Source organism: Girardinichthys multiradiatus, chromosome 18, assembly GCF_021462225.1.
Source record: "Girardinichthys multiradiatus isolate DD_20200921_A chromosome 18, DD_fGirMul_XY1, whole genome shotgun sequence".
NCBI lineage: Eukaryota > Metazoa > Chordata > Actinopteri > Cyprinodontiformes > Goodeidae > Girardinichthys > Girardinichthys multiradiatus.
The window spans coordinates 7,093,582-7,219,808 of NC_061810.1; the positions used below are offsets into that span (position 1 = coordinate 7,093,582).

The following is a 126,227-nucleotide window of genomic DNA, read 5'->3' on the forward strand; positions in this document are numbered from 1 at the left end:
TTCAGAAACAACCATAATTTTTAATACAACCTTTAATTTTAAAAAAGGTTAATTTTTTTTCTCTCCAAAAATCGGTTTATTGCTTTTTTGTTTCAAACACGGTACAAGACATGTATCACACATGCGCACACAACAATAAGTAATAACAACAACAAAAGACGACCAAAAAAAAAGGCATTAATAGCCGAAAACCTCAAGGTGACAAACATATGTAAAGTGCATTGAGACAGTATATTTTAAGTTTAATGTATCAGGACGGCGCACTGGAATTTTATCCAAACGTTCTGAGCATCGTACATTAGAGGCATCAAACAACTTGTTCACATTAAAAGTTCTCTCCCCTTGTGTCACATCAGCCATTATCAGTGATTCAATTTCTAACACTTTTCATACAGCTAAATACACTTGAATTGTTTTTATTTAGCATAAGTATAACGCAAACTTTGCCCATATAACAAAAAGAACAAAATTAGCCCGATTACGTTCGCTCACTCATTCATCATTACAAACTCTTCCACATTCCAAAAATAGCTAGACATTTTTCCACATCTTTTTAAACATAGAGTATTTACCCTTAATCATAAAGGTAAATTTCTCTAGGGCAAGAGAACTAGATAGCGTAGATCGTTTTTTAACTAAGGCCTAACAATAGACTTCCAGGACCTGGCTATACTATATCTTGCCTGTAGCCAACAGTAGATTATGTTTTCTTTTCAACATTGTTTAGTTGATTTTCAGTGGAAAAAATTCCTAAGATATATAGTTTAGGACAACAATCCAGTTTAACACCTGTGATATGTGAAACTTTGTCCAAAACCTCCTTCCAAAATTTTTGGATCTCAGGGCATTCCCATAAGCAATGGATCAGAGTGCCTTTGGCCCCACATTTAGCGCATATATCTGGAATAGTAGAGTCAAATTTGTTTAATAATGTTGGGGTAACATATGTTCTCATTAGCCATTTATATTGGATCAATTTAAGTTTAGTGTTAATAGATTGTGTCTGTGCTTTCAGACAGACCATCTGCCACTCACCCACTGATATATTACTTTTTAAATTCTCACACCATGCCAGTCTTTTGTTATCTGAGGAGGTTTGGGAACTGTCTTTGATGGTATTGTAGAAACAGGATATTAGACCCTTCTTCATATGGAGGTTTATTACTAGGTCCTCTAATGAAGTGAGAGTGGGTAAGGTGAGAGATTTTTGTGTGGCTAACATAAAGCTTCTAATTTGAAGAAACTTAAAAAAAGCTTAGTTGGAATATCAAATTTGCGTTTTAAGTCATCAAAACTCATCATAGTGCCTTTATCAAATAAATCTGCAATTTTACATTGACCTTTATCATGCCATGTTTTGAAACCCATATCTTTTCTATCTGGTTCAAATGTCATATTGGCCCAAATGGGAGAAAATTGGGATAGTGTTGGTACTTCATCCTTGAACCTGTGTGCATCAAACCAAACTTGAATGGTATTTTTTACCAGTGGGTTTAATGTTTTTTTTAACAAATCTTTATATTTTCTGTAATATAAGTAAGAATTTAGGGGTAGGGTGGTGGTATTAGTATTTTCTAAGTTTACCCAAGATAAACCTATTGCTGAGAACCAACAAGAGGCACTAGAGAGCTGAGCACCCCAATAATACCATTTAAGATTTGGTACCACTAGCCCTCCTCTATCAAATGGAAGATATAGTAATAATAGGTGCAATCTGGGCCGTCTGTTATTCCAAATGAAATTATTGAAGATTGTTTGCACCTTTGCAAAAAAACCATTTGGTGGATTGAGGGGGATGGCCTGGAAGAGATACAGGAATCTTGGAAGTACGTTCATTTTGAGTATACAGGTCCTTCTCAAAATATTAGCATATTGTGATAAAGTTCAATATTTCCATAATGTCATGATGAAAATTTAACATTCATATATTTTAGATTTATTGCACACTAACTGAAATATTTCAGGTCTTTTATTGTCTTAATATGGATGATTTTGGCATACAGCTCATGAAAACCCAAAATTCCTATCTCACAAAATTAGCATATCATTAAAAGGGTCTCTAAACGAGCTATGAACCTAATCATCTGAATCAACGAGTTAACTTTAAACACCTGCAAAAGATTCCTGAGGCCTTTAAAACTCCCAGCCTGGTTCATTACTCAAAACCCCAATCATGGGTAAGTCTGCCGACCTGACTGCTGTCCAGAAGGCCACTATTGACACCCTCAAGCAAGAGGGTAAGACACAGAAAGACATTTCTGAACGAATAGGCTGTTCCCAGAGTGCTGTATCAAGGCACCTCAGTGGGAAGTCTGTGGGAAGGAAAAAGTGTGGCAGAAAACGCTGCACAACGAGAAGAGGTGACCGGACCCTGAGGAAGATTGTGGAGAAGGGCCGATTCCAGACCTTGGGGGACCTGCGGAAGCAGTGGACTGAGTCTGGAGTAGAAACATCCAGAGCCACCGTGCACAGGCGTGTGCAGGAAATGGGCTACAGGTGCCGCATTCCCCAGGTCAAGCCACTTTTGAACCAGAAACAGCGGCAGAAGCACCTGACCCGGGCTACAGAGAAGCAGCACTGGTCTGTTGCTCAGTGGTCCAAAGTACTTTTTTCAGATGAAAGCAAATTCTGCATGTCATTCGGAAATCAAGGTGCCAGAGTGTGGAGGAAGACTGGGTAGAAGGAAATGCCAAAATGCCAGAAGTCCAGTGTCAAGTACCCACAGTCAGTGATGGTCTGGGGTGCCGTGTCAGCTGCTGGTGTTGGTCCACTGTGTTTTATCAAGGGCAGGGTCAATGCAGCTAGCTATCAGGAGATTTTGGAGCACTTCATGCTTCCATCTGCTGAAAAGCTTTATGGAGATGAAGATTTCATTTTTCAGCACGACCTGGCACCTGCTCACAGTGCCAAAACCACTGGTAAATGATTTACTGACCATGGTATCACTGTGCTCAATTGGCCTTGCCAACTCTCCTGACCTGAACCCCATAGAGAATCTGTGGGATATTGTGAAGAGAACGTTGAGAGACTCAAGACCCAACACTCTGGATGAGCTAAAGGCCGCTATCGAAGCATCCTGGGCCTCCATAAGACCTCAGCAGTGCCACAGGCTGATTGCCTCCATGCCACGCCGCATTGAAGCAGTCATTTCTGCAAAAGGATTCCTGACCAAGTATTGAGTGCATAACTGTACATGATTATTTGAAGGTTGACGTTTTTTGTATTAAAAACACTTTTCTTTTATTGGTCGGATGAAATATGCTAATTTTGTGAGATAGGAATTTTGGGTTTTCATGAGCTGTATGCCAAAATCATCCGTATTAAGGCAATAAAAGACCTGAAATATTTCAGTTAGTGTGCAATGAATCTAAAATATATGAATGTTAAATTTTCATCATGACATTATGGAAAATAATGAACTTCATCACAATATGCTAATATTTTGAGAAGGACCTGTATTTATACGGCCAATCAAGGAGATGGGCAACGTGGACCATCTGTTAATTGATTCCACTACTTAGTTTACCGTTGGTTTGCCAAAACCAGTTCATCTATGTTTGGAGTAATATTTATACCCAAGTAAGTAAGGCTGTCTTTTGCTACTTGGAGTGTGAATTGGTGGATTGCTTCTTTCAGATTGTTTTAGAAATAGAATTGCGGATTTAGATTCATTAAGTTTATAACCGGAAATATTGACAAATTCCTCAATAGTTCTAAGTAGCTGGGCAATTGAATTTTTTAATTTGGACATCATTAAAATTATGTCATCGGCAAACAGTCCAATTTTAGATTCAATATTATTTATTATAATGCCCACAATATTTTGATTATTCCTTATGGCAACAGCCAATGGCTCAATTCCCAGCACAAAAAGGAGAGGTGAGAGGGGGCAGCCTTGACATGTGCCTCTAGCTAGACTGAAGGGTTTGGATACAATATTATTTGTTATAACTGATGTTGTAGATTTATTGTAACTTATTTTAACCCAGGTTGTAAAATACTTGCCAAAATCAAATAGAGAAAGCACTTTATAAAGGTAAGCATGCTCCACCCTATCAAATGCTTTTTCTGCGTCCAGGGATAGCAGAGCTGTATCTGGATGTTCATATTTTGCATAAATTATGTTCAGTACTCGACGGATTTCGTGTTGAGCATGCCGTCCTTTTACAAATCCATTCTGGTCAGGGTCAGAGAGGGAGGGCAGACATTTTTCAAGCCTGATTGCTAGTACTTTTTCTATTATCTTGGCATCGGAGTTTATAAGTGAAATTGGTCTGTAGGATTCACACTTTGTAGCTGACTTCCCAGGTTTTGGTAGTACCGTTATAATAGCATTTTGCATTGAGGGAGGTAATTCCTTTGTTGAGTAACTTTCCACTAACATATCGTAGAGGGGTTGTACAAATTTAAAAAAAAAAAAATTTTATATAGGTCTAAACGTATCCCGTCTGGTCCGGGTGATTTTCCTGATTTTAGTTTATCTATGGCATTTGAAAGTTCATTTATAGATATTGGTGCATCCAGCTCTGCCTTGGCTTCTTCCCCAAGTATTGGGGTAGTTATAGAATCCAAAAATGAGTCTAACAAAACCTGTGTTATCTGTCCCTTAGAGGTACACTGCTCAAAAAAATAAAGGGAACACTTGAACAACACAATATAACTCCAAGTAAATCAAACTTCTGTGAAATCAAACTGTCCACTTAGGAAGCAACACTGATTGACAATCAATTTCACATGTTGTTGTGCAAATGGAATAGACAACAGGGGGAAATCTTTGGTGATTAGCAAGACACACTCAATAAAGGAGTGGTTCTGCAGGTGGGGACCACAAACAACTTCTCAGTACCTATGCTTTCTGGCTGATGTTTTGGTCACTTTTGAATGTTGGTGGTGCTTTCACACTCGTGGTAGCATGAGACGGACTCTACAACCCACACAAGTGGCTCAGGTAGTGCAGCTCATCCAGGATGGCACATCAATGCGAGATGTGGCAAGAAGGTTTGCTGTGTCTGTCAGCATAGTGTCCAGAGCCTGGAGGCGCTACCAGGAGACAGGCCAGTACACCAGGAGACGAGGAGGAGGCCGTAGGAGGGCAACAACCCAGCAGCAGGACCGCTACCTCCACCTTTGTGCAAGGAGGAACAGGAGGAGCACTGCCAGAGTCCTGCAAAATGACCTCCAGCAGACCACAAATGTGCATGTGTCTGCACAAACGGTTAGAAACCGACTCCATGAGGATGGTATGAGGGCCCAACGTCCACAAATGGGGGTTGTGTTCACAGCCCAACACCGTGCAGGACGCTTGGCATTTGCCAGAGAACCCCAGGATTGGCATATTCACCACCAGCACCCTATGGTCTTCACAGATGAAAGCAGGTTCACACTGAGCACATGTGACAGACGTGACAGAGTCTGGAGACACCGTAGAGAGCGATCTGCTGCCTGCAACATCCTTCAGCATGACCGGTTTGGCAGTGGGTCAGTAATGGTGTGGGGTGGCATTTCTTTGGAGGCCCTCCATGTGTTTGCCAGAGATAGCCTGACTGCCATTAGGTACCGAGATGAGATCCTCAGACCCCTTGTGAGACCATATGCTGGTGCGGTTGGCCCTGGGTTCCTCCTAATGCAGGACAATGCTAGACCTCATGTGGCTGGAGTGTGTCAGCAGTTCCTGCAAGATGAAGACATTGAAGCTATGGACTGGCCCGCCCGTTCCCCAGACCTGAATCCGATTGAGCACATCTGGGACATCATGTCTCGCTCCATCCACCAACGTCACGTTGCACCACAGACTGTCCAGGAGTTGGCGGATGCTTTAGTCCAGATCTGGGAGGAGATCCCTCAGGAGACCATCTGCCGTCTCATCAGGAGCATGCCCAGGCGTTGTAGGGAGGTCATAGAGGCACGTGGAGGCCACACACAATAAAGAGCCTCATTTTGACTTGTTTTAAGGACATTACATCCAAGTTGGATCAGCCTATAGTGTGTTTTTCCACTTTAAATTTGTGTGTGACTCCAAATCCAGGCCTCCATTGGTTAATAAATTTGATTTCCATTGATTGACTTTTGTGTGATTTTGTTGTCAGCACATTCAGCTTTGTACAGAACAAAGTATTCAATGAGAATATTTCATTCATTCAGATCTAGGATGTGTTATTTGAGTGTTCCCTTTATTTTTTTTGAGCAGTGTATATAACTTTGAGTAATAATCTTTAAAAAAAATCCTTTATTCTTTGTGGATCTGTAATGTTTTCATCTGCAGTTGTAATTTCATTTATTACCCTCTCATTCTGCATAGCTTTTATGCACCATGCTAAGAGTTTTCCCGCCCTCTCTCCCTGGTCATAGTAAGTCTGTTTCAGTCTAAATAGTTCTGCTGAGGCTTTATCAGTGGTGAGTTTATCATATTTTGCTCTCAGCAATAGCAGTTCTTGATGTTTTTCTTTAGAATTATTTCAATTTATCTCAAGTTCAGCCTCTTTTATTTGTCCTTTGAGGCCAAGCATCTCCTTACTCATTTTATTTGACTTGCTTTTTGTGTAACTTATCATCTGCCCCTATATAAATGCCTTGAGGGCTTCCCATCTAATAAATGCTGTAGTCTCTGATTTATTGAAGTTGAAGTAATCATCAATATTTCTTTCTACATATTTCAGGAAAGTAGGAGTTTGCAACCAGTGAGATTTTAAGCACCAGACAGGACTATGTCTAAAAGCATTCAAGGATGAGAATTTAAGCATGCATAATGAGTGATCCGAGATCAATATACTATTACACATACAACTGTTAATTCTGGGTGCCAAAGAATTTGAAATCAGGAAATAATCTATTCGGCTGTAGCTCTTGGGGGTAGTTGAATGACAGGAATATTCTCTCTTTGTTGGATTCATTACTCTTGTCAAAATAAGGTGAGATCTTTCCATGTAATCCATGCAACATTTTGTAATGCTCACAGTTAACTCCATAAAAGTTACAATAAATATCCTTATGTGTAATCCATGCAATAATTATTAAAACACACAGTTGAAGCAGTGGGGACTGAAACAAGCATGTTCTCACATTCTGGAGCTGAGAGACTGGAGAGGCCTGTGTGGAGCCACATATTATCTGCCACCTGTTATCTCTCTTATCTTTTGCAAAAATATAAACAAGTATATCCAAAGAAATGATGTATGATGATTTTACATTCTTTCACATGTATTAAATAAAATTAGTAATCTTTGATTAACAAGTTAAAAGATGTATGATTGAAATGTGGGTAAGGACTGAGAATTAGAGAAAGAAACATTAAGGTTTGACATTCTCAATCAGCTGTATATGAAAGAAATATAACATTAATCATTGGTAAAGCATGAATAAAAAGAATGAAGTGATGGTTTTGCAACTGTGTTTTAAAGTAAATGCTCAAAGTTGAAGAATGGAATGTGTAATACTGTGCAAAGTTTAAAACTGAGCAGATTGGGGAAAGAACTGTAGGATGAGAGTTACGAGAGCCAGCTGCATGCTGACAGTGAACCTTTTCAAGGCAAACTGGAGGAAGGGAGGATGCGACTACAGACCAGCGTGGCTATTATCGGCATCTCCAAGGCTGAAAAACAGAATCAGTAGGTCACAGTGACCATGACTAAAGTATTGAGCAATAATCAAGAAGCTGAGCTGAATAGGTTGTGCAATAACTGAGAAGCCTAATAAGGGGCTGACTGGTGAAAGCATCAAACACCATAAAAGCAATGCTGAAGGAGGGAACGGGGTTGTTTCCTTGCAGAAGACCAGCGAACAAGATTGGACGGAGAAAATAATCTTGGATGGAAAAGGAACAGAGACACAGCCCCACTGATCGACTGCATTGAAAAGAGGATCAACCCGAGTGCCCAGAAAGGACTGTGCCTCAAAATTAAGAATCTGATTTCATCTAAAGCCTTTTTATCCAGACAACAGAAGTGAACGTGATAGGTGAACAGCTGATTGCTCTCAGTTTCAGGCTTCTGGAAGTCCTGAATCAACTTCATTTATGTGTCCGGGTTTCCTTCAACTCTTCAGCTTCTGGAAACTACTGTCTTCGGAGACAAATAACAACAAAGATCATGTTTATCCATCAAAGCCTGGAGCATCAGTGCCTGCCACTTAAAGGAAGAAAACTGAAGATTAAGTCATATTACCTTCAAGAAACCACTCGTTACCAAAAGAAACATCTCCATCTATTATGAATCAGAAACAGGCGGACCCAAGATTCAGCCAGACACAGTACTGAAAGTTTAAAAGGTTTATTCAGCCACAGGAAAACGTCACACAGGTAACACTCCTCACAGCTTCCAGGAATCACTGAGGCAGAAAGAGGGATTATTGACTTGTAGTCTCTCCAGATTTTGCAGGGATCAGAAAAGTCACTAACCTGCTTTTGTCTTGAGTGGAACTTGAAACCCAGAGGGGAAACTTCAGTGGGCGGCAGGCGGTGATCTCCACAGCACAGGTAAGAAGTGACTCCAGGCTGAATAATCCGAGGGCTAGGCTGGCTCAATAATCCAAGGACGGAATCAGGGTCAATGATCGGAACAAGAGGCGTCAGGCAAGGGGCAGGCAGAGGCATAAACCAGATGCAGGAAACAAGGTCGACAACCAAAATCAAATAGTCCGACAGGGAGCAGGCAGAGGCATAAATCCAAAACGCAAGGCAAGGTCAAGAACAATGATCAGACAGGAAGGAACGCTGGATATCTACTCACACGATGGCTTTCAAAAATCTGCTTGTCAGAGTCAGTAATAATCAGGGCAGACACAGGTGCTTGGCATTCCACAGATTGCACTGCACTGCAGCAGCCACCAGGTACATCTAATCTGCTGATTGCAGCCAGGGAGACAGGGTAGAGCAGACGTGCCAGAATCATAACACCATCAGGTGCATGGATGAGTCTCCGTCTTCAAAGCCTCTCCAAACTCACTAGTTTCAGCATTAGGGAAAGATAGGTTGAGTTGATTAATTCATTTCTGTTATTGAAATTATTTTGTGTTGCCGAATTTAAGCTGTTACTGACCCCTGCAAAAGCGTTACTAATTAAAGAAATTATATAAAATTCTAGTTAAATCGTGGACATTCAATTATTTGAGTCACCGTATTTTTTGGTTTTTCATTGGTGGTAAAAAGTCTTGTTGCCTGGTTCCAAGATATTTTAGGAGGTTTTTATAGGTTGCCTTAGCCAAGTTTGTTAAAACAGCGCCCTTGGGGCTCGTGCCGAGCCACTAAAATCAACCTAGCCCATATACCCAGAGCCAGTTGTAAAATTAGGGGATGAGCAGACGTGAACAAAAGTGACTGTTGAAGTGTGAATGACTGCAATAGGCTACTCAGTCGTCCAGACCACCCGTTGAAGAAGGGCGAGACTTTTGTATGAAGGCTGTCAGAGGCTAGGCGAGTCATTTCCCGACACCAGCTTAAACAGAACTTTCATTAAACCTGCTTAGTAAGATCTTTCAAGTTTAGGGAAGTCTGGACCCGTTGGATGGAGAGCTGGTTTGAGCAATCCCTTTAGACATAGGGAAGTAGGAGGGAGGGGTTAACTCATCGGACAACGAAACTCTCCATATATCTTTTAGATTTAGTTCAGACATGAAATGTTGTATACCTTGTCTACTCTTAGGGTGAGACGAATCCGAGCCAGTTGATCGGTCAAGCTTAGGATCTAGAGTACAGTTAAAGTCCTCGCCAATAATCACATCACCATGGAGAGCAGCAATAGAGAGGAACAAATTATTGTGAAAGTCCGGGTCATCTATATTAGGGCCATACAGGTTAACCAATATTAAGTTTTTGTTCATCAATGAACCTTGAATTATAATTAATATTCCGGCAGGATCTACGATAGTTTTTTTTAATACATATATGTAGGGATTTGTGAATAAGTATTTCCACTCCCCTAGCAAGTGAGGAAAAGGAGCTTGAAAATACCTGGCCTGGCCATCTTCTCCTTACTCTAGCAACTTGATTCATAAGTAAGTGTGTTTCTTGAATATAGACCACTTTTGGATGATATTGTTTGAGCCTATTCATTACTTTTTTAAGTTTGATCAGTTTCCCAAGGCCTCTTTCATTCCAGGAGATTAATTCAATAGTTGATTCATTACTCATTCAGTTAGTGCCCAAGTATCAACACTGACTGCATTTTGTCTCAACTGTAGGAACTTGCACTTTACAACTCGAAGAACACTGCACCTTGAAAACATTGAACATTAATAAACATAAAAAATAATCTTGAGATCTCCCTCCGGTGGAAGTCCCATACTCCCCTCTCCTCTCCATCATGCGACTTGGTTATGCTACTGATCCTGGTTTAACAGGAGCAGAAAGAACGTCTACCTAAGAACTTATACTGTGGCTTCAAACCAAACCTCGACCAAGTTAACTAAGAATTATGCCCCACTGTTAGAAGGGGAGGACTGGTTCGAAACAAAAATTGTCCGAGGCCAACTGTAATAGTCCATCAACTACGTTCTCATATCTAGTTTTATTGAAATTATCTAAGGTGGAAGTGCAATTACCCATCAGCTTGCTGTCCTTTATGAAGTCCTCTACTTCTTTAGGCCTAATACCTCATCTTTGCTGGGAATATCAGTCCAAAGCTAATATTTAGATCCCAAAAGTCTCTCCCGGAAAACTCCAATTGTGTCTTTAATTTCTTGATTTGATGTTATAACTTCCCGTAATTGAGCTGAGAAGTGTGTCTTCAGGGCTTGAATTGCATCCAGAACATTGGCCTCGGTCGGCTCGGTATTCGCAATAGCTTCCTCCATCTGTTCAGTTTCCACCTCGCTGCTAGCCTCGCCTTCGGATCCCTCTTTACCAGTTGCTTTTGCTTTTATTCTATGTTTGTTTGGCATTTTAGTATATCGAGTTGAGTAACCAACTCGTCTTATAAGGTTTGAACAAGCGAGGATGGTTTTAGCAGTGGTGTGGGTAAATAAAATGTATGTGACGGTCGGAGCTCAGATTTTAGCAGCCATAACCGGAAGCCTAAAAGCAATGTTAATATCTGATATCAATACTGGCCCAAATTTTAATATCAATATATCCCTTATTATTACTTACTCAAATTTAAAGAGTGTAACCTTGTGATTATTTTGTAAACTATTGTTTTACGAGCCTAGCTACCCTACATTGTTTTAAAAGATTTTTTTTTTCTGGGGCGTTGTGTGTTATAATGGCAGTGCGGGCGTCCCACATACAGAGGCTATAGTCCTCGACGCAGATGTCTTGGGTTCAATTCCCTATCTTCAGACCTTTGCTGCATGTCTTCCCCTCCTTTTCTCTCTGCCATTTCCTGTCTGGTTACTATCCATTGTTGTAACTATGAATATGGATATATCATTTAATATTTAAAATTAATACTTTAATATTTTATTAAATCATATTTTGGTCTGTTAAGGATTGTCCTGTGAACACCAGCCCAATAAGGTGGTGGCATTAGGACAAAGTTGAAAGGTATGAGCCAAGCTCTGACATTAATGAACAGCAAAACTCTGCACACACATGGAATGAATTCACACAATTTATTAACAAAAATAAGTCAACTCAAAGTCAAACATATTTCAATCATCAAACCCTTTACTATGCTAAAACAATCCAACTAAACTACCAAGCAGAATGAAAGAATAACGAAGACTAATGGGCTATGTACAATATAAACAAGTTGATTAAAGATGGTAGAAAACCATGACCGAAAGAGTGATGCAACATTACCATGCAATGTTTATGTTCTAGAACCAATGATTATCTTGAAGAATCTGGAACTGAAGTTAAGTTAGACTTGGAACCAACTTAGGCAACAATCAGCATACCTTTAGACAACCATTCACAATGCAGGATTAGATAAAATATTATTTAAATAAAATAATATTTAAAAAAATGATTTGCTGAATAAAATCAACCGTCTGGATGACCAGTTCTCAACGGTGTTTAATTAGCTGCCTTTATTTATTAAAATAATATTTAAAGAAATATTATTTTGAATAAGAACCAAATCTTCGAGAAATGGGCTTCATTGTGTTACTTAGTTATGAAGTTTGGTATTATAATATTTAGGGAAATATTATTTACTAGATTGAAAACTAACAACCTTTTTTGGGTAAATGATCTTTAGTAGGCAAGCATGTGTTCTTAGCTGTTAGCGGTTGAAGCTAACAAAAGAAGCTTATAGCTTATCATCAGAATCAAACACGTACCTCTAAAATACCATTAATAAAAGGGTTAAAATGCATAAGCGTGGATGGCGTGTTATGGCCAATCTTCTGTGTTTAAAATCACCCTTTAAATAAAGTTTGTCTTAACTTTAAAAAAACAAAACAAATCCAGAACACACAAACTGAGCACATGTGCTGAACAGATAATCTGCTTGCACTAAGATGGCTGAGTTTCAACACAAACAAAACCAAACTTCATAAAATGAAAAAGATTTAGATAATTTCACTCTAAACTACTCTCTGCCCAAACACAACCTCTTACATTTACCGTGCTGAGGAAAAGTTGTCTGAGGCAACGAAGTTGAGAAAAGCTTCCACAGTGAACAAAGGGTTAACTGCAGCTAACCTTCGTAGCTGTGGGGTGGGGCGGCTCAGTCTGTCGGCCGGCCAAACTGCACGTTACAGCTGTAACCACGGTGATGCGGTCCCATTGTCCTTCCATTCAGACCGGAAAAACTGCTCCACTCGGCGTTGTAGAGACAGGGTCTCTGCTGGAAACTCTCTGGAACAGTTTGCTTCTGTAGACCTCAGAGAGAAAAGTCAAGCAACGCTTGTGTCTTAATTACCCCCATTCATGAATGAATACCGGATATAAAAACAGCAATTCATTCCTACTTAACTTAGTGCATATGATCGCGTGATCCTATGACACTCTTGGATCCAGTTTGAAGAGTTATGTCTGTTTGCCAGCAAAGAGACATTAGCGCGCTGTGTCCCTCAGTCCAGTTCCTCTGGGGACCTGCATGGAAGAGGTCAGTTTGTTGCAAAAGCAGGGTTTTTATTCAGACAGTAACGTCACCAAGTCTGCTGTTATTCCCTGTTTCTGGCTGTGCTGGAAGTAGGTTAATGCGATTTATTTGGAAATTTCCAGAAAAGTTCGTACTGGCCTTTCATTTTGTAACCATGGCTGGGGTCCCAACAACATAAAGGCCATTAGTGCCTACATTGGAAATGTTGTAATTACAAAGCAATGCTAGCAGCATACTCACATTAGGATTAATTGGATGAAAGTTCAGAGGAGGAAGATCCTGAGCATGGCTGAAGCAGTTATTGGCTAAATATTCTGTCAAAAACAATAGTTCCTTTGTTCTCTGATACTGTTTACCTTTTTCTTTCAGTTATTACCTTCTTCATCTTACATTTGTGGTTTAATAAAAAAAAAAAGTAATTACACAGTGAAGACAGATGTGGAAACAAAAGAAGAGTTTATCTGCACCAATCAATCATATGCAAATAAAGTTTTCAGTCACAAAAAATCCAATTTAAAAAACGTTTTTCCATATTGGAGATTTTGAAAACTCATTTATTGGTGTGTTCTTGTGGACTGGACATTCAGCTCTTATTTAAAATGATGATGTAGGCACTATTGTCTTCTGTGCTAGAAATAATGAAACATTAGCACTTTATTTTTCATGTGCTTGTCATTTCAGTACTTGACCGCTTTTAGTCATGGTTGTTCTTACCCAGGTAAAATGATGAGAAGATTGGACAGTCCGTACCTGCTTTGATAACCAACAATTTAAAGTTTTTTCCTGTTCCCTACATTGTCAAAATATACCGTAAGGAAATTAGGTTTTGTGAAACCAATAAATAATATCTGCAAGCAGGAGTAATTCTGATATGATCACGAGTCCTAATCTGTCATATTTTTAAAGATCTGTCAGGCACAAACTGGGGCCAGATCTGTCTCACATTTGTACCGACTATGTTTGCAATAATTTTCACCTGGAAGCTCAAGAACTTATATCAAGGGTCAATATTGTCAGAGAAAACAGGAGCTACAAATGTTTTAGAAGAATCTTCAGCATCTTAAGCCTAGCACTGCTTAAAGGGCGATGATTTATTTTCTTCTCTGGGGCTGCAAGAACAAAATGACAAATTATTCTGTTCTTGCCCTGGTCTGAGAGTTTTTTAATGTTCCTGACACATCTAGTGGGTATATTTTTATCTTGTGTGTTTATTTACAACACCGAGTATACAAATAATGCAGAGGGAGGGACGTATAGTTCTGCACTTGACTTCTGCATTTCATGAAGTATGAAAGGCCCTGACTAGAAATAAGTTTGTTCTTGCCAATCTGAGTAAAAGCATACGTAGAGGTATGTATTTGCCTTTATCATGCTCAGGATCTTCCTGGTCATGATGTCCAGGATCTTCTTCTTTGGAAAGCTGATGGTATTAATATTAACTGTCACCTGCTGTCACAGAATAGCTATAATGTTTTTGTTTTTTTGAATGGAGTCCCACGAAGGGTGAAAATGTGTGGGTTTTCCTCAAAAACAGGGCAAGAACATCTCTTTCAACATATGCATGTATATTCGGAACAGTGCAGCCTAAAAATCTGCTTTCTGCACCAGAACCCTGAAAGAAAAGCAGAACATCTCTGTTTTGGAAAAAAAACATGTTACTGTGGGCAGGGTCTACTTCTCAGGAGACATGTTCAGAGCAGGACATGTGGACGGGTATGACTTTGTGGAATGCGCTTACCATGTCAGGACTTTTTATTGACTAAGCCATCACTAGAATCATAGCATTTGTAATATTAATTGGCAAACTGAATTATTGATACCTTGATGCTTGGTCATGCATGATTTTCCTGCATAATTTGGCCATTTGGCGCACGTTGTAATGAGTACCACTCATTGAATTTCCATCATGTTCACACACACTGATGTCCTCACGTTCTGACACTCACACACTCCCTAGTGTAAGCTCAGTATTCTTGCATAGCCTCCACACAGCGCTGCCTCTCACAGCTCCGTGTGAATGAGAGTGTGTGTGAGTAAGCAGTAATTATCAGCCTGTCACTTTCAGCAGGTTTTGGTATGCAAAAAGGATGACAAAACTATAAATGAGGGAAGAGAACAATTTGCTCTGAGAGAGGAGTAGAAAATATTTTATGTTGTTGGTGGCGGGGGAGCAGAGACAGATAAAGAGGATAGAGAGGGGAAGCGGAGGGGGGGATAAACATGGTGATGGAGAGTGAGTGAGAGGGAGCAAGAGGGGGGAGGAGCAGCGAGATGATTCCTCTCTAATCCTCTAGACACACGCGCGGTCTGGCTGCCTCCTGGCTCAGAGAGGAAGAGGGAGACGGAGGCAGGTGAAGGCAAACGGAGAGAAACCAAGAGGGAAAAGGGGGGAGAAAAAACAAGATGAAGGGAAGAGAAGAAATGAGAGCTACCTCCCTGCATACAGCACGCTGAGACAGGGAAGAGCCACTGTGAAAGCTCGAGAGACATGCAAGTCTCTGAGTGTGAGGAAGGAGCCTGAGGAACAACACGATGCGTTGATCCTGCTGTTCCTGAATCAAACCAGGAGAGTACGAAGGCGCAACAGGAGGTGGGGTGGGGGGGCAGAAGGAATCCCTTGAAAAAAAGAGCAGATTAAGAGAAGCCTAGAGTGGAAAAGGAGAAGCGATGAAGAGAATGGAGGAGAGAAGTACGAGCAAAGAAGGAGACCCTTTCAAAGTCCAGCTCACATGAGCTCATGGACCTGAGCCTGAACAAACTTACTATGAGATGCTGTCAAAGAACAAGCGTGAAAGGGCGGAGTGTTGCTGATGGATGTCTGCCTGCACACACTGCTGCTCCTTAAAACCCAGCAGGAGTAGATGAGAGCTGGGTTTTCCTCTAATCAAGGTGTGTGTGAGAGAACATATGGCAAAGCAGATGTTTGGGAAGTAAACGGAGACCAGGAGTCACCAGAGGAGAAACAACGAAAAAAGGGGGAAGACACACTCACGTGTAAGTGAGTTGGCAGAGGATTACACAGATATTAGGACTGTGTGTGCGTGCAGCTTGCACAGTCCAACCATCCAAGAGCTGGGTGAGCTCTGTGAGAGTGTGTTTGAAGAAAAAAACGCAGGACACAGTGATATGTCGCTGAGATTTTTCAGACTCCATTACACCTGGAGAGCCACCTGAAGCCCCTATCTACCTCATCTCTGCACAACAAGTGGACTTTGAGCACTTTATCACCAGCGCTGGTTATTCTCCTGTTGGCTGGAAAGCCCACTGGGGTGCCACTCCTGATTTCCTTGGCCCAGTGGATGCCTGCTAGCAATAACCATGGGAGAATGGACCATCCTAGAGCGCCTCCTGGAGGCTGCTGTGCAGCAGCACTCTACCATGATTGGAAGGTGAGTGGATAGCAGAGCATCATTGTGGTCTCCAGAATGGTCTTTGTTTCAATCTTCATGAGAAGACCATTCTGCTCTCTACTGTTATAATAATGTAAATTACATGTAATTCCGTGTTTAGAGTCACTGATTGTGGGGGGTTTAGCATCTGTAATTCCTATGAGTGACTTGATAGGTAGGTTATGCATCCGTAAGAAACAGCATCAGTACACTCACAGGCTCTGAATATCAGGGGACACAGCGGTGTGAAGACATCTCCCCTGAGAAGCCCACCATGCCTATGTTCATGCATTTCTATTCTTATTATGATGGCTCTGTATTTTTCTATCTGGTTCCATGGCAGCTTTAAAAGCCTCCAGGTTAAATATGCATCTTGTCACAGTTTACTAGAACATCCATCCCAACCCCCCTCCTCCCCAGTTTTTCACATGAAGTCATCTTCTGAACCTAAAAAGTGAGTCAGTGCACGGTCACTGCAGTTATGATTTATACATTTTGCTACATGCAGAGATGTTTTGTATTTTAGTTTGTATAAGGCATTCTTGTCTTGACATTTTGGCGTCAGAGGAAAATCTCTCAAAGAAGTATGATGAAAATTTTACATCGAGCAAAGACGTATTACGGAAGGTATTTTAAGGACATCTATGATACCACTGGTTCAGCTTAAGTTCACAAGAAGCTGAATTTGTAGTTCCCTCAAGTGACTGATTTACTCTGGTTAGAGGGAGCTTTCAAATATGTAGGACATCTTCAAAGCACATTTCATTCATGTTTGGAAATGCTTCTTATTATCATCCCAGCATAAAAATCCTGTATATACATTTTGAGTCATGTTTTGAACCTAAGGTGATTTTAAGAGGTCATGAAAGGTCATGACCGGCACAGGTCGGTTACCGGTATGTAACAATAGGAAGGGTTTAAACAATCACACTCAACATTTTCCAACACACCGTTCCTATGGTTTAAAGTCTACTTGAAAGGATGCCAGAGGGACCAGGGTTTTCTCTAGCTGCATGGAGCATAGACTAACGCATCACAGCCCCTTCCCCACCTGTTGCTTCACACTGCCAAGCAGCTTGCTAAAGGAAGGGTTATTACATGTTGCCCAATCTTACAAGAAGGGCAAATTTAACTGTTTTAAAGTATTAGAAAGTGTCGGAGTAACCGGAGTTTTCTTCGGGTATAAGGTGCGTAGAGTAACAAGGTGCTGCCCCTCCCCACCTGTTGCTGCAGACTGCCACTATGTTGGCAGATAAAAGGTTGCCATACATTTTCTTTGCTTTCCATAGTCATACTGACAAGTTTTCTCTAACCGTGTGCTCCAAATGGCTAGAGAAAATTGGCTAATATGATACAAGCAGCTGTTGCTGTGCCCTGCCAGTCAGCTGGCTCTAAGAAGGTTATGGCATGTTTCCCTTACTTCCAAGAGACTTCTCTTGGAAGTAAAGGAGAGCCACCCATTAATAAAATTCTGTTTTATAGCTGCAGTAAAGGTACACTATTCTGCACAAAAACCAGTTAAACACCACTGTTAAATATAGCAGGCATTTATTTTGTATATTTAACAACATTGCTATAAAATTGTGGTTATTTTTGGAAACAATATAAATAATTGGCTTTTTTAAATAAATACAGTTAGATCTTATTCTACATTTTCTTTATAAAGGTGCTGATATTATAAAACTGAGATATTTTTTAACTGAAGTCATAAAAACCAATGCCAAGTTGGCAGCTTTTTAGAGACATTTCCAGTGTTTTTGTGCTAAATGATTGGTCAGCATTTAAATGGCTGTTAAATGATTAAAATGCACTGTTGCTCATCAACCTGGGTAGTCATACTGGCTGCAGGGTCTGAGTGAGAGTGAGAAAGAGAAGAGACAGAAAGAGGAGGTTGCCAAGGACAAAAACCTTCTAGAAATGAGGATATCTGCGAAGGCTTTAGCAGAGAAATTTAGCTAAAAAGAAGGAGGGGATGAGCCGAAGCAAGAATCAGGAGAATGAGGAGCAGATGTCAGACAGCAGCAAAGAGCGGTCATTCACAGAGTGAAGTGAAGTGAGCAGACACACGTGTTAGTCTGCGGGGCGTTGGTGAGAAGCCAATAGGACCGTCTCGTCGCGAGATGGTGCTGGATGTCATGACCCAAGCGGGGCATCTGCTGCCAAAAAAATCTTCTTCACACAGATTCAGTCTGTTGTACAGAGAGTGGAAATGCTGGGATAAAAACCGAAGAAGCTACAATAATATTGTCACCCAGGCTTCCCTGCGGCATCTGTTTGGTATTGCCTGATGTGTTTCTTTTATTCAGATTAAAGAGGACGTTATAGATCAGCTTACAACCATGTAATACAAAATAAAATATTGACACAATCTACATGCAGACACATAAATAGGATCAAAATATTTTTGTTTTCAGTCTAAATATATGTGTGAGAGGGATTTTGGTATGTACGGATATTCTCCTCATGTGGCTGTATATTACATCGATTGCTTGTCTACCTTGTCGCATGGCAACTTTTGATATCTTCACACAATCAAGTTTTTAACAAAGGAGCCCTTAGATGCCATAACATTTTGGCCAGTGATCTCCAGAAGAACGAAATGTGCCCCTGAACCTCGAGGTATTCGTGTTTTACAAAAGATGGATTGTAATAAACATCTACATCACCATCTCATTTGTCATCAGCTCTGGTTTCAGTAACACATACAAAGATAATAATGGCTTTAAGTTGCAGTGGTGCTTTTTCATATGGTTGACATGGCTTACCGCCCAGGGTGGCATGGTATTTTGGGGCGTCAAGATCTCTTGACAAATTCAAAGAATAGAAGTGATGTTTTCTGTCTAGCTGGGTCCTAAATAGCTGTTGCCTGCCAGTTTGTGCACAGTGTAAGCACTAACAATTTACAAGAGCAAGAGTCTCTGACTCAGTGCTACATTAAAACGCTGGCCTACAGTCACTTGTCTTAATTAATGGTTCTTTTAGGTTACATATGAAAACGTCAATGGGCTTTGTTGAGAGAAATGTGTGCATGTAGAAGCAGTTGCTGGCACAAGGACCTCATTGGTCAGGGAATAAAATAATTTTGCAGCAGTAACAACACTTCCAACAAGTCAGGATTTAACCTCTTAGTTATAATTGTGAGTAGGTAAGAATGGAAATTATAGCACCTTGAAGCCTTATAGTGCCACCTACTTTAATGTTTTATACTTGATCTAACAAAAGTCAGTGGAAATTTGAAGCAGGTTTCTCATTTTCCTTGGCTGTCATTTTTGAGTAATTGTTGTTGCGTTCCTGCATGCCTTCCTGGCATCTGGCTTCTAATCTGGGCCATCGCCAATGACAAGAGATTCCATAAATGCACATATAAAAGACGGAAACCCATTGGTTCTCGACCCGCTGCCACTTTGAGGCATCTGATTGGTCAGCAAAGGTGTCGTCCCGTTTTGTAAGGCAATGAACAGGTTGCTGTCCCCAAGGCGATGCCAGTGTGTGTTCTCATGAGCAAAACACAGCAACAGCCTGTGGCTGAGTCATTCATCACATACGAGTCACACACACACACACACACATTAGGGTAAAGGTAACACTTCTTTTTATACGATGGCAGATGGCTCCAGAGATTCCCTTGTTCGGTCATATCCCATGCAAATGTGGATATGTTGCAGTCCCGGCTGCCTGTGTTTGGGTATTAAGCTGGCAGCAGAGATGTATCCCTGCTATTATGAGCAGTGGGTGAGCTGATGGACTCTGATGGGTAGTGACACAGCTGAGGCTGTTGGTCCAGACAGCCTGTGAGGATCAACAATGATAAAGAACTCTGCACTTACCTACTACCAACACATTACTGCTGCTTCTGTAACTTAACTCCCCCAGGCCTTATTCCTGTTTATGAGCTGCCATGGGTTAAGCTGGGACCAATAAAACTGGCAAATCTATCTTCCACTCCCTCATATTGATCTCCAATAGTGGAGCAGAAAGAAGGCCTTGATAGAAGATGGCCACAAGACTTAGTGACAGGCTTTAAACGGATCCAAAATGTAAAACAAATGAGCTCATGGGGCACACTGAAGTGATTAAAACTCAGAGTAGCTCATTCACTTTTCTGTCTTTTAACACAAAGCCTGTTTGTAATGGTAGCTCAAATAATTGCTCACAGTGTAGCTTTCTCAGTGAGATCAGTGCTTCAACACTTGACACAACAAAATCTGGTTTATAGAAATTCTTGAATATTTCTAGAAAAGATAGTCATTAACTAGATCAAAATTTGGCATTGTCGTCTAATACTTTACTAAAATAGGTGCCCTTTATACATTTAAAATGTTTCTCTGTGCAGCTTTCTCCCTCTGTCTGAAGATTTAAGACTACAGTGCAAAACAGGCAACATGACACAGATAGACAAGAAGCTGCAGTAGCCAATGCAATATATCTTTTATTGTAAAAATCATTGTAAGGGTAAAAATAATTGGAATTTAAGGGGGAGTCTAGATTCATTACAACACAATTCTATGCACAGGCTAACATGCTATATTGCAAGGTAAGGACAACAAAACTGGCCATGATTTATAAAACAAAATGGCTGTGCAAAATGCTGCTACCAGGCTTGCTGGAGGTCTGGTAATCTCAGACATTAGATCAACAATAGGGATTGGCAGTTGTGCTTTGTCAGGGAAATGGCACAACGTCTTCAAAAGGACCCCTATCTGATTGTTTTCCACTATTGTTCTTTTAAAGATTCAAGTGGATGAAACGTATTTATTAGTAGGGATGTTCTGATCAGGGTCTTCTGCCCCTAATACTGACCCTATTCATTTAAGTCTCTCACCAGTGACATGCCAGATGCTGAAGACTCTCCCATTCTTCTTCCAATTCTTCCTTTACTTGACAACACAGATATTTTATTCCCAACCTGACAACCTACTGATACCCGGACAGATATCAGAAGTTGAGTTTCCAAGACCTGGGATTGGAAGAGGACATTTCTATTTTTAACTAACATTATCATTTTTATGTCTTACATTTATCTGCAAATAAGAAATTGACCCCTTCATTTACAGGAGAACATCTCATATTTGTTTTTATGTGTCTAGTAATCACAAGCTCTCTCTCTCTGCCTTCCTTTGAGGTTGACCCTGAGTGTTTTTGTGCCTTTTGTCCCTCTGCTTATTTGTGGCTGCCTGATACATCGTTTGTTGTCTCTTGGATTTCTGTGGAACAGACACAGAGAAATTGCAGGAACATGGTGCGTCCTCCATGGCAGAAAAACAAAATTACTTTGGCTCAGCAACAATATTGCTACAGATACAATGACAGTTTAAGTTGCTTCAACATAATGACATGACAGGGACATCTTTTCATTAAAAAAATAGACCAAAATGACTCTTACTTAATCAAAATATATTATTATTAACCAGGTAGCAGGTTTTTGAAGGCATTCTGTTCACTTTCAGTATTATTGAGACGTTTTCTGAGTCTCTTTTTCCATGTTTTTAGTTTTGAGGTTTCAAACCACTGAGTGCATCTTATATTTATAAGAATTGGAAAATTTACTGATGCAAGTCTGTTCAAAGTACACTGATGAACAAGGTTTTCAGACACTCTTACATGACCTGACAGACTTTGTTTGATGTGAACTGAAGCCCTAAAACGGCTCACCAGTGCTTGATGTGCATTTAAAATAGTTTGTGCAGCTTCACTTCATTTAGAGTTACTAAAATAGAACAAATAGTGTAAGGTTTCAGCATCGGTCTGCTGACTTTTCATCATTTGCCAATTAAAATGCTAATGAGGGTGTGTTTCCATAGAAGCTCAATGTCACACTTCAGTTGTCTGATGATGTATCTGTACATCGCCTCACAATAATATCCAATGGGATTTAACTTTATCCAATTTGGTCAACTTTTACCTACACAACTACAAATTAATGTATTTTATTGTAGTGATAGACCAACACAAAATAGTGTGTAACCATGAAGTGGAGGGCAAATGTTTTTCACAAATAGGACTTTGTGTGGTGTACATTTGGCTGCTGTGAGACAATACTTTGTAAAGCCACCTTTTACTGCAGTTATACCAGCTTTGCACAGCTACAAACCAAATTATTTGCCTATTTTACCCAGCAAAATAGCTTAAGCTCCCTCAAATTGGATATGGAGTGCATGTGAAGACCAACTTTTAGCATCTTTTTAATTGGATTTTTGATTCTGACACATAAACATGCTCTGATCTAAACCATTCCTCTGTAGCACTGGCTGTATGTTTTGGGTGGTTGTCCTGCTGGAAGCTGAACCTCCATCCCAGTCTCCCAGTCCCAGATTTGCAGCCTCTGACAGGCTTTCTTCCACAATTGCCTTTTTAGTTAGCTTCATTTATCTTCTCATCTACTCTTATCCAGCTTCCCTGGTCCTGCTGAAGAAATAAATACCCACAGCATGATGCTGCCACCACTGTGTGTCAGTGTGGGTGGTCTTCAGAGTTATGAGCAGTGTTAGTTTTCTGTCACATAAAATGTTTTGCATGTTGGCCAAAATGTTCAATTTTGATCTCAATCTTATCAGAGCAGCTTCTTCCATATGTTTGTTAAGCCCCTTACTTCTTATGGCAATTCTCTTGCCGATCTTCTAAAAGGAGTGATTTCTTTAATTCACAAGTAATAGCTGTCCTGTCAACAGATGATCCCATTTGTTATGAACTGTAGCTTTAAAAACAAACTGAACCGAACTAAATTGGGATGAGCTGGACTGCTACAGCTCCTCCAGAGTAACCAGAGACGTCTTGGCTGCTTCCCTGATGGTCATGGCTTGCTAAGGTTGCTGTTGTGCCATATTCTTTTTCCACTTTTGGATGACAGGCTGATCAGAGCTCTGTGAAAAATTCTGTGTATTCAATTCAATTCAAAATTCAAATTCAAATTCAAATTCAAAAAATACTTCATTAATCCTAAAGGGACATTGAATAATAAATATATTGTATTATAACCTAAACCTGCTTCAAACCTTTCTGCAAATTTCTCCCTGACTGTGTCCCTTTGCCTTCATGGTGCTGTTCACTAACACATTTCATCAGTATTATGTAATGTTCTATCAAACCTCTGAGGTCTTCATAGAACAGCTATATTCATACTGAAATTAAATTACACAAGTCTATTAATTAGGTGACTCCTGAAGGCAGTTAGTTGGACTGAAATTAATTAGGGGTATCATAGTAAAGGGGACATAAATACATTTGCGCTCCACGCTTTTCAGATTCTTTTATATAAAAAAATGAACAGTCGAGCAGCGCTTTGTGTTGGTCTGTCACATGAAATGGTATTTCAGGATGTAACGGACAAAATGTTATAAAGTTAAAGAAATGTGAATACTTTCTTATTGTATTTCTCACAAGCACTATTTCCACAAGCTAAAGCCAATGCTTACCAGTCACTGTGGTGTTTGCATGCTGCACATTGAGCCTGTGTTTGGTGGCAGGTTACATCTCTGACATTATGTGACCTTTAGCTCATCAAGCTTTAGTTTAGCAGTCCCCTGTGGAGTCCTCATAACCCTACACAGCCTTGATGGGTGACTTTGTTCATTCTGAGCTTGGCCTTATCTTGTGAATGTTTGTTAGATTGTAGAAAAGAAGGAAGAGGCTGTCATATCTCCTCGCTTCGGGCAGACTCCCCCGGGGAGATTGTTAAGAAGACACTCTAAGTAAAACATCCAACATCGGCTCACTCCATTCCTCCCCGGCTCTGCTTTCACACTTCCTCCACTCATACTGTGGTGGCCCCTGAGACGCTGCTGGCTGTAATGTCACTGCCGTCTCAGCGCTGCCATTATTAAGATGACCTCACATGTTCCACAGGGAGATTATGAGTCACTGATGCGAGGTAGATGCATGTCGTTCCTGCAGCTTCTCAGATTTTAAAACTACCATGAGGACACCTGCTATTTAAACTTCAATTATACACAGGATCAGACAAATTATTTCCAAACCCAAAGATGAGTATATTATTAAAGATGTCTTCTAAATGTGCTTCAGTGTTTACGTCACTACTCAGAGTGGGATTGATCCACTTTGGCTCTGATCCTAGACATACAAAGATCCAGGAAATGAGTCCCGGGAGCAGGACAGAGCTGCTGTGCAGCTTTTCATGACTGAAGAATTGCAGTCACCATCCTTGGGAACTGTTAGAGAAGCAGAGTTGTAATCAAGTAAGAAAAAGAGAGTAAACTCAAATTATGATGCAGCCCACGCTCTTATTTATTTTGGCATACACATATTTACTTCCATTTGTGTCTGCATATTCCAAGGTAAGAGTTTTGTGATGTTTGTATGCAAATGTTTTTAGGCTAGTAATGTGAGCACGTGAGCTCATCAGGCACTATGATGGAAGGTAAATGGTTATCCTAAAGGTCCCCTTTCATCTGCAGTAAATGTTTGCATTTAAGCTATGTCTATAGTTAGATTTTGCATAGGTGGTGAAGAAGACAGGTGTTACAATCACAAACTTAGAAGACATGTTTTCATCTATATTTTTATTTTTTTTACAAATAAAAATCTGAAAAGTATGGATACATTCAAATCTCCCCTTTACTCTGATGCCCCTGAAAATCCAGTGCAACCCACTTGACTTTAGAAGGTGCCTGATTACAATATAAAGTCCAGCTTTGTGTAATTTAATCTCAATCTCAATGCAACTCTTCTGTGAAGACCTGAAAGGTTTGTTAGAGAACATCAGAGAACAAACAGCATCATGGAAACCAAGTAACACATACAAGTCAGGGAGAAAGTTAAGGGGAGATTTAAGGCAGGGTTAGATTATAAACTATATTTACCAAGCTTTGAGCATTTTACAGAGCAATGTTTGATCTGTCGTCTAAAAAGGGAAAGCGTATGACTCAAGTGAAAACCTACCAAGACATAGTGGTCTACCTAAAGTGACAGAATAGGCAGAGATATCATTAATCAGAGAAGCAGCTAAGAGGCCGATGGTAACTGAAGGAGCTACAGAGATCCACAGCTCAGGTGGGGCAATCAGCTGACAGGACAGCTATTAGATGTGCAATTCAAAACCCTGGCCTCTGTGGTGAGTTACAAAAAGAAAGCCATAAAAGGTTTCCCATGCAGTTTGCCACAAGTCATGTCCTGCAGGCCTCAGTAGAAGCTGCTTCTGGCAGAGAGACTCAGCAGGGTTTATGGGTTTACTGTTAGCCGTATGCTGTAGGACAGAGCATGTAAGTGTTAGAATGATACTGGGAGGTGTTATTACCTAAGAGAAAAATGCAGGGAAGAATCAATGCAAAAATAGCCATGCAGAAATCAAACTTCTTTAAATTAATTAACTCTTGTGTTATAGCATTAGAACATTAGGATAACTAATAACAACAGTAAAATATGCAAATAATAGGAAGGCTTAACATTTGCTCAGATTTTATAAGAGGTTCCCATTTATTTAACTTTTATGGACAAGTTTCCACTGGGAACTGGTGCTTTAAATTTACTTAGGTATCACAAATATCTGGCAAATAACCAGAAATTTCTTCCTACTGTAAATGTGTTTGCACCAGAACCAGGTTTGAAAAGGTGTCCCTATTGGTTAATTTTCTCTCTCAGAAACATCCTATGCCGTAGCACTGATTATCAGCAGCCAGGCTCTTGCATGTCCTCAGAAAATCGATTCCTCTGATCTCCACCATGAATGCTAGACACATAATGTCACATTTGTTGTAGACACCATATTGCTGTCATTTTACAGGTTGGTGTACAAGTTGATTTTCACATCAGTGGCATGAGATCCATGTAAAGTAGGAGAGCGGGTTACTTTTTATCAAGATACTGAATTATTTAAAAGTGCAGCTCATAAAGCAGCTATTTTCCTGTGGGTAAAACAAATGAAATCCAACTCTGGTCAGAAGATTTTCCTGAATTCTTGGCATTCTATAGCAGGGGTTCCCAAAGTGGCAGTTGGGACCCCGCAGAAGGGTCGCGAGATGATTTTTAGTCATTGTGATGTGACCCCTGAGGAGTATGGAGGTCAAAAAGGGACAAAATTAAATAAATAAATATATCGTGAAATAAATAAATGTACCATTAAATGCCGTATTAAATAATTAAATTGTAACATTTTTAAATACATTATTAAATAATTAAATATACCATTAAATTATGAAATATATTTATCTTTTATATAAATAAAAATAGAGTGAAATAATTGTATGTATTTTTATTGGGTTGCTAGTCTCTGGTACTGTTATTTAGGAGGTCACAGACTGAAATGTTTGGGAACCCCTGTCCTATCGGTGTCCTGCAACGTTTATATGTATCCCTGGTCCGACAACCTGGAATCAATTTGCTTACCTTTAACAAGCTGTCAAGATCTACACACTCCTGCTAATGACCTAATTTTTTGATTTAGGTTGAATCTAGCAAACACACCTTTCCACAGGTGTGGACTGGAGTTGGACGCCATTGCTATTAAACATGCAGATTCTAGTTTAATATTCTCATTTATCTCTTGGCCCAATCATTGCATACTTCCCAGTCTTATTTTTAGGCAATCCGGACCAAAATGTTGTACATACACCATGTAACTATTGTTTTTTTTCTTACTATTTTATATTGTCACTATATAAGCCTTAGAAAGAAAATGAATACTGTTTGGACATGTTAGAGAAGTTGTAAATCTTATGAAATAAATGAGTACAATCAGCATTTTCCTTCCTTAAAAATTTAATGCTGCTTTATACTATATAATAAATGTGAACCCATTATTTGAAAAGGTTTGTTGATCTGCATTTAATGGTTTATAAGTTTCTTTGACAGTCTACACTATTGTAGTTTCTCCTCAACGATCAAATAGTGAAGACCACATTTGTTTCCCTTCACACACAATTAAAAAGCCTTATATTCATCATTTTATGCAGTAGCACACTCTCAAAAAGAAAAACTGTACAAAATCCGACTTTTGAGTACATTTATTTCATGGAAAAAACATCCCATATTTTAAAAATAATTATTTTTAACAAGACCACTAGTTACTTAATTATCCATACAAAACCATCAAATTATATTAAAATGGAGCATTTTTATATTCATACATTACTTTCTTAACGTGATCAGAGGTTTTGGGAACAAATTAGTAATACAGGAATTCCTTAGGTTAAAATAAGTCATGACATAAAATAAGTCATGACACAGAAGCCCATTTCGTTTTGCTGCTGACCACTGGGTAAACTGGGGAACTATATTTATCTTTCCACCAGAAAAAACTGAGTGTTAGAGAGCTGCACCAAAGTGTGGGATCTTGGGGTTCGCAAGTCTCCATAACAACCATTAGACACTAATGATTATTATATGCTACATGACGTATGATAATGACCCAAACATGCAAATTTATGGGAGGGGGTTATGCAAACGTAATCCCTTAACACCTGCAATGCAATTTATCAAACCTGAAACAAATTACACTAACTGGGACACAAACATGTCTGCTGTCACTGTGGCGAGAAGGAGGCATAGACTGCAGAGCAGTCATAGCTGAATCAGTTAGATTACGCTGTTTAAATGTGAACGTATGCCAGACAAGGGTTTATACAGTAAAAAATGATTTTGTGTCACCAAACAACAATTTAAACAATCAAAAAAGTTGCATATCGTTAAAATATTGGCAAAACAAACAAAACAAATTCAGTAGAATTATTAGAAAATAATTATGATGATCAAAATGATGCAGTGCAAAACCCCTGCATGTTTCAAGCAACACAGCAGCAGATCTGTTTGCTTTTCCTTTTGTCTTGCAATTTCCTCATTGAAGTAGGGCCGTCTGCATCTCTTTTGCACCAGTTATCATTGCACGTGCATTGTTTGAAAATTGAATACAGCAGGCCCACTTATTGCACGAGCAATTTATTTTTGCCCTAGTAATTTAGTGCCCTCTATTTGGGATCTTTGAAGATCAGGGCCTAAGTGCTGTCTTATAGGCAAACAGGGGTTGTACAAGGTATTGAGTAAAAGAAGTAGAGGAAAACCATAGTAAGAGCCCCAATCTGAAGACGAAAGAGTTTGAAAATGTCTTGTGGGGCTTTGTAGGTGGAGCTGCACAACTACAACTGCAATTCCAATGAATTTGGGACGTAGTGTAAAACGTAAATAAAAACAATACAATGATTCGGAAATCCTTTTCAACATATATGCAACTGAATAAACTTCAAAGACAAAATATTTAATTTTCAAACTGATAAACTTTATAGACTTTTTGCAAATATTCATCATTTCCAATATGATGCGTGGAACACATTCCAAAAAAAGATGGGAGAAGGGCATTTTTATCAAGTTTCCTTTTAACAACGATCAATGCGTGTTTGGGAATTGAGGACTAATTATTAAAGCTTTGCAGGTGGAAATCTTTTCTATCCTTGATCGATCTATAGCTTCAGTTGTTCAACAGTCTGTGGTCTCTGTTGTCATATTTTGCGCTTCATGATGCATCACACATTTTCAGTGGGAGACAGGTCTGAACTGCAGGCAGGCCAGTCTAATATCTGTACACTTTTACTACCAAGCCAGTCTGTTGTAACACGTGCAGAGTAGGTCTTGGCATTGTCTTGCTGAAGTAAGCAGGGACGTCCCTGATAAAGATGTTGCTTGGATGGCAGCAGGTGTTGCTCTAAAACCTGTATGTTCCTTTCAGCATTAATGGTGCCTTCACAGATGTACAGGTTAGCCATGCCATGGGCACTAACACACCCCATAGGGTTTTAACTTTTTCTTGTAGAAGCAGCGACAAACTGTGTTAACAGACAATGGTTTTCTGAAGTGTTCCTGAGCCCACGTGGTAATATCTGTTACAGAATGATGTCGGTTTTTAATGCAGTGCCTCCTGAGGGCTCAAAGGTCATGGGCATTCAATGTTGATTTTTGGCCTTGCTGCTTACGTGCAGAGATTTCTCCAGATTCTCTGAATCTTTTAATGATATTATGGACCGATAGATGACGAAATCCCTACATTCCTTGAAATTGTATTTTAAGAAATGTTGTTGAACTTTTGGACTACAGGGGTTGGACAATGAAACTGAAACACCTGTCATTTTAGTGTGGGAGGTTTCATGACTAAATTGGACCAGCCTGGTAGCCAGTCTTCATTGATTCCACATTGCACCAGTAAGAGCAGAGTGTGAAGGTTCAATTAGCAGGGTAAGAGCACAGTTTTGCTCAAAATATTGAAATGCACACAACATTATGGGTGACATACCAGAGTTCAAAAGAGGACAAATTGTTGGTGCACGTCTTGCTGGCGCATCTGTGAAAAAGACAGCAAGTCTTTGTGATGTATCAAGAGCCACGGTATCCAGGGTAATGTCAGCATACCACCAAGAAGGACGAACCACATCCAACAGGATTAACTGTGGACGCAAGAGGAAGCTGTCTGAAAGGGATGTTCGGGTGCTAACCCGGATTGAATCCAAAAAACATAAAACCACGACTGCCCAAATCACGGCAGAATTAAACGTGTACCTCAACTCTCCTGTTTCCACCAGAACTGTCCGTCGGGAGCTCCACAGGGTCAATATATACGGCCGGGCTGCTATAGCCAAACCTTTGGTCACTCATGCCAATGCCAAACGTCGGTTTCAATGGTGCAAGGAGCGCAAATCTTGGGCTGTGGACAATGTGAAACATATATTGTTCTCTGATGAGTCCACCTTTACTGTTTTCTCCACATTCGGGAGCCCCCCACACCATACTTATAAATTATTGTGGTCTAAAACCAGGTGTTTCAGTTTCATTGTCCAACCCCTGTATTTGCTCACTCAAGTGTTCACACAGTGGTGAACCTCACCCCATCCTTGCTTGTGAACGACTGAGCCTTTCAGGGACACTCTTTTTATATTCAATTTATATTCAATGATGACAGTCATCATACACCTGTTTCTAAATAACCTGTCCACCTCTGGAATGTAAAAAACAAGTGTTTTTGCAGCATTCCTCAACTTTCCTAGTCTTTTGTTGCCCCTGTCCCAGCTTTGTTGGAATGTGTTGCAAGCATCAAATTCAAAATGAGTGAATATTTGCAAAAACGATATGAACAATAAATATATTGTCTTTGTAGTGTATTAAATAGCATATAGGTTAAACAGGATTTGCAAATCACTGTATTCTGTTTTATTTGAGTGTTACACAATGTCCCAACTTTATTGGAAATGGGGTTGAACATTTGAATATGAAAGTAGCACCGTTGCCAACTCTTCTGTAAGGAAAGAAGCTATTGGCTGTCCTATTATTTGCTAGAAGTCATTAGATTGTCTTCACCTGATTTGCATATTTGGACATGTAATTGTGATCCAGACTGTAGGAGAGAAGAATATCAACATTGGTAAGACAAAAAGTTTGAAAAAAACACTAAATATGTTTAGAACTACAAATTAACTTTATGAAATAATGTCCTTTGCCTGAACCCGGAATTGCATAAATCATGCATTTTAAAATCAGCCACGGCAGTGGAGTCTGAAAAAGCAGCTTTACATGTTTCCACAATGTGCCAGCATGGAACAATGTTCAGCCATAGCTAATGTCATGGTGTGGTCTTTACGGCAGTGTCGACTTTTTTAATCATTAATGGCAGTTTGCTTTGGGTGGAGCTGTTATAAGGCTTTGCCTTTTGATTTTGTTTTTGACTTCCAATGTGATTTTTATTGTCACAGTTTAGCATAAAAATCAGTCTTACAATACAGGCAGTGTGCCCTTGTATGATCCCCAATAAACGGCTTCAACCAGCCTTTGAACTCAGGGTTTGATTCCTACTCCTTTCTGTATCTTTGACTGTCCATCTTAGATTGAGGCATGATGAGCTAACAGCTAGCTAGATTTAACAGAGGCACACACAGTGTCTGAGGCTGTGTGAGTGAATTAATGGGATTTATTTTAGTGTGACAGTGTCAGTGAAAAAAAAAACCCATCACATAAAATTTATATTTACATTATATTTACATCCTGCTTTTAATCCAGGGTGGGACCAGCAGCAGCTTTGCACATGCGTGATTGATTTGCAACGTGGACACTGTGTGGAGTGGAATCTCCTCTCTGCTCTGATTGCAGGCGGGGTTTGCTGCACGAGAAGGCTATTCTGAGATTGATCACCTGTCGGTGCTTGGGAAGTGAGAGGGGCTCATGGCACTTGCTGCTCGCTGAGGACAGAAACTCTAGAACCTATAGTTGCCAAAGTCTCCAATAACAGAAAAACGTTTCTAGATTTGTCGCTAATCGCTTTTTTGAAAACAAGTTGCTAGAGGGGTCTGACTATTGCTAAATATAGCTGGCACTAAGCTGGCAACATTGGCGACAGAAACAGTAGCAACAGAAACCCAGATAAGATGTATAAGTGTGAATGCATATAAATGTACTGAGATAAATGTATGTATTTTAAAATTATTGATCAGTATGAGATAATGCTGACACAATTAAAAATTATTTCATTTTAAGACCTTTTACATGTCTTTAACATTCGGAAAAATGAGTGTGGCTGTAAGTCAATTAATCAAATACTCAGTTCTGACCAGTCTTTTATCACTGCTGCTGGGTATCTTTCCCAGAGCATGATGCCACCGCAACCATACTTCAGCATAGATATAATGTTAGCTGTACCAAGAGCAGCACTTATTCATTGTCTTCCACATACATCACTGAAAGCTCTAGCCACCTCTATCAAGTAGTGGTTCATCAGGATTGAGAAACATCTTCTTCAAATGTACTGTTCCTGCAGCAGGCAGGACGTCTGGCAACTTTTATACAGACTGAACTCTATCTAGCTGTGTTTTTCCAAATCAAGTACCATCTAAGGTTACAGTTTTCTTGTACATGTTTAAAGTGCTTCAGCATTGGATACCAGTGGAACAAAGACTCCCGCAGGGCTGTGCCAAAATCATTTTTAGCGTACAAATGCATGCAGTTCTAACAAAACACTGTGAGGCGATATTTTAATGATGAGAAAATACTTTAAAGTCAAGCTGAGCAGAAAATGTACAAAAAGAAGCAAATGAAGTTACATAAAATATGAAGTCTAAAATAAAAACAAATAGCCAGCTTTGATCTTGATCTGGAAAAAAAAAGCAAAGCTGTGGCTTTTGACGTTTTCTCGCTTGGGTCTGTTTGTCTGTGCTCATGGCAGTGAGCTTAATTTGGACAATCTGCTTTCATGACACATGACTTACAGCATTTCTGTGAAGGCATTATAAAGCTGATGTTCCTTTTTTATCTGATTGATTATCTCGTTTGTCTGCTGGTATTCAGATAAATCTTCTCCACTTTCGTGCCTCTTTTGTTTCTTATTATACTGCCTCGACACTTTCTCTCCCTATATTTTTCACTTTGAAGATTAGAAGGATGCTCGATTGCTGCTGATTTATTCTTTGTTTCCCTGCAACTCCCATATCTCCATCTCAGCACTTAGCTGAGGTCTCTAATGAACAGGGGCAGAGTGTGAGAGCAGCGCAGTCTGTGGTTCACAGCTCCTCAGTGGCAGTATCAGCTGCGATTGACTCAACATAAATACAAAGTCAGGATTGCACACCAGGCACACACCATCTCCAGTAGGACTGAAATACTGTACAAAGCCTTCTGACTCACCGACTTCTCACACATATGCACACACACACACACACACACACACACATGGGCGCACACTTCTCATGACCAGATGGTCATCCAAATATACAAACATACGTAAGCGAATGTGCAGCGTAGTTACTATATATACACGCATCTCAGGGGCAGGGACAAACACACAGACGCACTTTCTCACGCACGCGAACGTGTTGCCAAAATTGTCACAGTTTGTTCGTAGTGGATCACATGAGCAACCGGAGCAGGCTGTGACAATGCATGCACACCTCAGCGCACACACCCCACACAGTCTCTTTTGCAGATTCTTCAATTAAGCCAAGTGAAGCCAAGTTTCTGGGAATACACTTGCTCTCAGCAATATGCTGCATTCACACTACTCTCACAGCCAATTATGAAAAAATGACTACTTGGTAGACAGCGCTGTGATGTAAAAAGGATAAATTTAAACTTCACAATCTGTAGAAAGACAGCAGTAGGACTGTGCTGGCTGCCATTTACTACAAAAAGCTGTCTACCTGCAGACATTTCTGTCAGATATTCCTGGTGCATACAGTGCTGAGGATAAGTATTCTTTCCCCTTGAACTTCATGACGTTGTTTCATCTTAACCAAGAAAGGTTGTATTTTATTGTTCGAACAAGTGGAAGGAAAAAAAAAAGTACTTTGTTGAACCACCTGCTCTGCAATTACAACTGCAAATTCTTTAGGATATTTCTCTTCCAGCTTTACACCTTTAGAGACTTTGTGACTATTCTTCAGTCCAATCAGACTGGCTCGAGAGCACCTGTGAACATCGGTTTTCAAGGCCACGCACAGATGCTCAGTTAGATTTAGATCTGGACTTTGACTGGACCATTCAAACACATGAATATGCTTTGATCTAAACCATTCTATTTTAGCTCTGACTGCATACGTGGAGTTGCTGTCCTGCTGGAAGGTGATGCTCCCTCCCTTGTTTCAAGTCTTTTCCAGGCTCCTGCAAGGCAACAGTACTACGCCACCGTACAGCCCAGCCTTCCCCCAGGCCTGAATATTATTTAGCTTAATCCGACGATAAACTTCCCCAAAGCACAATGCTGCCACCAAAATGTTTGATATTGGAGATGGTGTGTTTAGGGTGTTGTGCAGTGTTAGTTTCCAGACACACATGTAAGCCAAAAGGTTTAATTTTAATCTGCTGTGTCCTCTAAATGGGTTGTGGCACACTGCAATGACAACATTTTTTGGTTTTCTTCTTGCCACTCCTCTTTAAAAATCAGATTTGTGAAATGCTCAACTAATTGTTGTTCTGTCAACAGATTCTCACACCTGAGCTGTTATTCTCTGCAGCTCCTCCGGACGTACCATTCTTTCATTAATGCTCTCCCTGAACAGCAACTCAGGTTAGGTAGATGGACATGTCTTATTAAGTTTACAGTTGTTTTACATTCTTTACCTTTTTCTGATAATGTTTTGAGCAATTCTTTGTGGAAACACTATTGGTTTGTAAATGTTAATTTTTGGGAGTAAACAGATTTTATTGCATACATAAAGTACACTGATTGGTTAGGACAAGCAATATGAAAAAAAAAACCACAAATTGGTTCCATGTAGCAAACTATATGTCTTGATATGTAAATGTTTGGTCTTCCTAAAACATTACCTCTAGTTGGTTGGCACAAACAGCACGACCATAACGTTGCCTTAAATGTGAAAAACTGACAGTATATAGGCAGTTAGCACCCTGTAACTTTTATATAAAATAATAATTTAGTTTGAGGTAGAATTCACAGTGGATGTTAGATAACTGTGGACATTTTTTCATGTCATTTTTAATTCTCAGTATTTTCCATTTTAAAACGAATAAAATAAGGATTCTTCCTTTGTACTGAGTGTGTCTGGGATGTACCCTGTGTGGCTTGTGTGTCATGGAAGCCTCCTGCATGTGCCAGAGCAGCTGATTGGGGATGGAGCTTGGCACAGGAAAGCCGTAGTGGGTGTGTGGGTGGGGGAGTTGGCAAGGACGTGATGACCAAAGCTCGGGATTGTCCAAAACCTGCTGAATTAATCCAGATTATGGACATCTCTTCTCTCTTTTTGTAGTTCCCTCCATTGACCACTCCTCCTTTCTGTCCCTCCCTTCCTGCCCATGCATGCAACCTATTTGTCTCTCATGCTGCTCTTTCTTCTTCTTGGTCCTCACCTCTCCACCACAACCTTACAATTCACCCAAAAAAATACAACAAACCAGTACTCCTAAAGGCAGGTCCTGTTAATATTACAATTTCCCATTCACCTATTAACACACACAGGACAATCCCTTGGAATAAATGGATTAAATCCAGTTTTAGATATTCTCTACTGTTACTTTAGTGTCAGATATGTTGCCAAGGTAGCTGCTGTTATTGTCATGGAGACCCTTGTGCAGAGTGCACTTGTTCTTTTGCACTGACTGGAAAGTAAAATGGGGCTAATGTGTTCTATGCCATCATAGGAGTTACACTCAAGGAGTTACATTCAAAACCCAGAGCTGTAGCTCCCTTCCACCCTCATCCCATCCTATGAACAGAATGAGCCAAAACAATGTGCAGTAATGATGTGCAATAATCATAGTCTCTACCTAAACACTGCCTACTTTTTTACTTACTGCTTTTGGGATATGTTTTGTGTCTACCTGCGTTGTTGCTGTTACTATAGTGATGAGCATTTGTCTAATGACAAATGAATGTACTTATGAAAGAAAAAGGTCTTCATCAGTTCCCAAATTACCTTGTTGGTATAACACAAAAAGAAGCCATTTACATTACATATATGCTAAAACATGAATGCTTACAGCACAAAAATTAGATAAAGCTTAAATAAAAAAAACATTGTCTTTGCATCTGTGCTAAAATGGTTGATGGATAAAACTCACACATTACAGTCAGACTCATTGAAGCCATGTTTACAAAACAGCAAAAGGTATTGTTTTTCTACACAGATTTATATTTAGCTCACCACCCACTTACTGCATATATTGCAGTAGTCTTTACACATATACTTATTGCTGGAAGACACATCTATAGTCATACACTTACAGAAACACCCACTATTACAGAGTTTTGTTGAGAATTTGTAGGTGATGAGAGTAGACTTGAAATTTAATTCATCTTTTATTTTCTGTCCAGTATATAACTCCACCCTGGGGTCTTACAGTCACGATTTGTTGTACTTTGAGTTTAGTGTGATTATTTTGGTTCCTCTGTAGCATCTTATGTTTTAGTGTATTCTTGTGTTTAGTAATCAAACTCCACTCTATAGTGGAGTTACTTCTTGGTCGTGTCCTCTATTGTCCACACCCTGTTGTCTGCGGTCCGTTCTGCTTATTAAATCGTCTTTCCTCACCCTGCTCTCGCCGCTTCGTCTCTGCATCTGGGAAGAACACCAAACGATGACACTCGTGACATAAATCTGTCCCAGGAAAAATGCTGGATAGATCACACATGGCGTCATTTTAATTTATGCGACAAAAATATAAAGGCTGATCTAGAAGAACCTTAAAATGTATGCCAGTCACACTATTGCGTATCTTCCACTCGTTTCACTGGAGTAGGAATATATGATACATAGGGAAATAGTCTTCAGGCATTGCCTTGTTGCACATTTAACACTGCAGTATAAACAATTTGATCACCAGACAAGCCAAGCCGCCGCAGATTCTAAGAAATTCTGCCAAATGAGTCCGGCATCTTCCCCATGTCTTGTACACCACACATGAACGGCACTGCAACAGAATCATTGCCACTGCAACAGCTATTACTTAATATGACCAGTACTTGGTCTCACACCACGCTATACTGCCCACACTGATGAGACTCACTCATAGAGAATTGACATTTCATACCCAGGTGATCAGTTGGTCCGTAAATATGGAACAAACAATAAAAAGCAAAGTAAAAGACAATGATGACATCACAGCAAAGCCCATCCTAGGGCAGTGAACAGGACTTGGTGTTCCTCAAAATTTCCTCACATGTAGACACGTAAATTGGCTTTATCAAACGCCAGGATGCACAGCACATTGAAACAGTATGACTGCAGCTTTACTGAGAACTGTTTTTAGCCACAGTAATGCATGTGGTTTACAAGAGCCAACCCAAGGCTCTATGGGGCCCAAAGCAGAATAAAACTAGGTGGCCCATCTGGAGGTAAGACCAATGTCTATTGACCCGAACTACTAATATCTCTTTAGAATTTGTCATACTAAACGCAACCAACAACAAAGATTTAGTTTTGAAATTCCATTTAAATTCGGAAGTTGGAGTTTCCAAGTTCACAGCTGAAGAAATTTGCTCCATGAAAATAAGAGCAAAAATTAATGGTTTATTAATAGTTAGCCTGGTTAAGACAAGTTTACAACTTGTAACTGGGATACTGTTGAGTTGGGAAAGATATCATTTCAAAAGCCATATTCCAACATCCGAGGCAAAATAAATGCAGCAATTTTTACTCTGAGAATGTGAACCCTCTTCAAGTCCCTGAGCTGTGGTTAGAATCCCGAAGGCACTTTCTGCCCACAAAAAGTAGTTAGTTGGCTCATGCCTCAGGCTGGCAATAGATATATAGCTGCTCATTATTTAAGGAATTGTGCCCCCATTTTGTCTTAAAAGAACAGCAAAAGTGGAAAATGCCATTTAAGCCTGAATATCCTCAAACAAATTGTCCTAAACTGTGCAATGCTAAAACAATATAACACTGGTTAGTGTTATAATTTTAGTACATTCTCCTGAAATAAAGGTTCCTGCAGTGCTGGTCACTTTAAGCAATGTGATGCAAAACTGCAATGTGTGTTTTTTTATTTGGGCATGACAGTGAAGGTGTGTATTTTGGGAGATGGATAAAGGTCTTTCAGCAGGGAAGAGTACAGCCTCCTCACTCCTTCTGTCACTGGCCTGAAGGATTGGAACACCCCTTCTGGTTGTGTGTGTGTGTGTGTGTGTGTGTGTGTGTGTGTGTGTGTGTGTGGGTGTGTGTGTGTCTGTAAAAGAGAGAGACCTCCTGCGGAAGGCTTGATTCAGTCTGATTACAAGTGACCTGCAAGAAACTACAAGCTATTGATGAATATTGGCAAAGAAACACACAGGCTGACAGATAAAAAGAGGGAATGACAAGTGTCAGTTCATATTTGATGTGACACGTTTAGATATTCCAGTATTGTTGGCGTGTTGCATTTGGGGCACATAAAGGACAAACAGTGAAAACAGTGAGAGGGAAAAACAGAAGGAAAGAGACTTAAGCCAGGATGAGGCTGTGAAGGTTGGAAAAAAACACATGCAGATGTTCCACTGATGGCATGAAAATGAAAGAAAATGTCTAATTGTTTAAATTATGTTCAAAGTCTGCTTTAGAAATAGTTCTGCTCCCTACAGTTACTATTAATGAACTCTGTGAGAACCCCGTGGCTGGTTCACTGTTAGCTGCTAACAACGCTAAAGATGGCATCTGCTCATATAGATTTTAGGACTCTGGACAGCATTTGTTTAGGTGTGATTTAAAATCTAAAATATTAGAAATTAATAATTCTGCACTGAACAGAGATTTAGTGAAACAGAGTTTGAGACCCCTATATATTCTGTATAAAATTAAATTAGGCCTTAGAACAACCTCAGAGAGAGAAAAGCATGAAAAATGCAATTTATGGACTAGTCAAATCTGTACTGAATTATTCTAAATGGCCCCAAATTATTCACATCACTGGCAGATTTAGATTGAAAGTAATATTTTAATCTTACCAGTATCAAAGGTGATCCAGCCAAAGTCCCGATTTGAATCTGAGAATCTGTGGAGGGAGCTAAAGATTAATAACTTGGAGCTCATCATTAAAGATAAATCATCTAAGTACCTGTGGAAGCATGCCAAAAGCTTGTCAACAATAAAAAGCAGCTGCTTTCCATGCATTACTGAGATTACTGAGAAATATATTGATTTAAAAAGGAGACCCCTTGTACATTGTCTTAATAACTTTTAGAAGATGCCATCATTTCCAACCAGAAACAAACAAAAAACTTTGCCAGGGGTATGATAATTCTGGCCTTTACTATCATCTTTTTTTTACAGTCATCTTTGAAACCGTTTATAATCAGTAAAACCTTATTTTGAGAACAAAATAAAAGAAAACCACAGAATTTGAATGTTTTTCAAAATATTGTTAAAAACTTGTCTCATGAGCTAAATGTAACAACGATGCCCAGTGATACTGGAGTCAGCATGATTTCAGCATTTAGGTTCCTCAATAAAGGCTTACTCTGGATTTAAAGTGAGGTTCCGTGAATTATCATCGATATCAATTCCCTTACCTGTTAGAAAGATGTCTTGTCACCGTGAACTTGTTGGGAAAATAAAATATTTTAAGAGTGGTTGATTCCAACAAGCCAATCAGGCTTATGCTGTATAGTATAATAAAGAACAATAATCATTCTTAGCCTGTTCCTGTTTTTTGTCATAACGGAGAGAGTTCAAAGGTCAAAAATACACAAAACATGGAAAGGAGGTCCATAGTGGTGAGATAAGGCTTTCAAGTGTTCAGCAATTATGCTCTATAATACACTATTCCTGATCCAAGAACAAAAGGCCAACTGTAAAGTGCATGTGAAAGAAAAATGAAATATATTTGGATGAAAATGTTTAAACATGACTGAGTTTCAGTGTTACTAAACATTTCAGTGTAATTTAACATTTTAATTACAGAGATATGATCACACACTCATCGTAGACAAAAAGTAGTGGATCAATAGAAATGTGTGATTACAACCCATCTGTGTATTAGTAATGCATAATAAATAGTTCGAATGAGGTGAATGGATAAATATACAGGTCCTTCTCAAAATATTAGCATATTGTGATAAAGTTAATTATTTTCCATAATGTCATGATGAAAATTTAACATTCATATATTTTAGATTCATTGCACACTAACTGAAATATTTCAGGTCTTTTATTGTCTTAATACGGATGATTTTGGCATACAGCTCATGAAAACCCAAAATTCCTATCTCACAAAAATTAGCATATTTCATCCGACCAATAAAAGAAAAGTGTTTTTAATACAAAAAACGTCAACCTTCAAATAATCATGTACAGTTATGCACTCAATACTTGGTCGGGAATCCTTTTGCAGAAATGACTGCTTCAATGCGGCGTGGCATGGAGGCAATCAGCCTGTGGCACTGCTGAGGTCTTATGGAGGCCCAGGATGCTTCGATAGCGGCCTTTAGCTCATCCAGAGTGTTGGGTCTTGAGTCTCTCAACGTTCTCTTCACAATATCCCACAGATTCTCTATGGGGTTCAGGTCAGGAGAGTTGGCAGGCCAATTGAGCACAGTGATACCATGGTCAGTAAACCATTTACCAGTGGTTTTGGCACTGTGAGCAGGTGCCAGGTCGTGCTGAAAAATGAAATCTTCATCTCCATAAAGCTTTTCAGCAGATGGAAGCATGAAGTGCTCCAAAATCTCCTGATAGCTAGCTGCATTGACCCTGCCCTTGATAAAACACAGTGGACCAACACCAGCAGCTGACACGGCATCCCAGACCATCACTGACTGTGGGTACTTGACACTGGACTTCTGGCATTTTGGCATTTCCTTCTACCCAGTCTTCCTCCAGACTCTGGCACCTTGATTTCCGAATGACATGCAGAATTTGCTTTCATCCGAAAAAAGTACTTTGGACCACTGAGCAACAGTCCAGTGCTGCTTCTCTGTAGCCCAGGTCAGGCGCTTCTGCCGCTGTTTCTGGTTCAAAAGTGGCTTGACCTGGGGAATGTGGCACTTGTAGCCCATTTCCTGCACACGCCTGTGCACGGTGGCTCTGGATGTTTCTACTCCAGACTCAGTCCACTGCTTCCGCAGGTCCCCCAAGGTCTGGAATCGGCCCTTCTCCACAATCTTCCTCAGGGTCCGGTCACCTCTTCTCGTTGTGCAGCGTTTTCTGCCACACTTTTTCCTTCCCACAGACTTCCCACTGAGGTGCCTTGATACAGCACTCTGGGAACAGCCTATTCGTTCAGAAATTTCTTTCTGTGTCTTACCCTCTTGCTTGAGGGTGTCAATAGTGGCCTTCTGGACAGCAGTCAGGTCGGCAGTCTTACCCATGATTGGGGTTTTGAGTGATGAACCAGGCTGGGAGTTTTAAAGGCCTCAGGAATCTTTTGCAGGTGTTTAAAGTTAACTCGTTGATTCAGATGATTAGGTTCATAGCTCGTTTAGAGACCCTTTTAATTATATGCTAATTTTGTGAGATAGGAATTTTGGGTTTTCATGAGCTGTATGCCAAAATCATCCGTATTAAGACAATAAAAGACCTGAAATATTTCAGTTAGTGTGCAATGAATCTAAAATATATGAATGTTAAATTTTCATCATGACATTATGGAAAATAATGAACTTTATCACAATATGCTAATATTTTGAGAAGGACCTGTAGAGCCTCAAATAGTCTATCTGCAGTGTGTAGATAGATTTGCATTGAATTAGATTCAACAAACCTCTGAGTCTGTTGGTATTTACATTCTTTATTAATAATTAATTTTTTTGGGATAGCTAAGTTGTAATATTTCACTATAATGACTTTCAGCAATGCTGTAAACAAAATAACAAGTTGCTGAAAAATATCTTTAATGTTCACTTGCAGCATAATAACAATGCTGAAAAAAACCCAGTTCTTGGACTTTTCAATATTTTGTTTAGTTACTTTGTTAAAAAAGTAGTTTGTGCCCCGCTCTGCCTTACCGATGATAACTTAACACAACCTCACTTTTAAAAATCCAAACTAACCATTTTATTTGGTCTTTTTTCTCTAAAATATATTTCATTCACATGATAAAGTGTCTGAAAATAGATCCTGTTGTTTTATATTTATAAGTAAGCCTAGTTGCGGAGTGAACTGTTAATTCAGTTTGACTATCAGGCTAAGTGAGGGAAATACATGCGTGGCTGTGGAGGAGAGGCAACACGAGAGGTCCACTTTGTAATTATCACAAAGACGTAAAGTAGATGGAATGAAAGAGGTTTAATTATTTAATGGTAGAGACCGGCAGCAATGAGGCTGTGATGAAATGGAAAGTGACAGCAACAAAAGCTGAGCTTCTAAAAAGGATCAGCAGGTTACTGATAACATGAAGCTTGTTTATACTCTGAACCCGGGGTGACTCTTCAGCCTGCACAAAGCTCAGCTGTCTTTTCAACTTACGTACAAGACAGGTTAGTCCACGGCAAAAATACAGTAACATCTTCTTTTTCCACAACCAGAAATTTGAAGTTGGTCTTTTTAAAAGAAATGGGTTCGAGATTGAGCTTAAAAGAAAAAAACAGGAATTGTTCTGCTTTTGAGCGACAGTCACGGTAGAATGTGCATCTCTAAAAGGAGGGTGGGGTTCTGGTTCCCCAAACAGAATAACATTTTTACAAAACAGCATTCCCTGATCGGTTAGTTTCTAGTTGGTTAGTTTAATTAATTCCATTGAGCTCTTCTGGCTTCAGAAATAAATTAGCTTGACTCTTTGAGCCACCTCTGCCACACTCTGACTGGTGCAACAAATCCACTGCTGCGCTGCTCTTTGGTTGACTTAGCTTCTCCTCGGCACACTTTGCTCTCCTCATTTTCGTTTTCTGCCCCTCGCCTGTTGCCGTGGCGACTAGCAGAAGGGAGCTCAGTGGTGGGGATTGAAGTGAAAGGGGGATGATGGCAGCTCTTCCACCACCCATCTTTTTTATCCGCTCTCTTATTTGTTATAATCTCCACAGCCACATCTTCCACTCTTCAACCTCATTCATCCTGTTGATCCCTCATGTTGTGAATCTGTGCCCTTTTGCCTCCTCTTTATTATTCACATTCTCTGCCTGATCTTGGCACAATTTCTTCATAGATTATTGTATTTAAGCTCATGATGACCATCTCAACCCTCGTCCATGTGCTATAAAGCCCCCTAAGCTCCTTCAGTATGGACGCAATGTGAGTCTTGAGGACACTACAATAGGTGTATACCTTTTCAATATGCTTTGCCTCATTTAAACCATTATATCTGGTTCCAACTCTACATGCTGAGCAACACTCTGCTCCCAACAGACATCATGTTTCACCTTTTTCTTGCTAACTGCTAAGCAAACAGTGTCGAAGGCTTCATTGTAAAATAAAAAATGCTAAACATGAAGAGGGAAAATATTACCCTTAATCCAGGTAGCAACTTTGCAAATTGCATTTTAATTCTTGCAGGAGCTAAGTAATGCAATCTGTTTGGCTTTTTTAGGCATAATTTGGATTCTTCTGTTCATGCACATATGAGGGAGACACAGAGGGATTTCTCCAGTCATTATCTTTTCACATTACTGTGAACGTTTAATTCTTTCACAATAACTCGAGCGTCTGTAATAGGACTCCCACCATCAGACAATGAAGAAAACAAAAGATGGTGGGTCAGGGACACACAATCGTTGTATTGGAAGAAGCGTTTTTCGGGTTGGCATAATGTTTCTGCATAATCACCGCTGCCTGTGTGCTAACAAAGGCAACACATTAGAGAGAGGGAACAACAAACACTGTCTGCTGTGAGCAGAGGGTGTAATGGTGTGGAGACGTGTGCTAAATATAAAGTACGTGTCACTCCTTTCAAGCATATTTATACAAATGGATCAGTTGCTACTTAAGGTTGGCCATAATCCATTGAAAAACGGCAGAGATACACAGTCTGCCTAAGCTTCACTACTGTATTAAAGAGTTCTAATAGATGTTTAACATTATAACAAACGGCTGGTGCTTTTTCACAGACTTTGGATCACAGAACAAAGGGATGTAAGCAATAGTTGAAAAAGTATTTCCCCACTTTCTTTTTGTCATAGTTAAATATGTCAGACGATCAGAAAATTTTTAATATCAGACAAAGATAAACTGAGTAGATACAAAATGCAGTTTTCAAATTATGGTTTAATGTATCAAGAAGGAGCTTACCTAACCAGCCTGGCTCTTTGTGAAAAAGTACTTGCCCTTTAAACCTAATTACTGGTTTGGCCACTCTTTGGTGTCAACAACTGCTATCAAACATTTGTGATAACTGGCAATGAGTCGTTTACATCACTTGTGGCCCTCTCTTCTCTGCAGAACAGTCTTAATTTAGCCACACTGAAGGGTTTTCAAACATTACCAGCCTATCTAGGTTCATGACTCAACATCTCAATCAGATATTAGTGCAGACTTTGGCTAGGCCACTCAAAAACCATTTTGTTTCTTTTGAGCCATTCAGAAGTGGATTTATGAGTGTGCTTTGGATTATTATCCTGCTGCATAACCTAAGTGAAGCTGAGCTAAAGGTCAGAAACTGGTGGCTGGACTTTCTCCTTCAGGATTTTTTGCTAGAGAGCAGAATTTATGGTTCGAACCAATGAAGCTAAGTAATTCAGGTCATAATTCAGCCCCAGACAGTCGCTAGATGTACTGGAATGCAAACCTTCCAAAATACGCCACCTCTGTTTCCTCAGTCAACAGAATAAATTATCATCAAGATATATTTTTTTTGTTCTTGTTCAACAGTGGTTTTGCCCATGAAATTGTCCAATGGATGCCATTTTCACCCAGCTTCTTTCTTATTGTTGAACCATAAACTCTGACCTTAACTGAAGCAAGGGAGCCCTGCAGAGCCTTAGATGTTGTTCAGAGTTCTTCAGCAACCTTCTGGATGAGTTATTGATGCTCTCTAGGTGTAATTTTGGAATGCCAGCCACTCCTGTGAAAAGTGCATGACTGGTCTATGTTTAATTGTGGATAATGGCTTAAACTAACATGGCGCAGACGATGGCCGCCTCGGAGCTTCGCTCTCTCTTTGTTTGTGTATTTTGCGTGTTTATAAGCCGTTCACGCCTCAAATCATCTCCTCCACATCCCATTCAGGAACAAATTCTTCCCACAAAGCTACCAACCCCCTACATTCACACATAGACACTGTTCAAAAGAAGGCCCAGCAGAGACTGTACTTCCTGAGGCAACTCAAGAAGTTCAACCTTCCACAGGAGCTGCTGGTCATCTTCTACACTGCCATCATTCAGTCTGTCCTGTCTTCATCCATCTCAGTGTGGTTTGGCTCATCCACAAAACAAGACAGGTCCAGACTGCAATGAATAATCAAGTCTGCAGAGAGAATAATCAGAGCTGACCTTCCCTCCATCCAGGACTTATACAGGTCTAGGGTCAGAAAAAGAGCTGCAAAAATCTCTGCAGACCCCACACACTCTGCACATAAACTGTTTAGAGTTTTACCTTCAGGCCGTTGCTACAGAGCACTGTTTACTAAAACCAGCCGCCACAGAGACAGTTTCTTCCCCCAGGCTGTGTAAGGTAAGCCACAAAAGATCATTGCTTAAGAAGCTGTTCTTAAGCAATGATCTTTTGTGGCTTACCTTACTTATGTGGGGTGTCTATCTGGTGGACAACAGTCAAGTCAGAAATGTTATCCATAATTGTGTAGGCTATAAAATGTCCATAACATAGAAATAATTTCTTTCTGTACTTTTTTGGTCCTATATATGTAACATTCTAATTTTCTCATAAACATAGTGTTGAGTTTTTATTAGCTGTAATTCATATTCATTAGAATAAACAGAACTAAATACTTGAAATACAATCAAGTAGGGTGCAATGATTCAATGTCATATATATCAACTTCACCTTTGGAGTGAATTACTGAAATAAATGACCTTTTTGATTATATACTTATTTAATGAGATGCAACAGTATATCTTGAAAAAAGTTGCAATGAGGAAAATGTGTTTTGTGAGAGAAAAGTCCATTAAAAATGGAAAAAAGGGTGAAAAAAGCCCCACAGTAAACAGAAAAAACAGGTGGGGGATGCTGGGATGGCACGATAATCTACAGCTATGGCTTTAAAAAAAACACCACCTAATGCAAGAATCTTCCCCCTAGCCCTGCCACAGATTACACAGAACTGGGTTTGCATGGGGAAGCAATTATATAATTCATTCCCTGTGATGAGATTTTCCTGCATTGCTGGTTTTCCTATCTAACCCCCTCGAACCCTCACATTCCGTCCCAGTACTGGCAGATTTCTCTTTTTAATTTAAGAACAGGATGTCTGAGCAACACTGTGGTTTTTGGTTAACTTTATAATCTTTTTATCCCTGTTTGGAACAAACTCATCTTTAACAGCAACTTGTGGTTTTCTTTCAGCTCTGAAGCTTTCTCTCATTCACTCTTAAGATGGGTGCTTTGTTGCTTGGATTTGTGTCTGTATTGTGCAATGTTTGACCGGTTCTGTGCACGTGTGCTCATTTATAGCAATACATTTTCATTTTGGTATTGTGAATTCTCTGCTCAATAAGCTCCTTAACGGTGTCACAACAAGGGCAAAGCATTTTCATTTTTTTGGCATTTTTTCTTTCCTCCCTCCCTCTTCCACCCGTTCCCATGCTGTGATTACAGGTGGGCAGATTGGGGGTGACAAGTTTTTATTTTTCATTTTGGCAGCTGTCCCTGGTGAGCTGCCGCTTTTGATGAGGGTTACATGTGAGCTGCACGCCGTCGGACGGTGGAAAGGATTAACTCTGCCCTTCGACTTTACATCTGTGCTGCACAAGTCTGGCAAAGCCACTGCGCTGTTGGTAGATTACCCTTCAAACAGCCAAATGCCATCTAATGATTATCTGGCAGTGTCTAAGGTGTGGCAGTTTAGGACTCCGTCTACACCCCAGTCTAGTTCTTATGATACCTACATAGAAATCTGAGTAGTCCTTATTATTCATTTCATCAATTATCTTTTTTTCCATTCACAGACTACCCCCTTTTACCCTCAGAACTGCCTTAATTCTTCATGGCATAAATTCAACAAGGTGTCAGAAACATTCCTCAGAGAATTTGCTACACATTGTCAGAATAGGATCAAGCAATTGCTGCTAATTTCTCTGCGGTAAATCCATGATGTGACGTTCCCGCTCCACCACATCCCAGAGAGGTACTCTTTTGGACTAAGATCGGGTGACTGTGGAGGCCTTTGGATTTATAGAAATCGTTTCTGTGCATAACAAACCAGTTTGGTGCATTACCCTGCTGGAGGTAGACATCATAAGATGGGTATACTGTGTTAAGAAAGGTATAGAGCTAGCCAGTAACAACTACATCTACTCAGGTAGACTGGGGTATTAAACAATGCTCAAATGGTACGAAGGGTCCCAAAGTGTGCCAAGGAAATATACACCTGATTATTACACCACCGCCACCTACTTGAATCGCTGTTTCAAGGCAATTTCTGAATTTCACTGGATATTTTAGCTTTTTCTGACCATTTTCCGTAAACCTGAGAGAAGGCTGTGGATGAAAATCCCACTATATCATCAGTTTCTGAAATATTATTCAGTTTCAGAAAAGCCCATCTGGCACCTACAACCATACCATGTTGAAAGTCATATAAATAATTTTTTAACACATTGTGGTGCTCAGTTCAAACTTCAGCACGTTGTCTTCACCACATCTAAAAGCTTTTTACTCATTCAATTGCTGTCATGAAATTGGCTACTTTGCTAATTTGTGTTAACAAATGATTGAACAGGTCATAAGGAAGTTGCTGGTGAGTGCAGGCTCACGGTGCATAGGGCTTAAAATTATTACAGCAGATAAACTTGAAATGACTTTTGACAAACTGACTGACTATCAAACTGTAATTTTATATTAATATTAGGAAATTAATTAGATTTCTTCTGACATAGAACCTATTAGAATTTCAAATTTCTTTAAGACTCAACTAAAAGCTACCAGACAACCGGTTATTTAAAAGTAAATGTGAATTGTGATACAGTCCGTGGTCTTGCACCATTATTGGTCACATTGTTAGACAGTCAGCAGGCTCATTGGACTGCAAAAAGCCCGGTATCTAAAGTGTTCTCTAAGCATAAGATTTGAAAAATGAATGAGAAATGAATAAAACTAAGAAAAGAACAAAGAGAAAGTTGTCTGCCCGAATGGTAACAGAATAAGGAAGGAAGATAAAACTGTAGTCCAACTACTAACATTATAGAAGTGTGCAAAATAAATGTGCAGATATGTCAAGTCAGAACATGTAAGGTTATGCTTGGATGGACACTTTAAATTGCACACACGCACACAGGCTGAACTGAAGTGAACCATTTTGGCAACAACAATCTTTCTGTCTTCCCATACCCCAACAGAAATAATAACTAATCCGCCATAAAGTCACCTTAGACTCACCTATTGCTATGGAGCTGGAGGCAGAGTCTCTTCACAACAAAAATAACAGCCGGGAAGTGATGCTGCATGCATACAGCAGGTTCAATCAAAGCTCTAACTTTAATGAATCTAAACTGTGGTTGCTATGCCAACTGGGCTGAATGATGCGCAAAACCCTAAAATTAGAAAAACAGATACGTCATCGTGTCTTGTTATCTGTAAACACTCTTCCTTTGTCTTGCAGTGAAGATAACACACTGAGAGTTAAAAGGACGAATGACACAAACTCAACTACTCAACTTTTCTTCATCTGGAGTGTTTAATCGCATTGATTCATGAGATTTGGAGCTCTCTGCTGATTCCTATTAGGAAAAGTACCTTTATGGAGACACAATGCCCTTTATTCCATTAGTACAGGTTTTATTTGTTTCATATGCTTCAGGGATTTCTCCTTTACTTCCAAAGACAGAGTGTGCAGCCCTTTACAAAGCCCTCTTACAGTTTGTAGCACGTGCTTTATGCTCCTTGTTGGATTTGCTAGATTTTCTTGCTTTGTGGATATTTTCCTTTTTACATGAGATTTCACAGTCAATCCACAGGTAGGCCTCTAAATGCTACCTTACAATAGTTATGAGTATTCTCACCACTTATTTGCCTCTTATTCTCGTATTTGTTATCAGATCTTATTATGAAGGATAATTAGATAAGGAATAAAATCCCAGAGTAAAGTAAAGTGCATAGCATACAGTTTACCTCTGCTGGATGATATTAAGCTTTTTGGGCTAATGTTAAGAACTGATTAAAGGAGGGCTAAGGATTTCTTACCTGAGGTTCTGTTAAAGGATTATAAGCACTTAACAGTACTGCAGTAGATAATTCTTCTTATCCTTTTGTATAAACCCACATTAGTTGGTCATTTACATGCAGTCTAACAGGAACCAAGACCAAAGTGGAGTTCTACTGGTGATGGGAACTCTGGCTAATTGGGGTGAAGCAGTTTTTTGGCTTGGCTCACTCAAAAGAGCCGGCTCTTTCAGCTACCAAACTGCTCTTAAGATTTTTGGTGCTTGAAGTTATCTATTGTACACAAAATAAAATTCCTGACTAATGATGCAGCAAAACTAAAATGCCAGGAGGCAGAAACACATTTCTGGAATGAATCCAGTGTTTCATAAACCGCACAACTACTATATCACAAATGTTTTAACACTGAACACCATCCTTAGCAGCAAAATTGAACAGACCCCATTAATTGTAACAGGAGCCTCGCCCGTAGTGTTGCAGCACTAGCCACTGCCAAATAGTGGCACTGCCAATAGCCAATGTGTATAACTGCAGAACCTCACCCCTCTGCATGCACAGAGGAAAGACAACGACACACATATTGACCAATCAAGTGCTGTTCGGAGAGAAAAAAAATGAGAGACAGAAACAAAAAAAAAGGCTCCAAATCGGAGCCGGCTCCTGTCGTTCGCTTCAAAGAGCCAGCTCGGTTTGCAGCCGAGACCTTTTTGAGTTTGGAGTTAAGACAACAGAAGACCATCTTGGTCTTGGCTTCTGTTGGACTGGAGGTTAGCTTCAAACTCAAGGACCAGCAAGCCTTGATTTATGCTAAATGAAGATGCCAACAGAATGATCTAATTTAAGACATGAACTGGTCATATGCTTTTAAAAGGAGCTCCCTTAAAAATGACTGAATTATGCCTTTAAGAAAGCCTAATCAAAATCAGATTATTCTTTGGTATATTGCAAAAACCTCTGCTTATAGTTGCTTGTCAAAATGCATCATTATTGTATGTTTTGGGGGCTTCTGGATTAGGAAGGATTCTACTATATTTTTGACTTTAATTAGATTAAAGCTAGAACAAACATCAATTGTTCTTTTGTTTTTATGACATCATGGGACAAAGTGATGCATTTATCTCATCATAGTTTCAGCTGGTCCAAAATGCTGCAGCATGTTTCTTATCATAAGGTATAATAATATCATTCCAGTTTTAGCGATTTGCACTGGCTACCTATCCATTGTTTAAGGATTTTAACATTCTTTATCTCACCTATAAAGTCTTTAATGGTTTAGTAACCATTTATTTAACTAAGCTCTAGCCATATATCCCGGAAAGAGCACCGAGATCATCTGGCCAGATGCTTTTAGTGTAGCCAGGGGCGGTTCTAGCCATTTGGATGCCCTACGTGCAAATGCTTTGTGGTAACATCCCCCGGAAAATGAACAATTCAAGAATCCTTCATGAGGACTAGTAAGTCGAGGCACGTGACGTTGCCCGGTATGGCGGACCCGGGGTCCCACCCTGGAGCCAGGCCTGGGGCGGGACTCGCCGGAGAGCGCCTAGTGGCCGGGTTGCTCCTTGCAAGACCTGGCCGGGCCAAGCCCGAACAAGAGACACGAGGCCATCCCCCAGTGGACCCGGCGCCTGCAGGGGGAACCGTGAGGGATCGGTGCAAAGAGGATTGGGCAGCGGACGAAGGTGGAGACCTCAGTGGCCAGATCCCCGGATGCTTAGGCTGGCTCTAGGGATGTGGAATGTCACCTCGCTGGTGGGGAAGGAGCCTGAGCGTGTGCGGGAGGTCGAGAGATATCGACTAGAAATAGTCAGGCTCACCTCCACGCACAGCGTGGGCTCTGGAACCCATCTCTTCGAGAGGGGCTGGACTCTCTTCTACTCTGGAGTGGCCCACGAGGAGAGGCGGCGGGCTGGGTGGGTTTGCTTGTTGCCAGCTGTCTCGTGTTGGGGTTTACCCCAGTGGATGAGAGGGTCGCATCCCTGTGCCTTCGGGTTGGGGACAGGTCTCTGACTGTCGTTTCGGCCTACGGGCTGAGCGGTAGTGCAGAGTACCCAGCTTTCTTGGCGTCCCTGTCGGGGGTGCTGGATAGTGCCCCAACTGGGGACTCCGTTATTCTGTTGCGGGAATTCAACGCCCACGTGGGAAACGACAATGACACCTGGAGAGGTGTGATCGGGAGGAATGGCCTCCCCGATCTGAATCCGAGTGGTGCTTTGTTATTGGACTTCTGTGCTAGTCGCGGATTGTCCATAATGAACACCATGTTCAAACATAAGGGTGTCCATCAGTGCACTTGGCACCAGGACACCCTAGGCAGGAGATCAATGATCCACTTTGTTGTCGTAACATCAGACCTTCAACCGAATGTTTTGGACACTCAGGTGAAGAGAGGGGCTGAGCTGTCCACTGATCACCACCTGGTGGTGAGTTGGATCCGCTGGAGGAGGTGAAAGCCGGACAGACTTGGCAGGCCCAAGCGCATAGTGAGGGTCTGCTGGGAATGTCTGGCGGAGCCCTTGGCCAGGGATGTATTCAACTTCCATCTCCAGGAGAGCTTTGACCAGATTCAGGGGGATGTTGGAAACATAGAGTCCGAGTGGACCATGTTCCCCGCATCTATTGTTGATGCTGCTGCCCGTAGCTGTGGCCTTAAGGTCTGCGGTGCTTGTCACGGCGGCAATCTCAGAACCCGGTGGTGGACGGTTACTGTGAGGCCAAGCGTGCCGCGGCCCGGGCTGTGGCAGAGGCAGAAACTCGGCCTGGGAGGAGTTCGGTGAGGACATGGAGAAGGACTACCAGTTGGCCTCGAAAAAATTCTGGGAAACCGTTCGGCGCCTCAGGAGGGGGAAGCAGTTCTTCGCCAACACTGTTTACAGTGGGGCTGGGAGGCTGAGGACATTGTCGGGCGGTGGAAGGAGTACTTTGAGGATCTCCTCAATCCTGCCATCATGCATTCCCTGGTGGAAACAAAGGTTGGGGACTCGGGGTTGGACTCTTTCATCACCCAGGCTGAAGTCACTGAGGTGGTTAAAAAGCTCCGCGGTGGCAGGGCTTCAGGGGTGGATGAGATCCACCCTGAGTACCTCAAATTTCTAGATGTTGTTGGGCTGTCATGGTTGACACGCCTCTTCAACATTGCGTGGCGGTCGGGGACGGTACCTCTGGACTGGCACAGTGGGGTGGTGGTCCCCCTTCATAAGAAGGGTGACTGGAGAGTGTGTTCCAACTACAGGGGGATCACAATCCTCAGCCTCCCCGGTAAGGCCTAGGACAGGGTAATGGAGAGGAGAGTCCGGCCGATAGTCAAACCTCGGCTTCAGGTGGAGCAATGTGGTTTTCGTCCCGGCCGTAGAACACTGGACCAGCTCTATACCCTCTACAGGGTACTTGAGGGTTCATGGGAGTTTTCCCAACCGGTCCACATGTGTTTTGCGGACCTGGAGAAAGCATTTGACTGTGTCCCTTGTGATGCCCTGTGGGGGGTGCTCCAGGAGTATGGAATCAGGAGCCCTTTATTAGGGGCCACCCGGTCCCTGTACTAGCGGAATTGCCGGCATTGCCGGCACTAAGTCGGACCTGTTCCCGGTGCATGTTGGACTCCAGCAGGGCTGCCCTTTGTCACCGGTCCTGTTCATAACTTTTATGGACAGGATTTCTAGACGCAGCCAAGGGCCAGAGGGGGTCTGGTTTGGGGACCAGAGGATTTCGTTTCTTCTTTTTGCAGATGACGTGGTCCTGCTGGCCCCCTCTAGCCAAGACCTACAGCATGCGCCAGGGACGATTCGCAGCCGAGTGTGAAGCAGCTGGGATGAAGATCAGCTCCTCCAAGTCAGAGGCCATGGTACTCGACTGGAAAAGGGTGGCTTGTCCTCTTCAGGTTGGAGAGAAGATCCTGCCTCAAGTGGAGGAGTTCAAGTATCTCGGGGTCTTGTTCACGAATGAGGGAAGAATGGAGCGGGAGATCAACAGACGGATCGGTGCGGCTGCCGCAGTAATGGGGTCACTGTGCCGGTCCGTTGTGGTGAAGAGAGTGCTGAGCCGAAAAGTGAAGCTCTCGATTTACCGGTTGGTCTACGTTCCAACGCTCACCTATGGCCATGAACTTTGGGTCATGACCGAAAGTACGGGATTCCGGATACAAGTGGCTGAAATGAGCTTCCTCCGCCGGGCACTCCCTTAGAGATAAGGTGAGGAGCTCGGCCATCCGGGAGGGGCTCGGAGCAGAGCCGCTGCTCCTCCACATCGAGAGAAGCCAGTTGAGGTGGCTCGGGCATCTATACCGGATGCCTCCTGGACGCCTTCCTCGGGAGGTGTTCCAGGCACATCCCACCGGGAGGAGGCCCAGGGGACAGCCCAGGACACGCTGGAAGGACTATGTCTCTCAGCTGGCCTGGGAACGCCTTGGGCTCCCCCCGGAGGAGCTGGAGGAGGTGTCTGGGGAGAAGGACGTCTGGGTGTCTCTGATGAATCTGCTGCTCCCGCGACACGGTCCCGGATAAGCGGAAGACGACGAGTATGAGTACGAGTACTCGCATAAATTTCCATAATCATTAATTAATTACAGATTTTTTTTTTTTATTCTTCACTTATCTTAACAGAATAATTTTTGTGATTATAATATTTCTTTCAGGATTGGGTGGACAAATATACATCTTTTCTGGAAATGTATGTTTATTATAATTGCAACAATGCCAAATGACAATTATCAAGAATATTCTACAGAAAATCTATAAAGTTTCTTTCACTTTACATTTTGCCAGAAGTACTTTTATGTATTTACTTCCACACAGGACTACTGTGTTTTATTTATTATGGAGGAAAATTATTTGCAGTCTTTTACATCCCTCTTACAGTGGGTTTCAACTAGAGTTTTTTAATGCTATTGTCAGCTTGTTAAGCTGTTTTTATTTTTCATCTCATTTTCTCTACTTTGAGAAAATTAAACATACTTTGTTCTTACCTCCTTATTTTTAATGCAATTTAATCTTAAAACACTTTGATCCACTTTGTTATTTTTAACTGTGCTATATAAATAAAATTGACATTGACATGGACAACAATCCCATCATCCACACAAGATCTTGAAAACCAATTGAAGCAAGTGGAAGCAAAATAAACTGTAGAAACCTATAGAAACGATACCACAACGAATGTGTGCCATAGTCAAAGCTAAAGAGGGTCCAATGGAACAAGTGTGTGACCTTTTTTGACTTTTTGCATAGAGAGATCTGGGTCCTAAAAGTATACAAAACTAAAAGTAGCTTCTAGTGACGTCATTCTGAGAAAAATCTGGAAGTTAGCTGTGATAATAAATTTTAATGACTGAGCTGCTAAACATAACAGAGAAACAAGGGAAAACTGTAAAAACAGAAATGAAAGTGATTGAGGAAAATGTGGGTTAATCTTAACCAGGATTGCCCCAATATTCATCAATAACATCGCAGTTGCATGTTTTGCCATTATTTATTAAAATCACTACATTGCCACAATGGAAGCTTCAAACAACTAAGTATATGTCGAAAATCCTTAATATGCACAAAATACTTTCTTTTCAATATACTTGTTATAATAACGATATTTAATAATGGATCATATCTTTAAAAATTAAGGTCAGCTTTTGAGCCTTTGCTGAAAAACCTTGTATTATATTTTCTCTCTAATGAAGTAAATGTATCGGTCTACAATAACATCATCTGTGTGTGTGTGTTTGTTGTAGGATCTTGCTGACCGTTGTGGTGATCTTCCGTATCCTGATCGTGGCCATTGTTGGAGAGACGGTGTACGAGGATGAGCAGACTATGTTTATATGTAACACCCTGCAGCCGGGCTGCAACCAAGCCTGCTATGACAAAGCCTTCCCAATCTCACATATCCGCTACTGGGTCTTCCAGATCATACTGGTATGCACTCCCAGTCTGTGCTTCATCACCTACTCTGTCCACCAGTCGGCCAAGCAGAGAGACCGACGTTACTCTTTCCTCTATCCCATAATGGAGAAGGACTATGGAGGACGCGACGGGGCGAGAAAGCTTCGTAACATAAATGGAATTCTAGTCCAGCATGGTGGAGATGGTGGGGGAGGGAAGGATGAACCTGACTGCTTGGAGGTGAAGGAGATTCCCAATGCCCCTCGGGGTCTCACCCATGGGAAGAGCTCCAAGGTTCGGCGACAGGAAGGAATCTCACGCTTTTACATTATTCAAGTGGTGTTTCGAAACGCATTGGAAATCGGCTTCCTGGCGGGCCAGTACTTCCTGTATGGTTTCAGCGTGCCTGGGATTTTTGAGTGTGACCGCTACCCCTGCCTCAAGGAGGTGGAGTGCTACGTGTCAAGGCCCACAGAAAAGACGGTATTCCTGGTGTTCATGTTTGCCGTGAGTGGCATCTGTGTGGTGCTCAATCTGGCCGAGCTCAACCACCTGGGCTGGCGCAAGATCAAAGCCGCCATAAGGGGAGTCCAGGCCCGCAGGAAGTCTATCTGCGAGATCCGGAAGAAGGACATGGCGCATCTGTCTCAGCCGCCCAACCTGGGACGCACTCAGTCCAGTGAATCCGCCTACGTCTGACAAAAACATTGAAAACAGAAAGAAAAGGAAGGAGGGAGTGGGATGAATGCATGATAGGGAAATGGATAAGGCATTTGAGGTCAAACAAGACAATCTCTCTTCTGGTACGATGGAAGAAAACAAAATGTAAAATGACCGACAATCTGGCTTGGCAGCTTTGAAGAACAATGGAAGGAGGCAGAGGATGGAGAATGTGATAAAATCTAAACTAGGAAAAAAAATAATTCTCTGCAGAATGGACTTATTCAACACAGTGGTCTCACAAGAAGACATTCCTGCCATTTTATGTCTGTCTTTTTAATTAATTACCTTCTATTCTCTGTAATGGGAAAAATCAAACGCACATGGAAGAACAAAATAAAGAGGCAAAAGAAGAAGGTGATGGTGTTCTCTTGGGAAATTGAAAGATGACCAAGGCGTGTAATGCATCTGATGGTGCTTTTCATCTGGACTTTATCAACTTCCCTTAAGAAAAGTGGGGGCGGGGGGGGGGGGGGGGGGGGGGGGGGGGGACAGGATAGGGGATGGGACAAGGAGGGGGAAAGAAAACATCATTAAAAGAGGAACGGAAGAACTGTCAGGGGCTTGACAGACCCTAAAGGATGAAGACATGTTTGGGAGCTACTTCAAAGGGGCGGAGGGCATCAAGCTCTGCAAGAACATATGATACAAACGTGAGGAATGAAGAGAGGAAGCGTTTTTCCTTTCCGATCCTCTCTCTGTCAGAGCCAGACTGAAGCCAGGAGAAAAGGAGATGCCTCCGTACAATATGTCTTGCCTCCGCTGGAACATCGACACAGGCCAAACTGAGAGAGAAAGACTGACGATGTTTATGCCTTGTCTCTTGGCAAACGATGATTTCAACAAAAACACAGCAACTGGCTACCATAAACACTCTTTTCTTCACCTCCCCTCCATCTCCCTCCCTTTCAGCACCACGACTGGCAGCTGTAGAGACAGGGGGCAGGGAGGGATGCAAGTGACAGAAATAACCCCTGCTACTCTCCTGCTGCATAAACTTTGAAGAGTGAACAAATGGACAGAAGAATGGTTAGTTTGAGACTCTTCTAAAGCACACATTATACAATCCTCCTTCCAACAGTTCTGTGTGCTAAGAGACAAAAAAAAGAAAAAGGAGAGCAGTAGGAGAACTAGCTGGGGAGGAGAAATTGATCACCTTATTATAACTTAAAATAATTTTTTTACAACACTTCACTAACATTTATTTTTGCTTTCAAAAACAATGGTGCCATGCAGATATTTCAATATTCTCTAACAATTACACAGAGTACTCCCTGGTTATATTATTTATTCATTTATAGTATATCCAAATATTTATTGACCTTTGGGGACAGGTTGGATAAATAGTCACATTTATTTCAAACATATAAACTATCTGTCTTTTCATTTTTGTTTTGTGTGAAGCGTTTGTCACTGGTGAGGTTGATTTATGAATCGTATAGTTGGGACTGGAGAAGTTGGGGAACTTTGTTTTTGAATACTGTGAGGATGTGCAGCTGATTTTTACATGTTTTTTTACTCTTCGGACTAAACCGAAGCGAGTCCAGATCAACAACAGCTGTACAGTATGTTTCCAACACAGAGCCTTGATTTTTTTTCTTAAAATCAGCTGCCCACCTTCAGGCACATAAGGCCTGTAAACCATTTGATAAAGGCATGTTTACATGATGCAGTGTAAAAGAAAATTAAGGGAATGATATGAAAGAAAAGGAAAAAGATGACACAGTGGTGCACCTTGATTAACGCAGATGAGAGGGAGAGTGGCAGACTGTGGGAACCTCCTGTCAGGAAGATGATTGTGTTTCTGGGCCCTCGCAGATATGCACCGATGCATAATTTAGAGCATGGCCCAAACACAGTGGGAGCTAAAGAAACCAGATATGGAGACAGTTCGGTAGACCTCATGTTGTATATTCTAAAGACTTTTTCAGCCCGGACAGTGTGCTTCTGTCATTCTTTAGGGAGGAGGCAGGTAAATACAATAAAACACACAAGTCATCCCTTACTCCTCTTTAAGCTTTGGCTTCATATTTTAACACAGTGGGTACCCTTTAGCTTCACATTTCAACATGTAATGTGATCTACATCTTCCAAACCGTGGTGCATTTAATGTTCAACAAATGCCTCAGAAATCTGAGAGATTAGGTGTAAAACAAATAATTAAATATAGGGCTTCGAACTAGTTGAGTTTTGCATTGGTACATTTGCCCTTTACTAGTTATTTGATACATTATAGTTCGGGTTAAAATATACAGTTTAAATCTGTTTAATACATGTTAGAGACTTTTTACAAACAGGAACAGGATATCTTTGTTTTTTTTAAACTATTGTTATTTGTCTGAAGTTTCTTTTTGGCTATAAAACTCTAGCAGAACAACACCAACTAGGAATCGGGTCAGGTGATTTATGTTAGATGTAAACAGCCAAACTATATAACAAAATTTGAAAACCAACACTTAAATAATAAATTAGTAGTCATGTAACTAATCCTTTTGGACCTGATACTGATGTCGTTCTTGGGTCAGATATCTGGCTGAAGCCACCAATCCATATTTAAAGAAAGTCCGTTCGTCCATCCCTCTGTCCCTCCCTCCCCTTAAGATATGCTCACAACATACAGCAGTGTAGGAAACAGTGCCTGCGGGATTTATGTACAAACAAGAGGAAAAGCACCAAAACAAAAACACGTTTATGTTAAATGTTTAGCAGATCTGGATCCAAAGAGCCTGGATTGGAGCCTCTCTAATTAACAGTGTTGACTGCACATTTTCGTTGATATTCACAGAGGGACCACAGCAACATACAAAGCACAATTAATGTAAAGCACACATTTGAATATGCTATCAACATTTAAAATAAACCTTTTATGCTCACACTAAAAACTATGCAGCTGCACACAGATCCTTCTCTGTATCCACTCTCTTACATTTCCCTTTGACCTAACATTGCACCACATGCATCCAAAACACAACAGTTGGTTTTTGCTAATGAAGCTGTAGAAATTCCCAACCGGACTCTATGCTCCATTCTTCACCACTGTCATACTCTCCCGGATTCTTACAGGTGATTATCTCCAGATTTAGTTTCCTCCGAGGATGTTTATGGGGCTCAGTGCCATCAGTACAGTCCTCCATGCATGCAATAGGAAAGGACAATTTCTCTGACATGTCATGCTGGAATGTCTAATAATAGTGGTTGGGTTACCCATTACTTGTAGTGCTTCTAGCGAAAGCTTAAGTAGTGACCTTGAGCTTAAAAGCCAAGCCAAAGTCCTGTTCTATATGCAGCTCCGGTTGGAGAGTCTCTTCATAGTATAACCCTGATCTAATCTCCACAGAGTACAAGTCAGTGCTAGTTTGAGTACTATTTTTACTTAATGGCACACATACACACACACTCAACGTGTACTCTTTCTGGAAAATAAAAAACGTCTAAATGTAGGAGCAGGTAGTTTGAGTTCAACTTGTGCTCTTAGGTTCTGTGGTTATGTCTGGTTTCATTCAGGTCCGAAACACAAACATATCCTTAGTGTGAAGAGACAGAGGGCCATAAATGTGTCCTGCTTTTCTTCGGTTTACGTTTATCCAGCGTTCATTAGTGACTCAAGCCTCCTGTGGTTACACAGTGACTGAGTTTGTCACTTTCACTGTAAAAGCAGGCCCCCGTTAACAGTCTACCACTCTCCAGCACTCTGCTTTTCTATTTGTCAATGTGAATTCAATTATGCAACCTTTTTAGTCTTTGCTTCTCTTTTCTACTTGTGGGTTCATTTTGTTGTTTCTTGCTCTTTTTGTGCAGTGGAATATCAAAAAAGAAAGATTTTTTATCTGTGTAAAGGAACTTTTTTTTTAAAATCAAGGGTAGAGTTAAAATATGATAGCAGAAAAAGATGTTTTACTTCCTTCCTTGCCAAAGTGGTATGCAAAGTTTAGTTAATTTACAAAGATCTGTTTTTAACTGCATGTGTAAAAGATATTATAAGCATGTTTCTATGTTTTGTTCAACAGAACCTTTAAGGAAAAACCTTTATAGTCCAAATTATGGCGTGAGGCTATTAATCTTGATGCTGTGTGTATTTTATGGCTACAGATCGTTTGGTCCCTTCGCTATTTTGTTCCTTTGTAGTTTTATTTGTTTTGTGGGGTTTTTAGGGTTCGAGATGTTACCGTCTACCATGGAACGATTTGCATGGAGCATGCGTTACTTGTAGCCAGGGTAATTTTCTATATTCAACTCATAGTCAAGTAAGTAAGTGGTTATATGAATCCAGTGGATATTTACCTGCAGGAGGTCACTCAAGAGTTATTTTGGTTTGATTTGGGGTCCATGATATTTCATAATTCACCTGACCAGGGTTTAGAATAAATGTACATAGGGTGTAATACAGAGTTTTCCAAAAACAATATGCATTTGAATTATACATGAGATTTTAGCATTTTATGACTATCTCTAAATTATGGAAATATTTAGCTACAAAGAAAAATAAACACATCTGTCATGGGTACGAAATGTCAACATGAAGGTACAAATTGGCGAAGGGACAAACTGACTAGAAGCTGCTAAACATCCGATTGTTCAGACTGCACAGTTCCAAGCAGATTATACCAAAACAGTGATGTTAAAGCTATCTTTCCTCAAAAACATAGAGAATCTATTCATACAGTTAATGTTCTACTTTGTTAAATTTGCACATAAATATATATATACCTTTAAAAGAGAAGTACAAGATATTCTATATTCTTAAAGCAGTTGTTGAAATGATTTACTATAATAACACAGGGTACATACCAATATATAGTCAGTATACAGGTAAACTACTGGCACTGATAGATGTCAAACACTAGAACATTCCAGAATTTTTTGCTAGAATTTGTAGCGTTTTAGTAGATGAATAAATCCTCAGTGAAGCACCCTATGGACAAATTATTAGAGTCCTGTTCACAGACAGCAGACTCAGGAAAGAAAACAGTGTTGATCTGTAAAAATGCTGTTTCCACTTACCATCAAATCTTGCACTAAGCCCACCCATGTAAACTGTCCTTAAGCCTGAGCATTTGCTCACTGGTGCTTTTTGAGCTTGGACTCACTGAGACACATTTCTTTCAGTCCAGCTAAATACTGCCCAAATATACAGGTCATGTAGCAATGCAAGCAATCAGGCTTTTTCTTCTTGACTGTTACTAACCAGGTTATAAAGCTATATTACTTTATAGCCTGCAGCAGGTAATGTAATTTTCATCCATCTCTTCGGTTACTTTTTACTGCAGCACAGTAACAAACAATTTGAATCCTCAGGAATGCGGCATAACAAGCTGTCTCATTCATTAACACAAATCGTACTACTCTTACTACGTTACTCTCTAATCTGCTGCCAGGAGGAACTTAGAATAATTTAGTAATCACATTATGTAGCTAATCCTAAGGGCTCCTAGCAAATAAAAAAAAAATAATCATTAAACATCTAAGGGCTTTTTATTCATTGCAAACTAAAAAGCCATATTAAAAAAATTAAATCAAACTTGACATGTTACATTATTTTGAAAGATCACGATGTGAGCCAAGATCACAATCATGCGTGGTCAGACATTGAAAATTTCTCAGTATTTAAATGGAAAATTAGACATAATGTTTCATATGAAAAGCTTTATTTGGTGGTATGATTAATGGAAAAAAGTCATTTAAAAATCTTCTTTATACAAACATTAAGATTCATATTTCACCATATTGTCAAACAAAAAGCTCCCACCTCCCCTCTACAACCCTGTCGTGCAGTGCCTTGCACAAGTATTCCCACCCTTAGAGCAATTCCACATTTTGGCACATTACAGCCACAAACGTCAGTGTATTTTATTAAGATTTTACCAACACAAAGTAGTGCTTAATTGTCAAGTGAAGGAATATGATATAAAGTTTTAACAACCTGTTACAAATGAAAAGCTCAAAAGTGTGGCAGCCATTTGTCTTAGTAACGAAAATGTTTATTTTTAGCCTATTCTGACTTGAGAACCTTCTTCCATGTTCGCTGTTTCCTCCGCATGGCTTGTGGCAGACTGATCACAGATCACAATTACGTCAAATCACACTGAATTTAAAATACGCTAAATTTTGTGGTTGTAATCTGACAAAATGTGAAAAATGTAGAAGGGGTATGAATACATTTGCAAGGCAGTGAATACTTATTCTCACAGGCTAAATCGTAACCCTTTCAGGGTTCAGGAACCCACCCTCTGGCCTCTCACTAATCTGCCATGATATCACTTGTGATTATTTTATCTTATTACACTTAGTGGCAGAGCTTGTGAGAGTGCAGTTTAAACCACAGCCCAGATCTGACCAAACAGATGCCGTGTGGCCCGCTGTAAATTCTGATTTGTAGTTGTATGAGACACTGATCCTGAAAATACAACGGGTCACGTCTCACCTTTTTTAACATGACATCAAAAGCCCAGAGGAAAGTACCGTCGTGTCATGGTGTGAACGTCAGAGGGATGAAGGCCTGAATGGTTACATGTGAGGGGAGCGGGGAGCAAAGTGAAATGTGGCCAATATTTGGCATCCTGAGAGATGAATATTTAGGATATGTGAAAGAAGAGATAGATTTTAGCCCTTGGAAATTACATTTATCTGCGACATCTCTTTGGATGTAAAACTTGGACTGAACACACAAGTGATGTACTGCACACTCAAACACACTCACGCTTCATGACCTTTATGACAAAGATTTAACGTTCATGACTGCAGATTAGATGATGTAAGCAACGGACCTTTGTTAAAGGTCCACTGTATATTTCTGACTGGTGTACTGTATGTAAAGACTGAATAAAACCTTGAATGTTATTTCAAGCCTGAGGTAAACTTGTGTCTACTGATTTATGACCTTTAAGTGCCAACCAGTTTTATTGTTCCTTCTTATAAAGATGTGCAAAAGTATTAAAACAAATTCATATTCTCTTGCAGTAGCGTAATCTCAGATCACAAATATGAGAAAGACCAAACATTTATTTGAGCACATTTATGAATTGGGGAAGAATGTAAGAAAACATACTTTTGAGCAGAATCACCAGTGCCACATTCAGCCGCTCAACAACTCCCTATTTATCTTGTCAACACATACAGTGAGCAGCATGGTAAAGAAAGTAAGATGACTTTCCAGAGTCACCAAGCCTTCATAACAGTCAGTAGATATTATCTACATGTCAACCATTTTTTTCATTAGGCATGTCAAAAAGTTCTCTTTCTGTCCTACCATCACTAACATGAAGATGTTGATTTTGCTGAGTTCTCCTAGGACTGGAACCATGGTCAGATGAGACTTAAGGACAACGCACCTTGGTGATGTAAGGGCCAAGTCAAAGAGTAGAGACAACTGATGGATGGATGGATGCATAGATGCGTCTAGTCAGCAGCACCCAGCAATCCATTTTAAATTTGCTCTGTTTAAATGCAGCAACGGTTTTGACAAAACTATAGCTCAAGTCTGGTAATTTCTTATTTCTCTCTGTTAATAAAACCACTGAACCACATTACTTGACAAGATGCACCACAGTGCAGCGTTCCTCTTAAGAATGAACTTGCCAGTAAAACACTCCAGTTTGGTGTGAGACAAAGGAAAGATATTTGGAGAAGCACCTCATGTAAATTAAGCTGGCACTGTATATGACTGTTTGGGATTGCGTTTTATTCCTGCATAATTCAACGACAAAATGTGGGAAAACATGAGAATGTGTGAGTGATGTATTTTCGGAGGTACAACTAAAAGTAAAAACAAGTCCTGATTCTGTGGTGTAAAAGGAGCCCAGGTGACATCGGCTCACGTTGATACGGGTCTAAATATAGCAGACAAAAGTAGTACTTGCAGAGATATGAGTGCAGCACAGCTGGTTGGTGTAATGACATTTCTGAAGTCAGTAGGTGACTCTGAAACGTTTCAGTGGGATTAAACCCTTTCCACGGTGTCACTGATGCAAGGACAGAAACCATATCTGCGTCTGCTGTCGAATGTTTTTCAGCACCTCCTGTTTTTAGAAGCACACAGTTACAACACACATGTTTACAGTATGAGTGCATTCACAAAACTCACTGCATGTAGGTGTTTCCTATTTCGAAAACTGTGAGTGTCTAAACCCCATCCACCCTTTTCATGCAAGGTCACATGGTGGCTCTGCTCGACTAGGATTGAAAGCCTGTTGCCATGGCGATAAGCCAGCCGGTAATATCGCTAAGCACATTCAGGATTAATCTGCCGACAGATGGCTGGGTGCGCGGCATCACTTCCTGAAACAGGCACATACATGGGATTCATATTCTGCTCCATCATTTGCACCACTGTTGTCCCCTTTGTCTTTACATTGCCTCCGCTGCTGTGGGCATGCACACATATCATCATCCACCTCCTTCCTAAACCAAGATGAAGCTTTATCTGGGCTCATTATCATCACAACCATCATGACCAACCATGGTCTGCTCACTCTGCTTGTCGTATCCACTACAGCATCTATTATCTGAGAGCCATTAGAGCCATTACCTGCCTGCATGCCAATGGGATCCATACATCAGGAAGAGGTTAAATCAGTGTGCGTGGCTCTCTATTCATCACTACAGCATCATGATAATAATAAGGGAGGGCATTATTTAATGGGTCAGGGTTTCTGCACCTCATTCACACCAGGAGTTCTGGTTTATTCACTGGAGAATTTACAGCTCTTTAGAGGTGAGCATGAAAGCCAGAAACATACCATGCTCACTTTTAAGATTTCATGTGCTGTGCCCGATCTGATGTGTTTTTCTTTCTAGTCTTTCCAGGAACTGCTAAAAAAAGGGGATTTTTGCACTTCAAAGTTTTCTGGGGATGATTTGGGAGATTTATTTTTAGAATCACTGACAAGAATAGTTAAGCACCCAGAAGAAAAGATATGGATTTGGAATTTATTTTATACACATGAAGACCAGCTATGGGTGTGTAAAAGATTTGATTTGCAAGGAGCAGGCACCCATTTCAAGAACAGACCCGGGGTCAGTCGAGCAGTGAGTTGGGGTCACTGGACGCTCAGGATTACTGGTAGATGCTTCAAACTGCATTAGCAGAATCTGACAGAGTATGATGGGGACTGTTTTGTGGGTTTTTGTTAGGCCGTGTTATCAAGTTGTGTAAAAACCCGATACGTAAGGTGCACAGTAGGTGATATCAGCGGCCTGATGTTAGGATCAATGAGTAATTGAGGACAGCTACTTGTCATGTTATATTCTACCATCAATGTTGTGCCAGTTATGTCTTAACAATTAAAAACTAGTTATAAATTTAGTTCAATGTAGTTAAAATGAATTCATTCAAGTTCATAGTTCACTATTTAACATTATGAACTAAGTTCACACGCCTAATATGAACTGGTTCTCGTTCTGAAATATTTTGTCTGAAATATATTTTAAAAATATACATAGGTTGTGAAATGATGTCATCGCCTTGCTGATGTGGTGTGGGCTTGGCCATCATTTTATCCTCTACTTTTCTACTGGCTAACATGAACTGTATTTTATGTCTGAATTCCCAAAGCAACAGATCTCTTTCACATATTTTAATTATTTTAACATCAAAAAACAAAAAGAGACAGTCATTTTAGACTAAATAAATAATTTCAGTCACTTCAAAAGGAATTTAAGGTTGGTGTTCGTCTTTAATAAAATCCTACTTACCTGTACAATGGATCTGAGAGAAAAGTTAGAAGTAACAAAACCATTGAGCTGCAGCTTCTCTGCTCCTCTCCATTGTATCTCCAGACCATAAACAATAAAACTGGAGTCCAAAAAAGTAACTATTTCTTTATTCATTAGTTTTGAGGGTGAGGGTATGAGCCTTCAGTTTATATTCTTACTTTTAAAGTGAAGCCAAGGACATTATAGTCAAGTTTAAACCAAAGGGAGAGGCATTTAGTATTATATACAGGGGTTGGACAATGAAACTGGAACACCTGTCATTTTAGTGTGGGAGGTTTCATGGCTAAATTGGACCAGCCTGGTAGCCAGTCTTCATTGATTGCACATTGCACCAGTAAGAGCAGAGTGTGAAGGTTCAATTAGCAGGGTAAGAGCACAGTTTTGCTAAAAATATTGAAATACACACAACATTATGGGTGACATACCAGAGTTCAAAAGAGGACAAATTGTTGGTGCATGTCTTGCTGGTGCATCTGTGACCAAGACAGCAAGTCTTTGTGATGTATCAAGAGCCACGGTATCCAGGGAAATGTCAGCATACCACCAAGAAGGACAAACCACATCCAACAGGATTAACTGTGGACGCAAGAGGAACCTGTCTGAAAGGGATGTTCGGGTGCTAACCCAGATTGTATCCAAAAAACATAAAACCACGGCTGCCCAAATTACGGCAGAATTAAATGTGCACCTCAACTCTCCTGTATCCACCAGAATTGTCCGTCGGGAGCTCCACAGGGTCAATATAATCGGCCAGGCTGCTATAGCCAAACCTTTGGTCACTCATGCCATTGCCAAACGTCGGTTACAATGGTGCAATGAGCACAAATCTTGGTCTGTGAACAATGTGAAACATGTACTGTTCTACGATGAGTCCACCTTTACTGTTTTCCCCACATCCGAGAGTTACGGTGTGGAGAAGCCCCAAAGAAGCGTACCACCCAGACTGTTGCATGCCCAGAGTGAAGCATGGGGGTGGATCAGTGATGGTTTGGGATGCCATATCATGGCATTCCCTTGGCCCAATACTTGTGCTAGATGGGCGTGTCACTGGCAAGGACTACCGAACTATTCTTGAGGACCATGTGCATCCAATGGTTCAAACATTGTATCCTGAAGGCGGTGCCGTGTATCAGGATGACAATGCACCAATACACACAGCAAGACTGGTGAAAGTTTGGTTTGATGAACATGAAAGTGAAGTTGAACATCTCCCATGGCCTGCACAGTCACCAGATCTAAATATTATTGAGCACTTTGGGGTGTTTTGGAGGAGCGAGTCAGGAAACGCTTTCCTCCACCAGTATCACGTAGTGACCTGGCCACTATCCTGCAAGAAGAATCACTTAAAATCCCTCTGACCACTGTGCAGGACTTGTATATGTCATTCCCAAGACGAATTGACGCTGCATTGGCTACAAAAGGAGGCCCTAGACCATACTAATAAATTATTGTGGTCTAAAACCAGGTGTTTCAGTTTCATTGTCCAACCCCTGTATATCATATGTATGATAAATGGCATACGAGTTCTCACAAAGGCTGCCTGTGTGTTTAAAGCTGGGGACACACTAGACAATTTTTACCCAATTTTATCTCTGATTCCCAGTCAGAAAAAGTCTGCATCAGCCTGCAGTAGTTGTGGTCAGCTGGTGGGGCAAGTTGGCCTGAAAATCTTTCTTTGAGAGGGCTGGTGAAGACTGGAGTCTGTACGTCTATGAGAGGAAGGCCAGCGCTCCCACTTCAGTCGCAGTCAAACAAACATATTTAAAATCATTTAGCCTAATCTGGACGAAGTTATCAACAGTTACCAACAACCACAGAAAAATAGAGGGCATTGGCTATGAGCAGATTTTTCAGTTTTCTTGACAACTTTATTTTTAAGTGTCCAACATTATAAGGAAAAATGCAAAATAGTGGGCATAATACAAACTATCAGTTAAATAATTATAATTAGTCAGTCAGTCATTTTCTATTCCGCTTCTTCCATAGTGGGTCGCAGGGAAGCTGGTGCAACAGTTTATGGGCAGGAGACGGAGTACACCCTGGACAGGTCGCCAGTCCATCGCAGGGCAACATCCTCAGCCAGGAGTCGCACCCAGGACCTTCATGCTACTAGGCAACAGTGCTATCAATCACTGTACAGCTCCCAATTTCGGTTTAAAAAATTTTTTATTAATTAAATTATTAGAATATTGATAAAAAGCCAAATGTTTGCAAGACTTTTCTCCGTTAGTTATGATGATTTTCTGTTTACAGCTTAAGAAAACACAACATTTAAGATTAGAATATTACATCAGGCCAATAAAAAAAACCATTTTTTAAAACAGAAAGGTGGGCTTAATGAAAAGTATGTTTTATACCTGCTTGAAGATTGTTGTCTCTTAAAGGTAGTTTTATTCTGAAAAAGGAGCCTCATTGGAATGCATGTCGTAATTTACTGAGAAGTGCCGGTAAAGTACATTAAATAATAAATGAAATATATCAGACAACTCAGATATTGAACATGTTCCTAAATGAGGGTCAGTTAGGTATAAAATAGTGTGGTTTAGTTGAGGCTATATAATTAACATCCCAAGCATTATATTATTGTTGATGATAGAAATAAAAGCAATTTTAGAATGAAGTCAAAATTTAAAGTCTTTTTAAAACCCACCAGCAACCTCACATAGAAAAAAATTAAATAAAAATGTTCCAAGCTCTCAACAGTATTACAAGCATTTTAAATTACATCACTTTCATTTTATAGGGAGTGGAAAGGAAAACCGTGTGTCCGAATCCTGAGAATGCCTTCTGTTACCTAGTGGTATGTTTGTTTACCCTTACCAACCCAAACTGTTGCGAGTTTGACGTGTTCAGTTACCTTAAGTTGGTTTTATGAATCTGAATGTTGTCTGTGATTCATGAGAAGCTGCAGTTTAGTGTGGGATCCCCGGTGTTTCAGAAATCTGCTGAATCCAGTCTTTTAGTATGAATTCCAAGTCTTTTCGAAATCTTTGGAAACTGGTAAAGTTGTGTAGTGTGTCTCTGGCTTTAGGTGACATTGCGGAGTCAGTCATCAACCTAGCCTTGAGGGAAAAGAGTTTGGATATTTTCTGTATAAAATTTTGAAATGTTGTCTGACAGCTGACACACACCCTGAACAAGCTGCAAAACAGAAGCAGAAGCAGAAATACTCCAGGAGACACACTCTTATCATGGCATTGGACTGAAAAAAAAAACACATTAACAGGTTAATAAGTTTTTCTGTTGCCTATTTAGTTTATTGCCACATAATCAGGATTAAATTATCATAGTTTGTTGAAAAAAAAATAAGACTGGGTTGGTCGAGTGAATAGCAAAAATATGGGAACAGTCAGACAACAGATGCATGTTCCATCTGCTTTTTACTACAAGCTAATTAGTTCACTCTTTAAAGTTTTATTAATTATGAGTAATCAAACACTATAGCAGTAGTCCTTGTTATGTAACATCTTTAAACCCTGAGTTGAGCCCTTCAAGTGGCCTTCAAGTGTTTTATTTATATTTTATTTGAGTCTTCCTAAAACATTAGAAATATTAATACAAGATTCCACAGGGTTGTGTAGTTAGACCTTGATTTTTTAATGCACATATGCTTCTGTTGAAGAGAAATTATAGGAAAAAGTATTAATATGCATTGATTGAAATATAACACTCAGCTATGCTAATATGTTAAACTAGATGACATAAAAATCATTACAAGGATGTTTTATAAACTAGCAGCATAAAATGTTCTCTTTTTAATTTTAGACAAAACTGAATTCTTTGCTTTTGGGCTGGATAAAATGGATGATTTCCCTTTGTTACAACAGTAGGAAAACAGTTTAGTTACTTTACTAGCATTTTGTCTGCAGTAAAAACTAATGTACCACAGTTATATCAGACTGCCTTATTTCACCCTTACATTGTCTGAATTTGGGAACAACTTGTAAACGTTAAAGTAGTAAAGGTAGATGTTATTTAATTGTAATTTAGGATTTCCCTAGTTCTCTGAAAATCCAGACTGGACATAAAGCTCTTAATAACCAAACTGCATTGTATCTTAAAGAACTTATATTGACATATAATCCTAACAGAGTGCTTTGCTCTGAGAGCGCAGGCTTACTTGTGGTTCCAAGAGTTTCTAAAAGTAGAACAGGAGGGAAAGATTCTAGCTGCAGCATCCTGCTTAACCAGCAAGTTCGTGTTTGAGGAGAAACAGTCTCTCCTTTAGGACATAAGGACAAATACAAATCTTTCGATGTACAGTGCCTTGCCAAAGTACTCATCCCTTAAATGTTCTTATATTTTGTCACATTGCAGCCAAAAACCTCAAAGTATTTTTGGTGGATTTTATGTGAAGCAACAACAGAAAGTTAAAATGTGAGGTGAAGGATAAAGTGTACAGAGTATTTCTGTGAAGGCCTCAGATGTTTGTTAGAGAACAAACAGCATCATGAGGACCAAAGAGCACAGCAGTGATGGTGGTCAGTGATGAAGTAGTAGAGAAGTTTGAAGCAGAATGAGGTTACAAAACAACAGCTTTGAACATCTCATTAAGCAATGATCAGTTTATCATCTGAATATGGAAAGAGTATAGTGCAGCTGTTATCCTAACAAGAAATGGCCATCAACCTAAACTGACTGACCAGGCAAGAAGAGCATTCAGTAGTAGTCGATGTTGAGTTAATGGGTGGGGCTAAATACAAGGCAGTCAAGGAAGAAAACCTGTTGGAAGATGAAAGACCTTGGGCAGTTCACCTTCCAGCAGAAAAATGACCATAAACATGCAACCGGAGCTAGTGGCCTAGTGAAAGTCTAGACCTAAATTCAGTAGAGAATCTGTTTTAAGACATTAAAATTCACATTCCCTGATACTATTCAGCAAATCTTACTGAGTGTGAGTTTCTATGACAGGAAGACTTGGCAGAAATGTGAGTCTGTAGATGTGCAAAGCTGGTAGACAGACACTCCAAAGTATTGACTCAGAGGGGTTGAATCCATACAAATTTCCTTAAAAATGATTTAAAAAGACGAAATGGGGCAAGAGCACCGTTGTATCAGTTTTATCTTTCAGAGGTTTAGGCAACAACTTGAGTCTAGTGATTGTAAAGAGACACAGATAGTTCTGACACAAATGTTGAAAAAAGTTTGGGATCTTGGTTAAATAATGTAACATCTTAAGTCTCTGAACTGATCATTTTATTCACCCTCATCATCTTAATCCTGTTCAGGGTCACGGGAGGGCACGTGCCAATCCCTGCAGCCAAGAGAGAAAATGCAGTGTACACCCTGAACAGATCAGGAGTTAATCACATGAGCAAAACAGAAACACTCGGTATCATGTGCAATGGTAGGGCTTTAAAGTCATCGATGCACAGAGAACACCCAAAATCCAAAGCGAAAGGGCTCAGCTGAGATTCAAACTGGTGACTTTCTAGATGTTAAAAAATAGCGCTAACTACAGCACTATTGCTCAGGCAGTACCCAATCCAGTTTTTTTGAATACAAAGAAGTGGCAGAAGAGCTTTCTCTTTAATCTGCATTTTGAGGTCAATTTGAATTTCGTTGCCCAGTAGCACAAATTTGCCCCAATGGTATTTAGAAGTCCTCCTTCAGATAGCAGTCCCCCTGCTTAGACTTGTGGTAATGGAAAAACAACCCCCTCAAGAATCTTTGAAAGTTCCAGCAAGCTAAAATGTTGCAGTGATTGTTGGGAATAAATGTAGGTGTTTTCATTTTGGATTTAACCCATCATACCTAATTCTCTTTTCTCACAGCTCTTTTGCAAAACAATGGCATTAGCTATCTCACCAAAGGGTCATGAGATACATAAAAACTAATACACCTGTTTTTGTTAGTGGTTATACCACATGAATGAAGGAAATGTGAAGCAGCTGGTTTTTCTTTATCAGATCAGTTTCTGATGGGCACACCTTGGAGCTCCAGGAACTGATTTTTATCTGTTTCTGTTATTCTGTTTTGTTGTTCTAGCATGGTAGAAATTCAATACCTTAAACATGAAGGCATATTTTAAACTAAGTAAAGACATTAGATAGATGACGAGGGAGGAGAACAGCGATAGGAGAGATAAAGTGCAAGTTTAGTGTTGGCACAAACAGACAGCGAAAATCAGGAATCAAGAAGAGAGCTAAGTGTTGCCTTAAAGGCATAGTCCAGAACTTTTCAAGTCAGGCTCTGTTACAAACCTATGAACACTTAATATCTTAGCTGTGGTAAACAGCTGTGCTGCTTTATACAATACAAATACAGATTAGTGTGTCCCTGACTCATGAAACTTTGGGCCAAGGCTCTGGATTGTAATTTCTTTTGTGCTCTAACTCTGGCATATTGGTAGACTTTAGTGGTAGTTACTATTTCTCTTTTTCTACCCTTGTTCCTGCTTTATTTTGGCAATCCTTTGTGCTCTATGCTCCATTTACATTCTGTTTTCCTGTTTCTTCTGTTAATTAGGTTCTTTGTCACGTTTTGGCTTGGTATTGAGTCGTTCTTATGTTGGGTTGTATTCTTTGTGTTTGTACACTTGTCTTTTTTTTTAACTCTGCTCAGCCTTCTCCTCTCAAGAGTTCCTTTGTAATATCAGTCTCCTGGTTTCTCTCTCAGCTGTTTCCATTCAGTTAATTACCCCCACCTGTACTCCCACCTAACACTCATTCCACTAATCACTCTAACCAGTATATATTATTTTCTGGTTCAGTCCCCAGTAGCCCCTTTCAGATCAGTTATACAATAAGCCCCATTACAGATCACTTTGTCCTTTCACATCATAAAAGTTGGTCTCTCGAGATCATGCCGTGTGTGATTACATAGGATGCAGACTACGGAACCCAAGTGCCATGGTTGACAACTCACAGGATTGACATGCAGCAATGGCTCAGTTTATCTTGTGATCCTTATGCAGGCTTTGTTTTTTTATTGTGACACCAGTGACCTTTAATTTGAAAGTGAGCTAACAGAAAATGGGGTGGGGAGAGGGGGATGACATGCGCCAAAGGTCAAGGGATGGGATTCCAACCCTTGACAGGCTGCGTTAAGGACCAAGGCATGCGTACATGGGTTGAGCGGTCAACCCCTGTGTAGCCGGCCTAAAGCTGGACTCAGCACATTCTAGCAAGTCAGAATCTTCGTTGTGTCCACCTATTGATGAACTGCACATAGTACTGCTGTCCAAGGAGGTTCATTGGACCTGTGTAAAAACACATACATTTCGATACAGCCACCGGTCTCTCCGTCTCACACACACTCCTCTTCTCTGCATTCCTCTAAGCCACTTATTACAGTGTCACAATCATAACAGTTACAATGTGATCGTATAGCTCTATACACGTTCCACAGTTAATATTTTACTCCTATCGACAGCATTTTTATATTTTTAGGAACAAAACTTATAACAAATCTGAACACTCAAAATACATAGAAAAACTTTCCCATTGACAAATAAATAATTTTTATGAACTCATTAATGTAGCCACATACCTGTGTAAAAACACATACATTTTCCTGCTCTCGGTGGAGGTGGACGCCTTTCCTCTGTCTCCCGCACCCCTCCCATATCTGCCCTGCTTCAGCTCTGTGTCTTGTCTTTTTTTTGGAGCCTGTTTTTGCACATCTTCCAAATTCTTCCAAAATATGGATTTGGTCAGCTGGTCTCTCAATGCAATTGATCAAATTTTCTCGACGAGAAGACAGGGGTCGGGAGAGCCCACTTGCCCGGACGGGACATTTTTCTCCGGATACACGATGGACTCCTGGCAGAAGTGGAGGATTGTGTGTCTGTCGATAATGTCAGTCGAGGATGTGGAAGATGTGTATATAATTGGATGTTTGATATCAGGATTTCTGCTTTTTGGAGTCAGCGGTTACCTGGCATATCGAGAAATTCGGAGAATGTCAGCAGCTGTTCTGGTCATTGTAAGGCTGCCTGGCATGTGTGATGGGATCTTCAGAGCGATCAACACTCAGACTGAGATTTTACGTGAGCTGAATCGCAGACTGGATGTGATCCTTATACAGGATCGCAGGCAGGTTGCGGTTCCTGGACTCAGGGGTGAAATGGGATAAATCTTGGAGAAAGTTGTTCGCTCGGATCTGGCAGAAAGACCAGGAATTTGGCTGTTTGGATTTGCCTTTGAGAAGCACCAGTGAGACTCTCAAGGCTGACGGAAAATTAAGAGTCAGCCTAACCCAAATAATTATTGTTTTTCTGAATCTGGCTCCCCTGCGCGGCCTTGATGGCTGGCTATCTTCAACTTCTCCTGGAAGTTATGTAAACATGACGCTCTGCTCCCTCTGCCCCCTCCCTTCCCTGAGGACACCTGTGGACCTGCTCAGAACTTTGTGGCCGGTTGATGAACATTCCAACGAACCATCAAGGACAATGGCCTCTGTGACAGTGCTTCATGGACTTACTTGCACACACTCACTTGCACACACACACATGCTCAAGATAAACATATGCACCCCTCATACCACCGTCACCGTTCCCGGCATGATGTTGTTTTGTAAATTTGTTGCTTCTTTGTGCTGAGGTTTTTTGCAATCTCAAGCTGTATCCTGCTAAGGATAAAGTGTGAAATATGATTTTTTTTCCTTCTACTTACCTAATGTGGCCTCTTTTCTCATCTAGCAAGGGCAGCACTTGTGAGTGGGCAGCAAAGCCTCGGTGACACGTCCCCCCATTGTCTTGTGTCATGATGTATGTTTGGATGGGTTGTACTGGAATTCTAATTTCCCCTCGGGGATCAATAAAGTATCTTTGAATTGAATTGAATTGAATTGAATTGAATAGAATAGAGCCTCTCTGTCTCACACATATGCCTGAAAAGAAAAAAAAAGAAAAACCACCCCACATGAGAGGCCAGCTATGCTAGCTTAAGTCTGACTGCAACATTAGGATTTTCCCAAAGTGCTGTATCTACATTAAAACTAGGGCTGGGTATCGATTAAAATTTCAAGAATCGATTTGGTTCCGATTCTCAAGATTTACACTCGATTCTTTTCGATCTGATCCGATCTGATCTCCAATTGGATTGCTGGTATTGAAAACATTTTTTTCAGCTGTTACCTGAATTACATGGCTGTGTAGCTATGCAACATACTGATACCAGTAGGATATTTACATTTAACAGCAAATGAATAAAGTAATGGTAGTTAAAAGTGGCTGTAAGGACCAAACCATCTCCCTGAATGTTGAGACAGTTGCTTTCAGAAACATGGTGTGGAGCAGAATACCCAAACAGATCCAGGGTAGAAAACGGAGGACGACAGAGATGTCTACAGCTGGTATTTGGACGCTAAGCAGGTACATTATTTAAATATGACATAAAAAATTCACCTAAATGATGTTTCTGTAAAAAAAAAAAAGGCACTTTAATATTCATTATCATTATAAACAAAAACAAATACATTCTCAGCCATTGTAAAGGTAAATAAATTGATGGTTGCTGGCTTCTGTATCTCAATAACAAACAAAAAGGTATAGTACAGTTTACCATTTGTGGACAGCTTAGACAGGCGTTCTTTGTGATGTCGTAACATGTGATTAGGTTGGTCATATTTCCACAATATTTCACTTCCAATCGGCATGTCTTGCAAATTACTTTGCTTTTGTCTAACTCACCTTTGTCCTCAGCATCTCTGAATCCGAAATATTGCCAGATACGGGCTTTGAGTGTGTTGGGTGTTTTTAATGCCAGGGCTTGGCTAACGTTACCCGAAGTGTTCAATGCCATGTTCAAACTTGGTCACAATGTGTACCTGCATGAGTTGTTGTTCTTGTTCTTCTTTTTCTTTTTGGTAAACAGCTTTGTGGTGCGTAACCGCCACCTCCTGGAGTGGAGCCGGAAATGCCGGATCACACATTTAGGTTCACAGTGGAAAATTTACTTTTCAAAAATTCATCTTTGGTTATATGAATCGATTGTTAGCAATTAATATGAGAACTGAATTAATTAAAAATCATGTTTCACACAGGTAACAAGTCCAAAAGTAATCTATATGGAGTTTTGACTCCAATACCATCCTAAATTCATCCACAGAACACATCTATATGGAAATATTGATTTTATCCGACAGGAACAACATTTTCTGCCTACCTCTCCTCCGTATTGCTCTAAGACACTGAAGCGAAACAACGCAAACAGGAAGTGAGAATGAGTGACCCACCAAAATAAGTCTATACCAAAAAACAACATTATTTGGACAAAATAAAAATAAAATACAGATTATAAACAAGATATTGTTATTCTGCTAGGCAACATATTTCTTAAATCGGACGGAACCTGGAAGATCATGCAGTGCATTTGCTCTCACTACACTGACGATTCCTGCTGCTTTTGCACCTGTCTTAGCTATGTGTCATATCAATATCATGCCTGTTCTGCAATCCCCCATCTACATCATTTGTCTTCGCCACCCTCTTGTCACAGTGCCCAGTTTTCCCCAATTTTTACCATGCATTGTTGGATTGGTATTTTTGCTTTGGATACAGCTTTTTGTAAATATCGGCTCTGATTTATTAAAGATTTCAGTTTTTTGTTTTAATTACTTGCCTTAATCCTGCATTTTGAGGCTACTTTATACCTAAATTATAACACCTGAAGGTTGAAGCATGGCTTGGCTGAGGGGATCCAAGACCAAAGTGGACTTCTTCAATCTTAAAACAAGTCCATTTTCAAACATTTGAGCAGTTTCTGTGAATGTTGTTTCATTTAAACCATTATCACGATTGAATTCTGGGCTTATTTACAGAGAAACAAATGATAGTTTATATGGGGCAAGTGTCTAACAGAAAAGTAAGGCAGTGTAAAAATCTATAAAATAGCACTCAACGAGTGAGACAAGATGAGATTTTATCTGTATTTTTGCAAAAACTACAAAACCCCTGTGTTTGTTTTTTTGGTAAAAAGCTAAAGTTTTCAACAAATCACAAATTGTGTTTTCAAAGAACCGAATCAATAATCATCAGAATGATCCACTCCAGGTATGGCTAATCTATATAATGAAGCTTTCATCGTTGTCTAGTAATAATCAGTGCTTGTCTTATTGCTGAAAAACTTTGAAATTCTTCCATTTTGTGTTTTCCCAAACAAAACAAAGGTTACATAAATTCTACACTGTATTTTACATAATTCTCCTGAACAGGTTTGATCAGTTTAAATATTTAAAAAGTAATTATCATATGAAGTCTAGACTCAAACTGAAAACTTTGAAAGACCTTGTTTGGTATTTGTTTTGTTTAGTGCTGATAGGAAGTCATGAAGAAGATGCCTATTTTAGCATTATTAGCTGCTAAGAGGTAGTCACTCATGCTCTTTTCCCAGTCTACAAATCATTCATATCATATGGATCACTTTCTTTTTTTTCTACTGATTACCTAAAATGTTGTCACACAAAACATTTGAATGTAGTTGAGGTTTCTTCAATATGGGTGTACCTGAGCGTTGTGAGCCAGTCTTTTATTAGCCTACTCTAGGTCAGACGAGTGACTTTTACCAGTGGATTCTGAAATGTTCTCACCTTTCAGACAGGAAGCAGTTTGCGCCTCACGGCTGCTTGCAAGCACTAGCCATGTTTAGGAGAAAAAGAGTAGTAAGGAAGATGAGGCTGTGGGTGCACGAAACCCTCAGGTCCAGAGAGCAGCTTGGGGAGTTTAGGCTTGTGAAAGAGCTCCGTTTTTACAGCGACAGATTCCATTACCTACTTACAATAGGCTGCCTGACTTAAAACACACCTGACATGCCTACTTGGCAGGAAATCTGTTTTCATGCTGCTGCTTTCCTCCTGATGTTCCTGTACAGTCTTGAACTTGTGTCAAAAAGTTCAGGGAATTCAGAAACTAACAATATATCAACTTTTGCATTTTGCTTTCTGCTCTTTCCCGCTGACGACTCCGTTTCAATTGGCTGCGCATGTATTAGTCACTGTGCGCGGTGGTCAAAGTTCCACTATCTTGAACTTTGACCATGGTGTGCACTGTAGCTCGCAAAGCAGTGCGCTGCGCTTATCTTGTGCTTTGCTCGGTGCAGTGAAAAACCTCCCTTGCGCATTGAAAACAATGGGTTTAGAGCGTGTCCTGTCTGTCTGAAAGGGTCTTTAGACTAACCTTTTGACTTAAGGAATAAGGCTCTGACAGAGGAAGCATTCATTCTGCAAAGAGTTCAGCATTATATGTTTGGGCCAGAAAACGACTGATGAGCCATGACAGCAACATGTGTGCAGATGCTGTAGAGAGCGTTGACAAGGATGACGGCTGTCTTCAAAACTTAAACTGGTTCAAATCAATACATATTCCATTTTGATTTTCATTTATTCATTTCTGTTCCTGTTGGCCAATTATAAATGCTCCATTCTGTTGGCGTCTCCTTATTTATGAGACCCACCAGCACAGCAGTCAGAGACATACTGGTGGCTTAGAAATAAATCAAGGAATTTTGTGTGCAGAGCTGAATCAGGTGCTGCATTCGATACTACACACTATACCCTTCATGCCGTTATAAAAACTAGCTTTAGATCATGTTCCATGTGTACTCAGGTTGGTGCTAGCTAGTAGGTATGGACCCATTGTCAGACTTTCTGCTTGGGGATCATTCTTGGAACTAGTGCAGGGTGATGTGGTTGTTTTGCAGGTCCCTGTTGAATAGCTGCGACTTGAAGACCCTTTAAGATTCGCTCCATGCATTTTCCTTAGCCAAAACATCCAGAAACCTAGTGGTTTTCTCAACAAATGGTTTCTGCTAATGCATCAGCTGTGTTAGCCCTACTTAGTAATACTCTGCTCTGTCAACTAACACCTACTCTGAAATCTCTGAGAACGTGCCAGTATCCAATTAAATCAGGATTTTCATCAAAAAAAACATTTCATCAATGAAATGTCAGATTTTATTTTATAGAGTGTGAACTACAGGGTATGGCTTAGTATGGCCGTCTTTAAGATGGTAGAAGTCCACTTGGGTGATCCATTAGCTTTAGCCCCTCGGACCAACTATTTTGGATTTGTGCCAAAGGAAGACGCTGAGCATTACCTTCTGCAGGAAATATAATAACTGCTTAAAAACCTTTAATAGAACCTTACTCAAATAATTCTTTACAACCCCTAAAGGATACCTTAGTGGGAAAACATTTTAGAGCAATGCCTTGAAGGGAAAAGAAAGGAAGGAGAGAAGAAATGAATGATGAAGAAGCAGAACATGAAGGGACAATTAGGAGAGAAATTAAAAAGTAACAAAGACATTCAAAGTGCCTGTTAACATAATGTGTGCTGAGGCTGATGAAAGGATGTATGTGGGAGAAACAGAGAGGTCTGCTGCAGAGATGGAGTAAGAGAACAGGGGAACATGCTGGCTGTTCTGCCTGGCTGACTCTGCTCTGTCTTCAGGGAGAGCAGCTGAGGAGGAGGAGAGGAAGGGGTGAGGAAGATGGGGAGGAGGAAGTTTGAATGCGGAGCAGTAATGGAGGAAGCAAAAGAGGTCAGAAGAGGAGAAGGAGAAATTGGATGGTTTCAAGAGGAGAGAAACAGGGAGCAAGAGGCAAAGTGATGCTTCACTGAGGATGATGAACTGGCTGTCATGTTGTTATAACAAAAGCGGTCTTTGGAGAGCTGGGACAGACCACAGGAATGGAGAAATGGAGAAAGGCAGGGGTGAAATTACCATTACTGTGAACAAAATAAAACAAAAAAAATGTTTAAAAAAGGAGGAGTGAAATTTGAGCAGAATCAGAAGAAATCTGAAGAAAAGCAGAACATTGAAACAGTGGGTAAGAGGGATAGTAGGTCACAAGAGAAGAGTGGAGGAGAAGAAGAAGAAGAAATAAGGAGAAGGGATGGAATGGTGTCATAGTGATTGTGAGATGGCAAGGCAGTAGCTCTGGGCAGGGTGAGAGGAAGTGATGCGTAAGCTAACAGGAAGGAGCAGATCTCAGCGGCATGCGCCAATCAAACACCCGGCCAGTTCTCCAAGGCGCCCTGCTTGACCGCCAGCATGAACATAAAGACACTACCGGCATGGGAACGCACACAGAAACACACACTCATGTGAAAGGTTTGCAGGGGATCCTGGATCCACTTTGCTAATTAAACTGACATATAAGACGCACCAGAACAAGAAGAACTTTCAGAGCCATTAATTGAAGGGGTCATGCACAGAAAAAAAATATGTGCGGGTCAGATAGCAAGAGCATTGATATAACACAGTGTCAAGATCATGTCTATTTCCTAAGGCCCCTTTTCCTGTCATCTGAAATTCATAAGATTTACTGTTAGTTTTGATAACTTAATCCCCCCAACCCTCTCCCCAATGAGGAAATACAAGTTAAATGCACTGCAGATCTTTACTGGGAGAAAAACACTGCGTAAAATGGTTGGAGTGCCGGTTTCAGCAAGCAATGAATGTAAACGTTTTTGCAATTAAGTAGTTATTTTGTCCCTTTGACATTTTTGGTCTTTCCATGCTCTACTTTTTCTAGACAATCTGTACATGCTATAACAACTGATGATTTATAGTAGTTTTCTATAATCTGCTCCTAGTCATCTGTAAGGAAATGTGAGGAAGTGACTCCAATAAATATTATGTGCCAAATGGAGTTCACTCATATGTTTAAATAGGGGTCAAAATCCATCATATTTCATAAAGGCTGACCCTATTAAAGAGAGATCAGAACCATTACCAATGGAAAAGGGTGCAAAATAAAAAATTTGGAAAGCAATGTACTATTACATAAATACTTCATGAAATCTGAACATCTTTATGGATCTTTATCTTAATTAATCATTATACTACTAAAAAAACTAATATACGCAATGGTTAGGTACATGGGTACGAAGTAATTACTAAACCTGACTGCCTTTTTTACTGTAGGCGAGTTGAAATGTTAGAATCATGACAACAGTACAATATACTTCCTGAAGGCCTCAGACAGATGTTTTGATCTCAACATGATCTTCACTCTCTCTTCAGCAGTCCGTAGCACACCTAATATCCTAATTTGTTTCTCACCACAAGTTGAAAATTCTTAAAATTGCATTTTGCAAAAAGATCTGAAATGTCTTCTGGTCAGGTTAGATTGCTATCATTTTCTTGTATTGTAACACTGATATTAAAAATCCATATGTTCAAATGCTAGAAATACCCACAGGCTTTTATTGGGTGTCCTAATATTGCATGACTGTATTTTTAAATGCGAGATTTTTTCCCCCACACCAAATAATTGTTGTCAAGTTATACTATACCTTTCTGCATTCTTTTTTGTGTGAGATTGTACTACTTGAATAAAATATTAGAAAGATTTGTTTGTTGCTTTTTAAAAACATAAAGGAAGTGGTGATAAACATCTCAGTAATAGTAACAAAGCTTATTATAAATGTTTCCAGAAGGAATTTACTCTACATACTTTTAAAGTCTGATTAAGTCACTGATTGTTCCAATGTTCTAGTTTAAGGTTTAGGCCCAGAAATGGGTTCTGTTGACACCATTAAAGTAATCATCAGACTCCTCATAAAGTGGTGGAGATTTAAATCATAAGAGCAACTAAAATACAGCAATAGTGAAACATTTTTTCCTTTCTATTTAAACTTTTTCTTTTCAAGTTTGTGAATTCATGTTTTACTGTATGCAGAACTTAACTTTCATTTAAATTTTTTAAGTATGGACAAAAGTTTAAATGACTGTAGATCAGACAATGAGACCTAAATAGGTAGTTGTTTCTAATGTTGTGATTGCTACTTTATTCATATTTATATCCTGTTTACTGTGTTAATACACTGTTAAGATAAGTACAAATTCAACATTCATGCACGCTTACCTGTTCCCTTTGTACATAATCTGTTCTGTACCTACCCGTATACAGAAACCAGAAAGCCGCCATCCATCTGTCTGGAACACTCCTCTCAGCAATGAGGATCATTACCTGTGCTTTTGGACTGCAGTCACTCACTTTAACTGCAACTGCATCAACCACGGGTACTTTGTTTGGGCTAGGGTGTCTGATGCAGCACCAGGAAAAGAAGAAACTTGGAAGCTGGTGCTGTGACACATGCCAGGAAACTTCTTCTCCTTGTGTTCTTAATATGGTGCCATTGCATGCTCAGTGAGCCAATGCAGGAAGATACCAAAGATAACAAAACTTGGTGGGTAATTACTTATGACTGAGTCATTCCGGCAGCATCACACCAGAACAATCAGATGGATGGCTTCTGTGTCGCTCCATCTTTGGATGTGAAAAATTGGACAGTTCTAGTCACCAGCAGTCATAAGTCAGTCAGTGCCCTTCAGTCCTGGACATATATTTCTGTTGTCTACCACACCAGTTTGCTTGTTTTCTTATGTTGTTGCAACCAGTCTGTGTATCAGTAGGCGACCTGGAGTCAGTGTATAAAAGAGTGACCGTGGAGGGCCCAGCTGGAGAAATGTGGCTCTTTGAATGGTCGCTATGATTTGAAAAGCATGATTATTATTTAGTAATAAAAGTTCATATTGTCCGTCAACTTTTTGATTTTTTTGTTTTATGTTTTTTTGCGACACAAGTGGCTTTTATTTTTCTACTTTTTTCAAGAGAGAGGAAGAGAGAGGAAGATCACACGCAGAAATGTTGCCTGGACCAGGAGTCAAAAACTTTTCAAAAAAATAATCCACAAATCCTATATTTAAAATAACATTTTAGAGTTTTGAACCATTTATCATCATAGGTACAAAAACAACTACCTGAACCCTAGTGGATCATTAACAAAGTTTTGAGGAACAAGGCACTGCTTGTGTGCTGTAGGGTTCTTTGTGACAGAGTCATTAGCTATGTTTACGTGCACAAAATTTCATGATCGGATTCAAATAAATAGATCCAAATATACGGTTTATATGGGTACAAAATTAAATAATCTGATCATGGCGTGTGTTTACATGAACCGTGACTTATTTAGAACAAAAGCACTTTGACATGCTCAGTGTTGTTGGATTCCCTAAAATTTTTTATCCCCTTGTAAAAAAAAAAGAAAACAAAAAAAGTGAATGTGTGTTTTTCTGAGTATTCTGAGAGTTCATAATGGAGCCGTGCCAAATTCTGAGAGTGGTTGAGGCATTACTGCTTTCCATAATTAATCTACAGGCTACAAGACCACTTGTTTCACCATTGATTATGCGTCTTGCCACTAAAGGCTGACATATGTCAGTTCAGGTCAGTTTGCCACAATCAGAACAACATGATCCGAACAAGTGTCTACATGTCCCCCGTTTGAATTGATTGTTGGCCACCCCCCTCATTCGGGAATACAATTTCATTCCAATCGAGCCAAATCTGATCAGAATATTATGACTGGTGCATTTACATGACACATTTTTATTCCAAATGGCCCTTTATTTCAAATACTTATGTCCATGTAAACATGCCTATTGTTTATACTTGTATTGCTGAAGGTTATGTCCATTAATTTCATGATGGAGCAGTTGTAAGTGAACAAAGTGAAGGAAAGTGGACTGAGCACATAGCCTTGGGGTGTCCCGTGTTCAGGACCAGAGAGCAAAATGTACGGTTCCCAATTCTAACCACATGGGGCCTGTTGATGAGAAAGTCTCTGATCAAGGAACACAGATGGGGAGACAGCCCCAGGTTCAGTGTTGAAAGCTGAACTGAAGTCAGCAAACAGGACCCTAACATTGGATTTAGGGCGCTGCAGATGGAACAGGGTTGAGTGAAGAGTTAGTGATATCACATCCTCAGTTGATCTGTTCCCTTTTTAAGCAAACTGCAGAGCGTCCAGATTCCAGAGGGATAGTATCCTTGACTACATTACTACTGGTGTCAGGGCAACAGGGCGGTAATCATTGTGACAGGATATTGCTGATTTTTTGGTACTGTAACAACGTTGAAGGATTTGAGACAGACAGCTGCAGGGACTGATTCAATATGTCCAGAAAAACTCCTGCCAGCTGGTCCGCACATGATTTGAAAGTCCAGCCGAAACCTTGTCTGGTCTTGCAATTTTCTTGGTGTTGACTTTTTAGAGGTGGTGCAGTATTCAAAAAAGCTGTTAAAGGTAACAGGCAGACTGGGGTCATGCCTGACCTGCTGGTTATTGTGCTTATAATCCATCAAATCCTGATGATCCACATGTTTTGAGCATTGTTGGTATCAAAGTGCTCTTCTTGTGTTTTGCCAGTTGGAAGCCCTTTTTCCGGTCTATCCGGGCACTGCTGTAGGGTTACAGCCTTGGTGGTTGTTGCGGGTAGGACACCGTCATTGCAGAACTGTATGAAGGCTAGAAGAAATGTGAAATCCTCATGGTCAGAGCCTACCTCAAACACTTACCACATACATACTAAGGATTTCCTGAGATCTTCATCATAGTAAAGTCCGTCTTCAACAACCTATTCAGTTGCTGTCAGCAAATGACTTTATCTGGTAAAATATTGTAATCTATTATTATGGTCTCTGGTTATTAAGGTGAGTGCTTTAAGGGTGACCCCCTGACATTATGGTTGAGACTCTTATTTTGAAGGAAGAAAGGAAGCCGTTCTTGAGTGTCTGTGTTGCATCCATTGACAGACACTCAAACTTTTGTCGTTGGTCTGGCTGACAACAGTATTAGAACAGCAATGAAGAACCCTCTACCCCTGAAAATATTTTGTGTGGTGACAAAGTGACAGATAAGATACAAATCATGCGTAAGCATTGTAGGAGATCTGTCTGTTTTGTTCCTCACATCATGCACAACATACAGTGTCTTACAAAAGTATTCATACCTTCTGAACTTTTCCACACTGTGTTAGGACTAAGTGCAGGCATTTAATTAACTCAAAACACCTACACAGTTCTAAATGGTCCCTCAGTCTGGGTCACTAGGCTACACAGTCAGGGGGAAGACTGCTGATAGATGTCCAGAAGACAGTCATTGACACCATCCACAAGGAGGGTGATCTATGGAGTACTGCCAAGAGGAAGATGAGATACACTACACCCAACAATGCAGGCGACCTGAAGGTCACCATCAAAACAATCTGGGCTTCCATTACACCTAAGCTGTAGGTTTTCAGGTTTTCATTATCTGTAAGTCATAAATCAAAAACGAGGCTTGAAATATTTCACATTATGTGTATTGAATCCATATGAGTTTGTCTTAATGAAACAAGTGTTGTGACTATGAATCTGAAAATATTATGTAATATTTATATTAATATTTTATCAAATAATATTTTGGTCTGTTAAGGGTTGTCCTGTGAATACCAGCCCAGTAAGGCGATGGTATTAGGACAAAATAGAAAGGTGTGAGATGAGCTCTGACATTATTGAACAGCAAAACTCTGCACACACATGGAATGAATTCACACAATTTCTTAAAATACAAGAATTTAACAAACATAAGTCAACTCAAAGTCAAACCTATTTCAATCATCAAACCCTTTACTATGCTAAAACAATCCAACTAAACTACCAAGCAGAATTAAAGAATAAGGAAGACTAATAGGCTATGTACAATATAAACAAGTTGATTAAAGATGATTGAAATTCGTGACCAAAAGAGTGATGCAACATTACCATGCAATGTTTATGTTTGAGAACCAAGGATTATCTTGAAGAATCTGGAAGTGAAGTTAAATTAGTCTTGGAACCAACTTAGGCAATAATCAGCAAACCTGTAGACAACCATTCACAATGCAAGATCAGATAAAATATTATTTTATTAAAATAATGTTTTAAAGAATGACCTGCTGAGTAAAACCAAACATCTGGATGACTAATTCTCCACGGTGTTTCATTAGCTGCCTTTATGTATTAAAATAATATTTAAAGAAATATTAAGGAAATAGTAAAATATTTAAGGAAATATTTTGGAAAAAGAGCCAAATCTTTCTGGAGAAATGGGCTTACGTATGCAAGCATGTGTTCTTAGCTGTTAGCAGTTAAAGCAAACAAAAGAAGCTGATAGCTTAGCACCAGAACCAAACACATACCTTGTGGCTCGGTCTGTCGCCGGCCAACTGCACATTACCATGGTGACGCGTTCCGTTGTCCTTCCTTGGGAAACTGCTCCACTCGGCGTCGTGCTGGGAACTCTCTGTAATCTCTGTAGACCTCAGAGAGGAAAGTCAAGCCACGCTTGTACTTTAATTATTACCCCCTTTCATGAATGAATATACCGGATACACAGACAGTAATTCATCCGTACTTAACTTTTTATGATCGGTGACCGTATGACACTCTTGGATCCAGTTGAAGAGTTATGTCTGTTTGCCAGCAAAGAGACATTAGCACGCTGGGCCTCTCCTGTGCCGGTCATCATCGTCGTGGAAGAGATCGGACCATTGGAAAGGTGGGGGTTTTAAACCGCCAGTGGCATCATGGGAAGTCTGCTGTTCCCCCCCCCCCCTTTCCAAATGTGCTGGAAGTAGGTTAAATGCAATTTATTTTGAAAGTTCCAGAAGTGTCTGTACCGCATCTTGATGTTTTAATCCATGGCTGTGGGTCCCAACACAAGTCATAAAAATATTGAACTTTTTTAACCTCTTCTATATTTCCTTAGATTTACCTATATGTGATGTCACATGTAGGACCATTATATTGGTAATTTTGTGTTTCTATAATACGTTAACTGTTAACAGCAATTTTAATTTTTTTTCTTTTATATATCTGGACTGCATTTGATAATCTCCAATTGAAAACCTAAACTGCTTTGACTAATCAATACTGAGACAATGGAGATGAACACGAGGCTCAGTTCGCAACCTCAGTCTGCTTTAAAATCCATTTTAACTCCTACTGAGTCAGCTCTCAGTTGATCAAAACATAGTGAACACACTGACATTTAAACTTTGCTACGCAGCCACGTTTCAGAATTCAACAGTGTTCAAATAGCAATCTAAACAGTTAGGCATAAACTTCAATCAATATGGCCACCTCTATCTATATACCTCACCATGCCCAGCCTAGAGTCTAAAAATGTCAGAAGTATGAAACAAACGAGTTTACTTGGTGGTGAATCCTCCGGAAAAAGGGGTGCAGCTAAGTCGGCTTCCTTTTAAGAAGAGATGAAGTTGTAAGTGATAAGTGTTGTGCGTCCACAAACGCTCTAAATGGTCACCTCCTCCTCCTTCGTCCAAAACCAGAAAATATGATGAACCATTGTTGTCGACTGAAACAACAAGGAGAGAAATCCGTCTCCTTGGGAAACCTCTGTGGGTTTTCACCTTCACCTGGATAGCGACTTCGATTGGGATATGAACCTTCTGAATTTCTTACTTTAGACAGATTACCAGCTTTGTCAAGCTCTTCTGGGAATGGCCAGTAGAGACAAGGGAACCTGCCTGCAAACTTCTATTTCTCCAGAGATCGCCTCTGAGCTCAGTATCGGCAAGATACTACGGCTGGAAGTAGAAATAAGCAGTGGCTTTAGCTGGGATTTATCACCTCTGGCTCCAACGTCAGAGGAACAATGCATGCTGGGAGGTGTAGTAGTTCGTTTGTTTCCTGTCCAAATGGACGATGGAAGAGGAGAATCTTTAAATTATGAATTTTAAATTATGGACTAAAAGGATTTTTTACATTGATTAGGGATTCTTTAAAACACATTAAGAGCTCTATTTGTGAAAAACGCAATTTTGATTCTAAGTTTTCCCAAAACAGCGGAGAAACTGACATATCTTGGGAACCTCATATCGTCTCGTAAGCAGGATTCATCATCACACCCCTGTAGGCACCACAGAAGAAGACTTTCTAAATGTTTATCTAAACCTTATTCTGTCTCACTGCAAAGCAAAGACTGAACATGCTGAATGAATATTCCCATTAGGCTGAAGACAGCTTTTCAAAGTTCCAGCTACATAACAGAACGTGAATAATACAGAAGTGAATAAATGTGTTTTCTCCACAAGAGCTAATGATACAGCAGATGTTCTTTGTAAAAGCTGCTAACTTCAAAACTCCCTCTCGACTTGCAAGGTTTATGAATGGTGTCTTCCGTCCACAACGACATTTTGCTGCTAGTTATCTCTATAAGTCAGTGTAACTAATGGAAGCAAACAAGAGCCTGTGTTTGAGAATGAAAGGAATAAAATAGATATTTAGATTATTCATAAACCTTTATATTATGCAAAGCTTTGCACTTGCCATTTGTAAAAAGCCATGTACTGTTTTTGGTTTATAAATGGATTAAAACCAAATTAAGAGCAATGAATTGTACATTTCAGTCATTTGATATCATGTCACAATAATAGATTCCAATTTTTTCCCCTCTTACTGTCTTAGCTCTCATCATTTTTTAATGCCAGCTCCATTTGTTCTTCTTACACTTTGTATAAAAAGCCTTTTTCTTCAGGCTGAAACCTGTACACTCTCATAGAACAGCACACACTTGTCAGGGTTTTTAATAGAGAATCTTCATTTCCATTCACGTTCATCCCATATGTTTTTACCACCTCTGTATTTGTCAGTGGAATATTGAGCTGTGCCTACAGGTGAGCAAACACCCATTTTAAAGCTCAAATGTGTGACAAAAACACAAAAATACGTGTCAGTGAAAAGCAGAAGAAAACCGGCATAAAAGGAGAGAAAGCGGATTCAGAATGACTCCAAGATTGAGCTGCAAATCATGAATAACAAATATGATCATTATGGTTTCAGACAGCCCCTTCTTAGTGTCATCAGTCACAACCTTGTCCCTGTTCTCCACAGTGGTGTCATTAAGCCAATAATGGACTCTGGGCTGAATGTAATGCAGGTCCTGTCTGCCTCTGGTCAAACTATGATTAAATAACCTCCCTGAACGGCAAAGACTACTTCTCGGTTGGAACACCTTATAATCTATTTCATAGATGTCTTTGCATGGTGAAACTGGGATTACTTTTATTTTTACTGCCTCAAAAGCATCATGCAATGGGGTTTAAAATTATTTATGCAGGGATAGAAATGATTTTTTACAGCCTAGCCAACCTACACTAAATTGTCAAAGGTATTGGGTAACACCACCAAATCAATGAATTCCAGTGTTAAAATCTCTTCCATGGCTGCAGGTGTATCAGGTTTGCTGTGGAGAAACAGCAAAGAAGAAGAATAACCATCTGTTTGGAATATCATATCAGTACAAATGCAGCTGATCGGTAAAGGCCTTCGAAGTGTATTAGAAAACATTAATGAACAAACAACATCACGAGGACCAAGGAACATAATAGACACTGGAGGAGCTGCTGAGATCCATTGCTCAGGGAAAAGAATATGTTGGCAGGACTTCTATTATTATAATTGTTACTATTATGGCCTTCAGCTGTGGAACAGCCTTCCACAGCTGAAGGCTATGTATATATATATATATATATTTTTTTTTTGGTAAAGAGTAAGTAGTTTGCTGATTTAAAGGTATTTTAGTCAGTTTATCAGAGGATCTTCTATTTTTGATTAATCATTTTGTGTTTGAAAAAAAAGGGTATAAACACATGTATTTAAATTCTTCAGCCAGACAAGGTCTGTGGGGAATATTTAAAGTTTTTTTTTTGTTGATATATTTTATTTTTAAGGCTTTACAAATAAATACTGTAACTTTTCACAGGTCTTATTATTTGTGGATTTGGGTAGTAAACTCCAAAGAGTTTTACTTGTGAGGAAGAAATATTTAATGGGCTAAAAGGTCTGGATGAAGAATTGCTGACTAAATATACTGGTTGGTCCATAGGAAATGAAAGGTTCTTGGGGTTCGCTGTAAAATAGAAAGAACCCAGAGCACTATATCTATTTGGAATTACTGATAAAGCACTACATTTACATATATTATAAAGAGCCAAGGACCCAGTACTGATCCCAGAGGAACCCCACAATTAATGTCCAAACAATCAGAGCACACGTCACGTTTTGAATTTGGCGAGGATCAAAGCCGCAACAGGACCAAAGCAGATGTTTGATGAGGATGAATTATTTAATGACAGACTGAATAAACTTACAAAAACCCACAGAAACCAGGCAACTGATGAACAGAAAAACTTATAAACACAAGAATCCAGCGACAAGGAAAAACAAAACAGGAACTTAAAGTGTCTGTGACACAATTCAGGCAAGACATCACTAGAAAGAGAAACTATTGTGTTCTTATTCTATGTAGCCAAAAAATACAATGATATATAACTCACAAGCTACCATAAATTGCATCATGATGTGAACGATTGTGGTGTTTGTTTGGGTCAAACGCCGGCGCCATTTTGTGACGTACTGAGGGTAAGCAAAGATGTAAACAAATATGGCTTGGTAAACTGAAGTGGAGGATGTTGTGATTTCAGAGAAGATTCGAGTAATTTATCTATAGTTTTTGAGGAAGACGTTTGAGGGATGAAGAGGAGGAAGCTGGTTCTAATGAAGGACTGCAACTGTACAGGTCCTTCTCAAAATATTAGCATATTGTGATAAAGTTCATTATTTTCCATAATGTAATGATGAAAATTTAACATTCATATATTTTAGATTCATTGCACACTAACTGAAATATTTCAGGTCTTTTATTGTCTTAATATGGATGATTTTGGCATACAGCTCATGAAAACCCAAAATTCCTATCTCACAAAATTAGCATATCGTTAAAAGGGTCTCTAAACGAGCTATGAACCTAATCATCTGAATCAACAAGTTAACTCTAAACACCTGCAAAAGATTCCTGAGGCCTTTAAAACTCCCAGCCTGGTTCATCACTCCAAACCCCAATCATGGGTAAGACTGCTGACCTGACTGCTGTCCAGAAGGCCACTATTGACACCCTCAAGCAAGAGGGTAAGACACAGAAAGACATTTCTGAACGAATAGGCTGTTCCCAGAGTGCTGTATCAAGGCACCTCAGTGGGAAGTCTGTGGGAAGGAAAAAGTGTGGCAGAAAACGCTGCACAACAAGAAGAGGTGACCGGACCCTGAGGAAGATTGTGGAGAAGGGCCAATTCCAGACCTTGGGGGACCTGCGGAAGCAGTGGACTGAGTCTGGAGTAGAAACATCCAGAGCCACCGTGCACAGGCGTGTGCAGGAAATGGGCTACAGGTGCCGCATTCCCCAGGTCAAGCCACTTTTGAACCAGAAACAGCGGCAGAAGCGCCTGACCTGGGCTACAGAGAAGCAGCACTGGACTGTTGCTCAGTGGTCCAAAGTACTTTTTTCGGATGAAAGCAAATTCTGCATGTCATTCGGAAATCAAGGTGCCAGAGTCTGGAGGAAGACTGGGGAGAAGGAAATGCCAAAATCCCAGAAGTCCAGTGTCAAGTACCCACAGTCAGCGATGGTCTGGGGTGCCGTGTCAGCTGCTGGTGTTGGTCCATTGTGTTTTATCAAGGGCAGGGTCATTGCAGCTAGCTATCAGGAGATTTTGGAGCACTTCATGCTTCCATCTGCTGAAAAGCTTTATGGAGATGAAGATTTCATTTTTCAGCACGACCTGGCACCTGCTCACAGTGCCAAAACCAATGGTAAATGGTTTACTGACCATGGTATCACTGTGCTCAATTGGCCTGCCAACTCTCCTGACCTGAACCCCATAGAGAATCTGTGGGATATTGTGAAGAGAACGTTGAGAGACTCAAGACCCAACACTCTGGATGAGCTAAAGGCCACTATCGAAGCATCCTGGGCCTCCATAAGACCTCAGCAGTGCCACAGGCTGATTGCCTCCATGCCACGCCGCATTGAAGCAGTCATTTCTGCAAAAGGATTCCCGACCAAGTATTGAGTGCATAATTGTACATGATTATTTGAAGGTTGACGTTTTTTGTATTAAAAACACTTTTCTTTTATTGGTCGGATTAAATATGCTAATTTTGTGAGATAGGAATTTTGGGTTTTCATGAGCTGTATGCCAAAATCATCCGTATTAAGACAATAAAAGACCTGAAATATTTCAGTTAGTGTGCAATGAATCTAAAATATATGAATGTTAAATTTTCATCATGACATTATGGAAAATAATGAACTTTATCACAATATGCTAATATTTTGAGAAGGACCTGTATTTAATTGACCCATATCGTTCAGGCCTGGATGATGATTCTGACGTTTCTATGAAGGAAGGGTCCAAAGATGAAGGGTTGGAGATGGACATTGGTGCAGTCAAAAGTTTTAGATACACTTTCTCACTTAGTGGGTCTTTTTATTTTCATGACTGTTTATATTGTAAATTCTCACCAAAGGTAACAAAACTATGAACACACATGGAATTATATGTGTTAATAGGTGTGAAACAACTCTAAACATGTTTGCCACATAATTGCATATGTGTTCATTCACAGTTTTGATGCCTTCAGTGAGAATCTACGTACAATGTAACTAGTCCTAAACATAAAGAAAACAGTTAAATGAGAAAGTGTTTTTTAAAACTTTTGACCGGTTGTGTGTGTATATATATCTATCGATTGATCGAGCGATCTATCTATCTATATATAAATATATATAGATATATATTTATAGATAGATAGATAGATAGATAGATAGATAGATAGATAGATAGATAGATAGATAGATAGATAGATAGATAGATAGATAGATAGATAGATAGATAGATAGATAGATAGATAGATAGATAGATAGATAGATAGATAGATAGATAGATAGATATAATAGTTGATCTTCAACTCAGATAATACAATGCAGTCGTTCTTTAACCTTTTTAATTCTAAACAGACAAAAAAGTGAGACATACGTTACCATGCATGCATGTGAATTTACTCAGAAGATACTAAAACCTGTTTATTTTTCTGATGTACCTGTAACAACCACCAGGATGTGGTTAATAAGATCTGCAACACTTTTCATGCAGCAGATTATACTGGGTTCCACCTCCCTCATCTGGAGTGAGACCGGTATCTTGATGGTTTTTCATAAACAGCTGTGTCATTGTCGGGGTGCTGAAAATCACTGCTCAGAGGAAGAGGTTCTTCTATGTGATCGTCAGGCTAATCCTTGGCTCCATTTTGGCAGAGACCAAATACCTCTAAAGCTACATCTCCCACTGTCAGGATGTGACATTTTGGACTTTGTGTGTTGTTTTGTTTACTGATTATCATATTTCTCCAGCCCCTCTGGTTAGGTTGTGTTTACTTATTGTTTACATTTTGTTTGTTTTCTTCCTAGTTCTTGTGTTCTCTGCTTCCCTTCCTGTCTGTTCAGTCTGTGTGGTGTTAGGTTTCATTACTCTGTAATCTGGTTTGCTTTATGGGTTCCTTGTTCGTTCTTAGATTTGGTGTTTCTTATGTTCCCTTCAGTTTCTCAGTTTCCTTCAGTTCATGTTTATGCCTGATTCTTATGCTTTATTTTTATCTTTGTTTATAGTTTTGTTTTAGGTCTGCTCGGTGTCTTGTTAATTACTTGTATTAGGTTCACCTGTTCCCTCTGCCTTCCTGCCTCCTTGCCTCACCTGTCCTTAGTTCCTTTGATTACCTGCCTTTGTTTTCTCTCTGCATATTAGTTTGTTTGTTTCATTATGTTTTTGTGGGTTCCTTGCATTACAACTCGACCCTTTATCCTCGTCCCTGCCTTGAGTCTCCATGTTCCTGCGGTGTCTGTAATGTAAGTGTTTGGATCTCGACCCTGTTCAGTACCTGCAATGTTTTTGTTACGTTTTGACTTTTTTGATTAAAGCTGAGAGACTGCTTTTTGAAATGCTGCTTCCAAGCTCTTGTCTGCACTTCGGTCCACTCCAAAAACCCCACCGTGACACCCACATAGCTTGGCAAAGAAGAAAGACATTTTAACATAAATATCCTGATTCACATATGCCATTGAGTTGATTCCTTGTATTTAGTATGCCTAAGCCATTTACGAATTTAGGTTACCATAAATATTTGAGTTTATAACATGTTTTTATCAAGAAATTGTGTTAAATAAAAAAATAATTATGTGAAATACGTGAGGCTTTTGCTATAATAATATGTTCCATTAAAACTCAATTTAGGTAGGATCTTCTAAATGTTTCCTGACCACATAGCCACCTTTTTTCCATATCAGAAAGTATAAGCCAAATCTGGCTTTTCCTTGTTATTGCAGAACATTGCTGGCTGTTATGCATTTCAATATAAATGCAGAAGGAGCACAAAAGACTACAATGGCAGGATTCATCATTACATGCATCTTTTATTACTACAATTATTTGAGCTTTACTTACAAGCAAAAGTCATTTTAATTATGTTTATTACCTGCATAGTTGACCCCAACAAGCAAAAGAGGAGGTCTTAGAGGGAAAGTGACTGTAAAAGGCTGCTCAATCAGTGTTCTTGTCCAGAAATTTGCCAGATATCTTTCAAGAATCTTGTTGAGGAAACAACCTTCTCAAGGCTCACAATCAAATTTGAACCTGGGAATATTGATTTTTAACAGGGAAACTTATTTATCAGTGTGTAAATAGATTTAAACATTTACATAAAAACAATACAGAAAACTTGCCTGGTTTCAACCATTTTATTCTTGCGGAAACTTTCTTCTAGCCTTCCATTCAAACAGCAAGGGAAGAAGTTATCATTCTGTTGGTGAATGGTGACAATATGGTTAAGCAGAGATAACCTTTTTGCCTCAGTAACATCTGGTTGATCAGGATGGGTTGAGAACACCGACCAGTATAGGGGGTGTACAATACTGTTGATCTACTGTGACAGAGAACAACAATCCTCATACTCATACTCGTACTCGTACTTGACGTCTTCCGCTTCATCCGGGACCAAGTTGCCGGGGCAGCAGGCTCAGTAAAGACACCCAGACTTCCCTCTCCCCAGACACCTCCACCAGCTCCTCCAGGGGGAGGCCAAGGCATTCCCAGGCCAGCCGAGAGACATAGTTCCTCCAGCGTGTCCTGGGCCGTCCCCTGGGTCTCCTCCCGGTGGGACGTGCCTGGAACACCTCCCGGGGAAGGCGTCCAGGAGGCATCCGATACAGATGCCCGAGCCACCTCAATTGGCTCCTCTCGATGTGGAGGAGCAGCGGCTCTACTCCGAGATCCTCCTGGATCGACTAGCTCTTAATCCTATATCTAAGGGAGTGCCCGGCAACACTCCGGAGGGAGATCATTTCACCCACCCTTTTCTGGTTGAAAACCATTGCCTCGGACTTGGAGGAGCTGATCTTCATCCCAGCTGCTTCACACTCGGCTGTGAACCGCCCCAGTGCATGCTGTAGGTCTTGGCTAGAGGGGGCCAGCAGGACCATGCCATCTACAAAAAGAAGAGACGAAATCCATTGGTCCCCAAACCAAACCCTCTCCGGCCCTTGGCTACGTCTAGAAATCCTGTCCATAAAAGTTATGAACAGGACCGGTGACAAAGGGCAGGCCTGCTGGAGTCCAAAATGCACCGGGAACAGGTTCAACTTAGTGCCGGAAACGTGGACCAAACCAAACTCCTGCTCTGCTTGTACAGAGACCGAATGGCCCCTAATAAAGGGCCCCTGACTCCGAACTCCTGGAGCACCCCCCAAAGGGCACCAAGAGGGACACAGTTGAATGCCTTCTCCAGGTTCACAAAACACATGTAGACCAGTTGGGCAAACTCCCATGAACCCTCGAGTACCCTGCAGAGGGTGTAGAGCTGGTGCAGTGTTTGGGACCTGAAGCTGAGGTTCGACTATAGGCCGGACTCTGCTCTCCAATACCCTGGCATAGGCTTTACCAAGGAGGCTAAGGAGCGTGATCCCCCTATAATTGGAATACACCCTCCGGTCATCTTTCCTATGAAGGGGGACCACCAACCCGGTCTGCCAGTCCAGAGGCACTGTCCCCGACCAAATGTGTTACTTTGCAGTAATGTTATTTTTGTGGAATATTTATTTTTTTAGTGTTTAATATACTAGAATTTGGGCTGCATGGTGGCGCAGCTGATAGCACTGTTGACTTGCCGCAATAAGGTCCTATGGTCGACTCGTGGCCAGGGGTCTTTCTGCATGGAGTTTGCAGGTTCTTCCCGTGCATGGGTGGGTTCTCTCCGGGTTCTCGACGCTTCCTTCCACAGTCCAAAAACATGACTGTTAGGTTAATTGGTCTCTCTAAATTGCTCTTAGGTGTGACTGAGTGAGTGCATGGTTGTTTGTCCTGTGTGTGTCTGTGTTGCCCTGCGATGGTATGGCGACCTGTCCAGGGTGTATCCCGCCTCCTGCCCATAGACTGCTGGAGAAGGGTACCAGCTTCCCCATGACCCACTATTCAATTCAGTTTATTTAAATAGCGCCAATTCACAACATATATTGTGTCAAGGCACTTCACAAAAGTCAGGTACATGATGTACATTCCAATTAATCCTAACCATTGAACAGTGCAGTCAGATTCAGTTATTTGTTCAAATTGGATAAAAAGTTTTTCTATCTAAGGAAACCAAGCAGATTGCATCGAGTCAGAGACTTGTAGCAGTCACTCCTCCTGGATGAGCATGTAGTGACAGTGGACAGTCACTGGCGTTGACTTTGAAGCAATCCCTCACACTGAGCATGCATGTAGCGACAGTGGAGAGGAAAAACTCCCTTTTAACAGGAAGAAAACTCCAGCAGAACCAGGGTCAGTGTGAGCGGCCATCTGCCAAGACTGACTGGGGGTTTGAGAGAACAGAGCAGAGAAGGAAAAGAACACAGAAACACTGATCCAGGAGTATTTTCTATGGTGAAGGAAAAGTAAATGTTTATGGATGTAGTTCCTTTAGTTGTTTCATCTAGAAGGAAAGAACAGATCTGAGCTAGTTTTCAAGGTTAGAGTCTGAAAGAGAGCACATATAATTAGTTACAGTAAAAGCTCAGTCAATTGCTATGTCTAGGAGAGAGAAAGGGTTAAACACTGAAAGACAGGGCCATGTTGATCATCGGTAGAGGGTGAGCATTAAGTTGTTTCCAGCAGAAGCTTGGACGATGCCCCCCTCCAGAAAGGTAAAATTTATTAAAGATAATTTATTTAAGATAAAAAATTTATTAAAACTGTCAGTTATTTCATTTATGTTCTAATTTTCAATATATTGATCAACAAAAAAGGGTTCAAAAAGAAAGAGGTGAAATGAAGACACTTGCATCAAAATAACTGATTTAATGCCAGATGTAATAACTGCTTTAGCCTGCTTTTAGACCTGCTTGCGTTGTCAACGTCATGCTTTTAAAAATATCAACTGTCCATAAATAGACCAAATTTTCTTACCAGCAAGCATTTTAGATAAGCTTCCGGTCTTCCTGTGTCCCACTCATCTAAATTAGGACCCCGTGCACTTTCAGGTGATAAGCTGATTACAGTGATAACCTCATACAACCTTGCAAACAGACACACAGCGGGAGATCTGATGAAGCTAAGCCAAAGGAATGTTTAATATATTGATTGAATGGGCTGCTATGGGGACAAATGTCTGAATTTGGCTGAAGATTATCCTTGATAAAGATTTCCCTCCAAAAACAAAATATTTTAATGTCAAGATTATGATAGACATCACCAGAGAAAAGTTGATCTGTTTGTGGTTTCCACTAAACATCCATTAGCATAGAATTTAGTCAGACCCCTGGTCTCTCATTTTACTGCTTTAATATGTATCAATCTATTTGGATATTATTTGAATTGATTTATGTAGAATTAATTATTTTTTACCTCTGTGTGACCCAGTCAGGCTTTTATAGATTATGAACTGTAACAGCGTGTCTCATCACTGCCTAACATCAAAATGTGACTATCGCACCCTTTCCCTTAAAAATTCCCAAAATAGACAGTAAAGAACAGCACAGTCGGCTGTCACTGATTGGAAATGACATCAGTAACACTCCTCTGAGACAAACCTGTGATGTGGGGCTTTATAAATAACAATGGCTTGATTTGTTGGTACACATCTGCACTGCCTGAAGGGAGCAGTGCAATTTTATATGGCATACATACCAGACACCTGACTGTGAAGCCCCAAGACTTGAGACGTATTCTTCATACACAATTTCTTTAAAATTGTTTGGTTTTTATTAAATTGTAGTCAGCCAGGAACACTCAGTGATTATTATGTAGCTGTGACCCTACTGGTGAAGCAAATAGGCAAAGGTAGTGAGCCAGTTTAAGGGTTGTTGTCTTACAGATAATAAATCAATTAAATTATTAATGAGAAGTTGTGGTGATGTTTGATAGTAAAGGACCATTTAAAGTAAATGTCATTTCTTGAGTACCGCAAAGAGACACAAAACAATGTTGCCTGCTAGTCTAATGCAGTAGCCATTGTACATAACAGGTATTAATGCTTTATTTTATGATAAACTGAAAAAACTATATTCTAAAATCTTCTGGGCTGAAAACAGCCCAAATTCGGTTTCCCTTGTTAAATCAGTCCTGGGACAAATATGGACTGATCCAGCCCTTGGTTTATTTAACCCAGCCAGGTTGTGTTATGGGTTTGATGCAACATGCTGGCTTAGGCTTTCAGCCTCAAAAAAGCAGTTACGGCACCAGAGAAGATAGAGGGCTATTGATCAGGAGAGGTCAGAGGTCGTAACATGAAGAATCAATATCTTAGCATTGAGAACAGGTGGATAGAGCTCCCTCATAAAGCCAAACTCGGTGGTCACCTGGCCCCTCCAGGATGATGGTGAAGGAAGTCAATGATCAGAGACTAGTTCAAAATCAACCGAGATGGTACCCATAAGCATTCTTCAGGACCGTAGCTGGCCCACTCCACCAAATATTGAACAACCCAACCCTGGCGATGCAAGTCCAGAATACATCGAACAGTATAGGTGAGACCCTGGGTGGGGAGCGGGGCAGTAGGTGGGACCAATCGAGATTTGAGACAATGCTTGAGCTGCAAAACATGAAAGACTGGATGGACCTTCAAGAAAGACAGAAGGCCCAGACAGAAGTGACAGGATTGATCCTGGTGACAACCTCATGTGAGCGGATAAACCACGGAGTGAGCTTCGTAGATTCGGTATGGAGTTTCAGGTGCTATGTGGAGAGCCAAGCTCTCCACAAAGTTTAGGCACATTTGGCTAAATTGTGCCAAAATGCCAGCTTCACCTGGCTCATTGCCCACTAAAACCTTTATGGAGCAAATACGCTTCAACTGATTCAGTCCAGTTATAGTCAAGGTGTTAATGAATACAATCCGAGGCTTCTCCTAGAATTTTAAAGGGTATTCATTTAGAAAATATTTTTGGCAAGTCTAAAAAAATTGACTTTTTCCTTGCTTACGCACAAATAAATCAGACATAGAAATAGTTGCAATAGTGGTTCTGCTGGAAAAAAATTTTTTTTTATGTCTTACCTTCACACAGGTACCAAAAGTTTGCATTTAGACTTTATAACTGTGGAGCTTTCCTTGATTTACAGGTCCTTCTCAAAATATTAGCATATTGTGATAAAGTTCATTATTTTCCATAATGTCATGATGAAAATTTAACATTCATATATTTTAGATTCATTGCACACTAACTGAAATATTTCAGGTCTTTTATTGTCTTAATACGGATAATTTTGGCATACAGCTCATGAAAACCCAAAATTCCTATCTCACAAAATTAGCACATCATTAAAAGGGTCTCTAAACGAGCTATGAACCTAATCATCTGAATCAACGAGTTAACTCTAAACACCTGCAAAAGATTCCTGGGGCCTTTAAAACTCTCAGCCTGGTTCATCACTCAAAACCCCAATCATGGGTAAGACTGCCGACCTGACTGCTGTCCAGAAGGCCACTATTGACACCCTCAAGCAAGAGGGTAAGACACAGAAAGACATTTCTGAACGAATAGGCTGTTCCCAGAGTGCTGTATCAAGGCACCTCAGTGGGAAGTCTGTGGGAAGGAAAAAGTGTGGCAGAAAACGCTGCACAACGAGAAGAGGTGACCGGACCCTGAGGAAGATTGTGGAGAAGGGCCGATTCCAGACCTTAGGGGATCTGCGGAAGCAGTGGACTGAGTCTGGAGTAGAAACATCCAGAGCCACCGTGCACAGGCGTGTGCAGGAAATGGGCTACAGGTGCCGCATTCCCCAGACCTGGGCTACAGAGAAGCAGCACTGGACTGTTGCTCAGTGGTCCAAAGTACGTTTTTCAGATGAAAGCAAATTCTGCATGTCATTTGGAAATCAAGGTGCCAGAGTCTGGAGGAAGACTGGGGAGAAGGAAATGCCAAAATGCCAGAAGTCCAGTGTCAAGTACCCACAGTCAGTGATGGTCTGGGGTGCCGTGTCAGCTGCTGGTGTTGGTCCACTGTGTTTTATCAAGGGCAGGGTCAATGCAGCTAGCTATCAGGAGATTTTGGAGCACTTCATGCTTCCATCTGCTGAAAAGCTTTGTGGAGATGAAGATTTCATTTTTCAGCACGACCTGGCACCTGCTCACAGTGCCAAAACCACTGGTAAATGGTTTACTGACCATGGTATCACTGTGCTCAATTGGCCTGCCAACTCTCCTGACCTGAACCCCATAGAGAATCTGTGGGATATTGTGAAGAGAACGTTGAGAGACTCAAGACCCAACACTCTGGATGAGCTAAAGGCCGCTATCGAAGCATCCTGGGCCTCCATAAGACCTCAGCAGTGCCACAGGCTGATTGCCTCCATGCCACGCCGCATTGAAGCAGTCATTTCTGCAAAAGGATTCCCGACCAAGTATTGAGTGCATAACTGTACATGATTATTTGAAGGTTGACGTTTTTTGTATTAAAAACACTTTTCTTTTATTGGTCGGATGAAATATGCTAATTTTGTGAGATAGGAATTTTGGGTTTTCATGAGCTGTATGCCAAAATCATCCAGTATTAAGACAATAAAAGACCTGAAATATTTCAGTTAGTGTGCAATGAATCTAAAATATATGAATGTTAAATTTTCATCATGACATTATGGAAAATAATGAACTTTATCACAATATACTAATATTTTGAGAAGGACCTGTATTTCAGTTATGCAATTTCAGGAGGAAATTGTTCTAAAAACCTTCAGAGCTTAACAGGTTAAACTTGGAAAAGTAGAGAGCAGTTAATCTCTGGGCTGGGGAATGCTTTTATTGTGCTGTTGTCTGACTCATCCTAGTAACACGTACATCAGATTTCTTAGAAAAGCCTCACATGAAGCAGCACCACTCTGCCCATACTATTCAGACATGAGGTAAGATGTCATTTTCAAAGTGACCCAAACACACACTGTTCCAAACAGCAAAATAATCCAAATTTTTACTTGAATCTGTGGGGGACGTTCAGATTAGGTTGATGGCAAGAAGGCCTTCTGTCCTCAAATACTTCGAGCTCATCACCAAGAATCAGTGAAACACCATAGGAAACCTGCGACAAGCTGGTCAGCAATTATAAGAAGACTGTAATTACAATAAATATTTTTCCATTGCTTATTGAAAAGCTGTAAAAATATTTTTTTTCATTGCAATGTTTTAACAAAATGTAGATTTATTTTAAATTTAATCTTTACTTGTACAGGTAAAACTCATGAGAAAACTCATGGAGAAACAAGCCTCAGTGAATGGCTCCATGTGTGTCTATTTAAAACAGTGACCTGTTTTAAATAAGAACAAAATATTAAAACAGCCTATGCAATACAAACAATTAACTGAAAAAAACCATTAATAAACGACAGTTGCAATTAAGCATGAAAAACAAAAACAACCATACAGTGAAGCTTTCTCTATTATCCTTGAATCACAGTATGTTTAAGGTTGTAGTTTGTCCAAAGTAAAATAAGGACCATATGAAAATGCCTTTTCCCCAAGTTCTGTATGTACAGAATGAACCACTGTTTCAGACCACCCAGCTTTCAAAGCATTACAGCCTTTACCACTGCTAATCAAAGGAGTGGAGACAAAATTCACTCTCTTAATACACATACACACACTCTATTGACTAAATTAAATATCTAGAAAACATACTCATTGTTTAGATATTTAAATTCAACTTTTACAACTCAAGTTCAAAACCAAGCAATAATCTAAACCCAAACACAATCCAATGTCATGGTCTGCAGTGGTGAAGGACCAAAGCAGCAGCAGGACATTGGCAGGCACATGGTGGATAGATATACTTTAATGGACGGAACAATAAACTAATAGACACGATGGAAACACAGGAACCAGGGAGAAAGCAATGGCAACAACAGTGGTGACAACAGACGACCCGACAATGAAGGTGCAATTAACAAAACACAAACCGGTGAGAATCGTGACACCAAGTCATCTCCCTATAGATGCCATCTCATTTATGAAGTGAAGCCGTCCTATGTTTTACAGTTGGGAAGGTGTTCTCAGCCTTGCAACTTCCTCCCTTTTTCCTTAAAATGTGATGATGGTCATTATGGCCAAACACTTCACTCACCGTTACATGAGACCACAAGATATGTCTTTAAAGGTTAATGTCTTTGTCCCTGAGTGTATTCGCAAACTGATCTGGCTTTTTATTTGGCTTTTATTTGGCTCCTTCCTCGCTAAGTGACCTTTCAATCTATGTTGGTAGAACTCATTTTACTGTGGATAATAAGACTGTCTTAGCAGCTTCATCTAGTAACTTCACAAATGCAAAGTAATTACTTAAAAATTACACAAGGTTTTCTTCTGGATTTTTGAAGCTGAAGACTTTTACATGCTTTGGAGGTCGGAAAAGCTGCGAAATCGGCAGTGTATCAAATACTTGTTCTCTCCACTGTAAAAGTGGCATCTTCAGGCTTGTACCTAATTTTCTGACAGTTATAAAATAGAAATAATTGTGGTCATCCTAACTGACCTAAAACAGAACATTAATGTTGGACATTGAGGAAGAAAAAGGTTGCATGTTAATATCTGGTTTTCACTGTTCAAACGCTACTGATGTGTTGATGATGAATTCATTTGACTCCCCAGTTGCTTAACTGCTTCATTCACAGTTTCCCACGGAGAGCAATATATGTTATGAATCACAGTTTGAAATATGATATTTATTGTATCATATAAGATTCTGAGAAAAGCTGGAGATGTGTGTGTAATGATGGGGCGCTGAAGAACAAGGAACCAACAGGAAAGCAATCTGTTGTTTTTTACTCTTCAAGAAGTGTTGTGTGTCATTACTTATTCACTGAACCTTTATGTGACAGCTGGATGAACTCTATACAAAACTTGATATATCAAAGTAATGTTTTTACAAGCTACCTCATACATGACTAAAACAAATAACTATGCTGCAGCCTTACTCATAATGATGCCTGAAGGATATGATTGCCCTTACAGCAAACAAATAGCAATGTAGACAAAGTCAGCCCTAATCAACAGCACTCTGTCTCCTTCTGGCTTTTCAGTATTGTTAACTGCCTGTCTTTGTCCATTTTTCATTGTCATTTCTTCTTCTTTTTCTGCTAACTTATTTCCCTTTATGACAAAATGGCTCCCAAATATCTGCGTTTACCCTTCACCAGTACATGCACCCATCTATCCTTAAAACTCAACCTCATCTGCCTCACCCTCCTCTTCTTCACCATTACTTGCTCAAGTTTCTACACTTTAAAATCACTTTAAAATCTGTTGACTTTTAATGACCACAACTCTGCAACACAAAGAACCAGGTCTATGCTTGCATATTTCAAATCAGTCTTCACCCTCTCCTTTTCATATCCACTAAATACAGCCTTCTCACTCTCCCTCTCATTCTCATCAGCAGTCAGCTCCTGCTCCATTCATGCATGCAGTCAGTGCCTCTTTTATCATGTTGAAGTACAGAAGTTGAAAGCTAATTAATGAGGCTCAAACTTAATAAGGGTTCTGCCGTGATTTTCATGTCATGCAACCACCAGCCGGTGGTTATACATTAGAGGGAACGCATATTACAGCACGGAGCCTTTCTCATCTCCATCTACTCAACCACTGCATCTCATGGTCTTATGTCACCTCCATCTGTCCCTCCTGACTTGTCTTCTCTCATTAGCCTTGTGCATATTTCTCCTACTCCATCCATTAGTTAGGATGAAAAGGCAAAATTTGGACCACTCTACTGCAACATATTGGTCGGAGTAGGGTCTGAAGATGTTGCCTCTAAAAATTAATGGCACTGTTGAGATGTTTGTTTTTAAATGTCCTGGTTTATGGTAAGAAACGAGAAAAGAGTAATTGTGAACTTTGGGATACGCATGAAAGAAACCAGAGAGAAGTCTTTATTTCAACCAGTTAATCTTCAGCCTTTGCTTAACATGTGAGTATTGGTGGAAAACTACAGAGAGATCACAGGCCCTATTGGCGAAGTTTCTGATTGTATCATGTGTAACTGCATAAGCGATGCTTCTATGCCTCCCACAGCACTGCAGTTCAAATGATCATTTCAGGTATTAAGGGAAAAAAACAATCTAGCCCTGGATAAAAACGTACAGCCACATTTTTTGAAACAGCTAAATTCAGGAGCTACACCCAAGCCTGATCAATGACAGATCTGCAGGATGAAGAAATCAGTTGAACAGAACGTGAACGGCTGCAACAACAAATCATGCCATGATTTAAGGAAGTTCAAGAACTAATCATAAACAAGTCACTGATCTCTATCAGTGAACACAATGCCATGTCCAAGGTTTTGGGACTCCAGCTAACCTCAGTGGGAACTAATATCCACAAATGGAGAAAACATACATGATGAACCTTACCAGAAGTGAATGACCACCAAAAATTACTCCTAGAATGCATCAAAATTCATTCAGAAGGTTACAAAAGTTTACATGTTGAAGACTCGTCAGAGGATATCACAAACTCTTGATGACAGCTGATATTTTCACAGATACCCATGTTACTTTTGCCTGACATTACAAGTGTGACAAAAAGCAAAATCATTAGAAATATGTAAGAGGACACATACTATTTAACAGCATTGTATTTAGCATTAAAGCTTGCATCCATTAAGTAAAGCAACAGCTGCTGGAAACTCAATTATTAAAGGGCAGTTAATTTTGTAGCAGACAGCAGTCATGGGCTGTTGGTGTAACACTGCAACTCAAAGCAGAGCCAGAAGCTAAAAAAAACAGAAACATAACACACAAATGTAATGATTGGTATAAATATATGTATGCTTACATGAGTTGTTTATATTGATTCTATTTTCTCTATTTCTAAATAACATTTATGCTGCTGCAGATAGCATCGTGCATTGAGGCTACTGAATGAATTCTGTTTTAAACAAAACAGGTCTAATCCTGACAGTAAAACTGAGTCACTCTGAATGCAGAAGAACGCTTTCATGTAGGAAAGAAGATATCATTATGAGTTTAAAGACAGATATAGAAGGTCTAATTACAGAGATAAGGCAACAGCTGACTGGCTCAGCGGATCAGCACCAGCATTCCTTCAGTTCTTATGTTGGCAGTAGTTAGATTTTGTTTTAACAAAGCCCTGAGTGGCTGTTTGCTTGACCACTCCATGAGGTCCACTAAACTAACCTCCCTGTTGGCTCCTCATACCTAACTTTAATCCCAGCACACAGTGCCTTGCAAAAGTATTTACACCCTTTGAACTTTCCCCATTTAGTTATGTTTCAACACCAAGGTTTTTTTTTAGGAATATTTTGTTTTAAACCAATACAGAGAAGTGCAATATTGTCAAATTAAACAAAAATCATAAATGGCTTTGAAAGGGTTTTTCCAAATTATAATCTGAAAAGTGTGGAGTGTACTTTTTCTTAGTTCCCTGAAGGAAACACTTTATAGAACCATCTTACATTGCTATTACAGTTGCAAGTAAATTTTCCAGTCATTCTTGTGTCACATCTGCAGGACTCAGTACAGAACCAGTCTGTGTGTGTGTGTATATGTGTCTGTGTGCAGCTCTGTGTTGTCTCTCTGCCGTAGGCTGACAGGCTTAACCACCCACAGCTGCGGTCAATTAAGCCTCATCAGCATAGGGCTTAAAAGAGCAGCAGAGGAAGAGGATAGTTGTCAGTTGCTTCTCCACAGCACAGTGGTAAATCATCTCTCTAGTTGCAGAGATTTCATCCTCACTTCTAGATCTAACCCTTTTGCTCTGGTTTCCTTTAAATCTTGGAACACCCTAGTGCCTGCTCTGAGTTGATCCTCCGATCCCTTCCTCATTTCTCATTAGGCTTCCATACCAATCTTCTACTTCCTCCTTCTCCTTGCCCCGGACCCCAGTTCACTTCGGGTATCTACAGACCCCTTAAAATATACAGCATCCATTCCTCCAAAACTTAAACCCAAAGAACTAAGTAAGATAAAGACACCCTTTGTTCATTGCATATCTTTACTTCTCATGTCCAGGATGGTGTTAACCATTTCTCCGTCATTCCAGTTCTCCTGTGTGCCAGTCTGAGCGAGAAGACAAAATTATTATTGATCTCCACAATAAAACACCTAAAACAGCTTTTTGTCTGCGTAGTTATACTTGCACCAGAGGGTCCTTGAACCACAATTTTCAGGTCTTGCCACTGATTCCCAATTGAATTTAGGTCTGGATATTTAAAGTTGTGCTAACACATGGACATTATTTGACCTAAGCCATTAAATTGCAGCTCTGACTGTAAGTTTAGGTTTGTTGTCCGGCTAGAAGGTGAACCTCCACTCCAGTCTGAAGCTTTTTGAAGCTTCTAACACGCTTTTCTCTAGGATTGCTCGATATTTAGCTCCATCAATCTTGCCATCAACTCGGACTAGTTTCCCTGTCCCTGCTGAAGAAAAGTACACCCACAGCATGATGCTGCCCTGCCATGTTTCACAGTGGAGATGGTCTGTTCCAACAGAGTACATTGTTACTGTTCTGTCTCACATAGCCGTTTGCATAGGTCAAAGTGTTCAAATTAGGTATCATCTGACCAGAGAACCTTCTTCCACATGTTTATTGTCTCCTACATTACTTTTAAACCACTGCTCTGCAAAACACACATTTGTGGAGTGCAGAACTAATAGTTGTCCTGTCAACAGAGTCCCTCACTTGAGCTGGGGATATCTGCAGCTCTCCTCATCTTGACTGGCCTGTCAGTTTCGGTGGTAGGTGATGTCTTGGTAGGTTTCTGCCATCCTTTGTCCTAATGATGCTGATTATTCACTAATGTTCTCCAAGAAACCTCTGAGGCCTTCACAGAACACCTGGATTTGTACTGAGATTAAACATCACACAAGTGGACTCTGTTAGTCATAATCCATTAGTGTTTTTTTTTTTTTTTTTGGTTTTCTGAATTATTGTTTAGGGTTTTCCATTTTCAATTAATTTCTCTGTATTGCTGAGTATTGTTGGTTTTAATTTGTATAGTTAATTCCCTTGTGTTTAGTGTTTTACTTTGTGTGTGTTTTTCTCTTTGTGCATTTTGGTTCATTCTGCTATGTTAGTGTTAGGCTTTTTCCCTTTTGATGTTTTGTAGATGTTTTTGTATCGAAGTGGTGTTCCCTTTGTATTCTCTGTGTTTTATTTTCATCTTCTCTCAGTTCGCATGCTCACTGCTCTCCCACAGCTGTTCAACATTTTACTGATTAGACTCACCTGGTTCCAATTGATCACCTCTCGTCTGTATTTAAGCTCCCTGCTTTCCATAGTTACCAACCACCTGGTTGTGTTCAGAGCTTCTGTGCCTTGCATGTAAGTTTTTTGGCTTTGTTATCATTAAAACCTTTCTACTCGTCATGTCGCTTCAAAGCTCTTGTCTGCACTTTGGTATAACTTCACAATTCATGACACTATTAGTAGATGACTTCTAAAAGCAATTGATTCAATTGTGCTGAAATTATTTTAGCGGTATAAGAGTAAAGGAGGATGAATACAAATGCTCAAACATCTAAATGTAGTTACACACTGAAAATCTAGTGTTGTGTTAAAAATTACATAAGCAGTTTACAGACCAATGTATCAAGAGAAGTATAAACTACACAGACTAACTGGATTGTCAGGTAAATTATTAGCTTTTTTGTTAGATGTTTTTGTATATTGATGACTGTAACACAAAAAATATTTATAAAATGCCCTTCCTGTGAAATTCAGAAAACCTAAAAACCTGAAAAATATGACCAACATTTGCCGTCACTGGTAAAATATATAGCCTTGAACAGTCGGCTCCCGTTGTCCATTTGTTCCTTCGTCTTTCCACATGACTGATCACACAACATGAGGATTGTTTAAACTGTTGGGATGATCTGATTTATTTATCCTGTGTTCATTCTTCCTAAAGGTTAAACACAAACCAGATATGTCCACAGAGCTCCATGAACTATTGCCTTTTGTTAAGGTGTCCTTTAATTCACCCCACTGTGCACCTTCTCTCATTTCTTTCCCACTTTTCATTTTCAGTAGCCATCCTTACTCCGAGGCTATGTAAGTCCACTGTGTGCTTTCAGTTCCCTTACATCTGTTCCTCCTTAAAGGCAAGATTTATATTAATGAAACGGTGGATGTAAAATTGTAATTTAGAGAACACAATGTTGGCCTGCAGTAAATTATTCTTGCTGTTTTTCACAGTGCCTATTGGGAAAGCCATTACAGCAAGCAGAAACAGCTAATGTGTGAATAGAGGGAGAAGTAAAAATGAAAAGAAATCACCATACTAATTAAGAACTGGGCTTTGAAATACAATTTGCTTTAAAATAAATTGACCTACTGGATAATATTATCTCTCATTCAAGAGAATGAGCTGCTTCCACCATTTGGGTTGTGTAATAGAGTCCTGCTTTAATTAGATTTAACCTCATATTTTTTACACATGACAAACGATGTCAGGGCTTTTCGTTTTTATTATTGAACATGTTTGTACTCATTTAATGTTCCCCCTTCCTAATCCTCAACCTATAATCATTTACTCATGTCAGCTGTTGTAGTGGAAATACTTTATATCAATCACATCCATTTGTTTTGTGAATGTTAGAAAATCCTGAATATTTTAGAGAAGTAGCCCTTTCCTTGTGCACAAGACTATCATGTAGTCTAATTAACAGAACAGGGCTCACAAGAGATAATTTACAATCTCCTCTCAAAAATAGAGGCTCAAGGTCACATAGTGATGGCTGGTCATTGTCCTTTAGTATTTTCTAGTAGAGAACATAACACTTGGGTCCATTAGTTACAGCAAGGCATCCAGGTCCTAAAGGACCAAAGCAGCCCCAGACCATTATGCTACCACCACCATGTTGTGACTTTTAGCATGATGTTTTTGTTAAATGCTCTTAGTTTTACTACAGATGTAACAGGACACCCCCATTTCAAACTGTTTCACTTTCAGTTCTTTGGTCCATGCAATATTTTGCCAAACGTTTTGGGAATCATCAAGCAGTTTGTTTGGCATAGGTGGAATAGGCTTGTGTGTTCTTGTTGTATAGTAGTAGTTTTGTCCCTGGAATCACTCATAGATGACATTTTTCACCCAGTCTTTTCTTATGTTTGAATCATGAACACTGAGGCAATTGAGGCCTTGAAGAGCTGGAAGTCTTCTGCTGTGTTCCATGTTTCGACATTTGTGAAGAATGGCACTCACTGTGGTTTCCAGGAGTCCAAAAGCCTTAGAAATTACTTTTTAACTGATTCCAAAATGATTGTCAATTACTTTTTTTCAAATATGTTCTTGGATTTTTTTTTTTTAGATTGTGGCCATGATGTGTTGCTTTTTGAGATCTTTTAGCCTACTTCATGTTGTCAGACCGGTTCTATTTAAGTGAAGCTTATTTACATGGCAGTTATCTGGCCTGTGTCTTTATGGGCTGTGGAGGAACAGGACCAAAGAGCAAACAGGAGGATGCGAGCTAATCAGGAAAAATCTGGAGCAGCTGGCGAGGAGGAGAGTGTAAGACAGATGAGTAGGGAATCTAGGGGAATGACAAAGCATGTAAGTGAACAGAAAAACGTAAACAGTGAAACTACTTAAAGAACATAAACAAAAAAATCTAACATAGGAATCCAAGAAGGTAATCTAAACACAAGAATGAATGATGAATCTAATCAACATCAATGAACTGAAATAATAGCAACTGAAGAACAGGAGCAGAGAAAACAGACAAGGAACTCAAACTCAAAACCCCTAACACATGTTGGTTTTGCTTGCTTTTTTCCCTTGATAAATTAAATCAGAATTTCAAAACTGCTATTTGTATTTGTTAACATTATCTTTGTCTGATACTAGAATTTGTTTGATAATCTGAAAATTTAAAAAAATGAAAAAACAAGACAAAAAATAAATCTGTATGGGAGCAAATGCTTTTTTACAGAAATTCAGCATATTGTGAAGAAACAATTCAGGCATATGTTCATACTTATGCTGATATAATTATGGTAGATTGGCCAAGAAAGCACCAGGGAAAAAAACTGTGATGTGGGTAATAGGAGTGCAGAAGCATCACGACTGTTGATGATCCATTTACACTCAAATGTGTTGGAGGTTTAGGAGACAGTAGGCAGTCTTAATCCAGTGTGAAGTGAGTCTTAGCCAAGTTGGACAGCTAAAACAACAAGGTGTAATTTTCAAGAGGAGAAAACAGGGCACCTTTTTTCAAGCATCATAGGCTTTTATATGCTCAAGTAAAACTAAAGAAAGGTAATCTGTGAAGTAAAAATCTCTAACTCGGATATTTCTTTTGAAGTGACTGGCTTTGGCTTCCTTGTCAACAGTGCTGAAACATATTGTTTTGTTCTGTACACTGTAAATTACCCACATTAATTCAACCCACTGTCCATGTCTAGCCCATGTGTAGACCTCATTAATACTTCTCACAGTTCTTCCTGACATTTAGGTTTTTTTCCCCAGCTGACTCATCTGTCCATCTTGTCCACAGATCCAACATTCGTCACCCTGAAGGAGAAGAATTATTGATGGCACTTTGGCTCATAGCTACATCCAAAGTCAGATGACTAACTGCTGATGCTGACAGAGCTACTATGACATAACAGAGAGGGGAAGTGACAGCTAAAACTTACACTGCCCTGTAAGTTTTCAACATTTTCAGCAAAATTTTTTCTTCACTTATCCAACCAAACATTGTTATTTACAATGACAAAATATTGAAAGGTTAATGCGCCACTGTCCATTATAAATGTTACATATTAGAACAATTCAGATGGTGTAGTCTTTGCTATTAATTTGGACTATTTCAAAAAACATTTAGCATTTGTTTAGCATGGAGCATTAACTTAGTTTGAGTTCAAGATTTAATTACATGGGTTTCTTCAAATTGACAGTACTGCCTATTTTATGTGCTATTGCTGTACACCTTTTGTAAGGTCTGAACAAGAGAGGCTGGATGCTGTTTCAGCTGAAACTTGGTGCAAGTCACTCATCAGTCACAGCTCTGACAGTGAAAAGATGTTTTCAGAGAGTCATATTGCTCATGCATGATTATCTAAACACATTCTAGCAGTAAGTGAACTTTACATTAAAACAACCTACACCAAAAACCTTCCAAGAGGTACTACCTACAGTTCCACTATATCTGAAAACTATATGGTTGTCCTTTAGGTACTTCTGAGATTGTCAAGTAGCCACAAAAAAACTGAAAGTACCCGAGGAATTAATTGTCTCAAATATAAACGTCATCCATCATTCATTGCTGTACCTGCTAAAAGTTCAGTCCTGCGGTTAGGTTATGAGCAGTCAACATCTTACCTCCACGAGGTGTTGAATGTACAGCACAGGGGAGCATGGGAGGTCCTCTCCCTGACCTGGACTCCATATACATCAGAAGAGCGATATCTGCTGACCCCTCTTACCCTGCCCACAGTCTGTTTGTACTGCTGCCTTCAGGAAAGCAGTACAGAACCATCAGAACATGGACTAACAGACTCCAAGGCAGCTTCATCCTTGAGCTGTCAAAGCTATCACTCTCCTTTAGAGTGTCATTCTCTAACACGATCCCCTTACAACACAGGGTGTTGTAATATGCCCTGACCTCAGATGTGGCATAATGTTCTGCTCCCAGTGACTTACTGGACTCTGTTGGTCACTTCATTATCAGAATTAGAATCAGTTTTGTTGCCAGGTTTGTACAGACAAACAAGGAATTTGACTCTGGTACACCTTGCTCTCAGTGAACATTTTTTTAATTAATTTTTTTATATTTTGTTTTAATATATAATGTATACTGTACTCTTCTGGTTATTGTTATACATAAACATTTTATACTTTGCTTTATTGCACTACTTGCTGTACTATATTGCTCATCACTGCATTTACATTTTATCTTATGTTTTGTTACATTCTGTTATGTTGTTTTACTCTTTTATGCAGTAGATGTGATGCCCTAAACAAAATGTTGCTATGCATACATTCCTGTGTATGCATAATGGCAATAAAGAAAATTCGGATTCTGGTACATAATGTGAAATATCTATGATTAAATCCATATTAATGCAATAAAGTAATAACGATAGCACAATTAACCAGATGTTTTGTGAGCATCTGATGAAAGGATTTGAAAACTTACTTGTGTTTCTGGTATAAATTGTCAAAGGAAAAGACAAACCTAACCTTGATCTAGTGTCTTAATTGTCTCCATCCATGCTGCTGGTGCTCATGCAGAGAGATGCACCTCTTATCAAACAGATCTCCAAACTGCAGCCCTTATCTGTGCCTGCACATGCATGAAAAAGATTCTGATTCTGCACAACACAGTGCCCAACATCTCGTGGAGATGTAAGGGACTTGCACTGATTTTTACACATATCAGCCTCTTCTAGTCAGTACAGCCTTTATCAACAACATGCTCAGCTTATGCTATTTTTGGCTGATGTGCTATTCTGAGTGCCATTTCCTGACAAGATAAGTATGCTGTGTACGGCATAGGTTTGGTTGGGCATGCTTTTGTCACCATGCTGATTAATTGTCAATTATATTTGGTGCAAATGTGTGGAACAGAGAGATAACAAGATGATGATTATGTGCTTTTGTTTAGGCATTAATGTTACATTATATGAAGGTTTCTGGATAAGTGAGAATATATTACATTAATAGACTAGCAATAGTATTTGCTAAATCAGGATTCTAATTCCAGAATATATTTGATGCATTAGAAGTCAGAAAACATGGTAGGCATTTTCACATCCTGGTCCTAAAACAACTACCATGCATTTCCTTTGTGGTAGTTTGCCTCACATTATGCTTTGTAAGGGCTCTGCGAAAAAATTATGATTGATTGAATGATGTTTCTTAGTATTTTAGTAGAGCTGGGTGTTTGAGATTTCATTTGTCTGTATGTTTGATCACTTCTGAGCTCTTTTTGATGTTATTATGGTCTTGCTATACTTAGTTCATTTCTTTAGTGTCCGTAAAGTCTTGCTATTTTGTTGATTCCCTTGTATTTAGTTTCTTAGGTTATTCATGTGTTCTGGTCCTTGTACTGGGTTTATTTCCCCTAGACTAGTGTTAGTTTTGCTCCTGTGGTTAGTGGTTCCTTTGTGTCTTTGTTCAACTCCCTTTTATTAATTAATCTCCTTCCCTCAGCTTCCTTGCCTTCTTTCTGCCACAGCTGCTCTACATTTGGGTGATAAAAACTGTCATTTAAAGCAAATCAAATAGCCCATGATTAACTGAAAACATTGTGAGCAGGAGCATGATATGAGATAATTGAGACGGTATCTGAATGTGTTTAGATTGGCGTATCTTTTGAAACAAATAATAAAGCTATTTATGCTTTAGACGACACATTGTCTTAACATTATGGCAGCTTTCCTAACCCATTTAATCTGTGTTGGAGCAGCATATTGAAGCTGTCCTGTAGAAACTCCGGTGGGCAAAAATACAGTGCTCAAAAAATAAAGGGAACACTCAAATAACACATCTTAGATCTGAATGAATGAAATATTTTCATTGAATACTTTGTTCTGTACAAAGTTGAATGTGCTGACAACAAAATCACACAAAAATCATCAATGGAAATCAAATTTATTAACCAATGGAGGCCTGGATTTGGAGTCACACACTTAATTAAAGTGTAAAAACGCACTACAGGCTGATCCAACTTTGATGTAATGTCCTTAAAACAAGTCAAAATGAGGCTCAGTATTGTGTGTGGCCTCCATGTGCCTGTATGACCTCCCTACAACGCCTGGACATGCTCCTGATGAGACGGTGGATGGTCTCCTGAGGGATCTCCTCCTAGACCTGGACTAAAGCATCTGCCAACTCCTGGACAGTCTGTGGTGCAACGTGACGTTGGTGGATGGAGCGAGACATGATGTCCCAGATGTGCTCAATTGGATTCAGGTCTGGGGAACAGGCGGGCCAGTCCATAGCTTCAATGTCTTCATCTTGCAGGAACTGCTAAAACACTCCAGCCACATGAGGTGCTGCTACCTCTGGCGAGCACATGGAGGGCCATGCGGCCCTCCAAAGAAATGCCACCCCACACCATTACTGACCCACTGCCAAACCGGTCATGCTGAAGGATGTTGCAGGCAGCAGATCGCTCTCCACGGTGTCTCCAGACTCTGTCACGTCTGTCACATGTGCTCAGTGTGAACCTGCTTTCATCTGTGAAGAGCACAGGACGCCACTGGTGAATTTGCCAATCTTGGTCTTCTCTGGCAAATGCCAAGCGTCCTGCACGGTGTTGGGCTGTGAGCACAACCCCCATTTGTGGACGTCGGGGCCTCTTACCATCCTCATGGAGTTGGTTTCTAACCGTTTGTGCAGACACATGCATATTTGTGGCCTGCTGGAGGTCATTTTGCAGTGTGCGTGTGAGTGTGTGTGTGAACCTTTGTTTCATCTCTGTAGAAACAGAAGAGAGGTAGGGTCAGAGAAAAAGAGCTAAAGATGCAGCTAATGGTAATGGCTCTCCCACAGGGCCATCACTCACTGAAACTTCAGGAAAGAGTGGGGGAGCCACGGGGCGGCAGTCATTAGGAAAACCTCTATCTTCATCTGTGAAAAAAGACAGCAGCAGCACTTCTGCTCTGTTCCATGTAACAAAAGTACAATTGTTACGGTAAAATGCAACTGACCAAAATACTATCAGCTTTTAATAGAGTGCCATCTCGTGGTGTACCCTGAATGTTTGGAATGACAGTTGGCAAGGAAAAGTAATGTTGGATTTATAGTCTATTCATAAAGACATAAGTAAAGAAAACATTGTTTAAAAAAAAACCCTTAAACAAGTTTTTTCTGTAATTTTCATCATAATTGATCAGGTGAAAGCTCCACTGGCAGTCTTTATGGTATTGTGATTATGACTGATCATTGATAAATTAGCTGTCCAGTACATTATACAATATTCATTGTGTATATATTTTTCATATACAGCGAGAAAAGCTGGATATTGTTTAGTTATTTTACTAGCAAGATCAAGACATATGTGAATATTACTAAAAACTGATTTTAGTTAGTTAGTTTTTTGTATATATTGTATAAACTCTATTATTAAACTTGACCTACGAACTTATTCAACACACACATGATTTTATTTTATATTAGATTTTTTTTTTCTTCTGTTAACATTTATTATTCATAAGTTTAAAATAAATATTGAATTAATTTATTCAACACTCTATCCTGGAAGGAACAGCTTCTTTTTTTGCATCACTGCTGGACAGGATTTTCAGAGATTCTGTGATATTTGGTGGTAAAACATTTGCTCACTGTGTATACCTCTATAATTCATACACATATGGGGTCAGGCTGTAGGATGAAGAATGTAATAAAACAATCCTCTGTTTTATCACCTTTTTTGCATGATGACACAGAGGCATGAATCTTGCTACATTAGTCTGTCATTACAATAATATTATTTAAAAGCTTCTCAGCAGAGATGCATTAAAAAATCAGCTGGTGATCATAAGATATTTAGCAACACTTTGGGCTGGCAGTTATTGAGGGAAGAAGGCTCAGGTACTTTTTTGGTATTAGAGACATGTTTAGGAATGAAGTCAGAAAAATCAAAAAGTGGGAGCTATTCAAAGTAAAACAGTATTTTCTATGAAGACATCCTGGCTTTTCACAAGGCTGCAACTTTTAAATTCAATTCAGTTTTATTTATATAGTGCCAATTCACAACACATGTTGTCTCAAGGCACTTCACAACAGTCAGATACATACATTCCAATTAATCCTAACCATTGAACAGTGCAGTCAAAGTTAGTTATTTATTCAAATTAGATGTTTTTAATCCGTAGAATGTTTTTCTATCTAAGGAAACCCAGCAGATTGCATCCAGTCAGTGACTTGCAGAATTCACTCCTCCTGGATGAGCATGTAGAGACGGTGGACAGTCACTGGCGTTGACTTTGCAGTAATCCCTCATACTGAGCATGCATGTAGCGACAGTGGTGAGGAAAAACTCCCTTTTAACAGGAAGAAACCTCCAGCAGAACCAGGCTCAGTGTGAGCGGCCATCTGTCACAACCGACTGGGTGTTTGAGAGAACAGAGCAGATACACAAAGAGAACAAAGAAGCACTGATCCAGGAGTACTTTCTATGTGAAGGAAAAGTAAATGTTAACAGATGTAGCTCCTTTAGTTGTTTCACCTAGAAAGAAAGAACCGATAAACTCTGAGCCAGTTTTCAAGGTTCGAGTCTGAAAGAGAGCACATAGAGTTAGTCACAGTAGAAGCTCAGTCAGTAGCCATGTCTAGGAGAGAGAAAGGGTTAAACACTAAAAGACAGGGCCATGTGGATCATCGGTAGAGGGTGAGCATTAAGTTGTTGAAATTAAAAGTGGAACTGATTCTTTAAAGGTTGTTACAGCATCGCCTGATAATGATCTACTGTAATGAAATTTTATTTCAGGTGTGGAGTACTCGGTTAAATTAAACTCACTGGTTATTAAGAAATGGTCAGACAGGACAGGGTTATGAGAAAATATCGTTATGTCTTTACACTCAATGCCATATGTCAGCACAAGGTCCAGAGAATGAAGACAAAGGTGGGTAGGTTTGTTAATGTTTTGAGAAAACCCAATTGAGTCTAAGATAGCATAGCATAGCATTAAACTAACTAATTTATGTTTATTTTGTCTAATTTCATTGTCTAGATTCTGCAGTAATACACAGTGGTTTTCACAGTTGCAAAAGCTAATAATCTAATTACTACTAAAAGGATGCAAAAGACAACTGAAATGTCGACTCCCTAATTAATTTTTGCTTTTGGTTTGAATTAATACTAAAACCCTGTTTTGTGCTGACTTATCTACTTCACACACTGTGTCACATAACCTGTGTTTATAATATAAATAATGAAGGACTGCTCATGTCAGGAAATCTAAGGAAAAATGGTTTTTGAATGTTGTTGGTTAAAGTTCTCAAGGCAAAATTGTAATTATAAGGCGTTATAAAAAATGGAGTTCAGAAATTGATTGCTACTTTTCTACTTTTCAGACTGCACTTTACAAAACTGAAGCAGGAATATCAGAATTAGAATCGCCATGTTTATGTGCACAAACAAGAAATTTGGTTTCACCTGCTCACAGCGTACAGACATTAGGTATAAATATATAAACTTTAGATAAAAAAAAACTAAAAGAACAATATATACATATAATATGTATACCCAATATTTTCCTTATAGTGAAAAAATGGTTATTTTGTTTCACAGCATAGTAGCTGACTACATGTTCATAGGATAGAAAGCCTGGGGGAACAAACTGTCTTTATGGTGACCGTTGCAAGTGGTGCTCTCTAGCGTCGACCTAAGGTTAAAAGTCTAAACCGTTTGTGTACAGGATGTGTGGGGTCTGCATAGATATCAGTGGCCAGTTTCCTGAGCATAGACCTGTACAAATCCTAGCTGGAGGGACGGTCAGTCCAAATGATCCTCTCTGCAGACCTAATCGTAAAACAACCAAGTGATGGATAAACACAGGACAGACTGAATGATGACAGTGTAGAAGATGATCAGCAGTACTTCTTGTGTTGCCGTAAGAACTACAGTCTCTGCTAGACCTTTTTCCGAACAGTGTGAATCTAAGTGTGAGGATTGCCTCAAGTCACGAGAACGGGTGGTTCCTAAGAACCAGATGTGATATACAGTAGACATGGTGCTGTTGAGAATGGTGAGAGTGTGAGGTTGTTCACCAGATGTCCACCGTCATCTCAGGCTCCAGGTGGTTCTGGAGCCTTGGTACCTGTAGGTGTTACCAGTAAACCAGCCGATCCACCTCTTGTCTGTATACAGACTTGTCATTGTCCTGGATCAGACCAATAACAGTGGTGTCATCTGCAAAGTTCAGGAGCTTCACTGACTGGTCCACTGAGGTGCACTAATTTGTGTACAGAGAGGAGTGGGGAGAGAACGCAACCCTGGGAGGTGCCGATGCTGATGATTCTTGTACGAGAGAAGATGCTCCCCAGTCTCACCTGCTGCTGTGGTCAGTCAGGAAGCTGATGATCCACTGGCAGGTGAAGGCTGTGAACATGGTAAGTTTCTGTTAGAGGATATCTGGTTTAATGGTGCTAAACAAGATTTTGTCTCTAGGTGGAATGAAGTATAATCCCAAGTTCACTGCATCAAGCAAGTTGCTGGGGGTCCAGCAGGGAGCCCTGTGATGTTCTTAAAATGCTTCAACACCAGTTGCTCAAAGGATCTCATGACCACAGGTGTCAAAATGACAGATCTGTAGTCATTTAACCCCGTGATGGTCCGTTTCTTGGCAAATAGGGTGATGGTGGAGCGTTTGAAGCAGAAGGGAACCTCACACAGAGTGAAGATGCGGGCCATACCCAGTAACACTGTTTTATCGTAACCTGGTGATTGTTATCTTTAGTATAGTTAAATGTTACTTTGGGTATTCATTAATTTTTACAGTTTGTTAACCTCGGTCGTCACTATTCACAGCAGCAGGTTTGTCATCTCAGCCTCCACCCTGACGGACCCAGTGATGCAAAGACTACATCCTGCTTCGCCTTCACGGTGGACGTGAAAAAGGTAAGAAGTAAGGAGAATACATAATTACAGACTAAATGACACCTTTTAAAGCGGGAACAGGAGGAAGAGGACCCAGGACTAAAGCTACCAATAAGATCCTAAAAGCGTCCCTCAAGTCCGCAATGACATTACCATGTGACAAAACTGAGTATGTGCGACGCAACACGCCGCCCACCTCAAATGAATCCGGCACCGCCGCTGCCATTGCAGTTAACCTCATTCAGCCCACCTGTTCTATGTTAGCCCCACTGATTCACCTCTGCCATGCTCTACATATAGCTGCCGGTTCTGTTTACTCCTTGCTGAAGTATACTGTTTGCCATGTCACGCCTGTCCATGACTGTTAGGTTCATGCAACAATAGCTCCGGTTAATGCCTGTTTCTACATTGGCTCCATGTTTCGTCCACCTTATGCCCACCTGTACGTTTTTGCCTTTTATTTATTAAAAACCGTTTTGCTCCGGCCTGCCTGCTTTTGGTTCTTACTCCAAGAGTCACCTTCCTGACAAGAAATTAAGTGCCATATGTTTCAACACGCAAATTACTTCCCTGTATTTAACCATCAGTAACCATTTTGTCTAGAATAAGATTCAATTAAATTATCTACGGATAAAGTAGTATTCTCACAATTCCTTGTTTTTTTTTTTTCTTTTTAAAGAATTTGAGATTATTGCTGTTAGGTGTGTTGATTTTGCTTTATATTTCCAGTGTTTGCACTATTAATATAATCCAATTTAATATGCTAATGCTGCAACATTTAAGGAATATTTTTGATGTATTTTATCAACATTTTACAGACCACATAAAAAAATTCATGCCATAGAATAAAAGTCTGTTGTACTTTTTTTTACGTCCAATTTCAGGCTAATGTACGGTTTGTTTTTCAAAAGTCCATTTAGGTGCTCTAAAATTCATGAATGTGAACAAACATAAAACCAAGGCATCAAACAGCAGGTAAATGTTCCACAAATCTTATCAATAATTCAGTAACACTAGTTCAAAACACAGAAGCTTTTGATTAGATGGCAGTGATATTTCTGGGAGTTGACGTCTGGCAGAGATCAGGTGGTGTTTTCAATAAGAGCTGAACGCAGTTTTTTCTTTTTCTAGATAAGAAATGGAGCAAGATCTATTATTTCATGTACACAGAACAACTTTTTTACAGGTATGTTAAGTATATTGCCACTCTATTATCAGACCTTTTCTTAATACCAAGCATTGAAACTGTGGTAGCAGTTTCCCTGATCTGATTACTATAACCAGATTATTTATTCTCTTTTCAATCCAGTCTTGTACAATATATAGCACACAAAATTCACCTTGTACACACATAAATGCATACATAAGTACACATGGCACACTGACCAAAAATCTTGAAAAGGCCCTCATCTGGACATTATAGTGAGCTAAAGGAATTGTTTCTTCCACAGACTGTGCCCCTCTTCTGTTTTTTGCTAGTTCTTTTAACCTGGAAAACTAAATGAACACTTTGTCATCTTAATGCACGAGAACACTGTTGTTGAATCCTGTCTATGGACAGCTCTCTGTGATGTAAAGAAAATGGTTTTCAAAGTGAAATAGTAGAATCAGTTATTTCCGAACAGGTGTTAAGATGTGGCCAATCGCTTGTCCGTGGTCCGGGTCTGATGAAATCACTTTGGGGCAACTTCTGTGAGCTGGTCAGTGCTCAGTCAATAGCACATAGCACCAAATTCTGGGCCATATGTATAAATATGCATCATGGGACCCATGCTTTCTTGATCAATATCTCTGTCATATTTTTCTGACAGTAAAAGAAAGATATTAAATATGATCCAAATGCAACCTTTGTATTGAGAAAAACTCAATTTCCAGGACTGTCCAGCCTCCCACTGTCTTCTTGTCCCTCCTTTCTCCCCTCCTCATCACCCTCACTATTTTCAAAGAAACATTCATTTCCCTTTCTTCACTTTCATTCATAGATAACACCATCCCAGATGTGGCTACGAAGTTAGCAGGCTTTACTGCTTGCCGAGCACATAGGACTGTTTACATCTGTGCAGTGTATTTCCCACCAGAAGCTAATAATAATGTAACCAACCTGGTAAGGGTAAAATATCATTGTTATTTGGTTATACGTTTATATGCATCATTGATTTTATTTTGAAAACCGGACGTGTGTTTTGGTTAGACAGGAAGTATGATGCATGGAAAGACATACATCAGAGCTCACTCACGGAGCACAGCTTTTTACATGCGTTAAGGAAAGAAAGAGATAAAGGTATGAAAACTGCAATTTACCGGGCTTAAACTTGAGTGTGTGTTAGTTTATAATGTTAACTTTGTAAAACTTATGTTTAGAGTTGGATGAATGCAGAGAGAGTGAGTTAATGTGGTAAATCAGCCCATTCCTTGGTAAGTTAGCTCTCACTCCTGTTGCTAAGTGCTGCATGATCACATGTTGTGCAGTTTGGATGGAAGTGGAAAAGCAGAGAATATTATTTTGTACATTTTAAGTTAATTACAATAAATTTGTTGCAGTTTACATTTATTCAATTGATTAAATAAAGAAGGTTGTTTAAAATGTACAGTTGTCACTAAATAAGATATTAATGATTGTGTCAAAAGGAATTGATGGGAACGTCTGTTAATTTTATGGGTAAAGACCGTAAAACTGATATTTATGTTAATTTATAAAGCTAAAAGCAAAATATTTCACATTTGGGTTAAACTCTGATAAAACATTTGTTAAAAAGATAATAAAATAGAGACACTACACCTTTTGAAGTAATTTCATGCATTGTACCTTTAAGATTAATGTGAAATTCATAGATGAGTCATTGTATTGGCTACGTTTTGACCAAATAATCACATTCAAGCACTGAATGATCACTCTTGCGCATGCACAGGTCAAGAATTAATCAACATACAGGTCCTTCTCAAAATATTAGCATATTGTGATAAAGTTCATTATTTTCCATAATGTCATGATGAAAATTTAACATTCATATATTTTAGATTCATTGCACACTAACTGAAATATTTCAGGTCTTTTATTGTCTTAATACGGATGATTTTGGCATACAGCTCATGAAAACCCAAAATTCCTATCACACAAAATTAGCATATCATTAAAAGGGTCTCTAAACGAGCTATGAACCTAATCATCTGAATCAACGAGTTAACTCTAAACACCTGCAAAAGATTCCTGAGGCCTTTAAAACTCCCAGCCTGGTTCATCACTCAAAACCCCAATCATGGGTAAGACTGCCGACCTGACTGCTGTCCAGAAGGCCACTATTGACACCCTAAAGCAAGAGGGTAAGACACAGAAAGACATTTCTGAATGAATAGGCTGTTCCCAGAGTGCTGTATCAAGGCACCTCAGTGGGAAGTCTGTGGGAAGGAAAAAGTGTGGCAGAAAACGCTGCACAACGAGAAGAGGTGACCGGACCCTGAGGAAGATTGTGGAGAAGGGCCGATTCCAGACCTTTTGGGGACTTGCGGAAGCAGTGGACTGAGTCTGGAGTAGAAACATCCAGAGCCACCGTGCACAGGCGTGTGCAGGAAATGGGCTACAGGTGCCGCATTCCCCAGGTCAAGCCACTTTTGAACCAGAAACAGCGGCAGAAGCGCCTGACCTGGGCTACATAGAAGCAGCAATGGACTGTTGCTCAGTGGTCCAATGTACTTTTTTCGGATGAAAGCAAATTCTGCATGTCATTCGGAAATCAAGGTGCCAGAGTCTGGAGGAAGACTGGGGAGAAGAAAATGCCAGAAGTCCAGTGTCAAGTACCCACAGTCAGTGATGGTCTGGGGTGCCGTGTCAGCTGCTGGTGTTGGTCCACTGTGTTTTATCAAGGGCAGGGTCAATGCAGCTAGCTATCAGGAGATTTTGGAGCACTTCATAGATTCCATCTGCTGAAAAGCTTTATGGAGATGAAGATTTCATTTTTCAGCACGACGTGGCACCTGCTCACAGTGCCAAAACCACTGGTAAATGGTTTACTGACCATGGTATCACTGTGCTCAATTGGCCTGCCAACTCTCCTGACCTGAACCCCACAGAGAATCTGTAGGATATTATGAAGAGAACGTTGAGAGACTCAAGACCCAACACTCTGGATGAGCTAAAGGCTATCGAAGCATCCTGGGCCTCCATAAGACCTCAGCAGTGCCACAGGCTGATTGCCTCCATGCCACGCCGCATTGAAGCAGTCATTTCTGCAAAAGGATTACCGACCAAGTATTGAGTGCATAACTGTACATGATTATTTGAAGGTTGACGTTTTTTGTATTAAAAACACTTTTCTTTTATTGGTCGGATGAAATATGCTAATTTTGTGAGATAGGAATTTTGGGTTTTCATGAGCTGTATGCCAAAATCATCCGTATTAAGACAATAAAAGACCTAAAATATTTCAGTTAGTGTGCAATGAATCTAAAATATATGAATGTTAAATTTTCATCATGACATTATGGAAAATAATGAACTTTATCACAATATGCTAATATTTTGAGAAGGACCTGTAGTAACCTGTGACCTGCCGGTGACTCGTGTGACATACGCCTCAAGCGCTTAACAGGGCAAAGAGGCTCAGAAGGGGTTCCAGGATTGAAACAGGAAATCTGGAGCCAGCCATTGTAGGCCCCTTCGGAGCAAAGAAGGCATTAACCCACAGTATAACACCAGAGCCATCCAGGTTCCACCAACAACATGGCTCAGAAACAGACAGAGCATGTAATTCTCCCATCCGTCTTGCAGAAGCCGTGGCCAACAGGAAACCGGTCTTCAGGGAAAGCCACTTGAGATCCATCCCCGGGCTCAAACGAGGTAGACTAAAGGGCTGCAGGCACCAGTTCATTCCACGCAGGGGCCACAGGGTGCCTTAGTGGACACAAGAGCCTGGCATCTCTCGGGAACATTGCGACATCCTCATGCCACCCAACAGAGCAACTACTGAAGCCGACGTGCCAATGGGAAATGGCCGCCACATATACCATTTTAAAGTGGAAGGGGATTGCCCACAATTCAGCAACCACTAAAGGAAGGCCAGCAAAATGAAGACAGGACAATACAAAACATAAAGGGTCCAGTCCCCTACCACGGCACCTGTCAGCATAGACAGCCCACTTGGCACCATAGGCAGCTCATGTGGACGGCACCCATGCGTAGGCACAACCTAAAGCCACCTGAGCTTGTGAGCATGGCGGGTGGAGTCCAGACCAACCCTGTTCAGCCACATCTGCGGGGCTCGTAAGGAAAGCAGCCCTAGGGGCACCACGCTGGATGCAGCGCAAGTACTCCACAAATCGTGGAGCCCTGCCATGACGGGAGCCTGGAAGCACGGCCAGAATATCGGTGACCAGCTGAGGAGAAATGCAGGCAGTCATGAAAATGGAGTCTAGAACAATGCCTAGGAAAATGGTCACCTGGGAGGGGGTTAGGCTGTTCTTTTCCAGGTTCACTCTTAAGCACAGTTGACGTACGTAGGCGAGTACTAGCCGAGTGTCCTGGACTGTCTGACGCGGGTCGCAGCACAAATTAGCCAGTCATCCAGATAAGGCAGGATCCACAGTCCCTGCACCTGCAGGGGGGAGAGGATTACCACCACACACTGGGTGAACACCCGTGGAGAAAGGGTGTTGTACGAATACCACCGGTCTTCTTGGGAACCAGAAAATAAACTGAATTTAAGCCCCCTGGATCCTGCAGGGGGTCCACAGGCAATATTGCGCCCTTGGCTAGCAAGGTGTGGAGTTCTTTGGCCAGGGCCTGTGCCATCAGTGGGTCGCAGATGACAGTGATCCAGACCCTGCCAGGAACTGGGGGCCAGTGTCGGAAGTGGAGATTGTATCCCTGGGCCAGGGTAGATAGAATCCAAGAATTTGGGGTGCGAGTAGCCCAAGGGCAAGCTGGCCCGGAGTAAGATATCTGACCGCTGGCCGCAGCATATCATCTGCAGGTCCCCTGGCCATTTGAAGGCCTGGGGGGACGCCAACCTGATTGCAAGCCCCGAAAGGGGCGCAAATCCTGGGGTCCAGTCTGGCCAACCTGGTCCTGACCCATCCGTGGGCCAGGATTCAGAGGCCCAACAGAAGGAGTGGGCGGGTGGGAAGAGTGCCGTGACATACCAGCAGCTGTTCACGTCCCAAAAGGTTGATGGTCACGCTTATGAAGCCCTGCTAGCTGTTGCAGGATGCCTGAGCAGTACGCTCCAGGGCCTTAGGCGTAGCAGAACCAAAAAGTTCCCCCGGAACTACAGGCAGGGCTCTCAGGGTCCGTCTACAGGGCTCAGTAAGGGGCTCCTGTGCTAGCCACTCCTGACAAGTGACGAGGACAGCAGGCACTAGCCCGAAGAGCCTCATCTGAAGGGTCGATCAGAGAGGCGAACTCAGGCACCACTGCAGGCATCTGCCCCAAAGCAAATCTAGAGGTGTTCTGTATCGCAGCAAGGCCTGTGCCATCTGACGTCGGCCTGGAGAATGCCCGAGTATCTGACCAACAGGCATGCAACTCTCTGACATCCTCAAGCTGCAGAGAGGACAAACAGGGATTGTCCATAAATGTAGCTCAACAACCAACGAAGAGGCAGCAACAGAGGAGTCGAATGGGCAGAAAATGCCGCTGAGACTTTTGGGCAAACAGCAGCAGCAAGCTATAGGACTGAGCATGAGCAGGAAGTGCCACGGGTGAGACAAAAAGAAAACAAACAGCAACTACTGTTGACTCAAACCAACTGACCTCAGTATGGCCAGAAAATGCCACTGGTGATTCAACAATAAAAAGGGTAAAGGAAGGCGAGGAATAACCTAGAGGGTGAAAAGGGACTGAGGTCCCAGTGACACGTGACTTTGTAAACTCACGTGAGTTATCGGCAGACTTTGTTATTTTTAATTCTTGACATGCGCATGCGTAAGAGTGATCATTCAGTGCTTCAAGCATCACCTCTGACGGTCAGTAGGGAGGACATAGAACTTCATAGTTACCTTGCTACTTCAGAAATGCATTTATTGTTGTACGTTTTGATAGAGAGTATAATGAACCTGATAACTGTAAGATATGAGTGCATAGATGATAACCTGTTGTAAATGCAGGTAATGTCTTTTGATGAGTTGGAGAGAAGTGAAGATTTCAGCCCTCTTATCCAAGAATATTGATGTGTGATTCTTTGATGGCGAGCCTCCCAGCATTCTTCTGAGTATACCTTAGAAGTGCACTTGAATGAACCCTTTCCTTTGACTTTTGACTATTTCCCCTTGACTTTTGTTACTGACTTGGAACACTGAATAAACTCAGAGTAACTGCTCACAGGAGAGAACTTTGAGCTGTCTGGAGAGATTCTTATTGTTTTAGTTAAAAAGGGCCCAGGTACATTTTTGTATGTTCTTTTGTATGTGGTAATGTTCTGCATGTTTTGACTAAAGGTTCTAAAAACTGTGATTACCTGTGTGTTTGGTTATTGCACTACATCTCAGCTCCTATGAACCTACACTGTGACATGTACATACCTTGAAGTGGGTTACACTGAGCTAGCACTGGGAAAGATCAATGATGGCATTAACAATAGCTTGGCTACACACCCGGACAGTGTTTTTTTTAGCCGCAGGGATCAACCACACTGACTTAAAAACAGTTTTTCATAAATTTCATTGTTACGTGAAATGTGCAAATAGAGGAAATAGAACTCTGGACCAGGTTTATACCATTGTACCATACACCTACAAAGAACAGGCCTATCCTCACCTGGACCTGTCAGGCCACCTTTTTCTTCTGCTACACCCATGTTACAAACCTAAAATCAAAACTGCTGGTATTACTGTTAATATTTTTAGATCATGGCCAGTAGATTCTATAACCAAGCTACAGGACTGTTTCCACCACACAACATGAGATGTATTCAAAGATTAGAGCACACCTATTAACTTAAATCAACTTTTGTGTAGATTGTTTAACCTCCTGGAAAAAGGTCTGTGTGTTGCCAAATCAAAAGTCCTGGATGACCCACAAGGTGTTACAACTACTTAAAGCTAGAGATGCAGCATTCAGAACAGGGGACTCTAAGGTTCACAGCATGGCCAGGACTGCTCTAAGGCATATTGCTGCCAATTTTGATTATTCTAAACATGCAGGACAGTTTAAATAACTTAGATCCTAGGCAGGTGTGGGAGAGTGTCAAGTTTATTACGGACTACAAAAGAACATCTACCCCAGGACACAGTAATGCCACCTTAGCCGAGGAATTAAATCACTTTTATTGCCATTTTG

General features: G+C 40.3%; 1 protein-coding gene across 2 annotated transcripts; it reads left to right on the forward strand.

The window, feature by feature from the left end:
• The first annotated feature begins 15,231 nt into the window (after positions 1-15,231).
• On the forward strand, positions 15,232-118,802 carry LOC124883806 (gap junction delta-2 protein). Of its 2 annotated transcripts, XR_007042320.1 has the most exons (4): positions 15,232-16,369; positions 109,904-110,053; positions 117,330-117,471; positions 117,890-118,802. XR_007042320.1 is itself a non-coding variant. In XM_047391152.1 (2 exons), exons 1-2 carry the CDS (start codon positions 16,299-16,301, stop codon positions 55,536-55,538), a joined length of 921 nt encoding a protein of 306 aa, XP_047247108.1. In that variant the 5' UTR covers positions 15,232-16,298; the 3' UTR covers positions 55,539-56,010. The 2 variants fall into 2 exon arrangements, 1 of the variants encoding a protein (XP_047247108.1); XM_047391152.1 differs by lacking the exons at positions 109,904-110,053; positions 117,330-117,471; positions 117,890-118,802 and adding an exon at positions 54,689-56,010.
• The last annotated feature ends 7,425 nt before the right edge of the window (positions 118,803-126,227 follow it).

What these genes read in the sequence shown, in the direction of transcription:
- LOC124883806 (XM_047391152.1), top strand. Translation starts at nt 16,299, where the DNA reads ATGGGAGAATGGACCATCCTAGAGCGCCTCCTGGAGGCTGCTGTGCAG. An exon ending in CACTCTACCATGATTGGAAG is followed by an intron (nt 16,370 to 54,688) that starts GTGAGTGGATAG and finishes TGTTTGTTGTAG; the next exon opens with GATCTTGCTGACCGTTGTGG.